This window comes from Falco peregrinus, chromosome 7 (assembly GCF_023634155.1).
Source record: "Falco peregrinus isolate bFalPer1 chromosome 7, bFalPer1.pri, whole genome shotgun sequence".
NCBI classification, from domain to species: domain Eukaryota; kingdom Metazoa; phylum Chordata; class Aves; order Falconiformes; family Falconidae; genus Falco; species Falco peregrinus.
The window spans coordinates 34,310,180-34,438,892 of NC_073727.1; the positions used below are offsets into that span (position 1 = coordinate 34,310,180).

General features: G+C 42.6%; 1 protein-coding gene across 1 annotated transcript; it reads left to right on the forward strand.

The window, feature by feature from the left end:
• Window positions 1-43,292: 43,292 nt before the first annotated feature.
• Window positions 43,293-104,421, forward strand: RSPO3 (R-spondin 3). Its single transcript, XM_055811071.1, has 6 exons — window positions 43,293-43,672; window positions 43,893-44,038; window positions 79,190-79,381; window positions 80,880-81,026; window positions 83,401-83,598; window positions 103,369-104,421. Exons 1-6 carry the CDS (start codon window positions 43,596-43,598, stop codon window positions 103,560-103,562), a joined length of 954 nt encoding a protein of 317 aa, XP_055667046.1. The 5' UTR covers window positions 43,293-43,595; the 3' UTR covers window positions 103,563-104,421.
• The last annotated feature ends 24,292 nt before the right edge of the window (window positions 104,422-128,713 follow it).

The following is a 128,713-nucleotide window of genomic DNA, read 5'->3' on the forward strand; positions in this document are numbered from 1 at the left end:
AGTTGCCCATTCTTTCTTCCCTTCACAGCCATTCGGGAGAAAAGAAAAATGTTTACAATGGAATTTTTTAATGACATACTTTAAAATTGCCCAAATCCCTTCTGCAAGGAGGGGTAAGAGTGTACAGAAATTAGCTGGCAGTTGTCTTTATTTTATTATTCAAATCTTACTCACAGAGGCGGCTGGGGTGAGGCTCTTGGAGGGGCAGTGATTTTAAGGCAGAGGTAGCTGAAGCCCTGATCTGAACGGAGGGGCTGCACAGCCATGTAGCCACAAGTGCCTCATGTAAGACAGAAGCACATATTGTGCTGGCTTATGGCTCAGGGAACTAAAGTTCTCCCCTCTCCCCTCTCCCCTCTGTAATAAATCCATGCTTGCAAGTTATGGCAGCTTTACATCAGAGAAACAAAAGATACGTTGTGATAAGTGTCTGGTTATAGAAATAGCCAAGTAACTTGAATCAACTTACAAAACAGAGGTGTCTATTTTGACACATAATAGCACAGTATTTATAGATCTTTTCTGGGCTCCAGGAAAATGTTCTGCTTTCTGTTGTGCTCAGTGAAATAGATCTGGATACTCTGCACCCCTCCTGTTATTACTAAAGCATTTAAACACCTAACCCCTTATCTCCATCGTGCTGAGGATCAAAATGACTGAGTGAATGTTCTGAAACTTTTAGCTATAAGTCTGGATTTATTTAAAAAAACACAAATATTTGCAAATAGAGTCAATAAGGAAATAGATTTACTGCTTTTTAAGAAAATGTGATGGAGGGAAGGGGGCAAGATTTCCTTTAGCGTTTGGCCCATACTGGGCCAAATAATGGTTAATCCCAAATCACCTTTTCCTCTATCCTGCAGCTATTTAGAGAAATCAACACTTTTCCTGAGTGCTAACAGGAGGTTCTGATGGTTCACTGTTCTCAGACAAAACCCAAGAATGAGGACCCAATGGTCCTGTCCTTGGGGCAGAGCTGTCAAGAATGAAGAGAATTTGCAGAACATTTCTTTGTTTTTCTGAAAGTGTCCCAAATGCATTACATTTTCAAGAAAACAAATGCACACATTACACAGAGAATGTTCTGCCATCAGGAAAATGTTGACCGGATGTATTCACATTAAAGAATAAAGGCATAAAGATAAACAAGACCCTGACAAAGAAAAGTATTTCAACATTCTGAGGTATGTGTTCAGAGTAAAACATCTTCATAATCACTTCGTTGAAGTGCATCCAAAATAAAAAAAACAACTTCTTTTTCTAGAAGTGAAGTTAGACAATGTGGTTCTGGTTTCCTTGCATGTGCAGTTGTATCAACCACATAGCTTAATACAGTACAAAACCTCTGTCAGATGAGAACAGTTGCATTTAACATGCAATTTCAACCCACAGAAATTATCAAGCTCAGCAAACAGTTTTTGCATGCATATATGTGTATACACTCATCTACACACATACACAGTCTAAATGTGTTTGTGTTACTTCCTAAGCTGCTGCAAGGCATAAGGGGACAACACAGTCAAATAGCCCACCATAGCACATCCCTCTATCAAACAGAATGTGGCATAATTAAAAGCTGCAGCATAGCTTCACTCTTTATTCAGTGGTGAATTTCCTGGGAAGGCTAGTGGGGACCTAAGAAGGTCATAAAATTCCTCTTGCACCAGCACCTTGAGTGGTGTTTCCCAGGGTACCAGCCATGCCACTGATCAGCTTACTTGCTTCCACCACATCTGCACACCACACAGTCATCTTTCCTCTACTTCCAGACAATTCCTTTTACTATGTTATAATGTTTGAAGAACACTCTAGTATGACTTCCAGTCTACAAAGGAAAGTACTGTAAGGAGATGGTACTCATGTAACCCATAAACTCTTAAGTTTTCCTACCATGGGTAGCATCTACTTATTGTGGGAAGGGATGGGGGTGGGGGGAGGAAGTCTGTATTGCAGCAGCCACAGCTCAGTTATACGTTACATAAACTAACCTTCTATAGCAATATATGTGGAAAGATGTGAAGACAATACATGCCACCTTCCTTATGTCTGGAAACAGTTGTGCTTTCACTCATCTTCCCTAACGTTAGACATCTGCCTCTGGCAGTGATCCTTTCTCCACTGACCAAGAAGGAAATTTAGCAAGTCTCTGCCCATAACTTAAGCACCATTGCCAAGGACTTAAAATTAGGTGAGATGATTCCAGGTTTCTGGAATTACCTGCCATGGTCCATCTCTACTTAAATTTCTAGATGCAGCTTCAGTAATGAGGCATTTTGATCATTGGGAATGTCCTTGCCCTGCCTGACATTACACACTGCAACATACGTGTTTGATCATGACAGTCAATGCTGCAAAAGACCCTAGCAGGTAATCTTGCAAGGCACTTCATGATCATGTACCTTGGACACATATCCTAAGACTTTTTCCTAGCTTTCACACTGACATAGTAGCTAATTATAAAAGCAAACTGTAAGTCTATCTGTTTGTCCTTGCCTGTTGCCAAGTAATGTTTGGTTTGATGTGTGACAATAGTATCAAGATGCTTGAACCAAGGTTGATACATAATAAGAGAATGATGTCCAGAGGAAACAATTCCAATAAGTAACTTTCCTCATAAGGAAACAAATCAGAAAACTACACACAATCTTAACATTTTAAATGCTCTTTCACTTTAGCAATAGCTTGTATGTAGAGGATTAATTTCACTTCGTATATTAAAATTACAGCTATCATTCCACTTTCTTTGACTTTAATAACAAATAAAGAAATTTGTAGCTGTCTTTATAGGTTTACAATACCATGGCAATTTCTTGAGGGCTAGACATCCAGCCCTGAAAGATCAGGTCAACATTTTTTGGTTTTGTTTTGGGTTTGTTGGTTGTTTTTTTTTTATAAAAGAGAAAGAAGAAAATTAATATAAACTATCCAAGTAAAGTTTTGGATCCATGATTCCAGAGCTGTCTGGTTACTTCAGCTGTGACTTTGGTCCAGCTAATGTCTACAGCTATGTATAATTTTATGTATTTTGACCTTCATGCAGCTCATGACAAAGAAGATGTAGCTAATGCATAACCAATTGCAGATTCTCATCTGAATCAGTGTCACAGCAAAGCAGAGATCATCCTTCTCACCTTTGTTCACCTTTTCAAGTTGTGATAACCTGACTAAAATCAGCATACTTTCTAAGACATCAGAAAGCAAACAAAAGTGAAACTTTGCTCAGAATAGTTAATTTTTTGTCTTCAGGATTTCTGGAAAAAATCTGAATCCACCAATTCCACAATTTCTGAAACCATTTCCTAGTTCAGTCATTTATTTTCACATGTGTTATATTCAGTTTTATATCCTAAACCCACAAGTTTTTAAATGAATCAACCTCAAAGCACATGGGAGAGTTGAGCTGGCATGCCTATTAATGCTGCTGCAGTACTGACAAGTTCCTAACATGCAATCCTTTGCTGTTTGAATTCTGTGTGACTGTTAAACCCAGGCATAGATTGGAATAGACTCTCAATGTGGAAACTTCCTAAATTCCCATTCAGTTGGTAACATCATATTCTTTTTTGAAAGTCCTAAGAACTAAGAAAAATAATTATTTTCCCTGCTCAGCAATCAAAGAAAAACCCTGTGGCTTCTACCCAAGTCACTGAAACATAGAGAAGAAAAAGAAGTGCCACTGTTTGATATTAATGCATTTTTAATGTTATGTGATACGAGTGGATCTGGTTTGATGAAAGAATGGTACCAATATCAAGGTGCTGCATGCCTATTAATTTCTAGAAAAGATGCACCAGGGCTTCAAAAAAAAACAAAGCAGAAAAGTAGATCTTTTCTTCATTCTCTCCAATTCATAACTGTTCCAGCTATTTATGTCTTGTTCTTTCCACTCAACCTTCTGGAGGCATTTTTTTTTTCCTCATCATCCTTCAGCTCTCTCTGGATGCCTCTGCCTGTAAGGAAAGGTAGGGTTGGCTTTTCATTTATCAGCTCAGTACCTGATGAGAATGAAAATGCTTTTTCTGTTGCGGGTGGAGAAGGAGTGCTTGCAATGGCTTGATCTGCTCTGACAGCTCTCTGTGTTTAGTAACTTGGCTGAAACATTTGTTTTGGGATGTCAGCCATTTATCTCAATCAGTGCTGAAATTTTTAATGGAGACTGCTGGAGAACAACTTTCTGTTAGTACTGTTCTAACTTTACATAAAAAGCCACAAAATACTTAACTTTCATATGGAAAAATCTGAAGCAGAATAGATGATATATTTTAATATTTTGCTGCCATTATGTATTACTGGGGCTTGTTTAATCACATATCAAATTTAAATGAAAATCTGGCTCCTCACTGCATTCAGAAGAGAAAATAGGTTCACCTCCACCATGTTGTGTACGAAGACACAATAGCAGATTCAAGAGACTGTACAGTCTATTTCTGGATGGCAGATGCTCTGTAGTGTAATCGTTATTCATTGGCTGCAGGGATTTACAGGAAGGTTGCCAAACAGCTCATGTGCCTCTGCTTTTTGCCACATTTCTTAAAGGTAGGCTTTTAATTGGAAAAGGAAGAGATCATGTGTGATTTGCTATGCAGTTCTTGACAAGTAGTTTTTAAAATCAGATGCTATGCTATTTTTTTCACATGAAGGAAACTTCGGAGAATGTGAGATGCCTCTCCAACAATCACACATTAAACTACAAAGCTCCACAGAACACAATTGTTGATAAGAAGAGACAAAAACTGGGAAATGATTTACACTGGGCTGCAGTTTGGGCCCTTAGATAAGCGCATGCAAAATGTAATGCACGTATTCAGCATAAAAAGCAAGCAATATATTCACTAATGCATTCCTTCTCCAACGCAAAGTGCTCTTACCAGGTACTTTTCGTCTCCACCTGGACCTGTATCTTCATCTGTACTTTGTACAATATACCCCTCCCATATGGCAGTGGATAAAACACAGATCTACAGATGAGTCCAATTCCAGGATTTGATGGGCATGACAAACATATGGTTTGCATCTCCTAGACCCTATCTAAGATTTTACAGATGTTGAGATCACCAGATTCTTAGGTCTTGATCTGTAGATATAAGATGTAGCCCTATAAGGATAAAACTATAGAATTTTGTCTTAGAGGAACTAGAATATGGTGAAAAGACTGATACAGTTCTTCATTGCAAACTTGAAAGACCCAATTTTCACATTTAAATATCTAGAACCCATAAACCCATTTCTAGCTTTTAGCTTATTTCAGGTTTGTAAGACAATTTCAGCACCTCCAAATAAAGATGTCACCCACATATACAGACATCTTAATGAGTACCTAGTTGGGCTTCCTCTTACTTCATGTGTGTGTCAGCAGTGTAAAAGTGTACACCTGAGCTGGTCATCTAAGCTCTCCTTTCAGACAGTTAGAGGAAGAAATTAATGGAAGGCACTGCTCATCTCTTCCTGAAGTAGATTTCCAAAATAGATCTGTCAACCACACCTAAATTTTATTTTTCTTTTGACATTGCCAATAAAGAGAAGGTAGGGAAATAGCCCCATGCAGACATCTGCATAGTAGATACTGCACACCCCTTGTGTACTAACCCACAGGTCTGATGAAACACAACCAAGTTTAAAAAGCAGAAGCGAGAGGGTCAATTTAGGAGTAAAGAGTAGAAATGCTAACACATTAATATAGACTGGTTAACCTGTTACACAGGCCCTCCTTTGTGTTCTTCAGCATCACAAACAACAAGAAGAAAAAAAAAGAAATCTTCCATGTGGTGGGGTTGCCCAGCTTTCAGCTGACTAGCAGTAAGACTGAGCTTGCCAGCAGACTGCTGGAACAACCCAGAATCTGAATGTGGAAGGAAAGAGACCAGAGGGCACCAGCATCCCGCCTCCACTGTAATGTAGCCACCAGGCCCTGTAGGAGCCACTGCCACCTCTTGTCCTCGCACCCACTCCTGGAAACCCCCTTTCACCATTGCTCCTGCATATATCTTGTGTTTCAGCACCTTTGTGTTACATCATCAGGCTGTGCTAAGACATGTAGCTACATATAATGAAGTAGAAATAAGAATAAACAGAATAGGTATAAGGAAAAAAAGAAGTTTCCTAAAGCTTCCTAACACTGAACTCTCAGCAGTCATAAAAGAGGAGCAGCTCATCTCTTACAGACATTTTTTTCAGTGTCTTCAAGCCTGACCATCAAAAGTGTTATGCAGCAGACAGCCACACAGCACACTCACAGATTCCCATACTTGGTTGTGATCAAAAGATGTGAGGTCCCTTGACACTTCTGAAAATAACCCTGCAGGTAATGTGCTGCTTTAGCTACTTTAGTAACTTTAGTTATCTGGCGCTTTGCTCCACCTTCTGTAACCGTAATAGTGCATCTGCTCAACTCTCTTCACACAATCTCCTGTGAAGCTCATTAAATTACTGCTTTCCACAAAGTTACTTAGATATGAATAAATATGTCCTGACTCTCATGCTCCCTCTCTGAGTTATCCTCCCCTTTTAGGAAAGCTGCCTGATTGAAGATATCATTTTAAATTGTGCAGACCAAATCTACTAAGCTTTCAAACAATATTTTATGAGTAGGTGTCATCTTTCTCCTACTTGAAGAACACCATCTTAGTTTTCTTCTTACTTTTGCACGCTGACTGTTAAGGGTTTGCCTTAACAGAGATTTTTTAGATCATGTCAAAAATTAGGTGTGTAAAGCCTACAAAGAACAGAGAAGCTCCATTGTAGGGTATGATGCTGAACTGGCACAGGACAGATTAAAGTCATAGTGGCCAAAGCTGCACTCCTGGTCGCTGCTGTGGGTTATTCATGTGTACATTACAGCAGGAAAGCATCCTACAGGTGATGTCGGGGGACAGAAGCTCTTCCCATCCTTCTGGGACCATGAGGAGGTATTGGGGCCGATAAGGTATGGAAAGGAGGAGGATAGACCCATCGGTCAGGAACATCAGGAGCTCCAAGCTGCTGGCCCTGCTCCTCAGCTCCCCAGCTAAATAAGAGATCTGAGATGTTTAGAAAGGAAGGAAAGGAACATCTCAGAACAAAAGAGTCTATGAATTGTTCTCAGGCACCAAAGAAGTCCTTGAGGGAAAAAAATAAAGACAAAAAAAAAAAAAAGAGAAATATTTCGGGTCTGGTCTGAATGATTAAGCAGCTTTTTCCATCTCTAATTTCTATGACTTCATACTTGTGTGTTGAAATCCAGACTCCACTGAAACTGATGATGAAACTCCCACTGAATACCAGGAGCCAGGCTTTTATCTGCTGTGTCTAAGGAGAACTTCTGCTAATTCTAGAAGTCCTAAGTGCTATTTGAGGAATTTCCAGCTGCCATAAGAGCTATTGTTGTCTTCCTAGTACTGCAAGCACAATTTCATTTGAGAAGAGATCTGTACAAATATAAGTTTTTGTGTAAGTATAAGGGTACCTTTTGGTTTCTTATTATCTTTAACAAGAGATATTTCCACTGGTCAGTTGAGAGTTGAAAACTAGTTATCTTACAGATGGGTAACTAAACCTTAATGAGACCAAAGATTAGCTCTCCAAGTCTATTTGGTCTGTATGCTGCCTGCCAGCTTTTTTTATGCAGACAGTCCCTGCTACTCACAGCTGACAGCCTGAAGTGAAGGTCCCAGGCTCTACCAGTCTATAGCTACAAAGGAAATAAGGGACATCTGCAGGGAGTTTGGAGGAGCCAGTTTGCTCCATATAGATGTATCCATTGTGACTACTATGAAATGTAGGAAGCAGTAGAACACTGTAAATGCTCCTTCTCTCTCCATTCTAGACTCTCAGCTCAGCACTACTGCAGCACAGGTGTCCTTCTGGGCTTGGTTTCTTGCCCTGGCTGAAAAAAGGTCACGCTACATCTCCCACATTCCTGCAATTCTTCTTTTCTGAGGAACTAATGAGGGGAATGCAACATATCATTTCGCTTTAGCTGCAGTGGTTTAACTTTTCATTTTAGGAATGAAATATTCATGAACATAGTGAGAAGGAGCAAGTGTGAGTGCATCTCTGTGGTTTAGTGCCTCTCCCTTGATGATGGAGAGTAAGAACTTTCTCGGGGGCAGGAGGGTACTCAGTAATGCTCTCACTTCTTAAATTGTCACCCACAGCACATTCTCTGAAAAGGGTGAGGACCGTTATCTCTTCCAGTTGTTGTGAGGGGGAATGGCTAATGACACTGCCCTGCACAGACCTGGTTCGTGTAGGCATTTTCTAACCTTTGAGTGAGGAAGGCAAAACAATGTCCAGCCTGCGGATCCCAGGATCACTCAGAGCATCACCCATTTGGGCTTTCTGATTTTCTTAAGACACATATCCTTCTCATAGTGTTTCTTTTTTCACAACGGCAGCAGGCACTGGAGTATTTCCAGTCTATCCTCTGAGGCTGGAAATGATCAAGCTTCCGTTTCTGGAAGCACCCAGCTGTTTGCATGGACCAGTATCAGTCTCAAAAAGCAGGGCAAGCCCATGTTTCCCCATCTGTGCCCAGGCTTCCACTTTCCTCCTATGTGACCTGGATAGCCTTGGACAAATGGTCAGTCTCGGCTCCCAGGAAGCAGCAAATGCCTGAAGCAAATCAAAAAAGTTAAGTGTTCTGAATCATAGCAGTTTGCAAATAAAAAGAACAAAAAATGTATGTGTAACAAGGGTGACAGGTTGCCACAGCACAGCACTGCACAGTTGTGTTTGCTGTTGGCATTATCCAGGAATCATTATTTGGCCTGACTCTTCTCCACATCATCTATATGGCAGTGTCACTTACTGTCCTTTCTCACTGTGGCAGTTTGGTTAATATCTGCATAGTTTCGTTCCTACAAAACACGAGTGGTTCTTGACATTGATTTGTTGCAAGACGCTTTTCCAGGTTCTTTCATTTTTAATTCATTCTCTTCCTTGCCTGCCTTGAATGTTCCCATATGGTCATAATTGCTTTTAGCGAATCCATGCTCCTTAAAAGAAGCATTCAAGTCAGTATGCTTGGCATAGCCCACAACAGATTGCAAAGTTGTGTTCAAGTTTGTTGAGGTTGCTTTGTTTACTGGCAAAACTGGAAAAGGATATATGAAAAGAGCAAAGCTAATTTCAGAAAATCCTAGTGACAATTGTTCCATCCTGCAAATGTCAACTTAATGTGCCATTTTGTTCATCTGATGTGTGAAATGGAGAGAAAAAAGGGATTTGATCAGAACCATGTGCACAGCAATATGAATAACAGATTATATGAATATCATTAATAATCTTTCTATCAAAGTGCTGGGAGCTTTTTTTCTTTAATTTTCCATTTTATATAAATTACCATTATTGCCTATATTTTTAGACATCAAGGCCTCCCAAAAAAACCGTTTAGATAAGGATTGAATTTAGCAGCCATAAAGCAAAGCAGATACCTGTTGATGCCAAGGTAGAACAATGTTGCGCAGAAAATAATCTTGTATGGCAACCAGCCTTCCATCTATATTTCCAAAGATAAATAACTGTAAGACTACAGTTTTTGACACCTCTGAATTTATTCCTCAATCCCCCTTCCTTGGGTATTTAACATGGGACATATGAATTGATCAAAATGATACATACACACCAACCTTCTATGTTATAAAATAATTAAACTGCATTAGATTATCACCATATAAATTATTACTAATTCATTGTCTCAGATTAATTTACATCAATTTGGATGTGCTGCAAGTCTGGACAAAGAAGCAAAAATTCCCTGCTCTGGGGAAATTCCTTGGCATCAGCTCTATCCATATTCTAAGAATAAGAAATTATTTTCTTGTGTTTAAAACAGCAAATTAAAAAATCATGGAAACAAATAGCCCTTCCCCACAAATCCTTACAGACTGAATATTCTGAGAGAATCTTTGAGATGCTAACAGATGCTAACCATAAAACGGCATGAGACAGAAGAAATATTTTTGACCAGAAAAATCAGCAAGAAAACAACTAAAATGATCTCTTGCACAGAACAGAAAGCAGAAGTGCCAGGGAAGCTTTCTGCCATGTAACAGACTGGTTTCTAGCAAGAAGGAAGAGCTGAAGAGTGATAGTTTATGTAAATAAGCCAAGCAAATAGAGACTAATAAATTAAATTGCATTAACACAAAGTATAAATAAATCTCATGTTTATATTTGGATGCTGAAAAAAGAACTGACACTTAAATGAAAAAATAAGAGTGTTTTTCCATTGCTATCACTACTACAGTACCTTACTAAATTTCCTAGAAAATGATCTAAACAAAACATCAAAGCCTGCCTATGTTTACTGGAATCACAAATACTGGAGACAACTCAGGTCACACTACTAAACCGAATTAAAGTTGTTATGGTGGATTTAGTAGCAAACAGCAGAGAATACATTGGAAATGTATAGCATATTTGTCAGCTAGACTGTGGCTTTCTGAATACTTTCAAACTATAGACATGGAAAAAAGCTTCCAGGAAATAAGATCTCACTGTACTTCCCAAAAAAACCAGACAAAATATGCAAAGATATTTGTGAAAGACTTAGGTTTCCCTCTTCTATATATTAGTGTTTGGACTCCATACCCATGAGAAGTCCTGAAGAATGTATTGCTTCCAAGCTAATATACCATCTTTGTATGCAATGAATTATAATATGAGTAAGTTTTGCAAATCTCTGTGCAGGAAAGTGTGCTGTGATAGAATAAAGGCTGTCTGGGAGAGCACTTGGCTTCCTTTCCTGTGAGATTGTGCTTCCTTGTAATCCCCTGCCTTGTTCGCTATTGTCATATTCTGCAACAAAGGAGCCAGGAACCCCAATGGATAAAAACTGTGCTTTTACATATAATTGTTTCCATCTCAGCAAATGTATGAGGGCCTGGTTAACCTCTTCATCTGGTTTAGCAAAAAGAGGAGGAAAGAGGAAAAATGAAACAATGAAATAACAAAATGAAATTAAAATATATAAAACAGAAAGGGAAAATTTGGAACTTTTGCTAGAATTCCCAGCGTCATCTTTAACAAGCATCTTATGGAAGAAAGCAGCCACATGTCTGCGAGAATTTTGGGTTTTCCTATCCTTGTTACCCAATTTTATGACAGGAGCTTGGTTTATAGCATGGACCCACAAGCAGCTTTCCCTGGTCTGCCTGAAAGAGTCATGACCTGCAGTGCAGGATGAGAAGTTGTAGTGAAGTAATGAAGTCGGGGAAAGGAGGTAGTGTGCATACACTGACTCTGCCATCAAAGTTGTTGTTCATCTAACTGTGCTGAGGAAATAGGATATTCTAACTATACATTTCAGAGATCCTTAAAACTTTTCTGAAGAAGCTGTTGTTTGCGTTGTTATTTTCAGTTCCATTCTCTTGAAATTTCCAGAGCTACAAATGAATCCACACACAACCTCCTGGAAAACTTGGAATCACCTGTTCTAAATTAATCCCATTCTTGCTCTAATGAATAAAGCTGAGAAAAAAAATGGTATTTCTGCTTTATAAGAAATGTAAAAGTTCTGTTATTAGTTTTAATTTAGAGTTGCAACAAATGTATTTTTCAATTTCCTATGAAATGCAATTTTAAAAAAATATTGTGATATTTACTTTATCAGCATGGTTAAATGTCATATCAGAAGTGCAAGAATTTTTGAAAACTTTACTAAATCTTGAGTTTGGGCAACACATGACAAACCTCAGTGCCATCTGTAATTGTTGTAAACCTAATAAATCATGTCATGCCATGCATGACAAATAGATATTTCATCAGCTTCAGTGAAACTTTCTATAACAGTGGGAGCTACTTCACTGATTAAAGAAATACTGAATTCTGTTCCTAGGTATATTTATAGAAATCCAGAATGATTCCAGTTACAGTCAATCAAATTACTTTAGCTCCCCAAAGAAGTTGCACCATGACGCAATTGATATCATCACTCAGTTTTCACTCATGTGGAACATAATATTGTCCACAATCTGCAAGTGTCTTCTAAAAAATCTATTTATAAAAATCTATACACAACTGGAAAAGATTTTCAAGGTTTGCATTTAATCATTTTGCTCTCTGAATTGTGAAGTTTTTCTGCATTGTATCATGGTCATGCTTTGCATACCAAAAGATATTAGTAATGGCTGTTAAAGTATCATGTCATTTTAAAATAATCAAAATCACAAAACTGTCATGACATTTGACAGGATCACAATTTGCAAGAAGAGAATTATATGAATGCAGGAAGCTGAAAGGATGGTCACTTTCTTTATTGCCTCATATTATCTTCATTGGATATTAAACTTCCTACAGTGTTTCCAACACAGACAATTATGTGGGGGAGATTGTTGAAAGTGTTTTCTGTCTGCTCTTAATTGGCTCCTATTGATGCCCATGAATTCAGACATTCACTTCAATAGCAGACTGTGTCCAATGTTAGGCACGTTTGAAAATAGCTTCTGCAAGTTACTAGTGACTGGGAAAAATGCTTTCCTCAGGCTGAGCCCTTCTTTGGTTAAGTATTGTCTCAAAATAGATCCCACAGTGGGACAAATGTGTTTGTTGCTTAGATATGGTCTGCCAGATTTTCATGTGGAATATTTCAAGCTGAGGAGGGAGAATGACCTGTACCGTGCAAGTTCTTCATGGGTGTTTAACACCCACAGTTTGAAACTTTAGCTCTGTTTGTTTTCTCAAATAAAACCCAAGGGCATGTTTCTGGGCCCTAGGTTTGGACCAGACCTCCCTGCCAGTGAGGCCTGGCAGGAATGACTGAATAAGCAACCGCTTTGGGTCATGCTAAAGTAACACTGGCCGCTGGCTGGGGGGAGCAGCCAGAACTTGCAGTTGCTCCTGGGCTGGCAGCTGGCTGACAACTGCAGCCTGCTGTTGCTGGCCCTTCCCCTGACCTTCAGCTCAGCTTTTTGCTACTGACTTTGGTTTGGTCCTTGAATCCAGATCTTCATCCTAAACACTGACTTGGCCCATGTGTGTCCTATTGCTTAAGCAAAGGTCATGTGTTACATTTTTCAAGCGTGGACAGTAAATCTTAAGGGTCTCATGTCTTCATGAAGTGTTTCAGAATATGTCGCCCCTGGTGGATTTAATTCAGGTGCTCCCTGGCATCTGGGTTAGCTGGGTGTGGAGGTGAATGGCAACAGCAGAAAGCCATCCTGCCGTTACTGCATCCAGATGTAAACACCTCTCATATGAGGTGCTAGCACTCGTAAGGACATATCCTGTGACTCACGGTGCTGCATGAAGTGGCACTACTCTGAATCATTTTCATTACATTTTAGGAGACCCTGTTCCTTTCCAGATGCCTACCCCGAAGTGCTCACAGCCCACCACCTCAGTTACATTTCCTTCCTATTTGTTATGCTACATAATTCTGTCTAGGATCTTTATTCTAACAGATGGCAAGACACAGACGCTACAGACCTGTTCTAGCTGTAGACATTAATCCAGTTTCCTTCCATTTTGTAGCCCCAGAACAGATTTTGTGACGATGTGTACAGCAGAGCAACCTGGCAGCTGAGGAAGACAGCTTGGCTTTGTTAAGAAGATCACACAAATTACAAGTGGATACAGCAGGTTTTAATAACTACAGCATTTTCTCATGCTGATTGTCAGTACTGGAACAGAGTTCTAGGACAGTAACACCATGCTTTCTGAGGTAGCCTTTATGAACTTGCATGAGGGATATGCTCCAACCCAGATAAGGACACATAGAAATCAGAAAGACCTTATCAAGCCAGAAATGGGTTGTTATTAACTTGACCTTTAAATGGCCAAAGGTCTGTGGTTTACAACAGTTTAATGCTGACAGTTGTGGACAATATAATGAAAGGTGAGCTGTTGCTGCTGTATCGGTACTGTTGAAGACTTCTAAAATCCCTTAAATCCTCTAACAAATCAAATATTGGGGCTTCCATCTGGTTTGTTGAGTTGGTCATTGTAAGGAAAGAGAAAAAAGACACTGTAGGCTAGTAATCTTTTATTAGTTTATAGTGCTAACATATTTTGAGGCCCAGGTAGCACTGGAAGAGCTGAACTTGGCTAAGGAGTAGAACCTTGGTAGGAGTATATTTGCCTGTGTTTATGACCTTCTTTAAGCTTTGGTGACAAAAAAATACATTGAAGACTGAGGAAATTTGTGTGTTACAATAAAACACTAGAAGTTAATTCTCCTGCCTTCTCACACTGCATTCAAATTTCTGTCACAAAGGAAATCACTCTGCACCACTGTGCCAGCAGAGATTGAAATTTGGACTAATAGGAACAGGATGCTAAGTGAGGTTGCAGGACCCCTGTTCACTGCAAGCTGCTGTGGGATCTGTACACTTCGCAAGTGCTTGAGGCTTAAAAGGATCTCAGGAGAGCCAGGAGATTGAAGTTACACACTGGGCTTCCAATGCAAATTTCAATTTCCTCTGAAAATTCAAGAGGTAAAGCAAACCCATATAGATCAATATACTTATGCCTGTGCATCCTACAATTTCACTTGCAAGAATTGCTGGATTTTTATCCCTAGTGCCTGTGCTGTGCCCCATTTGGTACCGTGAACCACTTTTTACATATATGAAAATGTGGTTTCTCTACGTAGAGGCTGTCCTGAGTCACATCTGCTGGAGACCAAAAGTAAAATAAAGAAAATAGAGGTCTTGCCCTCAACTAAAGCTTTATGTGAAAAATCTCACTTCAGCTCAGTGAATATTTTACACTTAGGTAAGTGATTTGTCAGTACTAGACAAAAGCTGGACCAGTTAATGGCCCCACAGTAAAAGTAAAGACAGCAGTCCATGGGTTGCTGTGTGGTTGCCTTTTCTCTGTTGTCCTCTCCAGTCTGGTCTTCCTTCTTATCCTTACGGAGGTCAAAGAATCCCAGTTTGAGGTCTTCTTGGCTGAAAGCTGTTTACTTCCCTCTGGTCCCAAAGCTGCTAATGACTGCTCCAGCTCTACTTGCCTTTCTGCTCCTAGATGAGCTTTAATAGCTTCCATTTTTCGTTATGAAAATGGACTTTCTTCTTGGGAAATGGTAAGTAATTGGTCCAAGTCATCATAGTATGGACAGGTTCTTAGTGAGCTACCAGATGAAAACATTGGTTTGGCTTAAGGACACCAAGAATGTCAGGTGCAACAGATTTTCAGAGACTTACTGGGGCAACTCCAAGTGCAAAACACTGCAGACAGATTGTTATGAACAGTTCTGAGAAAGTCTTGGATGAAGTTCAAATCACTGAAATGACTAACGCATTTCAGATTTGGCCAAGAAGTGGCATTTAGCCTTCATTTTCAACAGAAGGGCACCTACCATTAAACATGTTCTCTCTGACACATCACTTTTTACCAACTTCACTGTTGCAGAAATTTAATCACTGGTTACTTTTACTACCAAAGCAAACTGTTATATGAGGTTTGTGTTCAGATAGGATGATTTGTATCGTATGTCCAAAATATGTTTGCTGCAGGCTGGGTTCGCTGCTAAGTAGATAAACCACATCTGAAGCACTAATGCTCTCATAAACTGGCTTGTGCTTTCTGATCATTTCTTTTAAACACAGCTTCTATTCAGCATCAAAAACATTAGCACTTTTCAGAGAAACCAGATCCCTCAGCTTTGACACATGATTTAGCACCCTGATCATTACACAACACATGGTTTCAAAGTGTCTGTTGCAATTTTAAACATGTGTGATGCTACTTGAACTACACTGTCTTTTTCACAAACTGCCCTAGGGATTTTATTGAACATATTTTCAATCAGGTTTCCTGGCACTTTAAATATAGTTTTCTCAAATAGCAGAGAACTTTGAAGCACTACATGAAACAAAATAACGCAGTGTGGACTAAGCAGGTGCAACTTTCATGGCCTGTACTCAGAGGTGTTGTGAATTCACAAGTGGTTTGAGTTATTCCAAGTTATTTTTGATCTGTCTTATCCCATTTTGGCATTTGGAGAGAGTCTAAAAACAAGTATAACACTAATGCCATGGCTGCTGGAAAGCAACAAGAAGTTTCTCCCTGCCACTTTAATTTCCTCCTTTGGTATTCCGAGCCATTTGAGGGAGGGAAACTCCTAGCAGACAGATTGAGCACTTCCGAGGCAGCACTTGTTTATATCAGTATGGAGTTTTTCATGGTCAAAGGAGTGGGTGGAAGAGTTTAGTTTGCAGTGGGATGCCCTCTTTCATCCAGCTCACCACAGGCCCACATAAGTGCTAGTAACAACACTAGGGAAGGCTGTGGGAGGGAAAGACTGAGCCCATAGGACAGGATGAGACCACCAATTTCAGCAGCAGATTAGATTTATACCAGATTAAAATGATCCTGGAGATATGGCATGAGTAATACCCACTGCTCACAGCCACTGAAAAAACAAATCAGCACAGGCTACGCTTATTGCTGAACCAACTCCTTCCTTACAGCTTCAGAAACACAAAGCTGTGCTGCTGCCAGCAATAGAAAAGAGCAAAACATGGCTCAGAAACTCCAGCCTGCAAGAAGATGAAGGAACTGAAGATCTCTGCTCTCCCCTGAGCATCACTGACTGCAGTGCCCTGGGAAGAAGAGGCAGGAAATTAGGGCTGATGGGAGCAGAGCACTTTCTGGGCAAGTGCTGGCAAGGACTTCTCCTTGAGCAGGTTTCTGAGCTGGCTATCTTGACTGCTTATCCCTCCCAGTGACAGGTTTTGTGGATCAACAGCACTGTGCAACAGCTCCCGTGCTGCAGACAGCTGAGGTGACATCCCTGAGCCTCGGGTGGCACTGCCTCATGGCACACATCTACCCCACAGCAATGACCTGGCTGGGGCTATCTGAAAGCCAGCTGTGTACTTCATAGCTGTAGCAAAAGCTGTGTTCTGTGAAGCCCCTTGATCCTGTCAGCCTTGCTCGCTTTGGCCAGACAAAGGAAATGATGGAGCTTCTGCAAAAACACCTTTTCCTGGGAGTGCGTTCAGTTCCCACCAACTTCAGTAACAAAGTCTGCGCTAAATAAGAGGCAGAATTTAGTCCTACCTATGCTAATTTGGGCAGGTACTATTTCCAGAGCTATTCCAAAGTAAATGGGGTACCTGCCAAAATATCAAGCCCTTTTACCTCATGATTGCTCCCTGGTGTGCCCTTGTTTCAGGAGGAGTAGGTTAATAAGGAAAGAGCCCATTGCATTCCCTTAAGTAGCTGAATGGGGGATATGGTGCCCTGGGGCCTAGCTCCAGTCGGCCAATTTTTCCTGCAGACACTAATACTAATTAGCCATGAAACCAAAAGACATACCTATTCTGAAAGGTGGCTTAGTGAGACGAGCAAATCACTATGGGCTGCTTCAAACCAGATCTACAGACTGATGAAAAAAAAACCCCTCCCCCTGAAGAGCAAAAGTGAATCCCACCTCGTGGGTAAAAGGAGGTAAGGTATCACTGTCAGTGGTAATTTACTATACTGAGAGTTCCGCGTTGTGAAGACTTGGCTGGAAGACATATGCTTGCTTTTTTGGAAACTAAAAAGATCTGGTTTAAAATCATACAAGAATCAAGTTGCAGAAAGCTGTATAATTAATTAAATCTCAAATTCTCAAATATAGAAAAGAGAGTTGATAGTCTGCATACACAATTATAATACGAAGGTCTAGTATCAACTGACTTTTACCTCTTCTTAAGCAAGACATGTAAACCAGGGATGTGCCACTGTGAAACTTTGACAAAAATGTATTTTGAGTCACGGCAGTAAAGGCTACTGATCAAGATATGCAACATGGTTGCCCAACCCTTAGAAACACCCCTTGTCACTCTAAAACTTGTTATCCCACTCACACTGTTTTATTCTCTTCTGCTATTTGTCAGTAAGGCACATATCACTATCAGCAGTACACGTACAAGTTGACCTGGCATTTTGTTTCTCACATAGGAGAACTGTTTCATTGTAGGCAGTCATGGTGTTGTAAGATGATATGGGTTTCATGAGACAGCAATCAAATCAATGAAATCATCTGGTTAAAGCAGAAAGCAAAACATATGTGAAATAAATTCTAAGCCAGCAGAAAGAAAATCCAGTGCTGTCATCACCCCAGCGCTCTATCACCTGTACAGAAACAGTGCATGTGCACTGAGTGTTCTTGCCACCCACCTCCTAAAATCATGTGCATGCTAACCAGTCCTGTTGTGCTATCATAAAACAGAATTTATGCATGCTACAGCAACTGTGGCAAGAGTGCAAAGCATCCTCATCCCATGTGCTTTCAGAGAATGTGCAGTGAAAACAACCAAAGGCTTTGGAAGATTTTAGGTTGGATTTCTAGGCCAGCAAGAAGCCTTTGTTCATGAGGGATGTGTTCTTTGATAGTAATAGCTTTATATCTCTGGAGTCTTCTTCCCACCTTCATAACAACTTCTCAGCTGTTGAGGACTGTTACTGTTCTGTGGGGAATCCAACACCTGGGTAGTGGGCTTTAATTATGGGAGAAATACCACGTAATACAGAAGCGGCTGTTTTGATTATGCTTTGGTTTCAGGTTTTTTCACAAGGGGTGTAACAGGATGATTGCAAGGCTGGAATTTCCCCAGCTAATATAAAAGCCCTGACTGAGCAAGGGGGGGGGGGGGGGGGGGGGGGCAGCAGAGTGAGCAGCACTGAGACACTGACCATGGTGTCTGTCTGGAACTGGAGCCAGCTCCTGCTCCTCCATTCCCTACCAAGCTCCTACTGTGCCTTGCCATGGGTCCACAGTGACCCAGACACAAACATCTCATCTGGATACATTGTGGACACGCAACCTTTCTTTCTGCACATAAACCAGAGCACATTATTTAAAATTTGTTAATTTTATGCTTCCAAGGCAGCAACCACAGGACAGACAATGCCTGAGACACATAACATAACTGATGGAGAGATAAGCCAGTGCAATCAACTCAACAAATTAGTACTAGCAAAATTATTTTATTCACTAGCAAGGTTCGTAAATACTTTGCATCATGTTTTTGTGGAACTTCTTGATCTGGTAGGAAGAGCCCTTATGATGAAGTTGCTGTTTTGGTGAATCCCAGCCTCAAGCAATGCCCTTGGTAGTGTCCAAGCCATAATAAACCTTCTGGACCCCACTATGCCAGGTTTGCAGACCAGAAGCTTCCATTTTCCTCCTGCATGGAATCAGAACAAGCTTGTCAGCATTTATTAGCCTGGACAACATTGGAAAGTGGCTGACTGGCCTTGGAAGTAGCATAGGTGACTTACATATTTTGAAGCCTGACTTAGTAAATCCTGCTAAATTGAAATTAGTGAGGCATGGGTCTATTCTAGGGTATCTGCACCCACGGCATGGCTAATTAATAGTCCCTAGATAAAGACCATCCATAGATAAAGACTGACAAAGTCAGAAGTACCCAGTTCAAACTCCTGCAATCTCTACCTTCCTACTCATCAGTTGCTTGATATTTCCCCTCCCTTCCCCACCCTCCTGCATTTCTAATGGAGGCATGTGCAGCACACAGTGCAATGTCCTTGGTATATTGGAGAAAGAGGCTGAGTGGGAAAAGACAGCCACACAGCATAAGCTTCCTCTCCAGCCACGTCTTCCCTGAGAAAAAGGAAAGGATTACTTTGGTACTTGCTGTGTTGGCTCTGTCTACACTTTTTGGGAAGGCATGATCAAACCTACAGTCCAGATTCTGCCTGCAAGCCTCTGGCTGAGCATCCCTGCTCTACATGTTAGAGCAGAGCCAAAAAGCAAAAGCTTACTAAATGAAGATTTGGGTTTTGTGTAATGAAAGAGAAGACAAGAAGAGAAAGGAAACAAATCCCTCTGCATCTTACAGCAAAGATTGTCTAAAGTCCCCTGTTGATTTTGCACTGGCAATGATGAGGGCTGTTTCCTCTACAGTTGTGCCCTGGGAATGGCAACTCCCAGCCAGACCCTATGTCCCTACAGTATCTTAGAGCACACTCTCATTGCTACCTGGCACCATGCAGCACCAAGCAAAGAGGTGAGCGACAACACCAGAAACAAGCTAACCAGAGCGGTGCAGAACTGCACTGAGCAGCTTCTCCCAGCGCAGCTCATTTGCTTGAGTCCCGTGCCATACCGATGTGGTGATGTTCTTTCTGTTCCTGGAGCAACTTCAGCCAGTGCCAGCCCAGAAATTTGGCACCGAGTCTCATCACACAGACTTGTGTTAACCGTGAAATTTATGAATGGTAATTACCAGTCCACATTTCTAATTCCCTTTACTACTTATGTGTCCACTAAAAACTAAAGAGGGTTAACCATAGGCCCCCATGGAAGGGCTGAAGTTGGCCTCACATCTCTGAACCTGGAGTCTGATACACACAATGAAGGTTCTTGTCTGTTAATGTCTCTCATATTTCCTCTTCACTGCTTCTTCCTTCTGCCAGCATGTGCTGGCCAGATCTTCCCATATAGGCACAAAGCGTGCAAGAGGCACCAATTGCAGTTGTTCATAGACTTTGCAAGGCTGACTGGTCTGCTTCTACACACAGCAGCACCAGCAACCAGTATGGTCACGGAAAATCTGTACCGGCCTGGTCAATCTTAGCAGCTTCTGTTGCTTTTTTCTGGGCTTTTAATAGCACACATTCATTTTACCAAGGCAAATTCTTTTCTCTGCAACACCCACTGAAAATGCATCTGTGCCCAGGGCGGTGCTCAGCACCATTATGCCACAAAACACCTCCCTAGGGGGTTTTGGCAGCAGTAAAGGCCTAAAAGTTGAAGGAATATATTACATCTCCTGTGTGAGAACCTCACTGGTTTACTGCCCCTCTGAGGAACCCAGCAACCGCACAATCCCAGGTGAAGCAGCAGTCTTGAGGTGGACTCTATCACCAAAGCTTTATTTTACCTTTTGATGGTGACATGACTCCCATGTCCTTGAACCTGAGGGCAAACAAACTGTGAAAACCTCTGAGAAATTCAGAAGCGGTGGTAGTGTTTTGTGGCATTGAATGCCAGCACAGAAAACTCATCTCTGTAAAATGTTCCAACTTAACAATATTTCAGCTACACACTGCTAGAAAAGATCTAATAATAACCCATACATCACCGAGGGCAGGCTTCCCATTCCTTTGCTGCAAAGGCAGAAGTAGGTAACTTGTGTGTGATTTATAGGGAAAGCTCTAACTAGATGAGTGCAACACACACTCTGTGCCAGCAGCAGTAAATCCAAGCCCTGTGTGCTCTCAAGGGAATGTTTCATGCAGTAGCCTGAAAAATATGTGCAATGCCTTTGAAAATCCTGTGGTTGAGGGTTGGTAGAAAATTTCTCACCGCCATCCTATGTGGCTACCTGCCTGTGCTGGAAGATACTACAACAGCAGCAAGTGCAAAAATTGCTTGGTATCAAGCCTTATATCAGACTCCCCATTTTTGCATATAATCAAAAGGTAAGAAGGTTTATGTTTATGAAGTCTGTCTTACCAGTAGGAAAAAAAAAAAAAAACAAAAAAAAAAACAAAAAAGAAAAAGAAAAAGAGAGAGAGAGATTATTATATCTAGCCTTTAAAAGGACACTTTAGTTGCAAGACTTAAGTGTTTTAAAAGTTTTATTCCAGGACTTTGGAAGTAAAAGAAATTATTCTCCAGCAGGGTCCTGAGAATGTGGAACCAATGAGCAGGCAAAGTGGCTGGAGCAGGCAGTAAAAAGTACTTAGGAAGAGGAGGAATTCAACTGCCTGTCATCAACTGTAAGTTGTTCCCACTTTTATTTACGGAAATGGGTTTAAAAAACTGCTCAGTCCTGAGTGGGAAAAGGAGCTCATTCCTTGCTATTTAAATAACCCCCACAAAGGGCAGAGGGAAACAGGAGAGGTGAATGACTTTCCCAAAGGCAAGCTGTGGGATAGCAGAATTGCTAAGGGGAAAGCAGACTGCCAGGGCTCAGCACTGAGCATCCAGACGCAGGGTTGTGTCTCCACCATCTCCAGCAGCTGGGCTGCAGCAGGGCAGGGCATCCTCAGGACAGGTAGGCATCAGGGCAGCTGCCTCCTGCCCTCCCCAAAGGGAAATTCTGGTCCTGCTGGGTTCAGAGACTGCTGCCTCCACTTCTGCTTCAGCAATGAGGGTTTATTTCTCCCTTTGCTCAGAACAGACTGTTCCAGGTACAGTCTCCTGGGAAGATAAAATAGATGCCAGTCTTCAAAGTAATGGCCTTTGCCTGTACCTGGAGCAGTATAACCACGACTGCAGAGAGGAAGGAAAAATTAAACCACCCTAAGAAATCTGGGAGATGGCAAGTTTTAGCTTCTTTAATAGGATTAATAAAAATAATGACTTCTATTAATATTAGGTATCCAATTTCTAGTGTTGAACAAGAAAAGTGCAATACCTGCCATTTTAAATTACTCTGTCATGTTTTCATTCCTTCCTTTGCCCCTGGGATTTCAAAAATCTTGACGAAATGTGTGTTCACTCTTCAAATATTTCCTGAGGCCAGTGGGGTCCATATGTTCTTAAGAACAAGATTTTCACTCTGTGGGTCATTCCTGATGACATTTAGATTTTCTGATTGGTATATATTGGCAGCACAGAGCTAGAAGATGATGGGGATTTCCCCTTGCAAATATAATGCAATATTTTATATCCTTTAAGGGCAGTGCAAAAGTAATACAGCATTTTACAAAGATTAAGAACACTTCACTGTTGCATTATGGTTACAGCCATGGCTCCTAAATTAGAGTGTTATTGTCAAGGTAAGAATGATATTTTATTTAAACTGCTGCTGAACATATGGTGTTATTTATGCCTCAGACACCCACAGCAGAATTTTCTAAGTCTAATTTATGCTCTTATCAAGTAGCCAGCAATAAAGATGAGACCTAACTGTTTTTATTAGCTAAAAGAATGCTGTTTTAAATCAAAATCGTTAAGGGATGTATCTTTTTGAAGGAAAAAAAACCTTTATACATGGATTTGTACAGAAACCATTACTAAAGTAACTATAGAACTGCATCCTTCCTCTGCTGTCATATCTTGCCCAGGACACCATCTGTGGTTGTCTTCAGCTACCCATTCTACATCATATCCCATGACCTTCCCCTCTATCTGTAGTTTTTGATGAAAGTATAACATGAACAGGTTAGCACAGGGTATGTGTGACAGGGGATAGACATGTCTGCATTCATCCGCTCCCGTGCTGAGAATCATTTGTTCTTTTGCTTATATGGAAGACAAAACTGACCTGAAGTTGAATTTCAGGTCAGCATTACTCCTAAGTAGTGGCAGAAAGTGTAGGAGGTTTTGTGACTGATTTTTAATTTTTAGAAAAACAGGAAATGAAAGAGTACTTTAGAAAAAGGCTCATTTTTTATAATCAAATTAAATATATTTTAGTTCTGAGTACTGTCTCCCTTCCTCACCTTCCCAGTATTGAGGGAGGACAAAAAGGAGGAGTTGGAAGCCACCATCCTGCTACGAAGCTACGACCTAGCTGCCATTGCTGAAACTTGGTGGCACAAATCCCATGACTGGGGTGCAGCTATCGGTGGCTCCAGGCTATTCAGAAGGAACAGATGAGCAAGAAGGGGTGGACGTGTTGCCCTCTATGTCAAGAAGTGAGCAGAGTGTGAAGAGCTGTCTCTGAAGAATAACAGGTCAAAAGCTTATGGGTAAGAATCAGAGACTGTGGCAACAAAGGGAACCTTGTGGCTGGTGAGTACGACAGGTCACCTCATCAAGGGGAGCCTATGGACGAAGCCTTCTCATTCCAGCTACAGCAGGCATCATGCTCACAGGCTCTCGCCCTGATGGGGGACTCAATCGCCCTGATATCTGCTGGAAAAGTAGTATGGTGAGCTACAGGCGATCCAGGGGACTCCTGAAATGCACTGAGCATAACTTCTTAGGCCAGGTAATAGACAGCCCTACCAGAGGGGCTGCAATATTGGACCTGCTGGCCCCCAGCACAAGTGAGCTAATCGGTGACGTCAAGGTTGGAGGCAGCCTGGGCTGCAGTGGTCACGCGCTGGTGGAGTCCCCAGTCCTGAAGGGTATGGGTCAGGTGAAGAGTAAAGTCAGGACCCTGAATTTTAGGAAAGCAAACTTCCAGCTCCTCTAGGAGTAGTCAGTAGGACCTCCTGGGAAGCTGCCCTCAGGGACAAAGAAGCAGAACAGAGCTGTCAGATCTTTAAAGACACTTTCCATGGAAGAGCTCTCAGTCCCCAGGTGTAAGAAACCAGGAAAGGTAAGGCAAGAGACTGGCATGGATGAGTCAAGACCGACTGGTCAAACTAAAGGGCAAGAAGGACATGCACAGGCAGTGGAAGCAGGGACAGGTATCCTGGGAGGAACATAGGGATGCTGCCTGGTTGTGCAGCGATGCAGTCAGGAATGCCAGGGTGCAGCTGGAACTGAACTTGGCAAGGGATGCAAAGAATAACAAGAAGGTCTTCTACAGGTATGTCAGCCAGAAAAGGAAGGTCAAAGAAAGCGTACCCCCCTAATGAGCAAGGCTGGCAAACTGCTAACAACAGACAAAGAGAAGGCTGATGTGCTCAACAATTTTTGTGCCTCGGTCTTCACTGGCAATCTCTCTTCCCACACCTCTTGAGTGGATGGACTACAAGATGGGGACTGGAGGAGCAGAGTACCTCCCACTATAAAAGAAGATCAGGTTCATGTTCACCTGAGAGACCTAAGCATGCATAAGTCTATGGGACCTGACGAGATGCATCCCAGAGTTCCTGGTGACTGAAAAAGGGGGAATATTGCACCCATTTTTGTAAAGGGTAGAAAGGAGGACACTGGGAACTAGCGACCTCTCAGTCTCACCTCTGTACCTGGAAAGATCATCGAACAAATCCTCCGAGAAGTTATGCAAAGGCACGTGGAGGCCTGGGAGGTGGTTTGAGACAGGTAGCATGGCTTCACCAAGGACAAACCCTGCCTGACCAACCTAGTGGCTGCCTATGATACAGTGACTACATCAGTGGAAAAGGGAAGAGCTATGGATGTCATCTATCTGGACTTCTGTAAGGCTTCAACTTGGTCCCACACAACATCCTTCCCTCTAAATATGTACTCATGGAGAGGTGTGGATTTAATGGGTGGACTTTTAGGTGGATGAGGAGCTAGTTGGATGGTCACATTCAGAGAGTAGTGGTCAATGGCTCAATATGCAGATGGAGATCACTGACAAGTAGTTTCCTTCAGGGAGCCATACTGGGACTGTTTATTATCTTCATCAATGACATAAAGGGTTCAAGTGCACCCTCATCAACTTTGCAGACACCAGCAAGCCGAGTGGTGCAGTTGAGATGGCTGAGGGAAGGGATGCCATCCAGAGGAATCTGGACAAGCTCAAGAAGTAGGCCTGTGTGAACCTCATGAGGTTCAACAAGACTAAGTGTAAGGTCCTGAACCCAGGTCAGGGCAGCCCCTGGTATCAATACAGGCTCGAGATGTAGGGCTTGGGAGCAGCCTTGAGCGGAAGGACTTAGGGGTACTGGTGGATTAAAAGTTAGACATGAGCTGGCAAGGTGTGCTTGCAGCCCAGGCGGCCAGCTGAATCGTGGGCTGCATCAAAAGAAGCATGACCAGCAAGTTGAGGAAGGTGATTCTGTCCCTCTGCGCTGCTCTTGTGAGACCTCACCTGGAGTACTGCATGCAGCTCTGGGGTTCCCAACATAAGAAGGACGTGGACCTGTTGGAGCAAGTCCAGAGGAGGGCCACAAAAACATATCAGAGGTATGGAACAGCTCTCCTATGAAGACAGGCTGAGAGAGTTGGGGTTATTCAGCCTGGAGAAGAGAGGGCTCCAGGGAGACTTATAGCAGCTGTTCAGTACTTAAAGGGTGCTTACAAGAAAGGTGGGGACAAACTTTTTAGCAGGGCTTGTTGTGATAGGGCAAGGGGTTATGGTTTTAAATTAAAAAAGGTTAGATTGAGACTAGATATAAGAAAGACATTTTTTACAGTGTGGGTGGTGAAACACTAGCACACGTTGCTCAGAGAGGTGGTGGATGCCCCACCCCTGGAAGCGTTCAAGACCAGGTTGGATGGGGCTTTGAGTAAACTGAGCTAGGTGAAGATGTCTCTGCTCATCGCAAGGGGCTTGGAATTAGGTGATCTTTAAAGGTCCCTTCCAACTCAAACTATTCTATGACTCTATGATGCTATAACGCTATGACTTGAGCCCATATATTTCACTTTAATGCACTTCTTAACTCAGCTTTGTGGTTGGCCTTTAGAGTTACAAAAGCTCACTTCCTTCAAAGCATGATCCACCTAATCACTTCCATCAGAAAATAGATTTATTATGTTTAAATGTTAACACTTGCTCATATTAGAGAGCTAGATAGGGATCTGCAATACAACAGACTATGCTAAAGAAAAGCTTGATGCGAAATTGTGATATTGATCATTCAAAGGGAGATGGTAAGGATGTGAACAGGTGGAAATGGACATAAGAATTTTACTTTTCAGCCAAAACTTATATGATTACTTAAAAAAATTATATATTCATATATTTAAAAAATATTATTTTAGGTTGTCCACCATACCATTCATTTGCATAACGCCGTGGCCACCCCCTGTAGCAGACACAGGCACTGTACTGAAGGGTCTCCACAAAATGCCATGCCAGCACAGCCTGGCAGGCTGGGGAAGAGGGTTGGGCAGTAGAGGCAGTGAAACAGCAACCTGAGCTGGCGCTGCTGTGAAAGGCATCCATGAAACCACACCGTCTGTGGGGCACACAACAGGTCATGAACTGGATTTAGTGCTGCCCTCATGCTCCCACACCCCTAGACGCAGCCCTAACTTCTAGAGCAAGGGCTTCTAGACCTTTTTCACTTGCTCACTGGTGGCCACCCCCCCTGCCCATGCATGGGCCTGCTGCAATCACAGACAAGCGCCAAGCTTGCAGCAGGGCACTGCTGCAAGGACCAGCCAACATGACTAACAGGACGGGGTAGTTCAAGGTTTCTAAAGTATATTTTGTCAAGAGAACCTGTTCATTAAAAAACAGCCATAGCCTTTCTGCCTGTTGTTTAAAAGAAAACCTCATGTTATTGCCACTTATTTCAGCTAATCTTTGCAGAGTGCTTAAGTTTTGTTCAAAGACATTAAGCACATGTTTATATCTAATTCAGCACCATTATTAAGAATCTTCAACAGGGTATGAGCAAAGTCAATAAATCTGGAAAGCAGCCATTTAACAAGTCCTACAACTTGCAGTAAGGCCATTGAGTAATAACACAAAAAGGTGCTTTCAAAGGCAGTGTACAGTAACACCAGACTGTCAGTAGGTAGTGTTATTACTGCAACACCCATGTGGGCCAGCACGCTGCCTCTTTCTCACAGCATCCAGAGATAAGGACTTTATTTCTCAAATTACAGTGTTGAATGAAGTGACTTTGGGCTAAATTTTCCAGTCCATTTCTTAGCAGGCTCCCAGCTCCATCAGAGGTGGTTTTGCTGTGGACCTGACATCCCATCAGCTCTGAGAATGAATCCAGACCTGACCTTCCTGCTGCTTTTTTGCATTCATTTTTATTTCCTGTTTGTTCCCCTATCCTCATAATTCTTCCTGGAAGCCTTCTAAAAGGGTCTTTTCATTTCTTTAGAAATCATTTGTTTGACATTCTAATGCACAGGATATGCTTTTTAAGTCATCTATCCTCAAGCCCTGTGTGTACAGGGCAAGCATGAGGCTCAGACACATGTTGCGCACAAAGCAGATGTATGCCTGCAGACTTGTGCAAGGGGGGGTCTCCAAACTGTTTTTTCACACACCATGGTCCATGTGAAATGTCCAAATTTCATCAGAACCTGGAGTTTTCTTCATGCCAAGGCCACTGACTTTTAAAATACTTGATTATTTTAAATTATAGCATGTGATTATATTTTTTAATATCACGTAGACTGATGTGACCCCCAAATAACTTCACCGAATGAGACATTGATGTCAATCTGGGATAAGCCAGATCTGTCTCTGACAAACCTCCTCAGCTCTGGAGGTGAATAATCGTTTAATTCTGTCATGAGATGATGGTCCCTCTATTTGTTTCCCTTGGTTTGAAGGGTGGGGATGAATCCAGGGCTTTGTTCTGACAGAGAAGGCCTGATAGTGCCAAAGCCATTTGCAAACAGCCCCTGACTTCCAGACGACAAAACCCAAGTTATTCTCATCCTAAACTTCTCCACAGCAGATTCTGCCAATCATGACAAATGGTGTGAAATTTGTGGTGAATTTGTGATGTGGAGAAAAGTCCACTAGGGACTAATTTGACACCGTCAGATGCAGTTTTCCTTTATTACCCTAAGGCAAGATTTAAACTAGTTTCCAGGGGTGAGAGGTTATTCCGTTAACCCAGCGCATTTGCCCCAGCAGGCTGCCACCTAGACAGTTTGGAGCATCATTAAGTGGATGTATTTCTCCTGTTTCCTCTGTCTTTTCTGGGGTTTTAATTTTAGGGTGGCACTTTTATTCTTAGTTTTCAGACGGACACATCATTTCGTAGTTGAACCAATCTCTACCAAAGACTTTTATGTGGCCTTTTTTTGTGGGAGAAAACCAAGGTTTAGGCTCAGTTGTTCCAATCGATCCAGTTAACCTTGTGTTTTCTGGAGTGTGGAGTTGGGGCTGCAGAGGGCAGGGACCCAGGGTGAGGCTCAAATAATACAGGAAGACAGAGATGAGCGAGGGTATGTGCAGCACAGAGTCAGCTCAGGTCCTTCAGGGCAGTGCCAGCTATCCCAGACCCGAGCTGCCTCTGCACACACCTACCCCATGAGTACATGGGCATCTGGGAGGAGACGAGAGCTTTTGCACTGGGCCAGGCTTCAGATGAACATCTGCCTGTGTGTGACCTTGTGCTTAAGGCACCACATCCCCTGGTGTCCTGGGTCTGCATGAGGCTCTTCAAGCAGGCTCCACTCAGCCCAGGCTTCCTACCTTGGGGTTCATCCTCAACCAAAGCAACTACTTTGCTTCTGGATCCCAGCAGGTGCCCTATTCTTGTTAAATTACACCTGAGTTACAAAACTTTAGCATAGTGTTTGCTTGTGTCTCTCGTTAACCAGGGCACAGGTATCCTGCTATCCACACAAACTGCACACCACTAACAAATAACTATGCAGATGTTAATGCTGGCATCACTGGGTGAGATTGCAGAATCATGTTTAATACCCCTCTTACAGTCACTCAGGACCCAGTTCCACCAAAGTCCCCCATAAAAACTCAATGCCACTAGTAAGAACAGCATTTGCAAAAGAACTCAGATTGCATATGCTTTTTTTTCACCCCTTCTGTTTCTTCAGGGTTTTTTTTCTTCTTCCTTCAAGTTAAGTTTATTTTAGTTCTCTCTCCTTGTGCTTCTCGCTTTCACACAAGCACTGACTGCCAGGGGACATGTTGCTTATGTGAGATTTTGCAAAGGACAGAAGGAGAGCTCCTCAGTGTTTTTAGTGATGAGTCAGACAAGCAAGGACAAAAAATGAGAACTTTCCTCTTTAAGCCTGCACATGAAACAGGCTCTTAGGGTGCTGTGTGTAAGTGGTTTAGCTGAACCAGGGAGTTCTGGTGCAGCAGAGGCATAACACCCTGGATCTGCCAATACTGCAGAGTTTATCTTTGGCAGTAATTTGGAAAAGGCACTGCAGAGACGGGAACAAGAATTCCCAGGAGGGCAGATGCAACTTAATCTGCCCCAGTGCTACATTCTCCGTGGTTTTAATAGCTGGCATAAATCCCAAATGGTGAGGTAGTTCCATCTCTTTTTAATTGTCAAGAAAAGCTGTTAAGTGAATTAAAATTAGATAGTTTTAAGAAATGAAGCAAAAATATTTATGTAAGGGCTTGGATGGGTTTGACTTCACATCTTTAACTAAATTAGGCGAAGCCAAAATGCCGGAGACGGATGATTATTGCAAAATAATCTGGATGAAGACTGGTTATAAATCTAAAGTTAATTAGCTATCCCTGAAGGGGTTTATATATGGACATTCTTGCTCTGAGGCAGATGACTGGAAAGACTCTGCAGGCTGGATCACCTGAGAGTACAAATCTGGGCCACAATACTTCTGATGACACCATTGCATTTCTATCATTAACTAGCATCTCTTGGGGCTAATGCTACTCATTGTCCTTTGAGAACTGCCTCACATCCCCAGTTTTTGCCACATGTCCTCTGCCTTTTTCCCCCTCCAACGGCCTGTGGGAGGCAGACCCCATTGCCATGTAAGAGTGTTTGCAACACACTTCTCCAGGAAGGGGAAGACAGGCTTGGAGGCATCTGCTTTCAAGATCAACAATTGCTTTGGGAGAAAGAAAAAAGAAAAAGAAACAAAAAATAAAAAAAGGCAAGCAGGAAAAGCCATTTAAACTGAATTACTGGCACTACTATTTTCACCTCTCCACAACCTAGCCATGACTTACAGAGCATCCTGAGTTAAGAGTTCAGAATTCCAGCTGAACTTAATGGGAGTATTTACACAAGAATTATGTTGCAATAGCTAATAGGCTGGGTTGTGGGCAAGTCTGTTTTGCTGTGTCTGTGCTGGTTTTGGTCCAAAGAACATTCCCACTGCTGCAGTTCCACTGATAGGTAGGAATAATTGCAAAGCTTTTGCAAATGATCACTGTTAATTCAATAACCATACCATCTAATCATGGCCCAGGGTAGACTGTATTGTTTGCAGTCCATGCTGGTGGCTGCTGCTGGCTTGTCCACACCAGACCTCCCATCATCAGTACCACAACAGAAGTTCTGCTGATGGGCAACTTGTAAGTAAAACATAATTTTCATCAGGTCCTCTCTGTCTGCTTTCTTCATAGACATGATAACAGCAATGCTATTTCTCAAGGTTACTATGAAGACTAATGAGTAAACGCTTGTAAAGTGCTTTGCAGATGAAAAGTGTGAAGTATTCTGTTTAGTTCTATAATCATTGATGAGTCAAATGTAGCAGTGAACCATCTAATTTAAATAAAATGTCCTTTTGTAATGTTCTAGTGATGCTGGTTTTTGAATGTGACAGAGGGCAGTCAGTCTCTGTACATAATAACACCAGGAGATGCACTTCCTCCTCATGAACTTTGGAAAACCTGATCCATCTCATTTAATAATGAAAAGAAAAATAAGGAAAGGAGAGAAAGAGAGAGACAGAGAAGGAAAATATGTCCTTTGGGCTAATGTGAGGTGTAGGGCAATGTTTCATATTAACCCCAGCTTCCTCTTCATCCAGCTGATTTCTTTGAAAAACACAGCCATAGTTCATCCACTGGTCTGGTGGCCCATGTTGCTCTTCAGGGAGGTTCAATGTTATGGTTAGAAAGAGCTAAAGGAAAAATATCACTGAGAAGTTTAAACAGACTTTTCAATCTAGCTTTGTAAGAAAAGGGGATGCAACAAAGCAAAAGTTTCTCATGGAAATCGTAGCTTCTTTATTGATACTATCAGGGAAAGTTGGACAATTACCAGCCAGGACCAGACAGAAATTGTTGGATTGTACCAGGTTGGGTTCAGTTGGATTGAGTTATATAGAGTAGGGTAGTGTACCATCTGAGGACATGGAGAGCTAGAACTCAAAACCCTGTCCCTCCTAGCTCCAAACAGAAATAAAAAGGTGGCTCTTCCCTGCTGTAACCAGTGATTTCTGATCAATTACTTCCTTTTTTTCCCAAATTAGCTTGGACTTTTCTGACAGGAAGGCTGTCACAGAGTAAGGAAGACCTTCCAGCCTGCACTGACAGGGATGCTCAGCTGCTGTGCAGAGACCTGGTCACCCATCCCTGATGCTGGTCAGACAGGCAGTGAGAGCAACTTGAGAAATGTGCTACTCCAGAGCTCAAAAGCTGGTAAAAGCATTGATGGTAAGCTGCAGATGATGGGCTGGAAAGTACTGTGTCCACATGATGAACACTGTTAGGTAAGATGTCCCATTCAATTTCTTGCTGCAGGGTCCACAGCAAAGGTAATGGCAAAGAGGGAGACAAGCATGGTTTTCCCACAGAATAGACAAGCGCCCTCATCACCCTTGGAGGCACAGGCATAAGAGTGGAAGGGAGCAGTGCTTCCCAGAGGTTTCTTAAAAATGCCTCAGACTTGTGTGAAACAAAGCCAACAAGAATAATTTTGGAAATCAAAACTATCAATGAGCTAGGATTTAATTTCTCATACTCTACCAGCTGCCTGACCTTCCCGCAATATGTTTTTTTGTCTATACACAACAGCACAAAAGGAGAGATATTTCATCTAACTTCAGGCATTTACATATTTTAGGACACAATTCAACTCAGCTCTTTTAGACGTCTATCACAAGGCAAATAGATCAGTTATAAAATACCTGTGTCTCTCCACTGACTACAAAAGCAGTCTAAATGACAAGTTCATATGCAGAGATGAGGTCAGATCAATTCTAACCCCGCGACTATTCCCCCCCTCCATCCTTCCCATTTCCCCCATGAAAAAGTATGGATTCCACCACAGCCCAAGGCTCAGCACAAGCAGGGCTCTGCTTGCAGATGAACAGGTAGTGTTCATTGATGAGTGAAACCAGGTTGAAATTCAGCTGCTAGCTCTGACCTCCCACACATTATCTCTGCTGCGTGTTTAGATCTCAGGGAATTTGTAGAGTTTCTGGGTTTCCAGATAGCAGATAGTCTTCCATGAAGCAGTGGGTGTAATTCCTTCAACGATTATGGAGGAACCTCTAGAAGGGAACCTCATGAGCATTGCTCACTTTCTCCTCTAAGGAAAGAAACTGAATTCATGGTTTTCTGACAAATTCTTGTTTTCTGCTGTTGTCAGAAAGCCAGGAGACATTTAGCAGCTGTAACAGTGGAAGCTAAATAAAAGCAGAAAATTTCCAGTCTGCTGCTACATTGGATACATATGCAAAGTGAGGTTAAAGAGACGTAGCTCTGCTCCAGGAGAAACTGTCACCTAGGATAATTTTTGAAGTAGCACAGGCCCCACTCCCCTCCCACCTCGATATAAGTTTAATTCTTAAAAACACAGTCCAGTGACCACTGCAAAGCATGGATAATTGCATATTCAAACCACGAATCAATGTTAAAAGTGGACTCACTTTTTAAAATAGACTACGTCCATAGCCTTCATCCAAGATACTAGCGTGTAATCAGTGGGATGTTGTATCTCATTCAGAGCTGCATTTCTAACAGGAGGTTACCATGTAATAGTCTTAGTGTGTCACCAGATACTGAAGTCATACTAAGTACTTGAGAAGACAATCTTCAATATAAGCAATACCTCTACTTCTTTGGGATGTGAAACTCTTTCACTTTCTTTTCTGCTTTTGTTTCCTGGGGCTCTGTTTCCTTCAAAGCTAAAACTGGTATTTGCTGGTTTCAAGGGCTATTTATTTGCTGTGACAGTGACATATCACTCCAAGTAAAGCCTGTTAAGTACTATTAGCACATATCTGATCTGAAAGTGTGCAAACACATTCAAACAAAAATGCTGTATTAATAGACAGGTCTAAAATAAATAAACAGGAAACAAACAGAACTTTTTAGAAGAAAAAGCTGCAGTTGAAATACTTTAAAGATAAATAAACTTTTAGATTTGACTCCCTCTAGAGTATTTTTCAGGAAAAGCTTGACACAGGAGATTCCTTTTTTGTTGCAGAAACTCTCTCACAACAATACCACTGAAATGCACTTCTCTCCAAATGCAAGAATCCCTCTGTGCCCAGCAGCCTCACCTCAGCAGAGCTCTCTGCTGGGTGCCATCCCAGCCAGGCCTCTGCAGGGCTCAGACCAGGGTGCCTCAGTGCCTCACTGAGACCAGAAAACAAAGAAAGATTTTTAATAAGAGGTGAAAAAGCCGTAATAGCACATGCCTACATTTTCCAGAAAGGAGACCAAATTCTGCCTGTGTTCATCAACCGAAGGTAGCAGGAGGGCTTTCCTTTGGTCTGTAGTGGTGAGTCAGAACAGAGTGCACCCATGTCTGTAGGGCCCTGTTGTAGTACAGGACCTTCACTCACTTTGACTCTTGGGGATTCAAACACAGTGTCGCAACATCTGCAGATCCCAAATGTCTATCTTTTTCTAAAGGAGGATCAGTCACCTATTTCAAAAAGAGCAGGGCCAAAGTAGCTGCAGATGTCTTCAGAACCCTTTCAGTTAAACTCCCTCAGTCCCAGTCCCGTTGTGCACAACACAAGAAACACCAGTTCAGCCGTGCTCTGTATCCACCAATGCTCCCACTGCCACTCATGCTGGGAGAGCCACAAAGGGTTACAAGAAGTTGTGAGATATTGAACAGAAGAAAAGGCAGCACAGAAAAAGCAACTGAACTTTCAGGAAAGAGCCCAAGACATGGAGTCTTCCAAAGCATTTATATCTCAGTTTCTAATGAAAAACAAACAACATCAAATACATTCCGTAAGTTCCATATGTAAAAATGAAGAGGGAATAAAGGATATGCACAATTTTTCTTCTCTCTTTGCCAGGCAGTAAGATGGAAAGATACCTGGAGAGGAAGAAAAAAAAGAAAAAAAAAAAAAAAAAAAAAAAAAAAAGTGAAATATACTGTAGCTGCCTGGATCTGAAAATAGAGAAACAGGATTTCTTTCTTACTAGCTCAATCACTTCCCAACATGTGATGAATTCTCAGCTGCTAGTTTTCTAAAGACACAAAAGAAAGGGGAAGAAAACCCAAAGCCTAGCATTTTTTTAGCTGCAGAAATGTGTAGATAAATTCAGTCTGACTACAATACATGTACTGCGCTACAGTCCCTCCAGGAATAAATTTGGATCACTATGCCATAGACTCCAAAGGGTCAACATGACATATTGCATCATATCCCCCTACACAAAAAAGAATTCACTAACAAACATCACTTCCAAAAGTGCTCCTTTATTCCCCTTTCACATTATAGTTTCTTATGAAATATTTTAGTGGATGACTTTGGTGCTTTGCCACATTTCTCTCAATCTATTTATAAATGTTTGGTTGGAAAAAAAGTAAATATTACAGGACAAACACTTTATAAACCTTTGCTATTTTCATATAATACTCGAACTGGAATTGGTTTTGCTTAAAAAAATAATAATCCTGGAGTGCTGTGCAGAATGACATAAAATCTCCCATGCTTGTTAAAATGCAAAAAGGAAAAAAATCAAAAAGCATAAGCGAAATTATTTATATCTTACCTGAAAACGCAGAAATTATGTCTTTTATAAGAAGAAAATAACACACACAAAAGAAAAAAAAAAAAAAAAAAAAAAGTCCTGCCAGGTAGACTCCATCCTGCACAGTATGTAGCTGGTAACAGCTTTCAGGGCAATCAGTGCTGTTAGATTGTAAGGGGAATTGCCACCAGAAAAGCAGCAGCAACGACGAGTGTGTGATCATCCCCCCCAACACACACACCCCAATAATGGATTAAACAAATGTTTCAGACTTTACAGCTCTGGCTGCATTTGGAAAAGCACAACTGGTTTCTCGCAGGCAGGCGAGCGCTGGCGGCCATGCATGCTCCTGCCGCGCTGGCTGCTGATGCACCCTTCCCACCTCACACACCCAGGGACTTGCTGCTTGTTTATTTAAATGACACTGTTGTTTGAAATGATGGGGGCTTCTTATCCTCTTGAGTCATGCATTCTCTGTCTGGGATCCTCTGTTTAGGCACTTTTAGCACCTCATTAATTACTAACTGCAACAAAGTCATGCTGTTTTGCAACTCTATTGCCTTTGTTAAGAAATCTCAGTCCTGTGTTAGAATGTGAAAGGGGACTGCTATCTACCATATGCCCTGCTTGACTCCATATTACAAAATTAGCTTTCTAGCTCCTGAAATACATAGACATGCGCTCTTTATATCCATATCCCATGGATAAACAGCCTGGTTCCATTAAACAGCCTGCCAGTAACAACTGTAGAAGCTACTGTTGGAGATAAAAAACCCTCTTAACTCCACGATACAAATAAATGTTTTATGCAGGAAGATAAAATTTCTAAACAATGATGATGAAGTCCTGCTAGATACTCTTCTGTGGGTCTGTGGGTACTAAAACCCTCTCAAACAGTTAACTATTAAAGATAGGCAAATAACAGATTAAGCAGCTGGAGATATTATTTCACTTTTAGATGGCAGGTTGGTGGGACAGTATCATGTCAGGAAGAGTGAAACTATTCCCTGCAATGTCCTGACTTATATTAGTGTATGTAACTCTGCAGACACATGAAAAGCAGGTTGGTACAAGAGTTTGATCCAAACGGGGACTTTGATGGCTGTGCAGAAAGCTGTGATCTAAGAATTGTCTTCAGCAGCAGCTTAGCCTGGAAGCACCTAATTAAATTCACAATGTTCTTCCTTGTTTGGGGTGAATGCTCCTCAGGGTTCAGCCCCTGCAGAGACCCAGAGCCAGCCCAGGCAGGACTCCTGCGTGAGCAGCTTGTGGGCCAAAGCCGAGTGTAACAGAGCTAAATTCACTGACAAGCTAGATCCAGGCACCAGCGGAACCAGACCTCTCTCAGCAAGCAGAGTGCAACATCTTCTTTACAGAACAGGGCCAGAAAAAAAAGAAAAGGTACAGATAATGCCTTTGCTTGGTGGTTAGGACATATGCAGCCAGGAGATACTAGTTTCTGCTCATAAATTTCCACTTAATGTGAAATGTGCAAGCAATCTTTAAAAAAGGAGACAGAAATTAAGACTTCCCTTTGTGTGCCTTAAAATCAGCTCCTTCTTATGGTCTGACACCAAGGATCTGGCCTACTTTGCTATATGGTGGAACAGATGCAACAAGCAGGCTGCGGAGTGACCCCAGCTGAAGAATCCCATAACTGGGAGCCTGGGGTGTGGGGTGTGATTGCTCCCTGAATCTTACTCATATGGAAGGCACACATGGAGGGAGCATGGGTCTGCAGGCCAGCCAGCTTTCATTTCCATTGGGCTGTTAATCTAAAGGGGATGCTGAAAAAGAAGAGAAAGCTGACCATGTTGAAAGAAAGGATCTGAATTCCTCCCCTGGTGGAGGAGGCTGGCTGGATCAGGCATGGACACATCTTCAGCTGGCCAGAAAACTCCAGCTGGGCTGGGTGTTTCCGTATTGCCGGCTCCTGCTGACTCTCCGTTCAGGGTGAATGTTGGTTCTGATAGCATTTGGGAGGGATGCACCTATTCCCACACTTTATTTGGGGAATTTAGATATCTGTGGAGTGTTGGATGTCATTTGCAAAGTCATGTACCTGCAAGGTAAGATTTGTTATTCCTAAATCGAAGATGCCTCCATATTTCATTACATCTGGGCTTTCAAGCTGTAGCTGTCCAATGCCTGGTTTGTAACTTGTTCAGTGTAGTAATGTTGATATTAGCTTAGCAGAAGCTCCACATCCCTAAATCATTGTCATTCCACTACCAGCTACCAGCCTCATATGAAAAACAACTAAGTCCAGAATTAAAATCCAGAGTAGTTCTTTCCAGTCATGAATAATGGTCAGAAATATTCTAGAAGGTACACGGAAATTGTAAGGCTCTTACTGAGGAAAGTGTATCTCTTTGGACAAGCGCAAGGGCTTATTTCAGTTCTGATGATGTCAGTGCAACATATGCATCTGCTTCAAGCTCTCCAGGCATAGGGACTAACATCAGCTTGTGACGAAAAGTTCTTCTAGAAAGTACCATGTCTCGGGTACACCAGGGTCAAGCAGAGAGCATCCTTCTTCAGGACTACCATTTTGCTGTTTTTCAGGACCTTCAATTTACACCTTGAAATAAGCAACAAGAGCATTTGGATACAGAAGTATTTCTTGATTGATCAGCATTATTCGCCTCATATAATCATGTTACTGAAATGTCTCATTGAATAAGTGTCAATGACACATTCACCAATATTTAGTTATTTTTTGTAACACTAAATAGCATAATAGTTGTCTTCACCTGATAAATTTCTAAATAAGTGCCACAAAGTATGGTCAGTGGAACAGCTTTTCCCCCTGTGCCAACACTGACGTGCTTGTTTAGGAGGGGCAGTGCTGTTGTTTCACTGTATTTATTAGCATAGGCCCATTTTGTGTGGCTCAGCTGGATTCCTGTTGCCCCTTCCCTGCTAGCACAGGGCAAAGTACCCCATGCTTGCACACTCTGTGCCACATGCTGTGACAATGGCTGCCCAGTTCCTCATCTACAGCTACTGCCAGCCCTGTAGTACTTCCTATGCATTCACGTCACCAGAGCTGAACCGCTTCAGGATTTCCTGGCAATGGGATGGAGTTACTGAGGACAGCAGGAACCGCAGTACCTGAATTCCACCCACATTGTGCACTATATCTCTCTTCATGACCGCCTGTTCCTCTATATGCACACTAGACAACAAGCCCATCACCCATGGTAGGGTGTGAGCACACGCATTAAACAGGATTCATCTCTGCTCCCTGCCTTTCCAAAGGACCCTGCCTCTGTAATTTCACCTTCAGTAGTGAGACTGCTTCACTGACCCCTTTGAGACACTCCCTGCCCTTACTGTCAGGCTTTTCATTCCCGTTTCCTCATGGTGAACCACATCAGGGAACCGAATCTGCTGGAAAAAAAACCCTCCTTTTTCTTTTTTTCAGGATTTCATTTTTTCAGTCCAAACTTTTCCTAATCCAGTGTAGGACTGCTAATGCTTGGACCAGCACAGCCCAGGAAATGGGAATGAGCAAGCTGCTTGGGCAGCTGTGGGATCTGCTTAGGCTGACATTACCACCAAAGAAATTCACAGGAAACACTGCCAAAGTGAGAAAACAGCTCCTAACTTAGGAGTTGTGAATCACCCTCTCAAATACTTAAATCATAGTAAAGTCAATGCCTAGACAAATGGATGTGTCAGAGTCCTGTGAAACCTTTGTTGTTGATTACTCACATCCTCCAGCTTTACCCAGTTATAGTTGCACCTTACGGACTCTCACCCCAGAAGTACACTTGAAAAAACTGATGAGTGAATTTAAACCAGTGCAGTTATTCTGGTATTGCCTTTGGGTGGTTAAAGTTCATCTAGACCAAAAGCATTTTTTTTCAACTTTGTATACATTACAAAACCATTTATGTTAATCAATTCTGTTCTAGGTTGAGTATTTATACCCAAAAAGCATAGATACTTCCATGGCAATGCTGAGATTTTTTTCATGTAGATACAGTTGCCCTAGGCACAGGATCTGCAAACATAGAATAGAAAGTTGGTCTGCATCCCAAAGGTTTTACAATCTGATCACAAGTGCAAGAGACAACCAACTGATAGATGAATACAGGGAAACAATGACTTAGCAGTTTGATCATCCTCGAATTAACTGCTAGAATTTCCTCTGTGCCAAAAAGTTCTCATTTTGAGGTCTTCCTGGTCGACTTTCTTAACTGAACTGCATCTGGAAGGTTTGTGCTGCAGCATTTGCCCACATGTTTTTTCCACAAATATACTTCTTTTTTTCCTACGTACAATAAATAGGCCAGATCCAAACCTCTCTCGGACTGATGAAGGGTCAAGCTGACAGCAGCAGGCTTTGGACCTGGCCCAGGCTGAGGGACAGTCCAGACCGACATGCTAATTTAGGGCCTGATCCTACAGACTTTGATTATACTGAGATTTTATTACAATGAGAGAATTGCATGAGTCGGAGATGGGAAAAATCAATTAGGTCATCTAGTCTATTTGCTGCCAGTGTAGGATAGTTCTCTATTGCACATTTTGTTAATGTTCTGCCATTACATATTTTAAGTATCTGAAGCATAGACATTATTAAAGATATTGGGACTGGATCTTTATGAATCAGTTCATTTTTTAAAAAGTATACATATTCTCATAGGTTCAACTTACTGTGAGTAAAACATTTCTCACCACTCACTCCTTTTGGTTTATTTAGACTATGCAATTATAATCTTCTGTCTGTGATATTAACAGCTTTTGAAAATGCTCATAATGTTACAGAAGATTAACCTCCGAAACTGAATATGACTATGAAGAATGAATGGGGTATGTTAGAAAACACAGAGAAATGTAACAACTGTCAGATTGGGAAATACGGAAAAGAATAGTAACACAGACACACGCACATAGTTACATATATATAGGGGGTGGAGGGGTGTGGGTTTGGGTAATTTCTTATACATTTGGGCTTCTCTGCATACCTTGCCCACTCTGATTGCCTCAGTTTGTACAGGAAAAGGAAAATTCGGGGCAAAGACTATCATGATCTGGGGTCCTGTGCAGTGCCAAGAACACTGTTGGTATTTAACAAATAGTAGATGTGTCAGATCATGCAACCTTTACTCAGGATGCCTGCTCCTGTCCTCAAACCCTTCTCCCTTCAGCAAATGTTGCTGACCTAGGTCTGTGGGGATGCTACCGCGGTACCTCCTTGGTGATGAAGTCTGACCTATGCCATCTATGCCCTGAGCAACAGCTGAAAAATAAGGATATGTATTGGACATGGTATACTTCACTTTCAAGTTATGTATCAGAAGCAATCCAAGGCCTTTATTTCTTTACTGTGTTTCCCAAGTTGAAAAGGCAAATTAGTGACCCTTTTGTTCAGTTACACAAACTATTTCCAGTCTAGAGAAGAATGACAAAGGGTAAGCATTCAGCTGTCCTGTTCACATGGCTAGTTTTTATGGGTAGAGTGCCATTTTAAGCAAGCACAATATCAGTTATTAATTGAATATTATTATCTTATTTTGGATATAATCTGGGCATCTTGAGGCTGTCTTCTTCTCCCCACAATGTTTTAACTATTCATAAAATGAAATTAACATTTCCTAGCTATGGGAAGTTACACAGAGAAACCGCTGGGCAGGAATTACAATAGTGAAACCACCTTACACGATTCCTCTTTAACTAAAGGAATATTTTCCTTACAAGAAAACACAATACATAGCTGATCTTACACTCTCCTGCTGCTGGTTTTAATGTAGTTCAGTAAAACAAAGGGCTCAGATGTCTGTGACTTTCTGGCAACAACACGGACCATCAGCCCTTCTCCCCCTCCCCGTCTTTTTCATAAACCCCCAAACAGAGAGGTGCACAAAACCGCCCTGGGAGCTGCTCCCGATTCACTCGTTTCAGTTGCAAGGAAATACTACATCCAGCTTCCTTCACCGTGTGCACTGCTGCTGGCTCCTCACGTCCCTGGGCCTGGCGGGAGGAGGCTTTTTGCACTCCCGATCCCCGGTGCCGGCAGCCCACCGGCCACAGGCCCGTGCAGCTGTGCGGCCCCACGCAGCCCAGCCCTGGCTCTGTCTCCCGAGGGCTGATGTCAGCCTGAACTTTGCCACTGATATCTCATCGGGATGAGCGACATAAACACAGAATTGCACGCCAGAGTTTCACTCTGGAACAAGCTCCTTCCACACATTTCAGCAATACAAATCTCCTCCTTATACCACAGAAGCGCAGTAACTGTTTATGGGTTCGGTTTGTTATTGTTGTTGGGTGTTTCCCCCCGCCCCCCTGCAGCAGACCTGGTTTGGGGGATAACCTGCCTTTCCAACATCTTCTTGCCCTGCCTCTTTCCAGATCCCATCTTGAGTCAAGGCAAAGCTTTTATTTTCTTCCCAGCCTATGCCTCTGCCCCTCTTCCACAGCAAATAAGCGACCTCTCCCCCTCCTCCTCCGCCTGCAGCTGGTGAAGCATACCCTGCCCTTCTGCTTGGCCCTCGGTTGGCACACACCCCACACGTCAGTTTTGCTGAGGCTGTGGGGTTACCTACGCGGTCCCCAGGACCATCTCCCAACACATCTGCCCCACACATCCCCTCTGTAGCAGGGACACATGGAAGAGAAGGGGCTGGAGAGGCAGCGAGCGGAGTTTCTCAGCCGTGCTTTGTCAGGGGCAAGGAGGGGGAGTGCACTCCCTGTTTGTTTAATGTTTTCCTTATGTTTCTCGCGGAGCGTTTATTTTTTGACATGCTTTCTCTGCCCACTGGTGCTAATCCTGCTCGAGTGGGCTGGCTGCAGGTTGGCTCACATGTGTATCCCGTCCTTTTCCCACAGCCTTGTTTATTTGTGCCACTCGCCTGGCTCGCTCAGAAATTTACACACACACACCAGCACACAAGAAGTCTCAAACTCCAACAAAACAAAACAAAACAGAACAGCAAGGCGAACCAGCTTTCTTCATGTCAGCGTAGCCCCTCGGCTTGTCTGCCGAATGACTTTTATTTTATGCCTTTCTGGCAATTCCACCCCATCCGGCTCAAGTATCCTGGATTAGAAAGACTTTCCCCAGAGTCCTTTTCAAAGGGAGCCTCCCACAGACCTTTAAATCCCCCACATTTTATGGTACAGATATTTAACAGCTCCGAGAGGGGCAGCGGGGGGGAGAGACTGAGGAAAACAGTTACAAATAGAGTGGCTGCTCCTCACACCGCTGAGGTTCCTGATGCGATCAGCGCCGTGTTATCCGGCTTTCTCTCATCCCAGCGATAGCCGCTGAGATAAGAAGCGAAGCAAGGAAGGGTTCAGTGAAGTTGCCGGGTTTTTCCCCATAACCAGCCTCACCTCCCCTTTCCAGCCCTCCCCTTCTCCCCAGAAAGAGACGCTTGCCGGAGAAAGGAAAGGCGATACCCTTCTGTCAAACAGGCGGCCGTGCCCCGCCGAGGTGCAGCCGCGCTGCGGCCGAGCTGCCACGGCTCCGGGGAGGGTCCCGGCGGGGCGGCGGCTGCGGGCACCCCCGGGCGCTGCGGCCCGGCCCGGCGCCTGCCTGCCCCGCTGCCATCCGGCCGTGGGCACGGCCCCCGCCACACAAGACACGCGGCTTTGCTCTGACCCGTCCCGCCGGGAAGCGGCCCCGGAAAATCCCTGTCCCGGGGGGAGAAGCAACAACAGATAAAACCCATCCCCAGAAAGGGAGAGGCTGGGGGCCCGCGCCCCGCTCCCACCATCCCATCTCCATGTGGAGCGGGGTTGTGAGGGGCAGATTCAGGCTAACGGGGGTGCCGCTGTGTCGCCCTCCGCGGCGCAGGGGCCGAGCACATCGCCCCGTCCCCTCGGCCAGTGCCGGAGGGGTGGGGTGGAGGGGTTCCCCCCCGCCGAGGGACCGGGGCGCGGGGGGCAGCGGCATCTCCGCGGGGGCCTCGGGAAGGCCGGCGGCGGAGGGGAGGCGAGCGCAGACCTCCGGGCGGGGGCAGCTAGCGAGGCCGCAGAGCCCCGCCGACCGCCCCGGCCCCGGCTGCGGGCCCGCCCCGCCGCGCCGCAGGGGGCAGCGCAGCCGCGGGGCCGGGCGCGGAGCGGCGCCCCCCGCCCGGCCCCGCCGCTGGAGGATGCTCTGGCGCTGATGCCCCGAGGGGGCCCCGGCCGGGCGCGGGGAGCCTCCCCCCGCCGTGCCGGGGCACTGGGGCTCGCCGCCTCCCGCCCCGCCCCGCCCCGGGGCCTCTCCCCCGGGGCCCCGCTCCGGAGCAGCTCCCGCATGAAGCCCGGGGGCTCCTGCTCGGCGGGCGGGAGAGCCGGGGGGGCCCGGCCCACCTGCGCCCGGCGGCTGGCGGTGCCCGCGGCGCAGAGCGCGGCTGCTCCGGAGCGGCGGCGGCGGGGCTGGGTCCTCCTCCTGCCCCCCCGCCGCTCCCGCCCTCGCACACTCCTCTCCCACCGCCATCCATCCATCCGTCCTGTCGGCACCTCGCCCGCCCGGCGCACACACGGGCGCGCACAGCCGCACCACCCCGGCACCCCCACAACATGCTGCCGGCCGCCGGCCCGGCATGGACCCCGGCGGCGGCTGCTCGGCTCCTCTCCGCTGCTGACTGCCCTCTGAGGTTTGCGGCAGGTAGCGGGGCGGACAGTTGGAAAGTGCAATAGGAAAAGCGGAGGGGAAGGGAGGAAAAAAAAAAAAAAAAAAAAGGGAAGAAAAAAAAAGGAAAAAAAAGGCAAAAGCCATCAAGCCGGCCAAGCCCAGCTTTGGATCTCAGTGCAGGTATTTCTGCTGCTGTGTTCATCCCTTGCCGCCTACCACCCCGGTTTATTTTTTTTTTAAAGGAAAGAAAAAAAGAAGGAAAAAGAGAAGTCGAACTCTCAAAGGGTTACTATGCAATTGCGACTGATTTCTTGGTTTTTTATCACTTTGAACTTTATGGAATACATCGGCAGCCAGCACGCCTCCAGGGTACGGCGACAGGGAAGAAGTAAGTGCGAAGAGATTTATACTTTGATAACTTCTCCTCCCTGCCGCGCGCTGTTCACCTGTCCGGGGGGTGCTCGTGCCCTGGCGCCCGGGCGGGTGCGCGAGGGAGCCAGCCCCCCGCCCGCGGCCGGCCGGGCTGGTTTGCAGGCGGTTTCATTGAGCTGGAGGGATGAAGGCGATTTTTTTCTCTCTTTCTGCTCTTCTTTCTCACCTCACCGGGATGAGCAGAGCTGGCTCCGGGAAGACCTGCGTCTGCTCCTTTGTATTTTAATGTCTGGTAAAGGGGAACGTCCTTTCTTAGCTCTTTCCACTTCCCAAAGGGAAAGCGCGATGACACGACAGGTAACTTTTTGCCGCGACGCTTTAAGCGCCTTTCTCCACCCCGGTCAAGAAGCCCCCACCCCAAGAAGCAGCAGCAGAGATACCGCTGTAGGTGAAGCCTGGAGCCCGGCGGTGCCGAGTGGGGAGCTGGCGTGTCGCGGCGCTGTCCGGCCCGCTGGCTTCCAGCCGCCACCCGTCACTGGTTACCTCGGTGGCACCGTCCGGGAAGCCACTGGGTCATCCAGCGGCACTGCCTTGAGGCTGTGGCCCCCGTTTTTTTATGTTTGGGATTTTGTTTTAGGTTTGGTTTATTTGGTTTGTTTTTTTTTAAAGTCATGGGATGAGGGGAGTTCGTCCCTTCCGACTTAGCCAGCCCCTGGCCAACGCCGCCTGGGCCCGGGGCGGCGGCAGGAGGGAGCCGGGAGGGCCGAGGGGCTGTACCCGGGGGTGCTGGCAGCAGCTTCGTGAGCGCTGCCGTCTGGAGGAGGCGATGCGGGAGGTGAGAGGCGGGGAGACCCCCCGGCACCGGGGCAGGAGGAAAAGCGAGGCACACGCGATGGTCCCTCGGGAAGGCGCTGTCCAGGCGCGGGGCGCAGCGGCGGGCGGGCGGGCGGGCTCCGGCTCCGGCTCCGGCGTGGCCGGCACCGTCGGGCAGCTCCGAGGACCCGGGTCCGCGGTGACCCGCCCGGCAGGACCGCCGGTCAGAGCCCCGCGGGGCGCCGCAAGGGGCCGCCGACGGCGGCGGGATGCATCAGCAGGGGGCACCGGGACGTGTGCCCCCGGTCCGGCCCCGCCACCCCGCCTGCATCGGGCCCGTCGCCGTTCCTGGGGAGTGAGGCATCTTCTGCGCACCTACCGCGGAGGGGCTGCTCATGCCTGTCCTCCTTCCCTGACAGCTGCAGATACCGAGGAAATGTCATAAAAGACGGCAGCCTGCATTTAATCAGCAAGAAGTAACTGAGTTACTTCCTCAGGGAGGGGACGGGACGTTACTATTATTTTAAATTTTTTTGCTCAGCCCTTGCTCCCTTCCCCTGCTTGGCATGGCTAGTCCTTGAAAGCCTCCTTTGTACGGTTTGCCTCCCGCACACAAGGTTTGATTCACCTAACGTGCCCCTAAAGCGGTGCCAAGGATGAGAGAGACCGGGGCTCCAGCCCTCCGATCCCCACGGCCGCGCAGCGAGGGAGCGCTAAGGGCGAAGTAAAACATGTCAGGGCATCCGATTTATTATTCTTGGCAAAGGAGGGCTCCGCAGCCTCCATCACTTCCCACCCACTCCTTTAACCCCTGGCAGCCGCTGGCCCACAAGCTGCGGCTGCACCCCGTCCCCTCCCCCCCCCCCCCCCCTCCCCTCCATGAGAGCACCCCGACGGGCGCGGTGTGGGGGTTCAGCCCCGGGTCTGGGGCACAGCAGGGGGAGGGGAGGACCCCCCCCGTGGGGCGAGGGTCGGAGACCGGGCCCTCCTCCTCCCGTCCGTGCTCCGGCACCTGGTGCGCACCGCGCCGGGCCAGAGCCGGGCCGGCGGCGACCTCTGCTGTCCTGTGCCGCAGCGGGCAGCCCGGGCGGCAGGTGCTCGGCACGGCACGGCACGGCACGGCACTGCCGCTGCCCCCGGCCGGGGCCGCCCTCCCTGCTGCCCACGGCCCGCCTCGGTGCTGGGCGCAGGGCAGCCGCGGTGCCCCGGCGTCGTGGCTGCTGCGCCCGGTGCGGTGGGCTCCTCCTGCGGGCGCCGTCCCACTTCGGTCTTCCTTAGACGCCCTGTTCAGTGGCGTAATTTTCGGGAAACAGAGGTGGAAGTGTTGGCTGCGGCTAATCAGACGGTCGGTACAACGTGGAAGAGGTACTGAGCACTTGCTCAAGGTTTTCTGGTTAAAATGCAAGAGTTAAGTTAAATTCACAGCAGAACAAGTGGCTGAAAAATCTACAGCTAGAAAGTCAGAGTGGAAGGAAATCTGGCACATTATTTTGGCGGTGAAGACAAACAACCATCAGAACACTTCACCTGGACATGGTCCTCTGGCTGAGGTCTTCAAATCGGGCTGGTTGTAAAACATGCTTTGGTGTAACTAGTGGTTATTTGGTGTGAAGCAAAAATTAGAGTGTGTTTATGAAAGTTATTATAGAAGAAGTTATGGTCACCACTTACACTGATTATTTTGGCTTTAAAAAATCTATGAATCACTATTAGTGAATACTGGAACTTGAAAAAAAAATGACAGTGTGTAGATAAAGAAGGCACCTGTCAAATTCATCTACATGGAAGACTTTCTCTGGATTTCTGTTTCTTTTGCCCAGATAGTCTCCTTTAAATCCTAAACCCATTGCTAGGGAAGTGTTTTTGAATTTCCATTTAACCTATGTATTTTTAAATACAGCACAAACCACTTGCCATCAAGCAGTTAGAGAGCCCCCATTACTTCATTTTTTTTATTATCAGAGTCCCATGTTCTATGTATTATATCTTAGACTCCCACATTTTAAGACAAAGGAATAATGAAGCCTGAACCGACTAATTCAGAATATGCTGGGCCGGACTCTCAGTCCATATAAACTGAAGTTTCTTTGTTAATTTACCCCATCAGAAGGACCTGGTCCTGAAGCATTACTTATTTTGTACCTGTTGCCAAAGTAATCTCTACTAGGAGAAAAGTCTGGGCTGCAGTCCTTTCACTCCCCAAACGCCTACTGAAGTTTCCAGTTTAAGCATCCTAAATTTCTGTCTCACGATCAGCAGCAAATGCGTAGCTGGCTGTGCAGAAGCAAAACTCCTCTGAAGTAATCAATGGAGTGAAGACAGAGGATCGAGTCCAGAATTAGACATAGCACAAGATCAATAAAAGTTCAAAAGCAAACATATAATTAACAAAGAGATTTACTTATTTTATTCTGATAAGAACAATTAAGATTAACAAATTAAGTGGCTTGTTTGGGTCCTACAAGAGAGATTAATATGCAGCCCAAGTATAGACTAGCATACAATAAATAAGAAAATCTATGTATCTGCCAGGGATTACGGCTTGCTTAGAAAAAAAGTAGGATTAAGTCAATAGTTCCAAAATATTTTGGCTCTGCAGGCCACCACCAACCCTCGAAACATAGTACTGACAGTTATACACATTTCTCATTGACCTTTTAACGGACAGAAATGAAGCATTATTTGCTATGGGTCTGTGAATGACCGGCAGATCATTTGCCATGACCCTGCGGACTACCAGTGAGCCACAGACTAAATCTGGAAATCACTAGGATAAGCAAAGTGATAGAAAATTCTGTGCATGTACCACAACTACATCTGCGAGTAAAACTATCGGTAGGACTTAATGGAATTGCAATTTGGACGTAGAGCTTCCATAGCGTATATTACTGGTAGTCCATCAGCATCTGATATTGGCAATTGCCTCCTGCCTTTCACTGTAAGGGCACACTCACAATACCTGGCGTTTGTTCTTTTGGTCGCTGCTCCGTCAGTTCCTCTACTCATGTGGGACAGCAGGTCTTCCAGCATCTGCTTCTGGTCACGGCCATGAGTGGAGGGCTCTGCTCAGCAAACACTCTGCCTGAGCTTGGTTTGCATACAACTACATACAAACACAAAATTAAGTAGATGCGTAACAGTCCATTTGAAAACATAGCTATATAAAATAAAACGAAACAGGAAAGAACTGACAAAACAGAAATCGGTAAAACTATGTCTTCAGGTTTTTTATACCTTCATGGGTGGCGTCATTCACACGGAGGTTAAACATCAACAAGAAAAGAGGAATTACATTATTAGTTAAAATAACACTGCATTTTGGAAGCATTTTTTTTAGTAGTTCACCATCAATATGCATATTACTGATCTACATGTATGTTTAGGGTTGGCATGGCACAGGTGGTAATGCTACATATTCTATATTATGATATAGGTGCTGTTACCATGGTTTTAAAAAAATAAATAGTTTAATATCTGAGTGCAATAATTTAAAGCAGAAGCTCACCAAGCAAGCAGACGTCAAGTAAGCTGAATCTGGCCTTGGGTGGGATTAAATTATTCAGTGTTAGTTCTCTTTCAAAGTATCTGTATTCCACTGATAATTTTTTTTTCTGTGATATTTTCGTATTAGTATTGTCAGCTTAAATGCTTTGCTGGTGACAAGTGCATCTTTTCTGCAATGAAACTATATTTCTCTTTTTTGGATGAGATCCTGTTTATTTCAAAATAGACTGTAAAATTCCTATTGCAGTCATTAGAAACAAAAGCAGAGGAAGAACCGTTTCATTGTATTTTCATGAACTGCAAGCAGTTGTAGCAATATCTTAAATAATTAAATATTAGAAAATCACTACCAATTGCTGAAAACATTAGAAGTATTACAGGGATAGCCTGATTGCGTTGTTTTTTTAATGACTCTGTGTGTGTGTACATCTGTGCTTGAAGCATACCAGCTGCATGTGGAATGATATGTGTTATTATCCCAAGAGACTACAGGATGTTACAGACCAGTTCCTATTTCATATCTGACATCTGGAAGGGTGGTAATTTCAAATTTTGTTTCTTTCAGTTGCTGAAGACATTTTTTACACTCCATAAAATTCATGTTAAATGGTAAATACATATATTACCACAACTTCTCAAATACATTGATGTAGGATGGTATATCAGCAAATATAGAAAAAGTCCTATTTCTTTTTGCAGGCAGAATAAAATATTGCTATTATTAATGAGATGGTTTGAGAGCTTGAACCTGCTTTCAGTGGAGAAAGTCCCATGGACTTCACTGGAGTTGGAAAGGGCTGTTTTTCTGTGGGACCTCAGGAAATATTTTGAGTTTGGAAGAATTCCTACGCTAGCGTACTTGCAAAATTGCATGATCCAAATATGTACAACCCCTATATAGGATAAAACAATGCCGCGTACCTTTCAAAACTATGATATATAGCCTGCTTGGGAGGCAACTGCTTTCTTAAGCGTATGAAAAGAACAGCTATTTTGCTACTTGCACCTATTGAGCTGACTGAAGTCAGTGAAGTTAACTCTGAGATTAATTTCTTCTTTTAATCTTTGTTGTTAGTGTATTAAGCCTTTGCAAATCCCCAGTCTTCTGCTTCTTGCTGTAAATTTTTCGTTGAAGATAATGGAAGTTATGCCTGATAAAATCTGAGCTAGGACTTAAAATCAGACTTACTCGTTATCTCTTGCTTAGCGTGCTCATTTTGCTTTCTGGTTAATAAAGCTAGAGTGCTGGCTTGACCACTGCTGTTTATTGCTCACATTAATAAGCTGTCCATGATTTTCATATCCAAACTTTTATAGACAGTGACTACTAAGAACACCTATCTGTTAAAACTATGGAGGTTCTTTAAGAACTTTTTCCCCCTACAGTAAATTGTCCTTTTTGCTCTTGAAATTAAATTACAAGTTGCAAAAGCCTGGTGGAGGAGATATAAAAGCTAATAAAAAAATATTTTTGTCTCATTCCTAATTTTGGAGTCTGAACTACTCAAAATCACTTTGCCATTTTTTTACCAAAATAATTCAGAAAAAGCAATCTTATCAGATAACAAAAGGCAACTGAAACCATGTACGTTTTTATACAGAAGTCTGTCTGCTATTACCACAAACAATGCCACAGATAAAAATATTCAGACAATATTTATTCATGCAAAACATGTTATGCCTCTCAAAAAAAAACCCCAACCAAACAAACAAAAACCCAGCTACAACTTTCTTATAAATAATTGAATAACTGAGTCTCTGGCAATGGCAGAACGCTTAGTTATTAGACTCCTTGTCATAATAAAATCCAACAGATTTTGTTAATGATTACTTTAACCCTATTTCTGTTGTTAGCAGTGGACATTGCGATGAGCAACACTACTTAAAAAGAAGGAACGATTGTTCTACAGTTATATAGTAGCTGAATAATAAACATTTTTTTTCTTCTATCATCAATTTCTAGACCATGAGCTATAGACCATGCATTTTAAAATGTTAGTGTTATTTATTCATATAATTAAAAATAGCAGAGCCACCAAACTTATTTCCCTCCAGTGCTGCTAGGCAAGAACTCAGCTATTGAGACCAGAGCTGAATTGGGAAAGCCACGAAGGGGAATCTCCCCTTTGGCTGCAGCAACAGCACCGAGGTTCTGCCTGCTCCAAGCAGCACCCCAGCCTTGCACCGATACTTTGGCTCCACACAACACAGTAATTAGGAGGAAGAACATAAAGGAATGCATGTAGTGATACTTTTAAATGAAAGTAAAGCCCTGAATCACAGGTCTACACCAAGTTCTGGTAGCGCTGTTATAAACTTTATTCTTTCAAGCTTCTTATTGTGTGTCAATTTTATATCCTGACACGTTTCATGTTTAAACTTGAAAGGTCCTAGATGGGATTTCAGATGTTTGATATTTCCTGCAGGGTAAAGCAGATTTTGGGGCACTGTAACATAAAACAGGAGCTCATTGATGGGTGTTGGAATAGCAACGACGTGTGATTCCTGTGGCTTCCTGTAAAGTGCTAGCGCAGACACAGCAAGGCTCAGATCCAAGAACAGGACTTAGGTGCCCAAGGTGTATCTGGGGCAGGATTTAAACATGAGTCCCTCACCTTCAAAGTCCTGCTTAATTGCCACCTCAATCTTGATGCATGAGCATTTCTCAGATGTTTTGTCGTTTCTAACATGAGACTTCAGTTTACTGACATTGAGCATCCACCTGGCATGGGAGGCTTCTGAACTCAGGTCCTTTCCACAAAGACTGAGATTTTCTCTTAAAGAAACTCTGGGCAAAAAAAGGCCATAAATACATCATAACAAATAATAAAAATAACAATACAAAGTTCTTCCACAAGGAGCACAGGGCTCTGCAGGCTGTTGCTTGCTGACACTGGAATACAGCCACATGCATCCCTGCTCCCATACCCAGGCCCCCCGAGCCTTTTCCTGTTCTCTGCTAACTGAGTGCAAGCAAATGACCTGAGATTACATGCAAATCCAGGTGATAAAAAATCAGTTTATTAGAGCAGATTAATGCAGGCTAGAGTCATGCTGGATAGAAGAATTAATTTAACTTAGATTTTCAACTCCTGGCTGAATATTTTAGCTGCTAAGGTTTTGGATACATCAAAGGCAGCAAGGCTGCTGCACCCTTCTTGGTGTGTTTCAAAGCAAAAGAGGTCTTCCTTCTTTTGCTAAAGAACATATTGACTTGCAGGGCTGCGTAGCAGTGCCAGGGCATCTAAACCCCTAGTCAGCCAGGATTTGAGACAGTTTCTGACCCCAGCATTTCCCTCTGACTAGGCTGAGAATCCCCTGTTCAGCATGCTGGTTTTTGTCAGTCCCTTTTGGAGGCAGCCAGCTCTTCCCACGTACTGAAAGGCAACTCAAATGTCTTGCTCAGGGCTCCCAACTGTACTTTGATGGAGGCGTCAATGGAGGGCATTGCTACACAAAGCAGGGATGTTCAGAATAGCCTAAGTTCTGTATTAAGCACCAGCTCATCCACCACACTTCTCTCCAAATAGCTCACCAGGTGCACAGGTTCTCTGGTGAGAGTGTTTTCATGGGAAGTTACAGCAGAGGTAGGGCTTGAGCTCTTTTTCCTCATCTCTACAAAGCGAGGTTCTGTTTCAAGGGGAAGGAAGAAAAGGCTCTCATGTGAACAGGAATGTGGAAGCAACCAGCTGGTGGAACAAGATTTCCATTGCATTTCTCAACTAACATTTGCAAACATCCACATGAACCAGAGCTACTAAACCCTGACATTTTAATATGTTTACAAAGCTGATGTATGTTATCAGCACATGCAATACTCCCAACAGGATTTATTACAGGTTTCTTTAGTAACAACATTTTTTATCATAACAGCTCAACTGGTCAGAGAGAGGAAAACAGCCAGTTTCTTCAGAGCATGCCTCCCACGCACACTTGCCCAGCATTATTGCATTGCTTATTCATAAAGATTACAAACATCAGTGTCGGCAAGTGTTTCATAACCTTGTTTCCTTTTCCTAGAATGTTCATAATTCACTTTTTTCTATGCCACTGAACAAGGAGTTGCTGGCTTTATTTTACTTTATGTTACACTGCCGAGTGAAGAATTACCCCTCCAAAATAGAACCAAATGGGACCAAAGGATATTTATTTAACATGGGAGTCAGGACACGTTAAGTGCATGTATTTAGCAAATACACAGAGATGGATGAAGATTCCAGAATGTTTTAGTATAACATAGAACTCAAAATAATCAACTATGATGAGATCTGCTTGTGCTGGGCATGATGGCCACAGATGTCATAAAATCTAATAGACAAGATCTTGTAGGCAGGAAAGGTAAATAAATGACACAATTTGGTGTTTTGCAAAAAAACTCAGCTTCTTTTTGCTGTCCAAAAAGAAGTCACATTTGTCTTTTGTGTTTATGTTTTACGAAGAGTTGAGCAATTAACAAGTTTCAAGCTGAAGGCGTATTAAAAGTGAAAGTACAATTCTGTGTGGGAGTGTAGAATATGTAAGTTGTGCTATGTCCTGGGCAAGCATTGTTAAGCCTAAGGCCCTGGCTTTAGGAATGAAATAAAAGTGCTATGTAAGCTACCCATTGAAGGGAAGCTTGAGTGGTGGAAGAATTTATCAGTAGCATTCAGTTGTGAGTGAATGTTAGCAAGAAGACATCCACGTTGCTGCTTAGGTTGTGTGTTATTTCCCAAGAAAAGACCAAGGTCATATTGAGGAACAGTTAAATATTAAAACAAGTTCCCCTGGACAAGTTGTGGACAAAAATATTTCTTTTTCTCTGTTGGCACTATTTATTTCTGCTAACAACCTACAAATCCAGTATAATTTGAGAATGCTTATTCTCTTCCATGACTGAGTACCATGTTCTTTCACCTGAGTAATTCACTGAGATACTAATCATGCTTTAAACCACCAGCTTCTTTCAAATGTATGATTTAGAACAAGTAAGCTGCTCCATTACTAACTGTGTTCAGTATTTTTCAGGATATAATGTGACAAGTGGTGACATATGTTATGGTTGTGTGGTCTCTTCGAGGTCAAAGTGGCTTTGATCACTCCATGGATGTGAAAATTTCGGAGGTGGTTTCAAATAGGCTTTCTCTTACAATTTGCCTACGTATTGTGGCTGGACATTCTGATGAATGCAAGTCTTCCCAAGCTTTATGGAGGTTAGAAGCGCTGGAAGGGAATCTACTGGCATAGGGGGTCTTATTCCTATTTGCCAAGATCTGGCCGGCCACGGAGGAAACTAAACTGTACCTTTTCAAGATGAGGACAGGCTGTTATTCACCTCTTCCTGAAATTGCATCATTTCTCAGCTACCCAGTGAGCGGAGAAGTTAGTTTCTTCCTCAGTATAAATCATACCCAAGTGCAGATAAAATAAATCAATCAAAGGAGTAGTCTTGTCCTGCATTTTCATGTTTCATTGATTATGCAAAAAAGTAGGATTCTAACCATAGCTACCAAGCATTATGGAATTCAATCCATAATCCTTTCTGAAGCCTTGCATAATTTGTTGAAAAATAAGTTATTCATCTATGGAACTTGCTGGTTGAGCATTCCAGTTCAGTTCCATGACTGACTGTGGTTACTGCTGTGTACTTCAAAAATGGCCTGTGTTTTTGATCTGGAAGTATGCAGAGACCTTGGACACATCTTGTCCAAAAGAGATCAGCCACAGAAATTGCAGTACTGCATGTAAGAGAACTTATATAGAAGAAAGATCTTCCATCTCATACTCCCACACTCCTACATAAGCCTTCTCTGGGTTATGTACTTTGTCTCCTGGAATCCCCTAAGCCTACAGCTGTAGCCCTAGAGTTGGAAAAACTCCTTTACACAGTCTGTGCCCATGATCTGCTAAAAAGATCTTTTTGACCATCAGCATATATAACACTTGACAAAGGTGTCAGAAAATGGTGAACCTACAAAAAAGTGCAGGGTGATGTTTAAAACTGTTCACAAAGTACTGAAAAAATTCATAATTTTGATGGAAAATACAATATTTTATAAAACATAGACATATAAATAACAACACTATAAATAATAAGTAAAAATAATATAAATGCTCATACATTGTAATCTCTCCCTTCTCCCCTACTCAATCGTATCTATATTTGTGTATACATATTCACATACATACATACAAATTCATATAGACAGAAGCAAGAATTAAAGGTCTTTGATATGTTCTTAAAGTATTTTCACTTTGAAGTTGTCTTAAAATATAGGTAAAAAGGATACTGATAACTCCAGAGAACAAGTTTTGTTTCAAGCCACACAAAGCCCTTTGGTTTGTCTGAAAACTCCATCTCTTCTCCCACTGTTCTTATGGTCTGTTTGGTCACAGAAAAAAAAGATTTATTAGTTTTATACAGGTTAAACATAAATTAAAAATAAAAATTTGCATGGAAAGCTTGGTAGGGGGCCCTCTGCTCTTTCTGTTGAGCTTAGCATGCTTAAAACTACACCAGAAAGTTATATGGACCCTTCCCTTTTTGGTTGTGTACGGGTGAAACCTTTCTGGCTTTTCACATGATGTGTATCAGTAGGCTGGAAATTTTATTCAGCCACTGAGGAAGAGTATAATGTTCCTTAGGCTGAGCTCTGGACAGGGGAAATTGGTGGTGCTAGCAAAGAAGAATCTACTTTCCTTGCGCTTGTGACAGCCCAGCAGCACTGCCGACATTCCCTGGGGAATGTCCATGCATATGGGGTGTGGGGGGGGGGGTGTACCTGCATCTGCACATGAAGGAACAGCAAGGAGAATGAATACTCCTCTCTTCTATCAGCAGACATGTCATGGTCATAAGGAACATGGCAGACTAACACGAGGTTTTCAATTAGAGCCTGTGCGTTGTTTTTAATGGGACTTGGTTTAGGCAGAATAAACATCTCATAAAGGTTAAGGGATTGATTCTGCTTCTAGTTACAACTCGTGTCAGGAAGCAAGTAACTCACGGAGCTCTGCCAGCATAAAATTTGAATGTGCTCAGAATCCAGCCTAAATGTTTACACAGGCTATTAAAAAAACACGATAGTTGGTGGGGGATTTTTGTTCTCACTCACCAAGAAAAGAAGCAGCAATGCAATCTTCGCTTCTCTTTGCAAGATGCTGGTAAAGGGCGTGGGGGTATTCTACCATCTTTGTCAGAGAACAGCTGCAGTTTTCCACTTTAAAGTGTGGGAGGGATACTTTTACTGCTTTCCCCATCCTGTACTTACTCACCCTGCCCAGCACTGCATATTCATGAGCTTTCCACTACTTTGCCATCTGCTCAGTTATGCTTCCCTCTTCCCCGCTCTTCCTACAGGTATTGAACTCAGGCACTTTCTCAAAGTAGCGACTGAAGTAATTTGCAGAGTGAGAACATACATCAAAACAGACTAGCTAAATAAGTAAGCACAGGGATAGAACCAAAATACTGCATTTTCTGAAGTGGCAAGTGATAGAGGAACTCTAGATCAGCTCTGTTAGCCTGCCTGATTTAATACAGGCATGGTCCATGTCCTCCTCACTATCCATAACATGCCTGGATCCAACCCAAGCCCACTGGAAACAAGAACTATCAGGTAATGTGATGAACCAGAGACGACAGACCAGAATTCACACGTGACAGGGTTACATATGGTATATGATAATGTACCCTTTGCCAAATGATTTTTTTTTTCATTTTTTTCCTCATCATCCTATCAATTCCTATTCTTCCTTAGTCTCGTCCCAAAGAAACACTCCCTTAGTGTTCTCTCTCCCTCAGTCCTCTATTTGTACCTATAAGCAAGTTTTCTTCTCAGCATACTTTTCCCTTTTGTTGCCAAGCCAGAAGTTATTGCAACTTATGGTTCTGAGCCCAGGGTTTTGAGGAGAAATGGTGGAAACTGTATGGATGCCCTTGTGCTGTGGTGTGATGGCTTGATGATAGCAGTAGATTTCTTAGTGAGAGAAAAGAAGCACTGAACAGATTCTTTGATTTACAAAGATACATTGTAAAAATAAGCTAAGGATCTTTGCATATACAAAAAGATGTGAACCCTTGGAGCCTTTATCAGACATGGTCTGGTAGAAGTAAGGAAGGAGCTGGAAAGGTTTGCATACTGTAATAGAGTACATAGTCCTGAGGTCTATCAATTACAAGAATATGAAGGGAGGTGAACTATTTTGAATGGTTCTGTTGCCATGAAACATGGCTATGGCTGTTTGACCAAGCACAGATACCAAAATATTCACCAAGTTTGTCTACTGCTTTGCAAGCAGCAGCTCAGGACCCTTCAGGGACCAGCAGGAAAAGTTCAGTTTGTCCCCTGCATAATGCTTTGCATTGCACCACAACTTTGTCAGGGAGTGCCACGATGGGTGGCAGGGCAACTGGCCTCAATTTAGTACAACTTACACAATCATCCTCCTCAGCTGCAGAGTGACGCAGCATTGCAGAAGAGATGGGCAGCAGAGTTCATCAGCCAAACTGTAACACACAGCACTGCTTGCTGCACTCTAAGCAATTCCCAGCTTCTGTAATGCCTGATAGCCCTAAGTTTCCTTATGCCAAGCCCTTTCTCTGACACATTTAATTCCTGAAAGCTCTGCATATCTCTGTTCTTTCTTGTGACAGCAGTTGAATAATGTCTACAAATGGAAATATCTACTCCTCTTGGCTGGCTGTGGAGCTATAACCCCCTCCCCCAATATATTCAATGTAAGTGGATTCATAGGGTTAGTCTGACAGTTTCTGAAATAGAAAACCTCTAGTTAGCAATGGAGCCCAAGGACTGCTCTGTCTATAGTCAGGCCAGTGCTTCTTGCGCCTCTTTAAGATGGACTCCCTCCGATGACGTGGGGACAGAGGGGATACCACACCCCATCCAGCCGTTGGCCTCTTGCTAAGACAGCGATCATGACTGCCAGTTCTTCTTGAAGGTTTTACAATGCATACAGTTTCAAATAAACATCAGATGAAAGCAATTTTGAGTCTAAACTGAGCATGGCCAGGTTTGCATTGTTGATTTATTGGTAAAAATCATCAGCTCCTATTACCTATTTCTTAAGCCATCCAGTTCTTTGGCTTTCAGCCATTTCTAGGGCCTGATTCTGTTCCTATTGAAGTTAATGGGAGGTTTTGTCACTGATTTCAATAGAAGGCCTTTAACCTTCCAACTTTCTGTCTATAGAGTCTTGAAGTGCTTCCAGGTTTCCATCATAGTCTGTGGTTCCTCTCTTTAAGTCAATTGGACATTAATGGATTGCCTGGACCCACACCTTTGGATATAGGAAAGCTCTAGATCTGATTCAGCTCTCACTCACACACCAGCTTTATACCTCTGTGGAGTTCCTCCTGATTTATACTGGCAGGAGAGTAAGGTCCAATGTTACTTATGCCTGGGTCATTGCCAGCAGAACACGGAGAGAATTCAAGTCACTTGTTATCCCCTTCCCTGCACCTCTCAATCACAGCATATATGTACGTATATATATGAGAATATATTGGAATCAGCTGGACTCTTATAAGTTATTCACCATCGAAACTGAATTCAAATTCAAGTTTTAAAGTTGAAATAACAAAGAAGGAAAAAAGAGCCAGAAGGGAGCCAGCTGCAAGGGTACTCACAATTTTCATCAGTCTACGGGACACTCCTAATAACATATTTTACTACTTTGTAGTGAACTTTCTTTGCTTCTGCCATAAATATATTCCCTATGCTGTAAATGAATAGCTTGCAAGCTCACTAAAGTTAATATAGAAGAATAAATCTTAACTACCTAATGTCAGGTCAGAAATATAAATCTTATCTAATATACCAGGTCAGAAGGAAAGAATACTTTTAGCTGAAAATAGCAAATACTTTCCAGTGCAGAGTAGGAACTTATTTTTCTCTTTAAAAAAATATGCTGCCCCTAATAAGATGAGTTGAACAGTCTCCTTTTAGAATCTCCAAAAGAAAAATAAACACATAGAGCAGACTTAATTTGTAAAATGCTCCAAAGTTTATCTTGGCAGAACAGTTTCAGGCAGTGAGATTTCTCTCCCTCTCACACACATTCATACACATACACATTCACAGACACACATGCACACACACACACGTCTCAAAATTAGGACAGGCCCTTACAATAGCAAATACTGCAGAAAACTTCTATATCTGGATAAATCCACAGATCCTTATTCAGGCAAAGCTCTCATTTTCAAATCAATGGAAATTTTTCCAAAGCGAGACAACAATCCTTGAAGCCTCTTTGTGTCAGTACAGACCTGCTGTGTCACAGTGGGAGATAGCGAGCCACACAAGTGCCTCCTGTCTCAGGTCCCCCTCCCATGTGCCGGCACTTCTGCCAGCTGTAAAGCAGCGATGCAACTGCCATCCCCTCCTCCTGCCTGCCTGGGGCCCCACTTGTTGGGCACAGCTGGACAGCCTGGTGGGTGATCTGCCAGACAGCTGCTGCTGGCACACGGGTTCCTTCCAGGAGTCACAGGCTCCCACTGCTGCCCGTCCTCTTGTTCCTCCTCCACACCTCCTTCACACACATCTTGCACATCAGAGCCAAGGCAACTTCAGAGAATGTGGAGATGAAGGCCACCAAAGGCTTTCTTCCAGCCTCACAGGCTTAGATTTTTTCTTTTTTCTTTTTATAGACTGTATGCCTGCAATCAGGCTGTGCCTGGGAGCCACAACAACAGTGGAATACTCAGGCTCCAGATCTAACAGCCAAGACATTGGCCAAGTGCAGGGCACAATGCAACCAACAGCAAACAGCACCGGGCCCTGCACTGACACCCCCAAATAGTCTGGAGCTCTACCACCTCTTGCAGCAGCCACTGGCCTTTCAGACAGTTTATTTACTTCAAGGCCTGCAAAGCAAACAGTCAGTTCCCTCAAGATAAGCAAGAATAGAGGCAGATTTACGTGGCTGAAGCACAACTCAAGGCCAGTGCATGCACACTTCTCTGGACCATCCTTGCTCAGTGCCACCAAGTTACAGAATGTAGACCCTGACTTACTAAAACCCTACAGAATAATGCAACGAGTTCCTCTTCTCCCCTTCCCTTCCCTTCCCTTCCCTTCCCTTCCCTTCCCTTCCCTTCCCTTCCCTTCCCTTCCCTTCCCTTCCCTTCCCTTCCCTTCCCTTCCCTTCCCTTCCCTTCCCTTCCCTTCCCTTCCCTTCCCTTCCCTTCCCTTCCCTTCCCTTCCCTTCCCTTCCCTTCCCTTCCCTTCCCTTCCCTTCCCTTCCCTTCCCTTCCCTTCCCTTCCCTTCCCTTCCCTTCCCTTCCCTTCCCTTCCCTTCCCTTCCCTTCCCTTCCCTTCCCTTCCCTTCCCTTCCCTTCCCTTCCCTTCCCTTCCCTTCCCTTCCCTTCCCTTCCCTTCCCTTCCCTTCCCTTCCCTTCCCTTCCCTTCCCTTCCCTTCCCTTCCCTTCCCTTCCCTTCCCTTCCCTTCCCTTCCCTTCCCTTCCCTTCCCTTCCCTTCCCTTCCCTTCCCTTCCCTTCCCTTCCCTTCCCTTCCCTTCAATTCACTTCCCTTCCCCTCCCTTCCTCTTTTCTCTTTCCTCTTTTCTCTCTTTCCTCTTTTCTCTTTTCTTTTCTCTTCCCTTCTGTTCTCTTCCCTTTCCTTCTTGGCTGCTGGTAAGTTGCCAGTAATTTCCAACATTTGGTCTGGCAACTGTTTTACCATAAATATTTAGAAAAATCCATTGGAGATTAAACAAAGTGTAAGTAACTGCTCCTAAGTGATCCTCTTATTAATGTTTGCACCAATAGGTGGTTTACAAATGCTTATGAACATCCTACTTCTAGGCTGCTTGTAGGAAAGGGCAGAATAGAAGGCAAGAGCCAGAATACCGTGTAATTTGAGTGTCACTGTGTTATCATTATAAATAATCAGTGCAGAGACAGCATTCTGTAATGTGTGCACCATGCTTGCAAATCTTCTAGACAGCAACAGGTAGCATGTGCTATCCTGACCAATGTATTTTAAATTATGTGTATGGCCACTCTAAGTTTATGTCTAAATTATGTCTAAGCCCACAAAAGTACTCAGAGCCCCAGTTTAGATGTCTTTGCATTTCTCTGGTCTGTCCCAAAAATATATATAAAAAAATAAAACCAAAAAACAAACCAACCCCCCCCAGCCCCTCCCACCACAAAATGTATGAAGAGCAATCATGTGTTACAGGCGAAAAGACAAGCACTGTTCTGGTGGAATTTGTAACTTTTACTGTATTCAAAAATTATCCTGACTATACAGTGTCTTACATGTCTTAAGTGTCCATTGTGCAGTGTGGTATCTGTAGCAGAGAAGGGATGAACGCTAACAGTGGTCTGGGGCTGACAGTGAGATATTTAAGTAATGCTGACAGAAGTCACTTTCCAGTGGGCACAATTCTGAGGATAAAAAAGGCCACATTTAAAATAAATTGAATGAAGACGTATAAATGCATCTACATGCTAGCCAATTTTTTTCCTGAAAAAATACGATATTCTAGGAACACAGTGAAGAGCAGGTATACATCTATGCATTGCATACCACAGCAGAGTTTTCTATCCTAACGAAGATTTGTGATACTGTTCTTTTTCATGTTAATTACATTATTTATTGTGAGTTTGCAGTGAGTGTGTTGGTTCCAATACAGAAGGGGTAAAAAATGCATCGAAAGACTCCAGTATCCACCTTGCACTGGTGAAGTCCTACAAACAAAGAGGCCTGGGGCTTCTCCAAGCCACTTGTGATGCTCTCCTAGGGTGGTAATGTCTGGTTCTCAGAAATAATGCATGTAAGGCAGACTTCTTAGCACCTTACCTAATTTTTGAAGCTGTCAGTCTCCTTCTCCTTTCCTTTCCCCCTACCTTAAAGAAAATGTCTGGATAGTCTCTAGGTTTTATCTATGTTCATACTTTCATTTTAGTTTCATAGCCACATCTGACTTTTCAAATTTAGAGTGGCCATTTTCTGTATGTGAGTTTAGATCTTTACTGAAGAAATAAAAGCAAGCTAGGCAACTGGGAGAGTTGTATGAGTGCTAAGCAGGAACATGCTGACTTGAGTACTCCCATCACTGACTGTGGTGCCTTATGGAGTTGCTGGCTTCAGCAGCAGGGAAGGAGGATGAAACTTGTTAAGGTGAAGTTTGGTGCTGCAGGTTCCCCAGAGAAAGAAAAGGGGAAGATACAGTGCTTGTGATCACCTGAAGCAGCCCTCAGCAAGTTAAACAGAAAGGGAGGTGGCAAAAGAAGTTACTAACGGTCTCCTCAGTAGTTCAGATGTTGAGCTGGTGTCAAGAGCGAAAGGGTAATGTCTGCTCCAGCTTCCCCTCTGCATGGTCAACTAGTACCCAGCTCAAATGAAACAGTTGTTGATAGTACCAGTTCCCAAGCATGAGATGGGCTCAAAGCACAGGCAGTGGTGTGTCTGACTCCAGTGGGTGCAGTGCATATTTCACAGTGCTGCTAAGGCAGGGCCAGCTCTGACATTTTGCTGAAGTTAGTAGCCATCTGCCAGAGAGTGATGGCTACTGGCTGGATCTGGCCTTGCACACAATGTTCACATCCAAAAGCAGGAGACAGAAAGACACGAAGTCTTCTTTAGGCCTTAGTCTTTCTGAACTTGTTTATAGGCTTCCAGGTGCTGGCAGTCTTTCACCTCTAGAGTCAGTAGCCAGCAGGGGGGGGAGGGTGAGGGAACTATCTTGAGCTTCTTGACAGTGGCAAGGCTGATGAATGCCAGGTAGAATGTAAGGCGATTTATCTTCTGTGTCCATGTGTGCATATACGAGAGCTTCAGGAAGTCAGGCAGAAGAGATGCTCATGCTCTAGAAAAGTTACAGAGGGGCAGACTAGATGGTCTCTTCCAGGAAGAGGAACATTAGTAAGCGGTGTTTCTGAGCTAGTGGGCTTGGATAGTTGAAAGGAACTAGACTTGTTCTGCACAAAACTCCCCTAAGTGACTGTATTCACCTTAAAATAACAACAGTAAGAAGCAGCAGCAAGAATGCACCTTTCAAAACCTGTACCAATGTCAGTTCATTTTTTATATTAATCCCCTTGAGAGGTTTGCGGGAGGGCATTGTCATAATTTTCAAAAAGTGAAAAGGAGGCAAATGGGTTCTTTTCTAAGACTAGCCAACAGCAGTGATCTCATTTTAAGACGCACAGACCACTTACTTGCAAATGTTGCTGAAGTCCAGGTAGTCAGACCTCTTTATCTCAAGGAGGAAAAACCACTGGATGATTTGGCAGGGACCTGTTGATTTTTACAGGACAGAGACATTTGACCCAAATAAATAATTTTACTATCTCCCTTGACTGCAGGCATTGAAAGCATAAACACCAACAACTGAACCAGTCATTGTACGTAAACCAGCAACTCCCAGGCCACCTCATCCCTAGACAGGGGTTTAAGATAGTTCTGATGGGCTGAGCCCTAGAAGTGTCTATTTGCTTCCAATGACTACAAAGTCTGGTGTCTTCAAGCCAGAGGATTTTCCCCACTCCATCCATAGAAGAGTTAAACCTGACAAGCCCCATGTTGGCGGGAGGAGCCTGGACAGATGGGTCGATCATAGGTATCCAAATCCTCAGTGCCTACAACAAGGGGAGATGAATCCCAGCATGGGTCCTTATGTGCAGGCACCTTAATGTTTAAAATAGGATAAAAATCTTTCAGAGGTGCTAAAATGTAGTTGAAAGGGAAATGAACTTCCAGAGCTCTCAGCTCACACTCTGGAGCCATGCTTGAATTTTCAGGGCAGCAGATATTTTAATTGTACATCGTTTCAGGGGGATTGCTGGGATATCATTTCCCCTCAAGTCTGGGATGCTGTGGGCCATTTCCACTTATCTCACAACAGTAATGATCACGATGAAAACAATTGTTTCTCAAAATTTGCTATTCCATTGCCATCGGTACAGTGTAAGCACATAGAATTTGAGTGTGAAAGTGCTGATTGAGAGTAGAAGCACTTTACAGCCACCTAGCCCAGATGTGAATGCATACCCCAGTGGGAGGTCAGTGTCTTCAGTGGGAGGGGGGATCCAGCTTCACACTTTCAGAGCAGGAGCCACAGGCAATGGGAATGAAAGAAAAGTGTAAAAAGAGAGGCTATAATAATAAAGGTAATTTTTCTTCTTTTGCTTACAGCTATACTGGCTGAGGGAATATGCTGTTTAAGGTAATAAGGGGAAATGCTGTTTAATGTCTGTATAGGACAGCACCTTAGACACTGCTCTGAGATGCTAGTTTGAAGAAACTAAGTGGAATACATGCTGTAGTTCAGAAAAACCAGGAGCAGTGTATAACTTGGCTTGTTATTCCTTCTGCTTTTTGAAAGAGGAGTATTCCATCATTTCACTCCATTTTTTACATGAGACAACCTTCCATCTTTACATCCTCTTTAAAATACTAGTTTATTAGTGCATTCTTAATTTTCTTTGATATAAAAAATAAACAAACTGACTGCTGAAGAACATTATATACATGTTTAGGCTTTAAAAAATGAAACAGTACTGTTAATTTTCTTTTGTTTTGCCAGTAATTTCATATGAATGTTACACTGCATTAGACAAGTGGCTAAGACACAGCAAGACAAAATTATGTGAAATCAAAAGGATACTTTCTTGAGATTCTCCCCTTCTCTATCCTGCACAAATTTATCATGGCAAAATCAACAAGTCTCCTACCATCTGTTTGCTTACACTGATGCCTCATCCAGCAGATATGCTACATTGAAACCTTATGAGACATAAAAATCCAATTTTGTTCATAAGGCAACAATGTGGAGTTTGTTTTAAGGAAACTGAAGTTTATTTTATTTCTGAAAACTCCTGTGAAGCAAGTAGTTCTCAAATCACAAAGAAAATATTGGATCATCACCCTATATTAAAAATATGGCAATTTTATTTGTTTTATCCACAATTACTTCATTCACTTTTTTTATGACATCAGAATCAGATTGATGAGCATAATACAACTCACTGTGAGTAAGAAAATTATGATGTTGCTGATGCTATCTTAAGGCAAAATGTTAACAAATGTCTGGCTCGCCAGCATGTGCAGCCCCTAGTCAGGGGTACAGCTGTGAGGGATGTCTGAAGGTGCCTAGCAGAAACTGTAGGACCTACTCAATGGTTCCTTTCTCAGGCACAATAACCTATAGCACACTTTTAGAAAGATGTTTGACCTCTCATTTGAAGCATGCACGCAACTGAGATTATACTGCCTCCCTAAGACTATTCCAATGATTTAACTACCAAGGCTTTCTGAAATTTGTCTTGCATAATGCAGTTGAGAATCAGTGATTCCCATGTCCAACCACTGATCTGTCATACCTTTACTTCCAGTAGCAGATAGCTTTATAGCATCAGATACTTTAGGGACAATGCTTAATTACAGACTGATTTCTTTTTCCACCTAAAGAAAGAGGTGTTGCTGTAAAGTGTGCCTCAGGCAAGACTGGTTTTGGACAAAACACTCCACTGGGGTAGATGCAGATTTTAATATGCTTTTTTATCAATAAGAACAGGCATGACTGAGGCTTTAATGTATCTGATCTCAGCCCCATTCTATGCAGGTGTAACTCTTTTGGTGCTGAATTTCCATGGAGCTGTTCTTTGCTCATAAAATCATAACAAAAGAATTGGAGCAGGGTCTATGACAGTGTTGTTCCTATGTTGTGACCAAGCAACTGTGTTCCTGATGGAAGTGAAGGCCATGAAGACATCCAGCTGCCATATTCCCTCATGGCTGTGCCCCACCTGCCACTAGTAGTTCTCAGGCATGATGTAGTATAAGACACTTCAAAGCTTAGAGATCTTCAGAGGAAGAAAACAGCAGTGAGGTGACGCACTGGCCCTTCTGAATCCTTAGTACTGAACTATTGCTTCAGCATGGGCACTGGGATGGCTGCGCCTCCCCCTTGCAATATAAAGCAGAAAAAGGCCAATAGCAATCAAACAGTGTCAAACATGTGGTGCATTCCCTGTCTTCTCAAAACCTGTTGTTAAAGAGCTGCTACATTCACCTAAGAGAAAGATAATGTAACGCCTAATGCATTTACTTACATCATGGAGCTTCATCTTGCTTCATGGCTGTAAAGTGCCTGGAGGACCACAGGGTGAAAGGTCCTACAGAACTGGACAACATGTATTTGCAGTCTTACTGTTACTGCTGCTGTTGCTATTTGATTATATTGTGTTCTTGGTTTTTTTTTAAGGATGGCTGAAATCACAATGCAGTTTGGAATAATTATATTTATTCTCTTTTTCACATGCCTGTGAAAAACTTTGCAATCATAATAATTTTTCTCTGATCATTTGGCCTCCTTTTCACTTCGCTTCCCTTTGAACACCTCTTTCTAATTTTCTGTGTGAACACCTTTGTTGTACTGGCTTTTTTCCATATGGAGTGTTACATATGATGTTGGTATGGAAAGTATTACACAGTAAACAGCAGATTTAAGCTGAAAAAGATATTTTAGAGATTAATGAACAGACTTTGAGTCTCTCCTTTTATAAGACACCAGTTTGATTCTTAACGAAATCAAAGCAATCAGTTTTCCTTCCTATCAGAACATAGTTTGGTAGCCCCTTACACTATCATTTAATAATCTCAAAGTTGAAAATCTAATCTTTATATTAAAAAAGCAATGGAATTATCATCTGTGTTGGATCTCTTTCTGAGACACAAAGAAACAGGACTGCTAACTCCAAGCACTGTAGGAATCTTAGTCCCAGATATAATGGCAGTGATTTAAAATATATGAACATTAATTTAAGAAAGTTGATAAATTAAAGTAGTTCCAGAAACCTTTCATAAGCCTTTTGAATTCACATAGCTGTGCTTTTCTCTGCAGAATTGGGGAAGATAATTTATTTTTTAAATCTTTTAAAAAAGGAGAAAAGAATAATGGTTTTTCTCTCTGGAACACCGTGAAAACATAGTCATTCTATTGAAAATATTTAATATTTTATTTTCTCTACTACAAAATTACCTAAAAATATTGAGAAGTTAAAAAATGAAAAATAGTTTAAACTTCAAATTAGTTAACACCTGAGAAGTTCAAGGCATTGGTTTCAAAGTTAGCATGTTAGAGTTACACTTTTGCCTACTTCAGGAAGATAGGTGTCTGCTCCAAGCACAAGAGCCTGTATTCAAGAATGTGTCCTTAATTTTAATCAGGTATTTAAGTCTAATTGAAGTCAAGGGGTCTGTAACACATGTTGAAGGTAACCATATGCTGATGTGCTTTTTCAAATGGAGAAGAATTTAAGCGTGGGCTTACATGGTAATTGTTCGGGGTTTTTATCAGCTGGGTCTGGGCATGCAGAAAGTAGCATAAAAGGGATCAACAAACATTAAAGCTTGTTAACTTGGTGCTCAGTATAGAGGAGGAAAAGGGCCTTTTATTTCCCTGAAATTTCTGACCTTTTTTGTTATTTTTCTTCTCCCTGTTGCTCTTTGCTCACCAACCACAGCTCTCGTTTGCTGTGGACAATTCCCAAAGGGAACATTCCTTGCTGGAGCAACTTACCCAGCTCTTTTCCTTAATTTACAGCAAGTACAGCACCCCTTGCCGAATGCATAGCAGATCCTTTGGCCTCAAGCCAGTGTTAATAGCATGTTTTCCAATAATCTAATCTCTTCAGCCACAGAGCAGAAATCAGAAGGTTAAAAGAACTGGCTTCTCAACTTGTCTCGGTCCACCTTTGAAATGTGTGCATGGAAAGGTTGTGTGAGTGACTACAGTAAATTGTTACCACATTTGCACCCATGACTCAGTAGTTGTGTTCGTAACAATGTGATGTATATGAGAGACTCCCGTATAAAGCAAGGTTTAATGCAGTGCCAGGAACAGAATCGCACATGAAGGCTTGCGTGTGCAAAGCCAGGAATTTCGGCCAAAGCTGAGGACATATTGTAAACATCCATGAATTAAACACCTCAACACTCCTAAGAGATAGGTATCATTTCTCCTTTGCAGATGAAGAAACTGAAGCCCAAAGGTGACAAGGCCAAAACTTTTAAGTTTGGCACTAGAAGTGAAGCAGAAATCCTTTGATTGGACTCCTAAATAAATAGCTGCATTTTCAGACCTCTGACCATCTGCATCTTCCACAGGCACTCTGAAAATCAGGTTATGTACATAGGAATGAAGCAGAAGGTTAGTTGTCTCACTGGAGGCCCTGGATTTGAAAATTAGCTAATACTTTTAACTTTCCGATGCTAGAAGGGGACCATAAGCTGGCAACTTCACCAACCTTCAAATCCAAGAACCCCTACCTTTCTCCAAAAGCCCATAACTTGGTGGTGCTGTTAGGACAGATTCAAATATAGGGAAAGATAAGCTAACTAGATGTTGAATGTTCACCTATTGCTCTCATTCCACACTGTTTATTTCTTTTTTATCTGTACTGGACTGTGTGTATGTTTGCTTTGGGGGTAGGGAACTGACACCATCACAATCATTTTTCCTTATTTCTAACATTATACAGACCTCTGGTGGTCTACAGATTACAGGTTGGTAATCGAGTCTGTCACTCTACCCCAGGACAGAATCCCCTACACATACAATTTTGCTTGCCATCACCAGGGGCAAGTACTTGCAGGGAACGGCTACCTCTCTGTGAGAGCAAGTTGCTTGACTCGCTCCATGCAACTCCATGGGGTCAAGGAGTCAGTTAAGAAGGATTTTTCATACTAGGGCACAGTTCAACCTTTCCTTTTGCATATTCCATTTTGGCATCTGCTTGTGTCATTTTTTATCACAATTTTTGCTGCAGCAGCCCGGCATTTGGAGTGGTGTTGTTGCGGTCATCCCGTATCCGAGCCCTGTCTCATGGCAGCCCAACGTGGTGCCGCAAGCCACTAGCCACCAGTCCAGCTGCCAAATATTCATCATATTGGATGCTTTAAAAATAACTGCTGTGATCTCATGTTTTTCTAATATCTGGGGGATGTCTGGTTTTCACTGAAGCCTAACTAATTGTTGGTATAACTTCTATTAGACAGTTCTATTTGGAGTAACAGATTCTATTTCTATCATTTATTCTGCATCAAATTAACTTAATTATTTTACAGCATGACAAAATAGAACTGAACAGTCCTTTCTCTTCCTCATTACTGTAGTTAGTAGAAAAAAGTTCAACAGAGCACTGCTGCAAAGTGCCAAGGATATTTTGCAAGCTAGCTAAGGCATCTGCCACCTGAAAAAACAGCTCTCTCATGTCATGAAACAGCAAACGGATCATTTAGTTGTGCAGCAGGTTGGGTAGGAAGAGGTGTCTCACAAATTTGTACTTGCATGTGCAGCATAAGGTTAAACATGTGCCTTTGGGATGCTGCTGTGATCCAGCCTAAATGATGTGACTCCGAACATTGTTATTGGTGAAATACTTTAGCAAAAGTATATTTTTAAGATGACTTGTTCAACTGTGCATCAAAAGTGTCAGATATCACTTTGGGTCTGCATCAGCAATATTAAATAACATATCAGAGAAATAAAACCCAGTCATCCCTAAAAGTTGTACTTCATAGATTAACCATTAATCTTTCCAAATATTTTTAAGTTTAGGCTAAACTGGTTTTAAAGACACAAAAGGCTCTTTTTCATACTTTTCTGCAATTGAGAAAAAAAAATTAAAGTCCCTTCAAAACTTTTGACTTTACAGTCCTTACTATACAATGTTCAATAACACTCGTAACACTAACCCTAAATATCCTAGATATTTAATTCTTGGGTTTATATAACTTTGTTTGTCTTTCTGCACCTAGTATTGGCTATACGTGGTCAATACGTGGCCTCAGTTTATTTTTTTACTTTAGAATTTCCTTTTTCTTTCAAATTGAAATTCTAAATTTTACCATTCCTTACCACCTTTATGTTGTTACTATTGTTATTTCAAATCAAAGTCACTCAGAGGATCATCGACAGAACATAATTCCATTAGAACCTGCCCACTTTTTAAAAATAGAAGTATTCTGTAAAAAAAGCCTTGTCATAATTTTGTCTTTTCTTTTTTTTTTATTCTTTAAATAATGGAAACCAATTATTCCCAATGAAGTGAAACAGATTATCTTCTAATCTTTTGTGGAATATTTCATAAATTTTTGCATTTTATGGCAATTTTACACAAATCAGACTTTTTAAATCTCCTCTTTGTGAAATAGCATTCCCATTATCCCCTATAGGTGTGATCCTTACGGGCAGGCATTGGAGCTGAGCAGAACATTCATAGAGACCTTTAATCAATTAAACTGATTTCCCAGTTGCTGCACATCCTCTTCAGGGCATCCTCAAGAGGCTGGAGCAGCCTGGCAGCTTTCAGCCTTAGGATACAAGGGAGGTGGTGGCCATGGGGCTCCTCTTAGCAGGACGAGTGCTGGTGAAGGTGGGTGCGGGGGACCTGGCTTCCTCCTGCATTGACCCAGCAGCCGTGAGGGGTGTCCTCTACACTGGAGGTGGCAACAAAGGGAGAACAGAGCATTTTGGTCTCTGCCCAAACCTCTTCAGGCCACTAACACGCATGATAGGATTGCTGCAGGCAAACTAGCTTTAGAGGGAAAGCTGTGACCGAACGGCTACTGACTGTTGATGCCATAGCGGTGCTGCCTGCCATGTACCTGCGCAGCTGCACAGAGCTCGCCAGGGCTGTGCAGCCTCTGGCTACCACAGTCACTAACAGCCCCACGCGGTACGCAATTTCTATTTTCAAATACAGTCTGTGCACCAGCTTTCAATTAATTTGACTATCTGGAAAGTTTGATGTGTCAGTGCTATACTGTTAATTGGTTTGGGGATAAAGAACATACTTTTACAGATATTACATTAAAAAAAAACCCCAACATCCAAGCATTTTTAATTCATCTTAATACATTTTCTCTTGCAATCAACTGAACTGATTGGCACGCAAATCCTCGGAGAAGTGGTGGAGTGATGGTACATCCACACATAAAAAAGAACCGTCTCCCTGCTTAAACACAAAATGGATGATAACCTTGACTTCATCACCAGTACCCCAAGAATTCAGCTCAAATACTTCCTAGTGCGGCTTTAGCTCAAACTGCCTGCTGTGCATCACTGCAGTGATGTTAGATGTATTACGGTTTGGGGGAAGTGAATGGTGCTTGGTGTGAGTGCTAAATTTCTTTCATGTGGGTCAGCATGTGAGGCAGTGAAGCTGGTTGGGAGGGGAAGGCTCAGACTTCAAAGAGAGGGTAGTGCGCAGAAGGGGTGATGAAACAAGCCCTAACTACGTGCCATTCATAGTTACTTCACAAGAAGAGCCAGGCACACCGAGCTGTTGAACAGTGTTTCTCAGGAATCAGACGCCTACTTAAATCTTGCCCATCCTACTACTTAATCCCAGTCAAAACAGGCCAACTGATCACACTGCCCTCTAAAAATCAGATAACTGTACTCTGAACCATGGACTACCCTAACACCAATTAACAAACCAGTGAAATCCTCACCCCCATCTCCTCACAGTTTTGCCATTGATTTTGGTGGGCCAGGACTTAGTGAGTCCGAGGTGACTGGTGATGATGTCTTTAGTCTGTTTTCCATCAGACCTGAATTTGATTTCATGTCATACTGTTCATGCTTTGCACTCAAAAACCTTTGACTTATCTTTTTTTTTTTATTTTTTTCCACACTGTGATGGGTCCCAGTGGCATGAGGGAAAGGTGAAAATAGTTGGGTCATTAGTTGTGGAGTGTTGAGAGCAAATACATTGCTACACAGCTACACAGCACTACAGCAGACAAACAGTCACTAGATCTAGGATTTTCATCATTAATTTAAACTTGGAATTTTGGACAGTATTTTTTGTCACTGACAGATAGATGGTCTGGTCAGCCTGAAGAATTTACCGTATTTAGTTTATGAAAAATTGGTATCAGAGTTTCGGCTTGTTACAAATTGTAGAAAACAACTTTTAAAGACCTTCAAGCACTGTGATACGCCTTAGTGTCTATAATCTGGGTTCAAATCTTCACGTGAAGCTTGAATTTAAAGAGATAGGTTCTGCTTTAATGTCTGCAGGCATCAGTCCAGACCAGTTCCACTGCAAACAACATACTTCAGGGCTTTTAGTTAGTTAGCTTCAGTATGGTATGAATTTAATCATTACACAGAAAAAAAAATATTTCATTCAGTACAAACTTTTGATCAGTTCCACTCAGGAAAATACACAAAATTGAGAGGATATTAAGTAATTGACCAAAGGCACATCTGAGCAATGCCAAGGCAGTGGGCTGGCTTGCTGTCTGGTTTATTAATTTTTTAACGCTGTAAACATGGTAGTAGAAAATCATAGCTTTGACACAGGATTACAGGCTTTCGCTGTCTAAACCCTTCTCCCTAGTCCCCAGCATGGAAAGTAAAATCTGTTACATCCTGCTGTTCTTTCTGTGGTTTCTGAAACAAAACTTTGAGAGAAAAACTCCGGTCTCAAAAGACCCTGTGGGAAACGAGAAACTTGCAAATGCTACTGTAGTTGTGTAATGTTGACAGTACAAGCTGAGTGATCCTTATACAGCTTGGAAGTACACGAGCATCTCTGTAATACGCAACAATAAAAGCCTCTAGTATGTTAAAGGAATGAAGCAGGAGAAGCAAGCTGGGGGGTGTGAGTGTGGGGGGGAGGAAGGCTCTGGTGCCACCAGCACAACCTGAGCACCAGTGAACTTTGTTAGAAAAGCATAAACAATAGATGGAATGCTAGCATCAAGCAGAAAATCAAGCAGAAAGACTGCATATTTCAAAGAATGAGCATGTGCAATATACAGCTGTGCTTTTTTACTGGATAGAAGTATGTATATCTTGTAGGGAAGAGACTGGGGAGTCAGGGGAGTCACAGTGACGTTGACACCTTTGTTTTTCGAATTCTGTGTGCATGCAAAGTGTAAAATCAGCTGAGGATCTTCATGATGGCGTGTTGCAGGATTTGATTATTAAAATACTGTCTAAATATATGTGCATCAAATATAATCTCTTTCCAAACTCACACCTCCTTTTTTCATCTTGGCACAGGTGCTTTATTTGCAAGTAGCTGAGTCTGACAAATGTCATGACACATTGGTTATGCAAGTATTAGTTTATACAACTGCTAGGTTACTACTCTTTATAGATCCCAAACTTTCCCTTCTATAACAGGTCTTCCTATCTAGGCAATGAGGACGAGATATGTAATTCACTTTTCTATTTTTAAAGGAGATTTATAAAGTATAGTCTTGAAGGCTGGGTATTTGGAAACAGCTACAGTTGACTTTAAAAGTAAGACCTGTAGTTGCTTATAGGATTTAGAACTTGATGCGTGAAGGTATTGAATGACCTGGTCCTACCTTTGCTATCAAAGGCAACTTGCCTCAGGGTTCCTCTTTGGTTCCTATACTGGTTAAACTTCCTGGATGCCTGAATTCTGGTGGTGCTCCATAGTACATGGGAAAAAAAAGTCAATTTCCCTTCTCTCTCCATGAAAAGAATTTTTCAGTGTATTTACAAAACTCTCTGGAATGAGAAGGAGCTATTTGTGGTTGCTGTGGCTGATTTTTGTTGTGCTGAAGACGCTAAGAGACTGCATAAAACTCTGCACCCCTGGTGAGATTTTTCAGCCTGTTGATGGTCTTTCTAACCAAATTCAAGGGAAGTGTGTTCTGGCAGCCAGTATACTTAATTTTCAGGATGACTTTGCCAGATGTGTTTAATAATGATGAGGCATTCCCCAGTGAGATCTTGGCCACTTGGGCTGATGGCCTTCTTGCTCACAGACACCACTACAAAACGGTTATGGATACTCCCTGAGACTGTGGGACTGTCCCATACTCATGTTGCTGTTGCTTTTTAGAACTGTTGACACTTGGTGAACAAAATAGGTTGGTTTCTTTTCCCTCAGATGGGAAGTGCCTCTTGAGGAAGAAAATACTCTGTCAATCTAGGCAGATGCTTGAAGAAATTTTTTTTTTTTTCAGTCCTTATGGGATCTTTTTCCTTCCAAACACCGGAGGACACTTGAGGATCTTCTTTGTTAATGTGTTTTGTACCACAGAAGGCAGCAATGTTCTGAAGTAAAATTAAAGTCAGACAAATCTCTAGAGGAGTTACCATCCTCATAGAAAGAAATCTCAAAGTATTTGTGAAGCACAGATCACAAAGAGAAACAGAATATGTTAAGCCTTTAACAGCAGACTTTTAGACTGATTTTTCCTCTTTTCCGCTTTTGCTCCCTCTTTTGCTTTCAAGGCCACCTCAGACTCCTGTAGATCCAGGTGAGGCTGGACGGGGAGTCTACATCCCTCAGCTATCACCACTAGTTCAGCTGCATCCCAGAAAACAAATGGCAAATCCAATGCAGCAATTGCCATGTATGGGTCTGTCTTCCCCGCAGAGCCCAGCTGCTGCCCCATCACAACACATGAAGTCCCTTGCTTCCCTGTGGATGATTTAAGGCCAAGCAATCAAGCAGAGCTTAGTCTGCAAGACTGAGCTCAGGTTTCATCTTGGCCCAGGCTGCCAATCTGTTTAGCAGTGATAACACAAACTTATCAAACCCATGTGTATGTGCTCTCCCAGTGCTGTCCCACCACTCCTGGGCTTTCTCCTTGCTCTGTGCCGCACGTTGCCTACACGTTGGTTCAGTGGTTTTGCCCCACCATTGTCCATTCTGCTTCTAATGCATTTCCACACAGAGAAATGCTGTCCAAGAAAGAGTCTGAGGAAATACACTGTGGTTTGCAATCTGAATTCCTTAATGACTTCCTCATTAGAACAGCTCACTGCCAAATGCTGTTTGCCTTTGCCTAGAGGATGGTCTGCATGATTAAGAGTAGCTCTGCTTTAGATGAAGTATTGTTTTCAAGCCACTGCCACAGGCAGCTGCTTCACACTAGGTGAAAGAGAGCGAACTGAATGCCAGTGAATGCATGGAGTGATCAAGTGACATGAGAACCCGTGGGATATCCTGTCCCAAATCTCCTCCACCACAAGGGCTAGTGCCTACATGGGTGCCGCATGGTGGGTAAAGCCAAGGCAGGGCCTGGGTCCTGCAGCAAGGGGCAGCCCAACCAGTGAGGCTGAATTCCAGAGCAGCTCTGCTGTGAAAATATTTCCTGTGAGAATGCACAAGCCCAAGAAACCAGGAGTAGTGGCAGCTTTTGAGCAGGGATGGATCTCGCTTGTCTATCACATCCATTTCAAGAACAAAGCTCTAAATGGACGTCTTGGTCATTGAAGACTGGTGATGAGACAGTGCATCTCAGCTGCAGCAAATGGGCAAAGAATATTCTTCTGCCCCAAGCTTTTCCCCTGGCTGTCAGAACATACACCCAGCCAGGTTCCTCCTGCATTTCCTTAGTTTCATGTTTGATCCCATAAATTTAAATCTATATATAAAGTGTAGCTGCTAGAAAAATGTCATTGCAAATGTTGTAGAATTTATTTGCTGCATGCCATCAAAATCTTCTGTTGTCTCATCATTATAAATTCAGATTCAACTTCAGCTCCTTGTCCCTAACTTTCTATTTTTAACAGAGAGACCACAGCTCATTGTTTCCAGAGCAGGGCTTTGGAAAATATTCTGAGAAAGGAAAATCCCCAGTGATTGCATTTGCTAATTAGGCTTAAAACTAATATCTGGACAAACAGCTTGCACAAAAAAAGGCCTCCAAGCCAAAAAAGGCTTAATGCCAGCAAGGGGAAGAGAATAGTTCAAGATTATCTTAGTGTCTTCTCTGATCCCCAGTATTTAGACTTTATAAGAAGAAAAATGGAGGGATGGATTCCAGACCTAAAGCCAGCCACGAGCCTGCACATACATCCTTTGTACCTGATGAGTCAGCAGGCCTGGCTGACCCACTTGTAAGCAACAGGGAAGAGCTTGTCTGTGGGTCTCTGTGCTCCCACCACTTGCTTTGCCTATTGCTGTGCTGTATTTTTCATCCTTGAGAGCCTAGGTTTTCACCGTGCTCAAAAAGTGTTCGAATACAAGAGGGCAGACTGCTTGGTGGCTGGTAGGGTTATGTCTAATGGAAGACACTGCTTCTAGCAGCCCGTGCATAAAATATTTCATCCTCATCGAAGTCAGTTTTGAGGGTTGTGGAGAATTTTTTCTATTTCATTTTTTTTGTCTTTATAGTGGAGCAGGTTGCATCAAAGACCAAGTGGTTACAAGCAAGAGCATTTCTTGGACCTATTCGCAATGCTAAAGCCCAGATCTGGTTCTGCAGCCAGAGCCTAACCCACGAGGCCACAGCACCTGCCCCTTTGCCAAGAGACGGGACCTCTCTGTCCCTCTTACCACATCTAAACTTTTGGCTAACAGGAGCAGTCTGCCCTTCCCTAGTGCTTTTTCACCTGTGGACTTCAAAGTGTTTCTTAAAGTGGATATACATTACTTACCCATTTCTACTGTTGACTTAAGTGTAGAAATTTGAAGTAATGCATGCTTATACCAGGTGTACCGTGGCTGGATTTCACCAGATGGGGTTTGTGTTCCCAGCTTGTTGTGGCACATCACTTAAACTCTGAGCTCACACTGTCTGATATGGGGGGAAACAAGGGGCAAAACTTCTGGTTGCTTCCTTATGGTTATGGTGTGCAATTGCTGGAGTGCTTGAGATCTGCAGGCAACTAACACCTCGCTGCAATGAGGGACGAACAGTAAGGGCCAGTTCTGTAGCCAGCAGTGATAAATTCCCTCCCTGTGGCAGGAAGATGTTTCAGAGCCTGAGTTTGCCCCGTTTCCTTCTGGAATCCCTCTGACCCCACTTGGCCTCTGCAGGAGGAGAGGGACTGGCCCCTACATTGCAGGGATCAGGAAAATGCCTGGATCTCAGCCAGAGAGGGAGGAGACTGAGAGGTAATGAGAACGAGATTTTCAGCTGGAGCTTGGAGATGCCTTATTTCAAACATGCTATCTCATTGTCTGAATATTTCTCCTCCACCATTTATTTTCTCCCAGGTTCAATGACAAAGCCCAGTGCTGTGCTGTCAAACAGTACCAGTTTCTGGACTCAGCTGTCTCTGCTTTGCTCCTTGCCTGAGCCAGAATAAGGGTCTTCCTAGCGTTCAGAGCAAGCACAATGAGAGACAGTTTTATTACACAGGTATAGGGGTCAAAGAAATGCCAGGCACAATAGGGGACTATCAAAAAAGGATCCCTTTATTAGCTTTCAAGAGAAAAAAATTCTTTCTTCATTTAAAATGTCAATTCTGACTCTTCAACGAGGCTTTTGTTTTATACATTTTCAAGAACATAAGCTTGTTTTGCTTCACACATTGAGTTGTAACATGGCATGAAATCAACTTCTAAATGGAGCTTGACTTACATATTTTAACTTCTTGCTCTGTAATACTGACAATGTGATTCTCCATTTAGATCTACAGGCTTCCTTTTTTGCCATGTTATTTGTATGGGATGTATCTGGGATGCATGAAAGGAGGCAGAAATTATGAAAATGGCTGGGAGTACATTTTATTTTATACTTAATACTTCTGGAGTTGAAAAGGAGATGGAAGTTGGCCATGTAATAGATCTTAGCTACAGAGAATTATCATCTTTCAATAATTAAGTATTGCCTGTCTCAAGGGCTCAATACACACAGCTTGACCTCAGAGAAGTTGCACATAATGTTTTCTCTGTCAAAAGAATCTACTCATAACGATGTGTCACAGGTGCTCACACATAATATGTTTCCCATCAAAAGTTATCATCCATATTTTATACAGCAGCTTTGACGACAAATATTTTGTACTTCAGCTGCTTTTTCTTCCCTCTGTCAGACTTAATGAAGGAAAGTCACAGGTAGTTTTTAAATAATGTCAGCTTCTTAGATCACATTACTGTGCCTGCCTTTGAAAGTAGCTTCATACAAGAGCCAAAAGACAGGGGAGAGAGAGACACGGACATTTTCATTTACTTAAATTTTAAAAGAAAGCCAATTCTTCAGGATCTTAATTTCAAAATCAATATACTCTGTATCTTTGGAATCTTCTCAGAAAAAAATATGCCATACTTACTGAGAACTCAGTCTTTTGAGAGTCTTGAAAGCAAGTCTGATAACTGAATTGAGATTGCAGTTTCTGACTATGCAGAATGCTGTTTATTCTCATAGTAGTGGTGTCTTGGTGGTAAAAACACGTTCCTCCAGGTTTTGCATAAAGTGAGTGCCTTGGGCAGCACAGAGAATTGGGTTCTTATATTCTCATTTAAATTGTTTGTCTGCAGCAAGGCCAAAGTTTGCTCTTCTCCTACATGTTCAGCCCTACTAAGAGAAATAGCCCTCATTCCTCATTCTGTTAATGAAAGAGGAAAAGTGAACTTGACCTCCCTGTGAGGATTCTCAGGTTGAGGAACTGGTCATCAAAACCTCAGAGCATAGAGGAGGGCTTTTCCTGTTCATGGGCCATGTCTTTTCTGCCAAAACTGTAAAGGAACAAAGTACAGAGGTATTCCTGAACTTCCCTGCCACCAGGTAAATGCCCCTGAGGTAGCAGAGAGTGGTGGCTTTCAACCAGCCTTCAAGCCATGAATTCATATGGGCTTCTGCTCTGCCTCCAAGGGATCCACAGAAGGGACCTGACAAAAGCAGGCTCATTGCATATGCAAGCCATTTAGCAATATCTGCAGATAAAAATAAGATCAAAACACTAAAATAGGCAATCAAACTGTATGGCATGTATGTATTTATAAAATTATCACTGGACTGAGCAGAAGGCAGAACAGGAACCTAACAGTTTTTACGAATAGTATTTACAAATGTAAATGAAGACTGGTTTCTCTTACATATGAAATATAACCAGGTGTCTCAGGCTGAGAGATGAAAGCTTACACTTAGAAAAATGCCTGGGTTTTTCATATAACACGAGGCCAAAAAAAAGGGGGCACGGGGTCTGGAGTTATTTGATGCTGAAGTATTTTTCAGATCCAACACTTATTTAAGAATGCAACCAAGAAGGAATTAAAAGTAGGTAACGGCTTCTAAAGTACCTGAGGATGCACAACATTAGGCTCTACCTCTGAGAAGGAATACACTGATTAATGTTTGCTACTGAAAAGATAGTCTGCAATAGCATCCTCTTTTCTGCTACCCCCAAGCCCCTAAAGAGCTGAATAGTCTTAAGCAGTGAGTGTAATAAGTTTTCCTTTCCTTGTCTGAAGAATTAGAACAATTCAACTGAAAGGCAAATATAATCCTACCTATGCTCCATGCTGGGACTGCAGCAGGGTAAATGCCACAGTTAAGTCTGAACATCAGGTTTTAATTGTTAGAGATTAAAAACATGCCAGAGAGAACATTCCAGGGAAAGAAGGAGGGTGAGAAGGATGGCTCTCCTGTGTCTTTTTGTTAAGGCAAATTAGCATCAGATCTTACAAGGGCATATTCCTGCACAGCAGAACTCAATCAAATGGCATTTAGCCAATGAAAGAAATTACACACTAGGCTGATTTTTAATCATCCATCTAGGAAAAGCAAAGATAAGTTAACATGTATTTCCTGCTGAACCAAGTGCATACAAGTCAGAAAAGCCACTGAAAATAACTAAAAGAAAAATAACTGTTCTCGAGGATGCTGCCATTCCATAAAATCTATTTCAAATGTAATTTACTGTTAACTATTTCTGCAAGATGTGAGCACATCAGCTGAGTTTCTCATTTTTATGCAGGTGAAATAATCGCTGAAATGAAATGTCAGGTCATAAGAGACCCAAGAAAAAAATGAAGCAATCTTTAAGAGCTGTCAGAGGGGTAGATGGTCCACCCTTCCAAGTACAGAGAAATCATTATTTCACGGTCTTGTCTAATATCTTGTTCTCTCACCATTATTTTTTCCTTTTTAATCTTTGCCTTCTCAGTGCATCCTAATGTGAGCCAGGGTTGCCAAGGAGGGTGTGCTACGTGTTCTGACTACAACGGATGCCTGTCATGTAAGCCCAGGCTCTTTTTTGTTCTGGAAAGGATTGGCATGAAACAGATTGGAGTATGTCTTTCCTCGTGTCCAAGCGGATACTACGGGACACGGTATCCCGACATTAATAAGTGTGCAAGTAAGTGCTGGGGAAAGGGGAAATGGATTCATGGATTTGTTTGTTCTCTCTTGAATGCTGCATTCCCTTAGAAGTCAAGTCAACAGAGAAGCAGATGGACAGGCTGTGTCTTTATTTGTTCAGTTCTTTTATAATAGTATAGTAAATATTAACCTGAGCAAGAAGTTAAGGTGAAAGATCACAAAACAGCCTAAAGCTCAGGCATCCTGACTCTGCAGGAATGACCTGCCTAAGACCCAGGTGATGGTCTCCTCCTCTGTATCCCATGTGAAAGGGATGCGCCAGCGGGCACCAGGCGCTGCCCTCCAGCAGCAAGAGGGAGTGGTGGCAGCTCTGAAGAGTGAGGGCAGAGAGATGATGAATCTCGGTGGCTGGAGCCATTTAACCTACAGCCCTTAGCCTCCTGACCCTTGCGACAAGGGGACAAGACAGCAGGTGTCATTCTTTGAGGATGCAGTTTGCCCTGGTTTCTTTATAGCGTGTCTCACACTCAGTGTAGTCCTCTGAATGCCTGTAGCAGCTGACCAGGTGTCACCCTGATTTGGGGAAGTTACTGATTCATGTTGCCTCTGGGCTGGGAGACAGAGAACCCAGCTCTGTTCTTTACTGCTTGGGCAACATTTTGACCTTACTATGTATTTTGAACCATAAATGAGTTGGAAAATATTGTAATGTCCTCCCCACTCCTCTTTTTGTTGTTGAATTAACTATTTTTAATCCCACAGGTGATATAAAAACATAAGAATGATGGCCAAGCAACTCTCCCAGTTTTTACCTGGTAATAAAAATTATTTAATGAATGGACCCCAGAGTAAAGTCTTACAGAGTAACTTGACACTGTAAAGTATTTGCTCACTTTTTAGCAGTGTGTGGCCTTGCATTTCAGACATGAGCTGTGCCATACACAAGTTTTTATGTATTTCTTTTAAAAATATCTAAGAACTGGGAAATACACCACTAATGCCAATTTGGGGTAGTTATATGGAGAATACATGAAAACTACAGGACATCTGATTGAACATCAGGGATTCATTTAAAAAAAGAAAAAGATGTTGATGCAAAACAGTCTTAAGCAGATCCTAAATTCTGGCATATTTTTATTCCTCCCGGATGAATGGAGACAGATAGCATGGAACTGGCCCAGTACCGTACCCTGTGGGGTTAATTAGTACCTGTGCTGTGTCAGTGTAGGGCAGCAGCAGCATGCTGTTATTCTGACATGCTGTGCTCTGTCTTCCATTTGCATAGGTCTTCAAGAAGACAAGCAGTGTGAGGCCGTTCAGCATCAGGCCACCCTTATAAAACCCTCACTCGTGCCAAGGTCACTTGTGGCTGGCATCACTGTGTGCAAAGGCCATGAAGAAGATCTAAATATAATTTGCTTCCTTTGAAGATTCTTTAACATTGCTAGAATTGTGTGGTTCTGGTATATGTGAGAGAGCCCATGGTGTTTCATGGCAAAGAGTAACAGCATTGTCGTTTACTGTTTGCATTTCAGAATGTAAAGCTGACTGTGATACCTGCTTCACCAGAAACTTCTGCACAAAGTGTAAAAGTGGGTTTTACTTATACAGTGGAAAGTGCCTTGAAAAATGCCCTGATGGGCTGGAAGCCAACAATCACACAATGGAGTGCACTAGCATCGGTAAGTCCTGTCCCCTCATGTCCTGCCTGGTTTTCTGACAGGGGATGGGGGATCTAGGGAGAGCAGGAGTCCAAAGATCAGTTACACAACCAAGGAATCCTTAACTTAAAATGAAAATGTTCTGTATCAGAAGATGTATTCCCCAGCACAACAAACTCACGGTATTTTCCAAGTCTTTCCAAACATTTCACAAGAGGCACAAGCTTGGCTGTGCCCCACAAACGCAGCCTTGACACTAAGGGCAATTCTGCCTCAGGAAATATGGCCTGTTTGGTCTTCCCTGAGGTAGAACGACATCCATGTCTTACTTGCTCTGTTGCAGTGTTACGCAGTACCGCTAACATCAAAGGTTCAGAAATCCTGAGCCAGACTCCACATGTAGTCAAAAGATTAAAACACTAACTGCTTTGCTTTAGCTCCCTTGTACTACCTGAGCTTTCAAAGCATGCGTGCATCAACATTTTGAAGCTTACCTTCACAAAGGCGAAGGCTAGAAACTAAAACTTTAAGAAAAAAAAACCAACCAAACACCCACAAAAAACCCAAAATGGTATATGTGCATAATCACCTGACTCCAGAAACTGAGGATTAAAATAAAACACCAAATAGTGTGGCACTGTCACTGCAGGAACGAGATTGGCAACACTGGTCCTATGACTCACTGGCTGCAGAGAAGAGACCTGCTTTTGTATCTCTTCAGTCTCTGACTCACAAGCTCCAATTATTCACTCCGGGGCAATTTTGGAGGTCACCACACCTAACTGTCTGCTCCATCCCTCTGCCATCCCTCTGGCTGAAAGCAGAACTAGTGATATATTTGCCTCTGGGCTGGTGCAGTTGGCATCCCCGCCATGGGCATGCTGCAGCTGCGGCAAGGTTCAGCTTATTTTAGTATGCCAGCTGTGAATTGTGGTGGCTGAGGGCTGTGAACTGCGGTGGAAGCGGTAACCTCTTCAGCCACCAGCAACCAGGGAGCACTTAGGCACAGTCTGGCCATGATGGAAATCTCCTCCCCCACAGTATCATGCATATAGCTCTCCCTGGTATCGCGTGTTTTAGAGGGGAAGCAATGCAGGAATAAAAATAATGCCAAAGTGGTTTGGCATTTTCCTTCTCAAATATATATTAGTTCAGGTGGTAGTGATGTTTTTACGGTTTTATTTTCAAGCAAAGACTTTCATCTTTGAAAGGAATTCAAGGGATCATTTTTGTTTCTTGATGGCTTTTTCCAAGTGCTGTAGACTTAGCTGCTTTAACAATGAGTCAGTCTCAAATAGGAAAAGCCATTTAAAGCTATGGAGGAATAACAGAACTTTTTTGTACACGTGAAGGCCAATTATTTTAACAGGAGAGCTCCAGTGTAATATGAAAAACAAAACTACCCACATGACAATTCACTGGAGAAAGGCTCAGAGATTGCCCAAGGTCAGTTATATTTTCAGGTTTTGAAAAATTTGGAAGTAAATTCTGGAGCCAGAAAACTGTTAACTTACATATTCCTCCTTATAGAGGGTCTGGAAGCCTTTCCTTCTCCAGTGGTGGTTATAGTCTTAAGCACGCATGTGAACATAAAGTAAATATAAATGCTCCCTGTCTTTTATCAAGAGAAGGATACTGAGGAGATGGCACAAAGGAAGGATAGTTATTAAGAGCACGTTTTCAAGCTTCCAAGGTTACTCCCATTTTTGTCTACACTGTTTGGACAAATGTCCAGCTGCACATCTTTTGAATTCCCAATAGTATGGGATGTGCATTCAGACCACTGTGGTTTAGAAACTGTAATCCACACTCTTCTGAAAAGCTTGCACCCCCCTGACCCAAATTCTCCTCTGCTTTGCCTACTTACAGCTTTTATATGCTACAGATGATGGCTCTTTCACTATTTAAGCTGAGTACCAAGCAGCAAATCACCAAAGATACTTGATTCTTAATGTAATGCCTTTTGCTATCAGTTGGTCCTTTATAAGTCTATTGATTTCCAAATTCAATAATGTTGAGACCAGCTGCAGCAGCTTGACCCAGTGACTGCACTCTCACATAGGCATGAATAATGTTTAATTCCACAAAACCAAAGCAACCTCAGAACAAGCCCCAGTAACTGATTTCATTGAGACCAATTGTGTTGTTGCCCCATTTTAGGAATGGAAATATGAAACAGCATGTACAAAATAGTAACTGACATAATTATTTGACATTATTTTGTACAGTATATCCTCAGCAGTCCAATTTCTGTCAATTCAATGCTGCAAATCCTGATTAATTCCATTAATTTTTGCCACCTTTCGGCTGATGAAGAATTAAATTAATGTACCGTATGCATTGTGTATACAAAAAAGATATTGGCCAGGCTCAGCTTGTCCTATGTTTATTGCAGTGCACTGTGAAGCTAGTGAGTGGAGTCCATGGAGCCCTTGCACAAAGAAAGGAAAAACATGTGGTTTCAAAAGAGGAAATGAAGTAAGGGTCAGAGAGATCGTACAGCATCCGTCAGCAAGGGGCAATCCTTGCCCAGCTACAAGCGAGAGCAGAAAATGTATTGTACAAAGAAAGAGATGTCAGAAGGAAGGAAAAGGTACCACGTTATCATCATCATAATATGAGATTGGTATTGTGCTTGTTTAATAACTCTGAATCCCCAGGCCTCGATCGAAGGCATCACTAAAACTCCCAGTGATGTGGCGTTCTTTGGGCTGGAGAAAACTGTGCCCTTGCCTGGAGTAAATAAAGTCCTAATGCTGCTCAAAAAATGCGCATTGTGTGATCTAGAGAGGACAGGGTGGGCTGGATGGGAAGGCACATTCTCTCTTGATTCTGCTGAAAGAGCTACCAAGATGAGGGGTTGCATGTGGAGGTCAGAACCAAAAGATCCTTGTAAAACATGTCATGGTGGGAGTTGTTTGTTGGGTATCAGGCAACCAGGTTTCATGCTTCAGCCATGGGATTACTCCAAACTGATTCCTATTTTATGCTTCCCTACAGGTAAGACCCATAACTCTTGCAATTGCAGCACTGTGGCCTCTCTCCCACCTTGAACTCTTTCTGCTAGCTCTGGCTGAAAAATGTGGCCTGATCCTGCCACCTGAATCTGGCTCATGGAATCCCTACATGGGAGAAAGACCACAACACTGCATGGCAGCCAAGGGAAACTCCACTTGGTTTCACCCAATAAGCAAGGGTGCCAGCAGAACTGCCCCTCCATGCAAGCCAGCTTGTTGGACTTATTCACCATCACAGCACCTAGTGAATGGCATCCCACATGTTAAGAACGGGAGATGCTTAAGAAGTCTATGAAATAATAATTTATAAAAATTCCACCAGAGATAGTTGTTCTGTTGTTCCCTTTTCTCCCCCTGTTGCAGCATGGAAGTTTCTTGCTCTGTCAGCAGCACAGTTACTGTGGTGGGCACAGGAGTGTTGATAGAATATTTCCTTTTCCCCATCCCTCCCATTTCCCCATCCTTTCTATTCCCCACTTTTCTCCCAACCCAAAAGCAAGGCTTCACTCCTTTTGCAGGTGACTGGAACAAGTGGAGCAGCTGCCCACGGTGTGAACATCTGTGAGCCAGCACGAGGTGCTGGTACCAAGTAGTAACTTACTGTTTCATTGTTAAATGATCACTAGGGTTGCTGCAGACTACTTATCAAAATGTTAAAGGTGTTTGGAGCTTGTAGCCCTTTTGAAAGTTGGCTTATTCCTTAGGGATATAACTCATGAGAAGGGAAATAACATTAGAATGAGATAGCTACAGGTGTCTCCCCCTCACCCAAGAACTGGGTAGATTACCAATTTATGGGAATATATAGGGTAGATGTCACCTCCTCCGCCTTCTGTAAGGCAGTGCTTTGAAGAGCTACAGAGGTGTATCTGCCTCAGAGGAGCAGCCATGGCAAGCTATTTACAGGTACCCTTATGTCCAAAATGTCCATGCATGCTTCTGCTCCTGCGCAGTGGCACAACTTGAAACAGAGCCTCTTATTAGCCCACTGTAACTGGGAGAAGAGTCTTTTTTTTCTACCAAAACTAATTTTGCCAGAGCTAAAAATATAGGACTGAACTGTAATTTTGGAACTGTGAAATTTTTTTTGAGGTGACAACAATGTTGTATATTTGCTTATGGCAAAAAAGGTAATCTCTTCAGATTGGACATTTCTCTCTAGAAATGCCTGCTGTTCCTGCGTAGTAAGTACTTTAGAAGAAACTACTCACGTATTTTACTGTCAGTTCTTGTTTTATGGGATCTGAGCCAAACCATAGCTGAAAAATACTGTGCACCGCAAGAATTTTTTCACAATCATGAATCTTCTGCTTTCTTTTTCTGCAGTGTGCCTAAAGGTGGAGGTTTTTTCCCTTCCTTTTGAGCAAGTCACAGACTGTATTCTAGCCTGTTTTACATTCAGTAGACAGTTCCTTTGAAACCAATGCAGGCAGATGGAACCTATTTTTCAAGTCTACCCATGGCCTTGGGATTTGTATGTCTATGTCTGAGAGCCTTTTTTTTTTAAAAAAAAATATTCTGGAATCCACTGCTATATACTCCTCAATATCCACAAAAGTCTGTCCTATTCATTTTCATACACCTTCACAGGGAGATAAATTAAAAAGTAGAAAAAAATTAATAAACCTGAGGAAATTAATACATAAAACATTAGGTTAAAACAGCTTTAAGGTATAGATTATGGTGACAAACCACAAAACCGAAAATTAAGCTAAAAGTTTTCCTTCTGTTCCTACTGGAATAGGGAAATGAAGCTTCCCAGCTTAACCCTCAGGCAACGTCTTCTCTACTGCCACTGTCCCTTATTACACAGACAGAAACTGCTGTGCTCTTTGAACAACAGAATAATTCAACGAAAAACCAAGCCAGGCTCTGTTCTTATTTCTAGCTGTGTCCAGTCAGTGAGTGCAGAAGGAGGTAATAAAAAAAAAACACTTTGGGAAAGGGAAGGGAAAGTAAATATGCTTGTATTGAAAATGGTCTTTTGTATTGTACAACTCCCCATTGCTGCTCAGGCATTACTTTGGAGTTTAGCTTTCACAGCATCAGCTTTTGCAGTCTAGCAGCACACCCAGCAGTTACTAACAGTGCTGCTAATCTTTTCTCTACAGCCATGAAGACAGAGTTAGCTTGGTTAGCCTCTGCCATTTCCATGTTGAATAGATGTCTGTGGCCGAGGGAGTTAGGGCTAAGACCACATGATGATGGGGTATGCTCATCACAGATACCTCAATGACTTTGCTCAAGGAGTTGAGGTCAGAGACAGGATGTTAGTCAGTTAAGTCTCTGCTATCGCACAGAAGCAAGGAAATGTTTCTGGAACTGCTATGCAAAACAAGATAAAACAGATGAAGAGGGGTTTTTTTGTTTGTTTCCATCTGCTGGTGTGTCATTAAAGCTGGCGAGACCTATTACAACTCTTATTTTTTTCCTTCACTAGCTATAAAGTTAAGTTTTACTGGAAGAAGGTGCTAGTATTTTCAGTATTGATACAAACAAATGGGAATGATGAGGCTACAAATAGCTTGACTAGCCTAAAAGGTTCTTTTTACTCATATTAGCACTAAATCAGTTGATTCCAGTGTGTTCTGACAATTCCTATGTGTTTGACATACAGGCTCCTTTTATAGTTCAGCCTCATCCAAACCTCAGTGCAATATATTTCATGATTTTCCTTTTTTAATCCTATGATAGTGAGTTCTTAGTCTGCAGACTGTATGATTTCAAGTTCCAGTTTCTTCCTCTTTCTTTCTTTCCCTCACACTCTTTGTTTTGTTCTCCCAGTGCAATGCACTGTTACCTTTACCTTCCCACACTTAACATCTTTTTGGTTCCTTCCTTTCACTGCTAGACATACCTCGAGAGTCACATGTTTCCTGTAGCCATGTCCATTAATGGCCAATAGATGTACTGGAAAAGCATAACTTACAGAGCTCTTGAAACACTGCAAATCATCCATCAATATTATTTCTTTGCCTCAAATGTGCTCTGGCCAAACACAAGTCCCTTTGGACAGCCGTCTGCAAATGTGTGAGACTGACCTTTACTAGCCAACAGACAAATATCAGAATTGCATACAAAAGTATTTGTGGGGAAGGAATTGCATGTTTTCATGCATGAGTAATTCTGCCAGGAAGAGAACATTCACCATATCACTTTCTGTTGAGTCCCAACTAAACCCCACGGACAGCAGACAGTTTTAAGTGCTTTCAGAGAACATGTTCTGATCACTTTGAAGAGATTAAAACCACTCACCAAAAGACTGTGTGGTTATGAACAAGGAAGACAACTTAGAAAGCTGGGTATTATGCAAGGCAATAGATAGGCTACATTGGTTACACACTTGTATTGTTGTAAACGAATAAACAATACATTTCAATTGTTGCTTGTTCATATATTGATTCATTTGAATGTGGATGGCATTTGGATGTTCAATGAAGAGAATCAATGTTAAATGCAAACACCGGCCAAAGAAAGTTCCTGTTCCTGACTGGCAAAAATTCAAGCATTAGACATGAAGACATAGTGGGATGAATGTAGAACAGTGTATTTCTTTTTCACGGTGGAGTTAGGAATTGCCACCTTGTAGAGTCTAAAAGCAGGATAGTGTTATGAAAGGAAGAGGGGCAATTTTTGTCAAAATTCACAAGATTACAACCCTCTGGAGGCAAGGTAGCTTGTCAGTTAATTGTGCTGTAAGGAGAATACAGACATTATGCTGTGGTATTTTTTGTAGTGTACAGCAAGAACAAGAGAGAAAGCAGTATTTTTGATATGAGTTCTAGATGCAAACTGGTGAACAGAAAGGAACCAAGGGAACAGGATTTGGTGTTGAGCAGTTCTAATCAGTGAATGGATATATTTTTTGGAAATAAAGTAAAATAGATGCTTCTATCCTGCACTGCATATGTGTGAATATAAAAATCCGGATTTGATTTGAATAGCTTAGAGAACTGAGTCTCAGGTACTCTCTGTTGTTCCTTTGAGCTAATTCCTCTACCCTTTATTGCTACATGTCCACATAATGCTTCAAGCGTATTAATCAGATCATGTCTGAAAATATTGTCAGTTGTCTATGGTGTAAGGAAGGAATTCTATCAGGCATGCATCAGATTTCCAAAACTACCACTCAGCTAAAAATCCCAAGCCATTCATCAAGAATTGTCTTTAGCTAAAAACAATGTAACTTAATACTAACAAACTTAAACCATTAGGCAACAAACTAATTTCACTCACTCACTTAAACTCATTAAATTACCCACCCTAATGTACACACTCTGATGCCATATGGATCCATGTAACAATGGAGAACAGAGGGCTCTGGAATCTAAAGTGAAGCTGCCCCTTTAGTATTTTTCACAAAGAAAAGTTTCTGCAGTTGGTCTCTGGTTGAGGTGCACAATTTCATTAACAGTCAGTTAAAATGTCCCAGGCAAAAGAGAGGAAGAGAAAGCCCCTACTAAAATAAAAGATGTGTAAGTTGCATTACATTTTAAAATGTACATGGAAGTACAATACTGAAGGAAGCCATTTGAAATCAGTGGGAGTTTCTTCACCACATTTTTGTATAGGCTTTGAATCATGGCACACAAAATCAGTGTTTCATGATCTTCACAACCCATAGAAGCTCCTATGTAGCCACTTTAGACTTGCATAAATATATGCCACATCAATGTGCTTATTCATGGGATAATACCCATCTTTCCACAAAAATTCTGGACCTCCAGGCATCTGGAAGAGTTGCTTGTGCATTTTGTGGGGCTCTGTTGTCGCACTGGATGATATGAATTTGACATGGACGTGATTTTCTGAGAGGGTTTTGCTATCCGAGTATTCAGACAAGGAATGGCAAGCCTCCATAGGCTTTGCAAGAGCATGATGGGATTCACTGCACTTAAGCTGGACAGCTAAAAATTAGTTGTTTTTGTCAAAGCAAGGGTCATTTTAATGGTGGGATTAATACTGCACCTGGGAAGGGGGATCCATGACACTGTAAGATGGATTCTAAGAAGGGCAAATTAATTTCCTTCCTAAAGTGCCTGTTTTTTATCAATGACTGTTAAGGACAGCCTAGTATGGATGATCTGGACTTTTACCTGCTAACTTTTAAATTAAAGGGCACATTTTCTCCATCTGCACAGTAATGACTTCGCAACACAGCAAAATCTAAACCAAGGTTCACCCAGGCTGACTCTGTAAGCAAGACAAGGGTGTTTCAGGGGATCCATAGGTCAGCCACAGTAACACAAAAAGCAGAGTTGAAAAATACTCATTCCCAATACTAATTACATTTAGTGTTGGCAAAATCAGTGTTAAAGCAGTGTTGTGTTTCTTGATAAACATCTAGTAATGGTTGTACACCTGCTTATTCAAAGGTGAACTGCCCTTTACAGAACAAGCTTTGAATAGTATGTCCCTATACAGTCCCCACATCAAAGACAAAAGTCTCTTCCCAGAGCAATGGAGGCCCAGACCAGTCCAGTAGTTCCTCAGTTTACTGTTTTGAAACAATATCTTCTGATTAAAAAAAAAAATAAATGGGGGAAATTCTGGATATTTTTGATACTGAGTCTTTTTACTTAATCACATTTAGTCCTAAGTGTTACTATGTGGGAAAGTAAGATACTCTACGCACATCTCATCCCAAGTCACACCCTCTCCTCTATGTGTATAGCTCAGTGGCATTTAAAACAAGAGGGCTGGAGCATGTGAGCTGCGGAGACATCACAGTGCACAGTTCGCTCGTATAACTGTGAGACACGGGGTGTCCTGTGTGAAGGTCACCAGTGTGGTTATGGTTAACGACCTTACTCCATGGCAGGTCACAGGACTTCTGAAGCCTCAAAATGAACACAAAGCTAATTACTGCATCCCTGTGTTTATATACTGCATACGCCAATGGGTCGTAACTCTGGCCTTTGTAAGCCTGAGTTACTATAATTGAGGAATCTGTCTTGTGAAGAGTTTGGCTGTTTATTTTCTGTTTGTTGCTGCCAAGAGGACCTCTCATTTCCTTTCCTTGCAGGGGTTTTGACTCTTTAACTTTAACACATTTCCAGCCTCCAAGAGTGGGGCTGTTGAGACTGGGAATCTCCAGCTGCAACATGAAGTGAAATGGCGTCCTGGGGATACCCTGAGCCAGGCCGGGCACGGACAGCACGGGGCTGCCCACCGCCACAGGCTGGCAGACATGGGCACAGTCCAGAAAAGAGACCTGGGTGGGAAGGATTAAGTGGGAAAAATTAGGGTGAATATGAATCGGAGCAATTTGTGAATCCCAAATAGCTAATAGTAGAGGAATGCACTGGCTCTACAGTTCAAGGGCTGAAAAGGTTGGGAAAAGCCATTTTTAAATTTTAATCATAGCATTTTCAAAATTTAACCACGGGAAGTTTTGAAAGTCTTATTAGGTTCCTCCCTGCAATCTAAGACCTTAAAATCTGAACTAATTAATAGTAATATTGTGGTTTGCTACAAGTATGTTTATTTTGTTTGTGTTAGTGTGAACATTAAATTCTTACCATACCTCCCAGTTCTGACAGACGAGTATCAGCCATGCAAGCAAGTAACACATACACACGGTGTGCTGGTATTACACACATTTGCACGCAGTGTGTACATGTGTAACGTGACAAGGTTGTATTCTCTGAATACCATGCATCTCGATGAACAGTCAGGCTGAGCCTGCCAGGCCCTCAGGTGTCAAAATCAGTTTTAGCCTCACAAGGTGCTGGGTTGACACCGTCTCTGTGCTCCTCAGGAGATGTTCTCTCCTACTGCCAGATCTTCTCTTCCCACCTTCTGTCTCCTCCTTGTCCTGGGGGGCCTGGTAGCAGAGGGGAGGTTGCTCAGCTGCCCTGAGGTTCCCTGGAGCTTGCTATAAATGATGTGCTGGACATGCTGTTGGTAAACATCAACCTTATATTAACAGGAATGATGTCAAAGATGAGAAAGAAATGGGTGGTCCATTGTTCCCTTAAGTGAAGTGAATCAGAAAAAAGCTGATTGCAATCTTCTATTGAAATGCGAACGATGTGAGAGCTGTTCTCCTCAGATCACTAAACCAAATAAGGGATAAAAATTAGTTCTTTTTCTCTTTATGCTCTTCCCTTCTGGTCTCTCCTTGTGCTCCAGAATTGGCTGGCTGACTATCTTTTAGATGCCTGAGTTCTGTTGGAAAAACAGGAGGGAATACAAACCCCTCATGAACTCCTCTTCCTTCCCCTTTCAAAGTGCCCACCAGGCATTCATTCAGCACCAAATTTCCAGCACCTGCCTAAAATCTTCCCTCTTGAATAAAAGTATTTGGGATAGGGAGGAGCAGCTCCAGCTTTAGAAAGTGAAATCCACAGCTATGTCTATACTACTAAAGGAAAGCAGGCAAAGATCCACTCCTTGGCCACAAGGCCATGGGCCACCTTCTGGCTTGCAGCCAGACTAGCTGGAGCTATTCCCTGCATAGCAGATAGGACTGGGGATGAGGGGTGGCTGTTGCAGGTCAAAGAGAGTCCTGAAACAAACTACCAGTTGTGCTGTGCAAACACGCGGGGGTCTGCCTGGTGTCTGGCCTTCTTCCCTGGTACAGCTGCACTTTACTCATCCATGGCACCTTCACTTTTGGTAACTTCGTGTTGTTGAGTTTCAGGGAGAGGCAAACAGGGAACTGTGGCTGTTCTCCCTTCCCAGCCCAGGGCAGAGACCGCATGTGAAAGAGCAGAGCATTGTTCCCTCTGACACCACATCACTTCCTTGCTCTGCCTGCAATCTTCACGTACCCATCTTTCTCTCCACACGGTCTTCCTATCACTTCTCACAGCTAACGCTTCCAAAGCCCTTGCCCTAACCCCTAGTGCCTGAAGGAGCTCTTTCTGAGGGACAGACATGTTAGCCACAGCCAGAAGAGGAAATGAGCCCCTTCCAGGCTGCATGCCACAGGAAAATGTATCCATAGCTTCTTTCTCGTGACTCTCCAGAAGACCACATTGAGCTGTTTTCTCACCTTTGGGCAATATTACCATAAAGTAAAAGTGAAGTGACTGCTGACAGCAGGGCTGACCCAGCCTTTGCCACCTGGAGATCTAAACCTCTCACTAGTTTGGCCTCTGTGTCCTCAAAAGAAGAACAAATGCAAGAGAGAAGTTTGCTAACACGTCTATCTAATTTAGCCCAAGAATGCAAAACATTTGGGGTATGTGAGCTACAGAGTAAATCTGGCAGTGGTTGTTTCAAGTCTAATGGTGACACATGCAGCGCTGTTTAATCAGCTAAATCCCAGTCTGTGGAACACTTCCATGTATAGCAATGCTGTTACAACACTGCCAGCCGTGGACAGCAATGGCACCCATTCATGACTGTGTTTCAGCTGCCCTTCTTTTTAAGAGCCTGATCCAAGACCCACTGAAATCCCATTGACTTCAGAGTACTTTGGATCTAGCTGTAAAGAAGGGATTTCAGCATTCCTTTGTAACAAGGTGAAAACAAAGGAGCACTTTTTGGCTGCTGTTTCTCCTCATCTTTCTGCATATTTGCCTGTTCTTCCCCACCCAGGCAGCTCTGTTTGCTTTTCCCCACCCAGGTCTCTGCATCTCCAGTCTCATCATCTCTTCTCAGCTCACTCTTCCTGCCAGCTCTGACACCTGATGCAGCCTTAGGCCGCTTCGGCTGCCACCTCCCAGCTCTCTAACTTTGAAAAAGAAAACACTCACTGCCATAGCTTTCCTTTATAAAGGTCCAAAGGAGCTTCAGAGCATTCCCAATGAGATGAGAATGTCCAATGTTATTATCAGAGATTGTAAAGATCAGGAAAGAGGTTGTGGGAATCTCCATCATGGAAGATTTTTAAGGAGGTTAGACAAACATTCATCAGAGACAGTCTAAGTATAGTACTTCAGCTTCACAGCCCAGTAAGGGACTACATAACACTTTCTAAAATTGCTAAAGATTTTCCACAAAATTCTTTCTTGCCTGTTGCCTTCTGTAAGACTTCCAGAGAGACAGCATACTGCACATTCACAGAGCACAAATCCAAGTATCTCTGTCCATTTACATCAATATAAGGCCTCCTGCTGTCTTTACTAAGCTCAGACTTTTATTTGGGCCTGAGTCAAAGAACTGAAAACAACTTTCCTTTCATTCTGTCCGGTTTAGTCATTTGCATTGCTGAGATATTGGTTCACGCTCCTCTTTGCATTCATCAGCTTTGAATCATTGTGATAGAAGGAGTATAAGGCTTGATTTTCTTACAGAAAATTTAAGTGAACTTGTTACACTGATTCATCAGAGAGAGAAGCTAGTACCCCTCTGCCAATGAAGCTATGTATATTTTAAGAGCAGATGAAGATGTGGTCCGTGAGAGGCATATTCCTGTATGCGTAGGCCTGAAAACAAAGAGCTCATTTTCAGGACTGATGCAAACAAATACTATTTTTCAGTAATTCTGAAATTAATTTCAGTAATTTTTCAGTAATTTTTGTTGAAGCAGTTTTGCAGTGGCAAGAAATTAAAGGGGAGAAAAACAACCCTTATCATTTAAAGATGTGGTGACCATGCAAAATTGAGAAGAAGCATTTCGTAAATTTTCTATTTTTAGTTCCTTGAAATCCCAAATGGTAGCAAAACACATGAATAAAATATGTACAGGTGATATAAAGGTTAGAATGTAACAATTAACTGTGGGGATTTTTCTGTTGTTGTTTGGTTTACAAGCAAAATGACCCAGTAAGGAAATTTCTCAATTCTAATCCAGTCCTCTCCAATATGGCAAACAGTAGCCCCAGGATAAAGATTTACAGCTACAGTTATGTCTCTGCTTTGTTCTTTAGCATGCATTTGCTTTCTGAAATTCTCTCATTTGTCATCTGAAGAACTCCATTTAAAAGGAAAACAGGCTTCAGACATGAAACACAGCTACATTCCTGAAACTTGAGATGAACAACCTTTAATTCATGCAACCTTTCATTTACAGTAATGTTTAATGAATGGGACAGTTTCATCATGGACATTGTTTCTCCCTGTCATTAGCCTGCAGAAAGGCCTAAAACTCTTAAGCATTTAAAGGAACGCTGTTTCAGGCTCGGTGTTCCCTCCTTCCCTCCCTCCCCTGCTCCCCATCACCCCTCCTGACTGCCCTTGTTCTAAGTGCATGATCTAAACGCTGTACTCTGCAAATTACACATATTGTTGGCTTTGAGCTTTGAAGGATCCTTCCGAACACTTTTTATACAAACCCTAACAAGGTCAAGGTTGGAAAAATCTCAGCTGGTGGACTTGGATCCCATGAGTTAGTGACCATTTATAATTAATATTAATGAATAGCAGACGACAGATGTTTATTACTTAAGGAGAAATGTGCATTGCTAAACCAGAAGAATTTATTTAAATCCAGAGGAACTGACTTTATTTCTTGTACGGATGTGGGTGGTGGGAGGGCATGCCTGTGGGTGATCCAGCCCCTGCTACCTTTAAGCATGAGCGAGAAAACAATACTCTGTAAAGAAGGATCCTGAGCTCTCTATTTGATTGAAGAATCATGTTTGGTTCTCCAAAAAAAATCATTGAAGTAAGGAGGACTCTGTCCACTTCTGTGACTTTGATTTGAAGCAGCAATGGATTTATCCATAGATCCCAAAGCACTTACCAAACGTAGGGAACTCTTATCACCATTTTACAGTTGTGGAACCTGAGGAAGTCATACAAAAAGACTGTATTATAAAGGAAAAAAAGGTTTGTCACTGAGATGGAGGATCACATTCCCAGGCACAGTACATTTTATGTTGCTGGATTTTTATTTTTTTTTTCCCTAGTGGTCTATAGCTACAATGGATAAATCTCTTAACTTTAAATGTGACACAGTGAAAGATGCAATATGGAGGTGGAGGAGTCTCTGTGAATCCCTCCGAATGCTACAGGCTTAAGGTTGATGGAACCTCTGTTTTCTAACTGAAAGCAACTCACTCTTTCAGAGCACTTCTTGGACATAGAGACATCTTGGGTAACATTTTCAAAAGTTCATGAATAATTTTAAGTAACTTCTTATAGTTTCTGGTTGAGATTGGAATAAGGGTCTATTTGCTCTGGAATCTTTGGACAAAGCATCCCACTGCTTTTAGTATCTTACTGTAGTATGTGTGCACCAGCTTTGCTGTTTTCATGCCCCTGAAATTTCTACACTTCTGCATGACAGTCTGTAAAATGTTTCTAAGCACGACATACCAGACCCTTGCAAAATATTATTGGTTTTAGTGGCTACAGGGTTGGCCTCAGATGTTATAAGAGTATCTAAGGAGTTGGCTAGCAAAAGCAGGTGGCACTCAGATCTGTAGAAATTGTGAGAAGTTTCTCCATTTGACTAATGTAAATGTTCTTGGAGCAGGCAGAAAGGTGATTAGCTACGGTTTTAAAGAGAAGCATAAACATACTAGTTGACTAGTGTAGAATGGGCTGCTTCAACCGGAGGCAGAAGGCAGTTGGAAAGAGAGACTGCTGGTCCCCACAGTCCTCAGTTTTCGGAGGCTGGAGAAGATCCTGATGTCTTGCAGTACATCATAATACAGCAGATGTCACTCACTGAACTTTTGCTTTGGGTTCCTTAGAACCTTTTTTCATCCCTACAACTTGGTTCCTTTCACCAGCCCTGCCGTATGGGCTGCGCACACCCCGCAGGCACACCAGGAAGTGCAAAGCCTGGGATTGTTACCAATTTAACAGCACTTGCTGTGGCACTCTTAAGACACCAGCCAAGCAAGAAGCAGGAAAATAAAACATGCCTACAGCAAGTTCTGCTGAACTTCCATTGTATGTTATTGGTAGGAACTGTGCTAGACAGGATGCAGGGCAGATCTCCTGGTGGAGTGGCTGAGGGGATACAGACTTTCCTTAGCATTTGGTGGTGCCCTCTGTCACGAAAGCCTGCTTTCTTATCTGAGTGGGGCTGCATCTCCTCTAACCTTCAGGCCACGTGACCTCTTTCATATCCCATCTAAATGGCATGGTGGTCACTTTATAAAGTATACTAAGTGAAGTGGACACCAGTGATGCACTGTCACACGGCATACTCATTCTTCACATTCCAGTTCAAGCTACTCATAAAGCTGGCTGCTCATTTCAGTGTGCAAAGCCTGCGTTACTACAAACAGCTCTAAATGCACAGTTCATTCCCAGAGGGATTTAAAAAGAATAAACTTATCACATTCTTGGGGGAAAAAAAAGAAAGACAAGACAGCCTGGATAAAATTTACATGGACAATTTCTATCTGTGATTCATTCTAAACTAAAGACTTACTGGTAATGTTAAAATATTTGCGTTCAAGCTTTTTTTCATGCATGTCCTCCATGACCCCAACTTAGAAATCCTTTTTTTTTTTTTTTTAATATATATTTTATGGGGTAGAATTTTGCAAAGGAATGGAAAATACCAGATTATCAAAGTCATCACATTTCCCAGAAACTTGTTGATTTCGGTGAAGCACCAGTGGAAAGTAGGCAGGTTTTGAGACTACTTTGCCTTTGTGTTAGGTTTCTGCCTAGTATCCTGCCAGATTGTCCATTGGGTTGGCCTTTGGCAAGCTACCTGGCAGGCTGACAAGGACCTGAGAGCCTGAAAACCTGAACTCCCCTTGACAGTATCTTGATCTGGGCCACCCAACCTCCCCGAGCTTCCTAGAGCTAAGCTGTGAATCACTTTGTCATAAAACCTTCCTCAGCCTTTTTCAGAAGCAGCCTAAGAGTCTTGGTGATCCTAGTCCCATTCTCCACAAGCTGCTCCCTGCCTGGTGAACTGCCAGGTGTCCTCTTGGTAGGTGAGAAAAAGTCTTCAGAAACATGGAGATGGCCAAAATGAAATGTCATGTCACATTTTTGAAAGGAGACCTTTTCAGTCTCTGATCTGTATGAAATTTAGAAACCTGACCTGTCATTTTAATCAGCATGAAAATGTATTCAGAAATATTAGCACTACCTAGAGAGAGGAGAATCAATGCTTTGGCCAGCTGAAAGAGCACACTCATTGGAGACATGAAACAGAAACAAACGATAATTTTTCAATACCTTGTTTTGAGAAGTATCCTTGAAGTAAATTCTCCATTTATACCAGAGACTAACCTTGGTGACCTCCACATGTTTAGGCAAGTACAACAGAGGGCAGAATTGGGCCTTCAGTGAATTTGAGTAGTAGCATCCTGGCTTTGGGCTGATGGTTTTGCTGAGTGGATCCGTCAGGGGCTGCCATTCCCCTTCGTGTTAGCTACTGCTGATCCATCTGTCGGGCTGGCCTGGGTTAGCTGTGGGACGTGCAGGGGCTCCCATCTACCTGTCAGCACAGGTGGCACCCCAGGTGGGAATGTAAACAAACTGCGCTTAGAGCGAAGGGGACAAGTGAACCATGCAGAGCAGGGCCAGAGGTGCATCCTGTTGATGATTCCTTGCCTTCCTTTACCTTCCTGGCACATCAGGAAACTTAAGAAGATGTAAGGAGGGGCTCCAGGGGGAGTGTATAGCTTCAGCTACACCAGTAAATGAAACAGTGGAAGATGCCTGGGTTCCCTGGCCCTGGCACCTAATACCGGGGTAGGAACTGCTGGCCTGGCCAAAGTGTTAGAGTTGGCACTTGCAAATACCCTCCAGGATCTGTACTCAATCATCAGATTAACCCAGCTCCAAGCCGTGGATGCTTAGGGGAAAAGGCATTCTTACGGATGCATCCCAACATTGGGATCGTATAAGTATCTTCTGAATTATCAGGTTACATTAATACAATCAGTTTAAATAAAGCCAAGGAAAACATCTTTTCTGGTTTATCTCTCCAGAGCACTCCAAGTACAAATTTGAGAACTAAAGAAACAAGATTCTTTGGGTGTTTTCTCTTTTTTACTATTTTACTAGAAAGAGTTCAAATGTCTGCTGAGGCACCAGCATCTGTCTCTTATCATGTATAACTTTTCTTGATTATTTCTAGAGAGGCAGACTAAACATGCAGCTCTGACATAATGCAGCATCACATTTTTATTTCTGGTTTGCTCAAAAGCCTGCACCAGCTGAACCAAGTCTCAAAAAAGGACTGTATTTATTACCTCAATCTGGGCTAATGGGAAGTCTTGGATTATTGGTGCCTAAAAGGAAAACAAGCTATTATAGATTTCTGCCAATATTCTGATGTTCTAACAACAGGGTAAGGCTTATTGGTACCAATCACTACTATTGCCAATCTTTGTATTGGCATCTGATTCCGTTAGTCTTAAAAGAGGTGTGTAAGGTGGATTTGGACACTGATCTACCTTTTGCCACTTTTAGGAGAGCTGTAAAAATCAAAACCTATTCAGAAGCCACTGTTAAAAATCTCAAAGCAAGCTCGGTGAGGAAACACCACTTTCCTAGATGCTGGCGTGGTGTATGTCACTTCTCACCCTAAGCACTGTAGAGTGGTTTTCTGCTCTGCTAAACAGCCATTACTTTCCTGTCTTTGGAAGCTGTGTTTGGAGTTTATAAGCTGCGGGTTCTTATAAGATGAAACCTGTTATGTAATTATAAAATTGTTGTTAGCACATTAGTCCTGATTAAATCAAGGCTGCTAACAAATTCCCTTAGTCCCAACAGACAAGTGCAAAGGAAAAAAATCCCCACAAGCTCTGACTTGAAAAGACAGCAGTAAATGTCTCCACAAACAGCAAACAGAACTCATTATCGAAACCATCCTCCTCGGTCTGCTGCTTTGACTGGAGGATATTCTGGTATTTTCAGGCACTGGCAGTGTCTTTTCTATGGCACAGGAAAGGCAGACCCAACTAATTTCTATTGCAAAGAGATCATCACAATACAGTTAAGTATTTCCATAAGCCTTGCTTAGGAGATCATGAGTGTAGCAGTATCTTTTTCCAAGCAGCCCACACAAGAAATCATCCCTTCTTACTTCCCATACACCTAATGGGATACAACTTACTCTTTATCTGCTACAGCAGCAAAGCCTGTATCTCCTGTCCTGGCACAGCTGATCTGCTCAGCCTCCTCTCTTTCCTCTTTGCCTGCTTTATGCAAAAGGCTGTTGCACAGATCAGATTTATTCCTGTATTTAGGCACAACATTCTCATTCCACCTAATATACCCACCTCAGCATCGTCCTCTCCTTGCATGGACAGGCTACCACACACATCATAAATAAAAACATTCTTCAAATGAATGCAATCTAGTAGCCTAGATCCTATTTTCAGAGGAAAATGAAGCTCAAGGATCCTAAATCTCAGAGAAAGATTTCTGTGGATCTCAAGCTCCAACATCACCTAGAGTCTACATGTAGAGAAGAGAAGTCTACATTCCCAAGAGAAGACAGAGCACATAAGTATAGGGTAGTTACTCAGTCATGCAGTTGCTCAGCTAAAAGTGTCGATATAATTTGAGATATCTTGGATTGTCTATGATCACCACATAGGACTGTGGATATGACACATGCCTTAAGACCTGAATCTGTCTGGACCGGTATGTGGAAGCCAGGTAGTCTGTCCTCACGCATCTCAACAGCAGGAGAACTTGAACCTACATTATACCAAATTAATTGCTCCTTGGATGCCTTTGGACCTTAGCTCCTTTAAAATTTTTAACCATATTTACTTCCATTGGTGCATCTTCAAGAGTAAGTGAGGCCAGGAGATACACTGAGCTGTGTAGCACGTAGGTAATTCTGAAGTTGTTGGCCCTCACCACTTTGGTCACCTGGAAATCTAGTGATTATGAAATAGGGCCACTACAACTAAGAAAATAATAATTGCTGCTAAGAAAATTATGCTGTTTAAATTTCAAAGACGTACCAGATGAATCAGCTGCTTGTGGCTTGTGAATGAAAGGAGAATGCCCTTTGCATCACTGGGCAGTTGCGGGTTTAGGGGGTTGTTATCTTGGCAAGTAGTGTGAGTACGTGCTACAGCCCGTGTTCCAGAAAAAAAAGTGTCACTCTTCTTGAAAATGAGAGTGATCTACTCATTTGCGTGATATGACACAACTGTATTGTAGATGGAGCTGTAGTAAGTGGATTTAGAGCCTGGGGCATCCTCCTTCTACTGGTATTTTTGCTCAGCACATGTCATGCTATTGTTGTCCAGGTCACATCATGAGGAAAGGGTGATGGACAGTCTCAGAGAACTAAAAAGTCTCTGAGAAGGTTGTGGATAGGTGGGAAGAAGGGTGATGTAGGGTGGTGGCAGTCAGCCCCCAAGTTTTGTCCCCATACCTCATGGGGTATGGAGGTATTGGGGCAATGACACCAGTGCACCAGTGCTGACATTGCTCCAGTGGCTGGGAAAGTGCTGAGAGGTCAGCTGAGGCTGTGAGGGGTGTGAAAGAACACTGTGGCACATTACAGCTGTGGCTTGTGGTCTTTTATTATAGCTATTCAGCTTATTACAGTGTAGTGGGGAGGATTTTGCGGTCCGTGGTGACATGCACAGTAGAAGCGTCAGGACCCTTTCAGATAGAAGCCTATTACGTCGGTGCTTGCAACCCCAACAGGCGCCACTCAGTGACTCCTCTTGCCCTTTCTGCTCTCTGAGGGCAAATCATGGGAGTGACCTCTCCAAAATAAATATAATAATCCCAAATGCCTGACACCAGTCTCATCCCTCTGGGATTTCCTTGAGACGTACCTCGTGAAACTGCCCCCATCAAAGCGAAGAAGATTGCACAATCAGATTTTATGCCTTCCTGTAGTGGTTTGGGGTTTCAGTGCCCACGGAAGGAAAAGTGAACAAATACGCTGCTCTGAGTTCCCTGTAGTAATTACAGCTGAGTATAAGGGTGGGACTAAGTGACAATGCCTAAAGTAGATCAAATCTGGACCATGCAGGAGTTAATCCATGTCAACTGTGATTTTTTTCAGTAACTCTCTCCTACATGGTGTTTTTAAGTACCAAGTTCTCCCAAGTTGTGACCAACCCTTCCTCCCTTTACTCCATAAAACACCTGGTCTAGTAGAAACACCACATCTGATGTGATAATGCAAAGATTTCTCTGAAATACTTGCATACTTAAAGATGTATTCAGACATGGATTGCATAAATACAGACACAGGGATTTCTTCAACCAGGGGCTATAAATTAGATTAACAAGAACTCAGCATCTTTAAGCTGATTTGACATGTAATTACATTACTGTCTGAATTAATTTCACATCTAAGTTTAATTTCAACTACTGCACTTCTCAAAATTATAGCATGTCGTTAGATTTTCTTCAATATACAAAGTTGCTATAATTAGAAGTAGTAAAGTATCCCCTATCTGCAAGAAAATTCACTGGACGGTGCCTACAGACTAATTCTTCCAGTACAGTTGGCTGTACAAAGTTTTGGTTCTGGAATAAAAGCTTTCTTAGTGACAAATAATTACTTCACAGAATTATTAGAATCTCATGAATCGACATCTTCATGAGCAAAATAATCTCTTGGAAAACGTTTTACTATCTCCTATGTAAAAAGACTTATCCTCTTTTTCCTTGGGTTTTGGGTTTTTTGGGGTTTTGTTTTGTTGTTGGTTTTTTGGGTTTGTTTTTTTTTTGCTATTGAAAGGTTTTACTGAATCCATGAGAAGACATATACATTAGTAGCGTTAGTGCATCACCGTAAGAGAGTAACCTGCCCGGCAATAGCGATATTTGCACGCTGTGGCACATCACGCTGCCTTTTTCTACACCCTCTTCCCGGCACACTGGAAACAGTTCATCGTGTTTGCAATACAGAGCAAAGACCGAAGACGTAGCAGCAGACAAAACGCAGAGGAAGGGAACTGGGCAGGAAACACCCGTTGCTAACTCCTGGAAAAATAACTGCAAGGCAGGGAGTAGGAAACCTCTACGCATGCGGAGCCCTTGGCTCCCCCCGGCTCCCAGGGGCCGGCCCCGCCCGCCCGCGCCCCCGCCCCGGGCTGCCCCGCCGGCCTCCGCGTCCGCACCGGCCTGGCGCGGCACTGCGGCGCCCCCGCGCGGCCGAAACCGGCACCGGCCATGGCCCGGGGAGACCTTGGGTTAAATGCGGTGTAGCCACGGGAAAAGGCGCTGAAGGAGAGGGGAAGGGAGGGAGGGAGGGAGGGAGATAGACAGACAGACAGACAGACAGACAGACGGACGGACGGACGGACGGACGGACGGACGGGTAGGTAGGTAGGTAGGTAGGTAGGTAGGTAGATAGATAGATAGATAGATAGATAGATAGATAGATAGACGGACGGACGGATGGGTAGGTAGGTAGATAGATAGATAGATAGATAGACAGACAGACGGACGGACGGATGGGTAGGTAGGTAGATAGATAGATAGATAGATAGATAGATAGACGGAGAGATCAAATGTTACATGTTCAAACACACAAGGATTTTCTAACATTCTTCACAAGGGAAACAAATTTTGGGAGAATATTTCCTTCTAAATTCATCTAGTCTGACCCCCCCCTGCCATGAGCAGGGACATCTTTCACTAGATCAGGTTGCTCAAAAACCCAGCCAGCCTGGCCTTGAACACTTGCAATGATGAAACATTAAGAATTTCTTCCTTACACCCAAGCAGAAATGCACTATGCAATATTATCTCCCCACAGCCAGTACACAAAGTTTTAATGTTTCTAAGGGGGCAGGAAGCTTTATTGGAGAGGTCTGTAGCAGTAACAAAATCCTCAACGCCTCACCTTTATACGCATATAAAACAATAAAGTACTTGAATACCTAATTTTGTAATGATGGTCTAAAGCTTGACTTGAGACTTGAAACACTATGTTTTAGTCTGAAGAGGGTCACGTACCCATGCTGGAGCTCACACTTTGTCATGGGATTCACGCTGCAATATTAAGAACCCCCCAGGATGGTTTGGTGGATATTAGGGGAGGGGAGAGGGATTTTTAAAAGATGTAGATGCTGAGCATTGGCACTGAAGGGGAGTAACATGATGGCTAATTTCCTTCCACCGTAAGCTCAGGGTCCCAGCCCAAGGTAAATTTAGACCAGTCAATAGTTAATGCTACCTGGCTTCAGCCATAGATGTCCCCAAACCAGCTGTGTTTCGGTGGACCACATGGAGCTGTGCCCCTGGCTGTGGGAGACAGGCTATGACTGTGTGAGATATTTATACCAGTTCTAAAGCACCAGGATTCTTCAGGGAGTTCTCAGTTTTCTGCTCAGTCAGACTGATGGGAGGTGCTAGTCCAGTGGCCCAATTTAGTAGTTCGATGAAGAGCTGGACATTTCTAAACACTAGTGCTAGTGCCCAGCTTCTAACAGGAGGTGCTAATCCAGGGCTGGTTTTACAGGCTGCAACAAAGTGAGGGAGTCAGAAATTGCATCAGCCTGAGCAAATCTTCTAACGTGCCATCATTTTTATTTCAGGGAAAAAAAATAGGGAGGAGAAAAGAAAAAAGTCCAACAAAGATGAAAGCAAGGAGACAAGACAGGAAAGCAAAGGGCGAGCAGCCCGGAGACAAAACCGAGAACAGAGAGAAAACAACAACAAAACGCAGCCGAAGAAAAGAAAAGCCCCAAATAAAGAACAGAACCTGGCACCCGTCGACACTGCACATTAACAGCCCTCCATGATTGTTTAAGTCTTATGATGCTGCTATCTCTACCAGATCGCCCTGACAGGTGCTCCAAGCCTTCAGGCCGCAAATGGACAATGCTACCAGTTATTATTAAACTTTAAACAACATTCCAAGTACTTCCTATATTCTCCAAGCAACCATAGTTTATTAAAGAGATTGACATGAGCCAAGAAAAAAAAATAATCTAAAAATGGGATACTTTAAAACTGTTATATTATATGCTTCCATGCATCTGTAAAAGGCAATTAAGAAATTTTGTATATATTAATAATAGGGTATAAAATATAGCAATATAATAATGAATGACATTCAGATGAACAATGTTCTTTTCCTTTGTAAAATATTTTTCAAGTTATTGTTTAAGTATGAGGCAAGAGATATGTCTAAATCAAAGATGCAAATCGTATCCCTTCATATATTGTACGTAAATATTAAGAAAAGAGGAAAACATTTCTGAAGAACCAGTAGGAACCCAAGGTTTTATAACCTCTGGTGGAGCAGGATGGGATTGCCTTGTGGTTCCCTGGTCCATGCTCCAGACATGGGTGAGAAACACCAGGGGAAAGCCAGCAGGGCTTCGCAAGCTGAGGGAAAAGAAGCAGAAGCATCTGCAGCTTTGAAGACTAAATCCCTGAGGCAGAAGGTGATGGAGCTGAGCTTGAGTAGCACTCTTATCTGTGGGACAACATAATGTTTTCTGTTCTAAACAGTGGTACCGTGTGTGCTGTTTTATGCTTTTTATACCTATGTGTAACTTAAATCTACATTTCAAATTTTCTGGTGAATGACAAATCGTATTTGTAGGAAACAATGTTGAGTTAATAAAAACCAGAAAAATAGATCATGTAAATCATGTGTTTTTCACAGTGATGGTGTCGCCTTTTCTACTGGGGAAGGGAATAATTTCATAGCTTCACAGACAGAAGAGGACACAACTTACATCCACAATGCGCATCAAGTGAAAGAGTATCCACAACTAAGTCTATTGAAGGACAGAAACTACAAACTTCTGTACAATTTTAGTTAAATTCTTGGTTTAGTTCTCTCTGACACAGCAGAGGTGAAAATCTCCACTGATCAGAGGACAAACCAACCCCCTTGGTACTATCCTGGCTGTATTAGTGGTTAGAGTGACCCATGAATGAAGCACAGGCTATGCTATACACTGACTCTGCTCAGAAATGGATTTACCCTTTACAGTAATACGCTGAGGAACCAGCCTGCTTCACAGCATGTGTTTTGCTGCCACGCTTTCCCCCAGGGCAGTTGTCACAGGGGTAACAGCCTGCCCACTGCAGCTCATGGACTAGAAAATGTGGCAGGCGAGCCTTCCCAGGCAGTTCTCATCCCTGTTCACTATTACTGTTTCTTACAGTGAGTTTGACCTTAAAAAAGACTTTGCCCCACACTGCAGCCTGTCTCTCAGGTTGAAGAAGTGTGAGCAACAGGCTTCAGTGACTTTTGGAGGAACATCCTCATCATCCGGATAGCAATAAATGATGGTTTCCTACATTTTGCTTTGTGAGAGCTTTGTCTCTTAACGATATAACTATTGATGCAGTGGTCTAATAACATGGGTGTTTAAGTCTCCCACAGCTTGCCTCCAACTTTGATGAGCACTAGTGAAAAACTTTCTGTAATCGGTAACTGATTATATGCATATATGATATTTTTGCTGGTAAGAAGACCTAAATGCTAAAGGAGAATTTTTACAGAGATAAGCTTCATATGCATGTAGTGCTCATCACATACAACAAAGTTTGAATGGGTGAGAGAAAAAAGCAGGCTGTGCTGACTGCCTGTGAGAGGCACTTGACAGTGGGAAACTGGAGTGGGGGTGGCTACCCATGGGCTTCCAGCTCCACCACATAACTTGTCTACACCCTTCTCCAGAGTGAGCTGGTCTCAATCTCCCACTGCTGACCCTGGCAGCAGCAGCCATCTTCCTCCACCAACATCTTCCCGCCTTTTTGGCAGCAGCAACTGAGGAGAAGCTTGTCTGAAAGAAATGGAGGATGCAGGACCTGTGCTCAGCACTGAGGCTTTGGGTGATGCTGAATGCACAGAGAGGACAGGAGAAATCCTCCTGCTGCCAGACTCAGTGATTGGCGCCAAAAGATGAGGTGCGAGCCGCAGTTCTGGGTTGAGAGGGTCTGGCGTTACAACAGAAAGCAGCGCTTTGGTGCTTCAAACCCTTTCCTGCAGCCGCAGTCATCCATCTGTCTGGGGTGCTGGTGGGTAGACAGGGATTTTCAGCTGCTCAGGAAGAATTTACTGCTCACTTTACTTCCTCCAGGGACAGGCTGTTGGCCAGACAAAGTATCCCTAGTTGGATTCACCAAACTAGACCACTGGCTGGACCACATGGATAAAAGAACCCAGAGAAGCTTTGTCTGCAACTCTTAAAACTAACTAGTAGGATTGTGTCTTTTCCCTGCCTTAATTAAATATAGGAGTTAAATGGCAAGGGGTTTTCAAATGGAAGAATGGCTTTTGATAAAAGCACAAGTAAAACTATAAAAATGAAAGAGAGTGTTCAGAGGGAAATTAAAAAGAGGAAAAAGCAAAACAAGGAGCTAAACCCAGAATGTCCTTAATCTGTTATTCTTTACTACAACACTGGGAGGTGTCAAAGGAATGCCATTTATCTGGCATAGAAGACTGGAAAAGCAGTATCAAGTAGTTCAAGAGCTACAGACTGAAGAAAAAAAAAGGGGGTGAAAGGAAAAAAAGAGAATATAAGGTACAAATGTAAGCTTTGTTATACACTGCCACATAAACCTTTATTACAAACTCCAACATGCCTCTCCCTGCTTACGCAAGTGGCAGTGACAAGAGAGATGGTTTGTCTTACCAAGAGCAAGACTTGAAATACTATCACCTTTCAGCCAGGGATAAAAATGTAAAAGGAATCTGGATTGTGACAGCAATAATTCATAGCAATAGCACCTGACAAACTATGATATAACTTTTCCTGGAAATGATCAAGAAAGATGCCGTCATGTTGTTCCCTCCCACACAGAATAATGTTTGATAATATATTCCTGTAGCCATGGTGAAGCACTAAAAAGTACATCCAATTCGTCTGGGCAACTAATATTTTCTCCAGTTCTGGCACTGAATACAGACTACCCTGATTGTAGGTGAACTACTCTATTGGGACTCCCAAGAAACTGAAGAAGAATATGGGCCTTTGCAGGCCAAATATGTATTGCAATGACACTTCTTGCCCACCCAGTAATAAATATGTAAAATCGGGAGCTGATGATCTCACATGCTAAGAGCGAATGGCGACTCATATGACCTTACTGGAAAAGATCTGATTCAGTACTGCAAGTAGCTCTGACTAAATTTGTGTGAAACTTCTTCCCTGACAATTGCTTCCCAGTTACAAAACACCTCAAAACCTTAAGAGTAAATTTTAAGTAATTTCCAGAGGATGATGAACAGAGTAGGATTATGAACAACTTTTCTTAAAATGGTAACTAAGTTGAAAGGGTGCTAATTTTCAGCCAAATGCATAGTGTGTTAATTATTAACCAGCAGAACTGGAATAAAATGCTAAATAAGTTATGGTCAGTAGATAAACACAAATGAGGTGCTATTTCTGACAGTTAAGCTGCTCAGGGAATTATAATCAGCAACAAAGACACAGAAAAATGCAAAAAAGCAAGTGTTATGGTTCAGGCTTCAGATCTGTCAGATCAAGCTGTAGCTTGTTCTCTCATGTGGCTCCATGTTAGCGAAGACTTGAATGAGGGAATCCAGTGTTAAGGTGTCAGAAACAGTTTAAGCTCTGAACTGCTGAACCCTTCATTGAAATTGTCCCAGTAGCTTTATTCTGAGCCACCAGAGCAGAGTTGCCAGGCTGATCAATGCACTAAATGAACAACAGGTTTTGCTGTACCCTGTAGCAAAGTGGCAGCAGGAGGACACACTGGCAGAATGAGACCATCACCATCACCAGTTATCCCCCACAATGAAGGCCTTGTGTCATACCCTCTAAGAGCTGCCGCTGGATACTTGTGGTTGATATACTGATGGGAAAGCAGCACATGAATATTGCTATTAATTCAGAAGTATTTCTCTATGGACCTCGTGAGTCACTGTATTTTTTGTTTCTGTGGTTTTAGGCTCTGAAACTTACTGAAGGCTTAATTTTATGACGCAGCATGAATGTACCATGACTCTTGCACTTAATTGCTATGCACTGTTATTTTCAGAGACAGCACTGGGTTTCATTTGCATGTTTCACATGAAGTTGCAAGCGTTCAAACAAAAAAATCTGCACAGCATGACATAACAGCTGATCACGGGAGCCATTCTTCACAGTGACATTCTGCAAGTGTCAGTGAAGGTGCAGTTTCAGGCTTTCCTAAGTCCAACAGCTAGGGCTTGGGTGGTATTGTCACATTTCCAGGTTCAAATCTGCTACTTCACTGCCATCACTTAGCACAAAGCTTACACAGTAAAGACCCTGTACTCTTATGCGGCAAGTGTACTCTGCAGTTACACATCCTCAAATACTTCTCCCATATGGCCTCTTGTTAATGGAGGATTACATTTTTCATACTATTTTGTAATTAATTGGCATAATTTAAAGACAAATCAGGATGTTTGTTCACCATTACAACAACCTGTCTTTCCCTTACATCTTCCTCTCCTAACTTAGCTGTGATATTCCTAGTGGATTTAGGCCTGCTTTTCCAGATCTGGAATGCTAATTGCATTTGCCCTTGAGAAACAAGATTACCCATTGATTGGTTTGGCACAGAAACTTCTGAATTTTCATGGGTAGATGAAATTTTTGTTGACACTGTTCTCTAGAGCATTTAATGGCCATATCAATCCCTCATACACAAGACAATCATTCCGTTTCTTAAAAATCAACCTCTGCACTCCTGCAGAAGGCTGACTGGAAGGGCATCTTGCCTGAGGAACATTTGTTAAACATTTTTTTAGATATAAAGCTGTCTGAGAATGATCATGCATATGTCAGCAAGAAAATGGGCCTTTAAGGATCTTTGAAATTGGCCATCTGGTGCTGTTTTTTAGAATTTACTAAGTAGTTCCTAGGAATAGTCTTAAAATGTATTTCAGCATCTTGTGGCTCTGTTTCCATCTCAACCTTATGTCATCCAATCTGGGCTGTTGCTGGAAAGGTTAATGACAGGTACGGTACTCTCCACTTTCTCAGTGCACACACACGTCTGCTCTTACACTCCATACATCTAAATTACTCTGTCCTGCTTGGCTCACATAGATGCTGTAGGTGGATTTGGGTTTGGGTCACTAACCATTATCCTTTCTGACTGGCTTTTCTTCAGTTAGGCACACATTTTTTTCTGAATTGCCTGTCTCCAGCTGTATTTTGGAAGCTCTGGTCATTGTGGTCACACATAGAAGGGAAGAGTGGTCTCACACTCACCTCTACTCTTCCTTCTTCCTCCCATCCTCTCCCCTTTCTGCCTAAGGGTCCTTTACTCCCCCTTTCTTCTGCACGGCCACCATTTCTTTCCTTCTTCTGATGTGCTTTGGGTTTCCTCACTGACAAATCTAACTGACAAATCCGAGTGTCACGCTGAGTGCATTTGACTTTCGTCTCCTCTTTTTCCTTCTCTTCACACCTCTCCCTTGCTTATATTAATGCAGTTGTTTCTTCTTATGAAGGCTATGAAGTAAAGTGAAACCCAACTGCCTTACCACCAGATTCACTTGCAATCATGGAACCTCAGCCTGGGGAAAGGGGGATAAGGTAAGCAGCCTCTCTTGGATAAAATTGTCAGCACTACTTTTTCTGTAATCGGTACTGTGGAGACACAAGAAATTCTGCAAGTACCACAAAAATAGGATGCAATATAACAAGGACAGGAGGGAAAATAGTTGTCAGGTAGTTCGCGGCCTTATAAAGGGTGATGTGAATAAAATTAAACTAGCAACAGCAACCGCTTTTTCTTGTATAAAGAGAATGAAGAACCAGGACAAATGACCCCAGAATTAAGCCATTAGGTTTCAATTTAGTTAGTTCTTGATGTGCCTATAGGAGGAAAACAGAGATGAGATAAATTAATGCAGAGATGGGAACAGAGGGGTGGATGGCTGCAGATAAGTAAGAAGCTGAAAAACACACTGACACTATTATTTAACCTATGCATGAAATAATCTCTAGTCATTCATAGTCTACTCCAGTGCATCTATAGCTAAACAGGTTAATAAAGCCCTACAGATGTTTGTACAGCCATTATCCAGGGGGAGCCAGTGCAACAACCAATACCTTGCACTAGTGCAACAGGTATTTTCCCAGAGCACTGGATTAAGGAACTGCTTTTGTGATTTTGGGGTTTTGCTTGTGGCTGAAAGACGGGAGGGAAGTTCCCCTTTCTACTTCATGCTATAGCACAAAACACCTAGTTTCACAAATGGTTTGATACTTGCTATATTATCATGCCCCGTATAAATATACATCAGTCCATAAAATAAGCTGCTATGAAAAAGGAAAATGTGGATAAAATTTCTTAGGCAAATCAACACAATGTGCTCAAGGGTATGTTTCTTTTTTTAGAAAAAAACCCCCATACTGTTTTCTTCCCCTGTCAAAGTTGAACATGGTAGAAACTTTGAAAAACATCTTACAGCAAAAGCGTAATTCAAAATGATAAAGGAAGTTGTTTTTCACAGTGATGCTTTGTTCATAATAAAATCCTTCAGCAAGTAAATGACAACAAAATCTGTCATATAGCTACACTAATAATTCTGCTCTCTGGAAACAGGATTTACAGTTTCAGACAGCAGGAGGGGACTAAAAATGGGAAAATTATTTCCACATGACACTGACAGATACCAGTGCACTAGTTATTGGAAAAGTAATGTCCAAAATAATAAACAAACCCAAGGTTATCCTTTTACCACCCCTTTCTCCCCACTGTTAATCCTTAATGAGTTGATAGAAAAGCATCTGGTTCTGTAAGCCAGAGACTGAATAGCTGGGCAAGGAGCTGTCACTCACACTGTTTTTAAACAAGGAGAGTTCTTGAACAGCGGCTCACATGCACAATTCTGTCACTTTTGGTGATGGTGCCTCCATGTCAGATACTTATGTCTTGCTGTCAACCTATCTGCTTACAGTATCTGAGATATTACTGCTCTTCCAGTGTCTCCCTTCCATTGCAGTGTCTTTTGACTACTCCCAGATATAATAAGCTTCTATTTTTTCCAGATTCTAGTTAATTCTTTCTGAAACACATTTCTACCCACCAGCCCCTGCCTTCTGTTCAGTAAGTGGGCCACATGTAGGATAACTAACACAGTTCTGCTGAGAACAAGATCATGTGATTTGGACATCCTATGTGCATGTGTATGTGCATTGGGGTCAGGGATAGAAGGCTGGAGGAGGCTGGATTTTGGATCAAAACCCTCTAAAAGAGAGAAGTAATTAGATGAGCCACCATGATAGTTTTAAACACCTTGAAAGCCTGGGAGGGAGCATTCACACAGCTTAGTCTCTTGTAGTCATCCCTGAAACGAATCCTGAGAGCACAGCCTGACCTCTTGGGCTACAGGTTTGGCCCATTTCTACGTTTGCAATATATTGTGTTATTTCTGTATCATTCTTCTCACCACAGATGCTCAGCTCATTTCTTAATGGGATTTGTAATAAATGAACAGTCTTCCTAAATGTTAATTGTTTACATTATTGTTAATTAATAGTGAAGGCTGAGTCACCCTCCGTTTTTCAATCCTAACAAATCCTCTCTTTGGAGCATCTTTTAGTGATAGCTCTCCAGATCATCTTAAGTACAAGTACATATTCTACTCTTTATGAGTCCTTTTACCTTACTGGCATTACTTAAGCTCCAGTAGCACGTCAAATGATGCAATTAGCATTTCTCATCTGTGGTTTCTTTTTACATACTGTTTCCCATGACCTTATATTTGCTGTGTCTAACACATTACTGAAGTCTAAGCATATTGTGCTTGCTGCTTAGAGGGAAGAGGAAAAGAGAACCAAGTATTTTCATGGTAGTGGAAATCTTGCTTGAGAGATCAATGTCTTGTTGCAGTTTGGTTTGCCTTTTTAGATAAGTGAGAAATGTCCTTTTTCTTAAGACAATTTCTTAAGCACATGCACCCTGAGACTTACATTTTCAACATTAATCCCAGGGGAAAGAAAAGAATGATAATTAAAAGTGAGTATTTGAAAGTCAGCTGGGTATCTTAAGCTGAGATTCTGGTACACCATTAGGGGGCCATCTCAACATGAGATCTTTAAGAATGAAGCTTTTAGAAAGAAGTTTTATTCAGCCGAGACACACTTGCTCAGGGATAAGTAAGAATTCTTTGCAATTTTCTCATGGATCCTGCAGAATCCTAGGAGCAATTTCATAAATTAGGAAATGCAGGTCCACTGCACTTTAGTGACTGTCAGTGGGTGGTTAAAAAGCACAATGTTGACATTGTACCTAAGCTGTAATTAAAGAGGCATCAAGTATTTTTCAATATAGAAAGCTTTGTCTTCTGTCTACAAGAATAAATAAGTCATTGCTCAGGAATGCTGGATAGTTATAATTTCAGGCCTATAAATCATACTTAGTGTGTTTTGTAACCAGCTTTTACTGAAATGTTACTTTATAAAAAAATCATGCTAGCAGCACCATGCATTGTATTATTTATTACTATAAGTGGGAGCTGCAGAGGTATCCTCATCATCCTTCAGCTATCTATCTCCCCCTGGGGGAGAGCAGTAACTGCCGTGTTTTGAAAAATAGTTGACAGTATCACAAGGAATTTCAATATTAATTTCAAAAGTGGACATTCTTGGCTTGCTGTAAGGCAACAGGCAGTGCAAAGAACTTAGAGGATTATTGAGATGATGCATTAACACCACTGTGTATTTTCTTAAACAGCTTTTAGCTTGATTTTTTAAATACAGTGACACAGATCTGTAGTCAAGGTATCTTTGCATATAATTTTTTGTGTAAGCAATAACAGTGACTTATAATTCCATATGAAACTGTTGGCACAAACACACATTCCCTGGCGTGAGCTCTGCTGAAGCCAGTCTGAAGCTCACGCAGTCTCTTTGCTTAGCTAAGCACAAGAACAAGTCTCTCAGAAGGCTGCAGCCAAAGGCTGAGATGGTTCCCACGGGCTTCTGTGAAGCAGCAAGATGAAATTCCAAGGGGAGAACGCAGAGCGCTACACGAAGGCACGAATATAAAAATTCACAGAGTAATAAGAAATGACCCCTTGGACAGCAGTGATAATTCACAGCTGAATGCAGACAGTGCCATGATATCACAAAGAAAACAAACATACTGGGGGACACATGCAGGAATATAGCCTGTAATGTATATGAAGCAATCCTGTTCTACTCAGTGCTGCTAGAAGTCTCAGCTCAAGTAGTGTCCCATTAAGGTACCACAGTTCAAGAAAGAGGTGGTCTAACCAGAAACAGTTCAGGCAAAAGCACTGAGAATGGTCAAAGCTCCAGAAGAACGTTCCCATACCTAATGGTGTCTATGAAGCAGGTAACAGACATACAGCAACACTGCCAAAGATGAGAGGGATATGGCCACAAATGGGAATCAGCTGAAGGAAACAGAACTAAGGAATTATTTATAGATATAAATATCCTCCTTTCCGGATATAATACACAATAACACTCATTGATGGCAGGTAGCACAGAAAGAAAAAAAAAAAAAGAGAGAAAAAAAAGAAAAGGCAGCACATGGCTGACTGAGAAATCTAGGTAGGTAAAACTAAAATATCTCTTCCATCCCATCTGTAGCCAGTTCATAATTTCACTGTTTCTCAGGATTCACAGTGCTTCTTAGCTACTGTTTTCATACATTTAGACTAAAAAGAGTAACACCTTTCCTATTATTTTTGAAACAAAATTTACCCTCCTTGTTTTCCAGTGTCTCAGGCACTAGAGTCTCTGACAAAAAATTTATCATCTCCTTTCTTAGAGGAAGAAAACTTGTGCTGTCATGGTGGCCATCTGGCAGCTAGCTGTCCCAGCAACTTTTCAGCTTGCTGGCCAGTTTCACCCTGTTTTGGAAAAACAAAAAACAAACAAAAATCCAACAAAATTAATCATGTACAAGGTAGGCATTTGATAAACATTTTCTGGGCTGCCTGTCAGCAGGTACAGGCTTCTAGATCTGTCTGCGAGGGAGCTGTGGGGAGTGCAGCAGGGTCAGGGTCACTGGGGGGAAAAGGGAAGGGCTGGGGGGTCCAATGACACAAATTCAAAGGAAAACTGGCTTCCTTGTTTGCTGCTCAAATGACTTGTTTTACTTCCTAAACTTAACATTTTTAGTTTATCTTCAGGATTTTAGGGGGAGGAAGGGAACAGACAAGAAACTTAGGATTTCTTAAATCCTTGGTAGGACAGTACTATGTCCATACAGAAAATGTACCACCAGGTCAGTGGTACCTGTTAGCAGCCAGGATTGCTGCTTGACATTGCATCTGAAGGATGCTGCTTGGAAGGGCAGAGCCCCCGCTAACATTATACACGTGCCTGCCCCCATGTTCAGCAACAGGCGAGCGGTCTCTAGAGGATCCTGCTAATGACCAAAGCAGCTGAACTGTACACACCTTGTGCCACACATGCTGCAGCCCTGTCTAGCTCAGGGAAGGTTTCTCCAGCGTGGGCTTGTGCACAGAAGGCAGCCGAGTACTGCAGGTCACTCCAGCCAGCGTGAGTGTGAGGGAAGAGACAAGGCAGGGAGCACACTCACATCACCGCTCCACCAGCTCTCCTGGGCACCCACCTCTGCGTGCCATCCCCCCGGTGCTGCTTGGCGGAGGAGCCAATGGGGTATGGTAATGCAGGGCCACCCCAGTCGTCCCTCTTAAGGTGGACAGATGAGATTTTGAGAACAGTTGATTCTGCCATCTTGAGATATGCCTATCTACATTTATATCTAAAGTTAATGAAAATGAAGGACTATCCTGGATTTCTTCAGAGCCTTGGAGCTAGATTAGAAATCCAATTCCTTCCTTCCCTGTCACACACAGCACTTCCCAATATCAAGATCGTACTCTCCTGCTCGGCCCCAAGGGTACCCTGAAAACAAGGTCCATATGGGGATCTTCAGAAAACAGAGCAAAAAGCAACCTAATGGAGTCAAGATTAAACAGTGAATTTTGGGACTGAGTCCCCAGCTGTGTGTATCAATGCCTACATCCACCTAAGCAGGTGTGCCAGTTCATGTGTATGTTGTGATCTGGAAGTCAAAGAAACACACGCAAAGGGACAGGGACAGACTTCTCCAAATACCAAGATCCAGGACAGCAACATTTCACTGGACTAGCAGAGAGCTGGGTTCACAGCTGGATGTCCCCATCTGCAGCAGACACTGGAGCACAGCAGCATTCCTATCATGCAGCTGTCCCAGTTTAGGCCATGCCATGCTAAAGCAATTAGGATGACATGAGCAGGAATATTCAGGTAAAGGTACATCTACTTAAAAAACACCTGTTTCAGGACCTCTTGGACATGTGGGTGGCCTCAGCGCCTGAGCAGCATTATACATGCTCACTGGCAAAACATGGGTGTGCAGGGCAGAAAGCGATGCAGCTGGAGAACTGATCTGGGCATGAGGAAGGAGCAGTTTTGAGGAAGGTAGTGGTTAAAGGAGCCATTTCAAAGGCAAAAAAAGAGGAAGTATCAAGGAAGAATGAAGCTACATGAATAACAGATGGGACAGAAAATTTAATGATAATATGCCAGTAGAACCTATTGCACCTGGAACTTCTTCACCACTTGCTCTGGATCATATTTTCCTCTCAAAGTTTCTACTACAAAAAGAAAAGAAAACTAGTCGTCTTGCACTTGTTTTGACCCTACCCATGCAGGGGATTCCAGACTCTGCTCAATCAGTTTTAGCCTCAAACCTGAAGATAGGATGTGAGTGCGCCATGTTAACGTTGTTCTCTGTATTTTCCGGCTCATTGAAGTTTTGCATTTCAAAATTTGAAGTAGTTTTTGCACCATCAGCCATCTCAGTTAACGTAGCAAATTCCTTAGCTACAGTGTCCTCGCTCATTTACTTTCTGTAGAAGCTTAGGCCATACTGAAGATCTACCAAGGGACTTCTTAATCTTTGTATTTGTCATCACGCCCAGATGATCTGAATAATGTCTCCTTTTAAATTCAATGGCACATTAATAACACATACGAAATGTAAGATTTTTTTAAGATCTTGGCCTTAACATCTGATGATAATAAGGATGTGGACAAACACATACATACACAGACACTTGTATATTCTTAATTGTAATTTAGAGGGCCTGCTTTGTGGTAGAAACCTTGAAAGATCATCTTTGTCTTTTTTTACTCTATTTCGCATTACTCTGTTTAGACATAATGACCAAGACCAAGACTCCCAGCTGCACCCAAAGGAAAGTGAAATGCAACCCTGAAGAAGTGCATGAGAATTGATTTCGGCCTATTTTTATTAGCTAAAAAAATATCTGTGACCACTGTTTACCAGTCAGAGGGCTTCTGTATAGTTTTCTGGTTTCCAGTAACTAACAGAGCCTGTCACCTCCCAGGGTATTCGAAGTACATCCCAATGAGATTTTGTCTTTCCTGGCAATGTCCTGCATGGCAGGTGGGTGATGAGAGAAGTGTTATAGTGACTCAGCTGGCCCATGGGGTGTTGCCTCCATAACCAACAGAGAGTCAGGTGAAGCAATCTTTATGTGGGAAAAATCTGAACCACTGATTCAGGGGTTGCTAATTGGGGATCTGAGACTCAGAGGGGCCTAACACTATCATTTTCTTCATTCTTGTGTGGTGGACTCATAATAATAGGTTAATTATGGTTTTAATTTTGGAAATACAGACTATTGTTCTTCAATGCACAGGCCAGACAGATAATGATTTCTTTGTTGCAAGTCTGGCAGAACACAATGCTTCTTGTTTATAACAGCAACTGGGCAATTTATTTGCATGCAGGAGGTAGTTTGTTCCACTGGATACACTTTAGCCTTTACTTCTCCATTGCTCAGAAATAACACAGTATATTACAATTACAATTATATTACAATAAGCCTCAATTATTGGGTAAACCAATTTAATCAAACAAAAGTATGGCTCATACATAGCTGCAATTACCTATAAAGTTATGGGTACTGGCAGTCAACAATACTGTCTTTCACTGCATCATGAGAAACGGCACCTCCTAATTTAAATGTGTGCAACTGTCAGCAAGACTTCCATTGTTAAAGAATATTATGGTAATTATTCTATTATGGTGTTATTCCACCTTACTACCCACAGACAGACAGTGGAATGGTAGAAACTTTGGTGTCTCTTTTTTATGTTGTACAGTCTCTTTGCTGCCATCATAACACAGGAATTTTTCTGTATAGCTCATCATACATGAAAAAGATCACAAGTGTAAGCTCATGTGATGCAATTCTTCAGCACCTGCCATCAGGGCAAAAAAGCCTTGGCAGCCTTGACCAGTGCAGCTATCAATCAGCCCTGTTAGCAACAGCCTCCTTTTGCTCACAGCTGCCCTCAAGACCTTTGGCTTCTACTAGCAGATGCATGCTTGGGCATACCAAGCGTAATTCCCCGCAAGAAAGGACAGTCGCAGGCACAGGAGCTGGTGACTTACTGGGACACAGCCTGTTGGTTGAGTCAGCCTCTGCACCAGACCTGTGTGTTTCAGCTCTGAGGTAAAGGGTGAGGTTCAGCCTGAGATGAACATGCCTAATTTTCACTGCCTCCATGGAGATGTCTGCACAGCTTAGGTGTCTAAAGTGTTTCTGTCGATGGAGAATTGATGAATACAGCCAGTAGAGCCTGGAAGGTGATTCAGCTGTCCAAAGGCAAGTGCCCATGGCCATTTTACATTCCCTATCATATCCCTTCTGACTTCCAAACAGTACTTCAAAAAGGGCATAGGCCTCCTGTAAGGCCTGTGTCATACCTGCAATGATACATGGTTCTCACCTACCCTCTTGTTGTGGTTGAACCCTGGTTGGCAACCAAGCACCACACAGTCGCTTGCTCACTCCCCCCCCACCCAGAGGGGTGGGAAGGAGGATCGGAATGTAAAACTCAAGGGTTGAGATAAGAACAATTTAATAGGTAAAGCAAAAGCCTCGCATGCAAAGAAAGCAAAGCAAAGGATTCATTGACCACTTCCCATGGGCAGGTAGGTGTTCAGCCATCCCCAGGGCAGCCAGGCTCCATCACGTTTAATGATTACTCAGGAAGACAAACACCATAATGCCAGATGTCCCCCCCCTTCCTTCTTCTTCCCCCAGCTTATATACTCAGCATGATGTCACATGGTATGGAATACCTCTTTGGCTAGCTTGGGTCACCTGTCCTGGCTGTGTCCCCTCCCAGTTTCCCGTGCCCCTCCAGCCCTCTAGCTGGCAGGGCCCAAGGAACTGAAAAGTCCTTGATTTAGTATAAACGTTACCCAGCAACAGCTAAAAACATCAGTGTCCTATCAACATTGTTCTTACATCACAGCCAAAGCACAGCACTGTACTAGCTACTAAGAAGAAAATGAACTCTATCCCAGCCTAAACCAGGACAGTATCCACCCCTTATTCCATACCATTTACATCATGCCACACTCTCCGATACAACCTCATTAACCACCATCACCCTTCACACCCTTTGACATAATACACAGACATCATTCCCCTAGTCTATGCACCACCACTGTAAAAATGTCTATAAAATGTCCACAGAATGGCCATTGAGTTCATTTAGTCCATGAACGTGATCTCTTACAGTAGTCACTCAGAAGAAGAGAGGTTGTGTTTTAAGTGGGGTTATCGGGCATCAAAGCCAGCTCAGGTCGGGTCACTGTTCCACTAGCACTGCTTCTTGTAAGGCTTCTTGTAACTACTAAGAAGAAAATTATCCCAGCTGAAACCAGGACACCTCTGAAATGGTACTAGAAGTCACAGCAACTGTTTCCCACCTTTGGTGCCTACTTTAGGGTAAACTGATTTGATCCAGAGACTCTTCTGACTGTACTGCCCAAGAGCTCGGCGCAGCTGCCTGAGCACTGCGTGGAGTGCCATCTGAGATGCCCTGGGACAGCCTGCCTGGAGCCCAGCTACCACTGCAGAAGGACATGGGTGTCCCAAAAGTGCTGTGTCAGACATACCAGCCCCAGGTGGGTGTCTCAGAAACCCTACAGCAGGGGTCCTCAAACTTTTTAAACAGGGGCTGGCGCATGGATGCAGTGGCAGGCAGCCATCTGCGGCTGCTTGGTTTCCCCCCCCAGCCCCCAGCGGGAGGGAGCAGGGGGTTTCTGTAAATACCGGGGGCCGGACTGAGGACACTGGGGGGCCATATCTGGCCCGTGGGCCATAGTTTGGGGACCCCTGCCCTACAGCATCTGAAGAGGCACAAGATGTAGAGGAATGAAGGCAGTGGGTTGATCAGCATTGATAACATGCAGCTGTGGCCTTGCCTCAGAGGCAGTAGGTTGATTCACATGGATGATGTGCAGGTGTAGCTCGCTCCTGCTAAGTGGTTAAATAGCCCTGAGGATTGAGGGAGAGGGAGTTGGATGGAGGAGGAGCAGTGTGGTGTGGCTTCTGGAGGAAGGAGGAACAGCATGGACAGTAGAATCTGACTGATGGTAAAAGCCTTGTTGCAGCCTACTAGTTTGTTTGTGCTGCAACAATTGGTGCCTTGTGTGAGGCTGAGTTGGGCTCTGATTACAACAAGGAGACACTTGTATGTGTGTCCCTGAATCCTACCTTCATAGATTTCAATGGGTAGCATATGTATAGACACCTACACACAGAGGCTGAGGTGTGTTTAAGACTTGTATTGAATCTCGTGCAGCGTGACCTAGCTATGACCTATTTCCTCTGGTTTAAAAGTTTATACAAAGATAGTTGTGGGCACTCAACTAAGAGCATCAGCTCTTAAACTGTGTCTAGTCTAAACCAAGTTAACAATTTTAAATGAGTTTTAAGATTTGAGCTGCCCCTTCCCTACCTTTCTCAGTCTACTAACCATCCCAGGTACCTCTCCAATATGAGCTTTCATGTTTTCCTGGGAGATCTTGACTGCTACTGCATTTTAGCTGGGTGACCGGTTAAAGAAAGTTCCTTATAGTGTAAAGCTGCAGGCTCTCTCACACCCTTATTTTAGCTACAAGAGCTTTCTACCCCATTGCTGGAGATAATCTTAATGAAAAAAACAACTCCACAGAATCTGGGCTTCTAAAAAAGATTCAGCAGCTCTTCAGCTAATTAAAGAGGAATGATGATAGATGCCATGCACCTCACTGAAGAATGAAGTCTGATGATATCAAGTAAAACTATAGAATGAGTAATCATACTACTGCTAAACTTTTCAGCAAAAATATCCGGCTTCTGCACTTACCTAGCAATCACAAACTGTCCACCACATCTGTCCAGATACAGTGAATTCCCAATACTCCTCTGCAGAGCTGGCAAAGCTTTCCACTCCTCCAGCAGAGTTCTGTAATTTATTCCTCCTGATTTTACAGCAAAGTAGAAACTGAAGTGGGATTAATGGAGGTATAACAAGTGAGATAATGCAAATAACTGCTCCATCAACACAATTACTCAACATGACATCAAGCTGAACCAAAACCACCAGTGCTAATTTACCTGAACATACACAGCATATCTACTTTGCTGGGCCTGAGCATCACAGAAATCTGCCACAGACACAAAGCATGAAGCATCCACAACTGTATACGTGAGGATGTATACAACTACACTCATTCCTTAAAAAACCATTGATACCTTCCATGCTATGGAAATGTAAATGAAAGTGCAGGTCCATTCATCTCTCAAACCAAGTACGCTATGCCTCCTATAAAATGTACTGCTTAATCTTTGAGAACTATAGCCTTGCAGAGTCTGTAATATAAATCAGAAGTTAGTTCATTCATCCATATATGATCACCTCTTATTGCTCACTCTTTAAGACATTACAGTCTCATTCAACTTTGTTACACTATATAATTTAGTTGGAGTTTTGAATGAAATCATATGAATGAATTTGTGATCAGTGTAACCCAGCATCACTTCACTGGAACTCAAGGAGTTAGATGTTCTTACAACAGCAATTTAATCCATGAGCAGTGGAATAACATAGTTGCAGCATCCTGCTCAAAGTGAATAATGGGGGCAGCTTTGAGCCCCAGGTAAATAGATGCCATAAATTCAGTCTTTGTATAAATCCAAGAATTTATACTGGGTATTGATGCAGCCTAGTCATCTTGCTGTTCAGATGCTCTGTAGTTCAGAGTTTACACACTATTCATTCCTGATGTGTGTAGCTGAAAGTCTACTAAACTCCACGGAATGGCACTGAGCTATGCTGGCTGAGTGTGTCCCTGTCACATTACCCAATACTCAGCTGAAGTCAGCAGTCTCAAATGGTGACATGCAAAATGAGGTTTTTTCAGACCTCATTTCAAAGTTAATGGAAATTGTGTAGCCATTTCCTTTACCTGAATTTAAAGAAGCCTATCACAGCTCCCTTGGGGAGAGGACAACAGTGGAAGAAGTGATCATAGTACATCTGAATGAATTAACTGAAATCAGTGAAACTAATTCTACAGTAAAATGCTATCCAGCAAGAACAAGGGCCAGAACTGAGCCCAAACTAACATCTTAAAACTAGGGAGGGTGGTGAACTGAGACTCCTCATCTGTTTCTAATAGGAATCTCTCATAGCTTTTATCAGCACTGTTGGAAGTCAAGAAGCAAGAACACTTTATTCCATTGCTTTATCCTCCAGCTTTCAAACCTCTACATAATCAGAACACATTTAAAAATGCAGCTTATGCGAGAACTTTGAATAAAACAACAAAAAGCCTGATTTATTTATCTTAGCCCTTTAAAAGAATACACATTCTTGCAAATTAATGATGCATTAATACATCAGAAGCTTTTCAGAATTATTAAAACAGACCTGAGCCACAACAAACTCCAACCTAACATTACAGATGTACCAAGAGAAATAATTCACACAACAAGAAGCCCCAGAACAGCACTTTTTATCTCACTTAAATTCCAGCAAGACCAGTAATTATGAACTGGTGCACACAAAGGCTAAGGCTCAGGTGTAGCCATCCCCAGGGTACATCACCACAAACTGAATAAATTACTTTCATCTTGATATCCTATCAATCAAACTAAAGAGAAAAAAAAAAAACGCAGTAAAGAAAATCCAAGCAGAATATAAACTCAAGCATACATAATACACAATAAATTGTAACTGGAGTTTGGAAACAACTGCTTTCCTCAGAGGGTCCCCTGATGACACATAAGAACCTGGAGATGATTATGGTATCAGCAGAATACTACCACTTTGTACTTTCCATCTTCAGAGGATTCTAACTAATGAGTCCTCACAAGGCCCCTGTGAAACAGGCAAGTATTATAATCCATCTCACAGGTAGAGAAGTTCACTACTGCTTTGGTAAAGCTTATGCCAGAGAAGAGATTTGATGTTCAACTTTCTGAATTTGAGGTTTCAAATCCTTCTGTGAACTCCTCTTCCCTGCCTTCTACTTCCATTTGCCTGCTCTCTTCCTTTGGGCCCAGAGAGGGAATATAGTGTTGCTGCAGCTAATTTTTGTCCTCCTGTGAAATGCACAGAATCAGAACAATTAGGACTACTAAAGCTAACAGGATGAGCAGGAAATGGCTGAAGTTAAGGCATTAAGCATACAGAAGGAAAGGGTATTGCACTCTAGGCTGCGGAAAATGCAACTGTTCTCCCTCAAGATGACGTCATTTATCTTCTGGAGCACCTCTTCCTGACAAATGGTGCAACCAGTATGTCAGCAAACTCAACCAGGATGTAGTTTTGTCCCTCTCTTCCCCTTGGAGAAGATCTACACAAGGGTTAATTGCACTCTCATGTTTTCAAACCCCTCATTGTCCCTTTCTGTAGGAGAAGGCATAAAACCCTTCATATGTGCCTGGGCCAATCCAAGCAGATTGCAAGGTGGGCAGTCTATCCTGCTGAAACTAGTGAAACTACTTGCAAAATGGAAGGCTGTGTGTAAGTACTGGTTTGGGGGCTATGTGGGCAGTGAGAATTAATAACTTTTGACTTTGTTCTTTTTAACATTCAAACGTTTATGTTGCAAGCTACGTTGAATATCCCTTTATCAATGCTTATGGATGCTATTTCCCTTCACTGATTTTGTTAATTAAACTCTAAGATATAACAGGCAGTGTGGCATTACTGATTAATTCATGCCTCAAATCCTCAATGAACTCCTGTCAGCTCAGAGTTCATGTCACTAAGAAATGCACTTTTCTGTGCCATGCTGTCACACTGTCTGAGAACACTTTATAAAATAGTTGCAAAAGCAAGTGATACTGTGTTGCTTCCGTCTGCAACATCACCCTTGTGTTAACTGTTCCACCCTGCATGGCTCTTGGAGAAGACAGACATTAAAATTGGAATTATAATAATTATTTAAGCATTGATTGACATTAATTTCCTTCTAAGATTTTGCCATGATAATGACTCCATCTTCTTTTCAAAAGTCTGGTAAAGCCATAGAAAGAAACCCGCTCTCACAGACACTTATTTAGTCTAAATTATTGGCATTAAAAATTTCAAATAATATTAAGAAGCATTTATCCATGGCAGTACTACTTTAACTGTGTAGTTGAAAAGTGCATTACAAGTCTGACCTAATCCTGTATTCTTTGTAGTATCAGCCATGATAGACATCTCACTGGGAGATGTGAGCGTACAGAGAAAGAAACTAGACTTCAAATGGGAACATTTAACCCAGTTGTTTTCTTTACATTGCGTTGTTATTCCTCACTCAAGAAAGAAAGAGATGCTGCCACACAACACAGCTACCTGTTGCAGCCAAGATGAATGCTTCTTTTGGGTGGCATTGCTACTCACTCTCACTTTTCAGTACCGGAGCTCTATACTTCACAAAACATTTCTTCTTGCTGGTCTTAAGTACTACAAAAATAGATCTGGTCCCCGAAGCTGGAAAGTGGGACCTGCTTTTGGGGGGGGTCCCCTTCTGCCATGGAGAATGTAATGGAGGATGGTGCTGTGTGTCTGAGACTCTTCTCGTTCGCCGCCTTGGTGCAATGCTGGGGAAGTACGCAGCACATGGCACAGCTCTGTTCCTCACTCCCTTCCCTCCTGAGACCTGCTTCATCTCACTCTTTCTCTCTGCTGTTGGGGTAGAAAGGACATGCCATCTGACAGCACTACCCAGCCAAATCTGGGGAGAAAGTGTGGGTGTTCCCAAGCGTTTCAGGGTGTCTCTTTTATAAATACAACCCAGAGTTAGAGGCCTAACTAGTGTGTGGTTTCCCAGAAAACATGAGCACAGAAACACTCTGCAAGTTTTGCCACTGACTGCAATAGGACCAGGGTTTTGGTACAACAACAAGCAGTTTTAGTTGTCAGGAACAGGAACATGCATTTCCTCTGCAAGTCAGGAGTCTGGTCAGTGCAATAGCTGGATCAGGAAAGACAGCAGTACCTATACTCTATCAAAATTTTTTTGAACAGCTCAGCTTCCGTACAGTTACCATATACCATCTAGTGATACGAAAGGAAATTGCAATTTCTAATTCATTATTCTTTAAAGACAAAGATGGCAATAACGTATTTTTGATATTTTGCTTGCTTTCCACTAAAACAAAATGCAGTCATGAGTGCGCTACCTCCTCTCTGTGATTAACAGTTTTTCCATCTATCAAGAATCTTGTGACTCCAGCTAGTTTTCAAGATTTAATTTCTGAAGATGTATGGTTATACAAAAATTTCAGCTTCAATAAAGCTAAAATAAAGTCTGCCTTATAGCTATAGACCTACATTATATATGTAGCTATAAGTTACTATAAGCCTTACAGATGTAAAACTCAAGGCTAAATGTAAAAGAAACCCAAAACCTTGTAATTTTTTGTAAATCTCATGATTTTGAAGACCCCAAATACTTTTTTTTTTTTTAAAAAAATATAAGGTTAATGTTCCCTGTTGATGGGGAGGAAGTAAAAGAGAAAGAGATTCTAGTGGTTGTGAGACTAAGGCACAAGATTCACTCTGGGGAAAGGAAGGCTTTAATCCTGGAAATTCTCTGCCTGGGAAACTAAAAGATTTAAACATACTGTGTTGTAAGGCAGTGACTGTTTTGTGGCAGTTTTTTTCTGCTTGTCTGCATTACCATATGGATGACTTCAATTCAACAGCAACATACACTGTGATATGATTCTGACAGCTGGGATAATGGAAAAAGTCAATGTTTACTTATTGGCAGAAGAAAACTTTACCTTGCCTGCCAACTGGGGCAATAAAATAAATTTGTTTTGTATGCTGCATGGAATTTTTTACTGCCACTAAATGAAAGCAAAACAATCAGGATCTCTCCCTGGGAGTTCACAGACAGAATGGGTACAGATCCAGTGAAAGGAACAGATTGAGAGAACTGAGAAAGAGAACTTGCCCTCAGCTCCACTTCTCCCACTTCTCCCCCTCAGCATCATTTAACTTTGTTTTTAAAGCAAAATGTGATTGTTCTCATGACTAACTAGCACAATCCTTCCAAACTGTTAAATAACAGCATTTTTGGCAGAGATTGCTATGTATCTAGATTATGTAAGCAAAACACAGATACTATAATAATACAGTAGTTGCATTTTCATATGCCAATTCAGGCCTTAACTAACACTTTGCTCTGAATCTACAAATAGTGACTGGAAATCGATTTAGCTACAGTGCAGCAGGACTACAAGCGTAGATTGCTGAGATAGTCATGAACCTCATCAGTTTCCAGCAAGTCAAAATGGAAAACCTCTTGCAAACCCAAGATGAGGCTTTGGACTCGCATTGATCAACTTACCTTTTGTACGTCACTGGAACAACTGCAATTGCATTTCAAGGGCGTTGAAGCAAATGTCATTTTGTCTCACTGCTACAGTCTTGGGCACTGCTCTTACACTCTGCCTGGCTGTAGAGAGCCATGACTACCACGTGCCAGGGCCAGAGAATGAGGGAGGCAGCCTGATGCTGGCTGTAAGCTGCCAGTCGTCCCTGGCTAGCCCACGTGGCTCAGGCCGCTCTGCACTGTTAGCATGCTTAAAACACTTGTAGCACAAGGAACAAGGTTGTGTCATGGACTGTAAAAACCATAAGTATCATTTTAAAACAGAAATAATTCTAGAAAATTTGTGTATGTTAGTCTTTAATGGCAGTAAAAAATGTAACGCTTTAATGGTTACATTAACGGTAGTGTAACATGGGGATCTTAAGCTCTATGACAGCTTACAGGAAAGGAATGCAGTAAGTGATAAGCAACAGGGGTTCACGGAAAAGACATGCCACTGAAACAAAATCAGGATTTGTGTTTAGTATATTTATTTGGAACTTGATCCCCAGCCCCTCTCTGACTGCTAGCATGGAAGAGCCAAAGATATGCTTGGCTCATTCCAACTTTACACCTTCTCTGCTCAGTATAGAGTTTGTTGAAGGTGCAGGAGTGTGGAAACAGCATGATGCCACACATCCTCCACTCCTTTACTGCTAGTGTAACTTGGCAGCAGTTCTGAGGGTCTCCACACTAACTCCCCAAATGGCTTTGATATAAACTGACTCAAAACCACAGCAGAAGGAGACTGTTTTTCTCCCCTTTCTCCTTAAGCATGCCAAGTGCAGCAAAGATTGAGCTCCTGATGAATATAAGACATTGTCATATCTTCAAAGATTTATATAGTATCACATACGTTTGAAGAAGCAGGAAAAATGCCTCATAAATAGAAATACGGAAATATGGATTAATAGTTCTCCATTGTCAAAGCATCAGCAAAATATTAATGGTGGGACTGGAACACTTAACAGGGGAAGTGGTTTCTTTTAAGGATTAGTCTGGTTAATCTTTACTTTTGGATCCACTGTATTAATTAATAATTTAGTAGCAAGCATCAGACATATTCCAGACTGTTGACATTGTAGACAACAGTAAAAATAAGCAAGGAGAAACAATAGAACACAACAGAACTGTGAAGCAAGCAGAGGTAGAAAAGATACAAATGAGGTGGTGTCAACTTTAACAGACAGGTATAAACTAATATGCATAAAGGAAGTCATCGTTGAACAAGATGGGTTGTGTTCATGCCAAAAACAGAAACACAAAAAAAGATATGCAAATAATACCCATTCTGACTGAAATAAGAGCTGTTAATAAGGATTGATGATAGTGTAGGCAACATTTTAGAAGGTATAATCTTACTAGAACTTAAGCAGACAATTTCTGATCCCCTTATTCCAATCTATTCAACTAGATATCTTTGTGCTTCTTATTTCTTTAGTCCAGTAAGGTGCAATGCATTTAATTTTTTGGTTACTAGCTTTGGCACTATCTGATATTCCCTTTAACTGCCACACTTGCTCCATAACTCATGGAGCATAAAATAAAATCTTGCATTCACTAGTTCATTTTCTCAGTTGACCTGCAGCTGCAGTCAACAGTCACAAACCTATCCAAACACAGGCATGGATTTCTTTTTTGCTAAGTACAGTTTTCCAAGATGCTGCTTCTCTTATGAAGCTGCATGCATTGAGAGTAACTTCGCTTGAACTCTTTGGATCCCTTAAGAGTCCAGGCCTGCATTCCTGTTTTAGGTCAGATTCTAACCAAACCTGACAGGAATTTGGCCTCAATAGTTTCCACAGGATCAAGGTCTGGTTCAGTAAAGGATTAAGCCTATTGTTGCTTACACATACTGCCAGTAAGGGAGCTTTCCTTTTCTCTAATCCCCACTCTTTGACCCAGCCTCACAGACCTTTTCAGATAGCAGTATACGTGGTCATGTAAATGTTTTTCCTTGGATGCAATCATGTCACGTTTGTTAAAACCAGTGCTAATTATGGGTAGGTTCTTCCAGACTTGTAGAAAAACTTAGCAGTTTTACCAAATGTATTTGTTTTATTATTCCTGATTGCATTTAGAATTTAGTGTTCTGTAGATTTTTGATCTTTTATATTCTCTGATGCTTGTGATTTCTGTGTTGTGATGCTGATGATTAAGTGTTAAAATACCAAAAAGAGCAGCCAACAGTACTTCTAGATCCATCAAGCCCTTGGCTAGACAGTTTACACCTCTAGTCATGTTGAAATGCTTAGTTTTCCATTCCTGTGTAACAAGTAACTGGTCTTTCTTCCCTCATCTAAATATCATTCCATCTTAAATGATGTGTGGGTTATTGTTTCCCACTCTGGTTTACTCAAGAATTAATACAGCAGACTTTTCAATTGTTTGACAACAGCGGGCAACATAAGCCTCCCCCGTGCACCCCATCTCAACAGGACTAACTCAGCTTCTGGACTGTCCAGCTCCCTGCAGTTACGCTTGGGTCATGCCCAGGTCCATCTCCACCTGTGGGAGACCACCAAGCGGCCAGACCTCCACCAGGCACCCAAACACAGCTGGGCAACACACAGCACAAATCATTGGCCTGTAGTTGGAGCAGTGGCTTATCAGTGTATACAAATATCTTAAGGGCAAACGTCAAGAGGACGGGTCCAGGCTCTTTCCAGTGGAGCCCAGCGACAGGACAAGGGGCAACGGGCATAAACAGCAACAGAGGAAGTTCCATCTAAACAGAAATAAAAGCTCCTTTACTCTGAGGGTGACAGAGCCCTGGAACAGGCTGCTCGGAGAGGTTGTGGAGTCTCCTGCTCTGGAGATATTCAGAACCTGCCTGGACACGATTCTGTGTAACCTGCTGTAGGTGAACCTGCTTTGTCAGCGGGTTGGACTAGATGATCTCCAGAGGTGCCTTCCAACCCTGACCGTTCTGTGACTCTGCCTGGCTGCCAAGCCATAGAAATTTCCAGGCAAATGAGCTGCAGAATGTGCTCTTGGAAAGGCCAGCAACCCTTCTCACCTCCTGCTGGATCTACTCCCTGGCCTCAGCAGTGGGGACAGGTGCAACTGCAATCAGCCTTCAAGATAATCAAGCATGATAGAGCTGCGCTAGCTCATTTTTCCCCAGTGCTGTCACCAGCCCAGGTCACTGATGCCGTGCCACTTGAACGACAAACCCCAAGGAAGCGTGCCCGTCTACGGTCTGGGCAGAAAGGTCCAGAAACACGCATA

Coding starts and splice junctions, on each gene's coding strand:
- RSPO3 (XM_055811071.1), top strand. CDS start 43,596: ATGCTGCCGGCCGCCGGCCCGGCATGGACCCCGGCGGCGGCTGCTCGG. Junction 44,039..79,189: donor GGTACGGCGACAGGGAAGAA/GTAAGTGCGAAG, acceptor TTGCCTTCTCAG/TGCATCCTAATGTGAGCCAG. Junction 79,382..80,879: donor CGACATTAATAAGTGTGCAA/GTAAGTGCTGGG, acceptor TTTGCATTTCAG/AATGTAAAGCTGACTGTGAT.